This window comes from Phoenix dactylifera, chromosome 17 (assembly GCF_051530095.1).
Source record: "Phoenix dactylifera cultivar Ajwa chromosome 17, Ajwa_hap1_PhDact_Kaust_v1.1, whole genome shotgun sequence".
In the NCBI taxonomy this organism is placed as follows: Eukaryota; Viridiplantae; Streptophyta; class Magnoliopsida; order Arecales; family Arecaceae; genus Phoenix; species Phoenix dactylifera.
Window position 1 is genome coordinate 6388797 of NC_143206.1, and position 131118 is coordinate 6519914.

Here is a 131118-nt window from a genome sequence, read left to right on the forward strand (position 1 = left end):
CTAAACAATCCCAACTTCATAGAGATCATAAGTGATGTTGATTTTTATATAAAGCCTTCTATGGCTAGCTTACCCAAGAACCTACCATTCTAGGTTCTAAAGTATGGTGTTCTAATAAACTAGTTATAGCCTGTTTGGATATTTCTACGGCATTAGGCTTAAAATCCTACAAAAATTGAGCCCGCTGGCCCATTTAGCTTGTATTTTCTAAGTGGTTGTCCAAACTCTATCTAGGTTCTAGCTTTTGGGCTGCAGGATGAAAAAAAATGACCTATGAGGTCTTTTTTTCTACCCATAGGATTGGGCTAGGTGGGGTTTGAATGATATAGGGTCATACTTAAATGGACGGCCCAATCTACGATTCACATAGGATTTTCTCCCTCCTCACTAAACAATCCTAACTTCGTAGCAGATTATAAGAGATATTGATTCTTATGTAAAGCCTTCTATGACCAGCTTACCAATGAATCTACCATCCTAGGTTCCAAAGTTTGGTGTTCTCATATATTACTTAAGATAAACAAGCGTAAGTATTTTTTCAGGGATCATGATCATTAATATTCAAACTTAATTATATATTTGTTTTGGCACAATTTGTTTGGTGGTTTTTAAGCTTTTTGTTGCTCCTCACTAAACAATCCTAACTTCAGAGCTGATCAGAAGAGATAGTAATTCTAATGTAAAGTCTTCTACGACTAGCTTACTAGTGAACTTACCATCCTAGGTTCCAAAGTATGGTATTCTAATATATTACTTAGTAACGTAAACAAATGCTAGTTCTTTATCTGGAATCATGATTATTGACGTTGAAACTTAATTATATATATTTTTGGTATGTTGTGTTTAGTGGTTTTGAGCATTCTCTCCCTCTTCACTAAACAATCCCAACTTTGTAGCAGATTACAAGAGATGTTGATTCTTTTTAAAGTCTTCTATGAGGTGCTTACCAAAGATCCTACCATCCTAGTTTCCAAAGTATGGTGTTCTAATGGATTACTTGGTAACATAAACAAATGCAAGTACTTTATCATGGATCATGATCATTGATGTTCAAACTTAATTATATATCTATATATATATATATATGTGTGTGTGTGTGTGTGTGTGTGTGTGTGTGTGTGTGTGTTGTGTTTGGTAGTTTTGAGCTTTCTTTTCCTTCTCACTAAATAATCCCAACTTCGTAGTAGATCACAAGAGATATTGATTCTTATGTACAGTCTTCTATGATAAGCTTACTACCATCTTTTTTTTTTGTATTTTCTAAGAGCTTGTCCAAACCCATCCTAAATCCCAACCTTTGGAATGCATGATGAAAAAAAGATCTGATCTTTTTTTTTTTTTTGCTTCCCACAGGATTTAGGCTGGGTGAAGTTTGTTTGGTACATAGCCATGCTTAAATGGATAGCCCAATCCATAATTCCTATAGGATTTTTAGCTCAATTCTGTAGGAATAGTCAAACAGGCCCTTAGTAACATAAACAAATACAAGTACTTTATCAGGGATCATGATCAGTCATGTTCAAACTCCTTTTTTTTTTTTCTTTTTTTTTTTTTTATGTTAAACTGTGTTTGGTGGTTTTGAGCTTTTCCTCCCTTCTCACTAAACAATCCCAACTTCCTAACATATCACAAGAGATTCTTATTCTTATGTAAAACCTTCTATGAGTAGTTTACCAATGAACCTACAATCCTAGGTTTCAAAGTATGGTATTCTGATATATTACTTGGCAACATAAACAAACACGTGTACTTTATTAGGGATCATGATTGTTGATTTTCAAACTTATATATATATATATATATATAGTATGTACAGTCTTCTATGAGTTGCTAATTACGATGATATAATCCCATTTTACTTGCACCTACCAAGAGGTGGCTTGAATTGTCTTCTCTCGTGTACTTTTCGTGTCCAATTAGTTGAAGTCTCAAACCGGGAAAGTGCAGTGGGGCTTAATCTGGTGGACATCATGCAGTCATTGATTTGCATTATTCAATACTTCATTTACATTTCACACCGACAACGAATTAACGAAGGACAATGATTAACATACGACCAGTATGTAATCCAAATGCACAGATTCTAAACCTGCCTTCAGCCTTCGCTCACCAAGTGATTTAAATGAGCCCAACATGAGCAAGCTAGTCTAGCTCGGACCAGACTTGGTTCACAATCGAGCAGAACTCCATCCATCTTATCTAATTTCAAGCCAGACTCAAGCTGCTTACACACAACTTATCTTTAAAAAATCTAAGATCCGGAGATCCTTCGAGACTTTCATTTCTATCGTTTAAACCAATTTAGCAGATTTTAAAGTTATAGTTGTGACATATTTTACTTTGCATAAATCATATTTCTGTTTTTCAAACTAATTTTGTTTAAATATATTCTATACATGATGATAACTATATTTCCTAAGCTAAATCAAGCCGAGCTCGAGTGAGCTTAGTCTAATTCAAGCTTGGATGGCTTCCTAATCAAACGAGCTGATCGAGCTTGAGTCAAATTTCAAGCCAAGCATGAGCTGGTTGGTGGCGACATTTTACAGTACTGTACCAATCAAACTAGAGAAGATCACGTCCTTGAGGGAAACCTGTTTAGTGTGCGAAACCATGTTTCAATAGACATCAAAGATGGTTTGGACTCGAGAAGGGTACGTGTCAATCGCTGATTTGTGGAGCCTCATGATATAGATTCCAAGGGGATAGGATATTTGAATTATAGTGCAAACGTGAGACCCCGTAAGCTTTTGACTTGGTGGAACGCTGAAAATAACGGATAACAATTCATGTGGTCACCAAGTCTTGCTTCCCAGAGATACCAAAGTTGGATCATGCTTAATTACAGTGTTAGACAAAGATAGATGTGCACACGTATGTAGATTGAAAACCCTAACTCATGGGGCCAACTGAAACCATCGCATGTGTCAAATGGTTTTGTTTCCCTTGTTTTGGTGCCAACTTGGATATCTCAAGGTTACCTACTACAGGAATTGTAAAAGGAATTCTCAAAAGATCAAGATGGAGCAACGTGTTGGGAAACAACTTGCATTCTCTCCATCTATATATCGACCTGAAAGTCTTGCATCTTCTCATATAGTTTCTTGCTCACAAGGCTTTGGAGTCAAACCACATTGCATACTCTCCTAAAGATCTTGCAACCATGAGCTTCTCTGTCATAAGAACTGGCCACTCCCTTGTCGGACCTTGCGAGCCGACACCATCTGAGATGCTTTGCCTCTCCATCATCGACCGTGTACCTGGGCTGAGGCACACGGTGCGGTCGCTGCACGTCTTCAAGCATGGGAAGGAGCCAGCCAAGATCATTAAGGAAGCACTGTCCAAGGCACTTGTCAAGTACTACCCTTTCGCAGGGCGGTTCATCGACTCGGAGCACGGTGATGTTCGCATCGCTTGCACCGGCGAGGGTGCTTGGTTTGTCGAGGCTACAGCGAATTGTAGCCTCGAAGACATTAAGTACCTCGACCACCCCCTAATGGTGTCTCAAGATGAGCTCCTCCCAAACCCTAGCCTGGAGATAGAGCCCCTTGATCTGCCTTTGATGATGCAGGTGTAGCTTCTTAATCCTCACAATTATTTTATGCTACATCGAAAAAATAATGTCTCAAATGCTTGCGAAAGTTGGGTATATTTACATCATCATGAGATGCTAACCTACCTAAACTTAGTTACATGACATCTCAATAATCTACCATCAGCCAACTTAATTGAGCTAAACAGATATCACTTGCAATAAAGGAGCTTCTCATTGTTCTCTTTCATCATGTAGTTGAATGCAGCAATCAAGGAGGCAACTTCAATCTACATATCTTTTGGTTTTATGCCGAATTAACCGTACAAGATTTTGGTTTTATGCTATAGGATTCTTCTACTTTACTTGGACCTTTACTATGGTGTACTATTGATAGGGAAATAATATTCCACCACATATGCTTTCACGGCATTTTCCTCTATGGAGAAATTCCAACCTCTCTCTTAAACGGGAGTTTAGCATGACTTTTTTAGATTGATGTGAGTGTGTTGTATGTTCAGTCCACCAATGCAGACTTCATTATTTTTAGGTCCTTGTGGAGTGACTTTGAAAAAATTTTAAGACAAGTTAATTATCAGAAGAATCCCATTTTATTAAGATCAGGTTAAAGGTCATACGTCGCTGATTGTGCTGTAGAGGGGTCTAACCACCTAATCTTTTGTTCTTATGAAGCAGCCCACAGTATTTGAATGGCCGGGTGAGCTGTAGTCGGCAACTTGACTTGGACGAGTAGTAGGTAAAAACTCCCTCAACCTTGACGCGGCAAGGAGGCATAGGTGGGTTTAGACACGCCCTTTTCTGTTTTTTTTTTTTTTTTTTTTAGATTTGTCCTATGATGGGCCCAGTCTAACCCTTTATTTAGAAAAGTAGGGTTTTGAATAATAAAAATTTGTTCATCATTTTTTTATAAAAAATAAATTAATTAAACTAATCAACATCAAAAAATAAACTAAATCAAAACTTGAAAGAAATATCTATAACAGCCATCCATAACATATACATTTCATAACCAAGATTTAACTTATTTGTACACATGTTTTACTTCAAAAGACTGAAGGGCTGGTACCATAACGTACATTCTAGATGATTAGCAAGATATGATGCCATCCACCCCACTAAACTGTTAACCTCTTTGTACATATGTTTTACTTCAAAATACTGAAGGACTGGTACCATAACGTACATTTCAGATGATTAGCAATATATGATGCCATCCAGCCTACTATACTGTTAACTTCTTTGTACATACGTTTTATTTCAAAATACTGAAGGGCTGGTACGTACCATTCTCCAACAATTTTGTTGGGTTTAATACCTAAAGTAGTCGGATCAGAAAGTTACCTGGACCAAAATAAATCTTTATGGTCACTAAATAAATCTTGGTTGGTTTTCGATCCTAAACCTGGACCAAAATCCCCAGCATAATTAGATACAAAGATCAGCGTAAACTCGCTTCATCAATGGATCATGTCTTGATCTAAATCTTAGAGGCTCACATCCAGAAGCAACGGACGGTACACTATCTTCTCCACATTCCATCCTGAATTTTTTTCTATGGAGTTATTCATACAAGTATACAACCTGATTCCTGCAAAGCTTAAACTCCAGCTCCCAATCTCAGGTAACAGAATTCACCTGCGGCGGATTCGTCGTGGGCCTTATCTCCGTCCACACCATCGCCGACGGCCTCGGCGCAGCTCAGTTCATCAACGCCGTCGGAGAGTTTGCTCGCCGCCTAGCCAAGCCCACTGTCGAGCCGGTCTGGTCCCGGGAACTCATCCCCAACCCACCCAAGCTCCCTCCTGGACCCCCACCAGCCTTCCCCTCCTTCAAGCTCCAGTACTCCACCATGGACATCTCTCAGGACCGCATCAGCCAGGTCAAGGCCCAGTTCTTCGAGCAGACCGGCCAGAGATGCTCCACCTTCGACGCCGCCATTGCCAAGACCTGGCAGGCTCGCACCCGGGCCATCAAACTGGACGCAGACGTCGACGTGCATGTCTGCTTCTTCGCCAGCACTCGCCACTTGTTGCACCAGGTATTTCCTGCAGAGGGTGGCTACTACGGCAACTGCTTCTATCCAGTGACCGTCACCGCCGCTAGCGGTCGAGTGGTGTCGGCGGAGCTCGCCGACATTGTGAAGATAATCCGGGATGCGAAGGCTAGGCTGCCTGCCGACTTCGCCAAGTGGGCGGCCGGAGACTTCATGGAGGATCCTTATGAGCTCTCATTCACATACGACTCGTTGTTTGTCTCAGACTGGACTCGGCTGGGCTTCCTTGAGGTCGACTATGGCTGGGGGATGCCCATCCATGTCATACCTTTTGCTTACTACGAGTTCATGGCGGTGGCCATCATTGGAGCACCACCAAAGCCCAAGAATGGTGCTCGGTTGATGACGCAGTGCGTCGAGAAGGAGCACTTGGAAGCCTTCCAAGATGAGATGAAGACCTTCTGAACTTGTACTAAGAAGTGCAGTCCTTCTAGAAAGATTCAAGTGTGTATGATGTGGGCATTCAACAACAATTTGTAGTTATTCTATGGTTCTTCAATTATCTACTAAGAGTGTGATTTGTCTTGAGTCTTACTACTAGAAGAGTGTTGTGAATTGAATCATGTTATTTGAATAAAGGTTGCAGGGGTTCAAGTTGTAAGCATAGGTCATGCCATTTATTTAACATGTCTTCTTTTTCTTTTTTCTTTCTTTTTATTTTTGTTAGAAGGGGAGGCTAAAAGCCATTCAATTTATTTATATATATATATATATATATATATATATATATATATATATATATATATATATATATATATATATATATACAGGATTAGGAAGAAGAAAGAAAGGAAAAAAAGGAAGAAGGATATAAAAAACCAAGGAAGAAAAGAAACAAGGAGATCCATAACAATAAATGAGCTTCTTGCTCTTTGGAGTTACCCAAACTGAACCCATGTTTGAAGAGGAGCCATGAGTACTACAGCATTGGCAGCTCTCTCCTTGGGTGGGGGGAAAAGAATTATTGTTTTTTCCTTCCAAAAAGTCCAGCAGATTGCAACAGCTAGCTTATCCCAAGCTACTCTGAAAGGCTTTACTAATTCAGTTTCTTCTCCAAATAATCCAAGCACTGGGATAAGAAAGGAGGATATCCTCGGAACTTGATCTTCTTTTTTTTTTTTTGATTGAAAAAGGCATTCATATAGATCTCACATGAGTCTAGCCTGCCAAATCAAAAGGAAGAAGGTGATACAGAGGGTGAGGTATATCTCCAACCCTGGTCCAAATCACTCCATCTGAATGCCAGGCCACGAAGAAGGCGACCCAGTCTACCGCACTGTTCACCTCCCAATAAACATGTGCTACCTGAAAAAAACTTGTCTTCCTTGCCAGACTGCGGATCTTGCGAAGTATCGGATGCTCGTCTCCATCCGGACCTTCTCTCCGTATCCAGTCAACTACTGTGATCTGTTTGTAACATGTCTGTTTGTTGAACACAAAAGAAAATTCGTTTAACCAGAGTAGCTGCTTTCAATTTGGCTAAAACTTGTAACATGATATCCTTGGGACATAGGCACCGGATCTGTATTTTGTTGTACTTCGTAACGCATCCTATTCGCTTATGTGTGGTGTCTTCGGTTCCACTGATATGTTATATCCCATTCTTCTCACTTGAAGGAAGGTTGAAAGCAGGTACACAATATGATAAGCAATTAATGTGAACAATACGAAGACGGATGAGCCTAGCTGCCCAAGGCGTTTCAATTGATAACATGTCGCAGTGGAGTCCGGCAAAGATGGCTGAGGTTGTAGTCAGATCTGGCAGCTATATCATTCTAGTCTGAGTACAGATCGGAACATAGGGCATAATTGGTTGGAGAGAGTTGAGCTTTAAAATGGAAATAGAAATGAGGGACTCTCATTTCAGCTGTTTGGTTGGGAAAAGTCTCATTCCCATTCGGATTCCAGATAGACATGGAGATGCCCCAATTCTTCAAAATCCAATTTTTACTCTTTTCTAATATTCAAATCCTATTTCGATTTTGATTTTGATTACAATCACAAAAAAAACATGTTGCGAATATGACCATTCCGATTTTCATTTTAATTCATTCTAAAACTAATTGCAATTGCAAATTCGGTCACTAACCAAACGCACCCTTAATGCTCCACGCTGGCTGATAACCAGAGCCATGCCAAACTATAGGCAAATGGAAATACATGAATTCCTACTGGCTTGGATCCCAATGGCGGCATCCAGCAATTTTCCAATTCTTCTGTATGATATCATAGTGTTTGGCATGAGCTTTCAGATTCACTCACAACTAAAACTATTTTTGAATGCAGTTGGATGCAGGTGGAACGGATGGCTTGTTTGGGGTAATATAGCTTGATCATGTAACATGATCTTAGAGTGGATCCACTGCACCTAGAACATGTAGATATCATCTATAACCTGATCCACAAAAGCTTTGATCGGAAAATGGCAACCATATATGTGTTATAATCCAAATAAATGATAGTAAAAGTGTGGACAAAATACTCAGTGATTAATAATTTCGGAAGATAGATGGACAGGTGAACTCTCACCATGTTCACTCGGTGATCCATATCCAATCTGTCCACAAAATGGCTTATTTAGATGGACAGGTGAACTCTCATTATCCTACCTTGTGATTTCAATTTCACTCAGTGGTCCATATACAACATGTATTCAAAATGAAATTGCACCTTTCGACCCAAGCTCTGACCAAGTAACCCTAGTTCTAAATTGACTGGACTATTCAGAAAGCTTGAAATTTCGGCTTCACTCTAGGCAATGTTACAATAATCCAGCTGTAGAGGATAGGTGGATAGGTGAACTCTCACTATCCTCTGTTTTGCCTAATATCTATCAGATATGTGAGGATGGAGATCTATTAGTTGCAAATGCTTGCATTGCGGTGAACAACCGGACCACTTTGAATTTCTTAAAACAATTGGACCATGAGTTTGGATCCTCTGTGGTGTGTCTTTTGCATCAAAGGGGGCTATATAGGCCTTGATTACCACTGCATCATCCCATCGAGGTGGTGAACAACCGGACCACTTTGGATTTCTCAAAACAATTGGGCCATGAGTTTGGATCCTCTGCGGTGTGTCTTTTGCATCAAAGGGGGCTATATAGGCCTTGATTACCGCTGCATCATCCCATCGAGGTGGTGAACAACCGGACCACTTTGGATTTCTCAAAACAATTGGACCATGAGTTTAGATCCTCTGCGGTGTGTCTTTTGCATCAAAGGAGGCTGTATAGGCCTTGATTACCGCTGCATCATTCCATCGAGGCGGTGAACAACTGGACCACTTTGAATTTCTCAAAACAATTGGACCATGAGTTTGGATCCTCTGCGGTATGTCTTTTGCATCAAAGGGGGCTATATAGGCCTTGATTACCACTGCATCATCCCATCAAGGAGACGGCCGTCAAACATGGTCAAACAAGGTATATCACAAGAAATATTGGTGGTTGTCTGAAAGTCGTTCATTTCTATGATGGGATGATATGATGGAGATCCGAGGCCTATACAGCCTTGTGGTGCAAAATATTCTGTACTCCATCTTCTGACCAAGTTCTTCCCCAACCTCAACGCTGTACACTTCGAGATGAGATTGAGAACATTTGCCATAAAATCTTGCAATCTTTTCTCAATACAACATTGTAGAAAGCCTGATGCCGAACCGGGAGGGAGCAATGGCTGCAGTGATGAGAATGTATTGTTGGGATTGCTGCACGTTGTAGCTTTAAGATGGGAACAGAAGAAGAGGAAGAAAAGAATGAGGAAGAGGAAGAGAAAGAGCAGAAGAGAAGGAGGAAGAGAGGAGGAGAAAATGTGGGGGAAAGAAATTCTTAATTCTTCATGAAACCCTAATCATGAAAATAGGTTCCTATATATAGGGCCCAAATACACAATTTGCATAAATCTCCTTATACAGAAATAAATCCTAATAAGCCCACAAATAATACAAATAAGCCCTAAAATGCAAATAAACCCAGAAATAAAAATAAAACAAATATGCAAATAAAATGGTGGCCTATCTGATATCCCCATCAACTCCTCCCGGGTGGAAAACACTCGACCCCGTCGAGTGCAGATCTGGCCGGCTGTCGTACTGCTCCAGAAGATCAGGGTCAAGGCGCTGCAACTCGGCTCGCGAAATCTACGTCACATCTGATTCGGGTCGACTTTCCACCAAACAAGGTAACGTTGGTAGCTTCCACTCGTGGTAGATATAATCTGCTCATCTAATATATGTTCTATGTGTTCTCTGCATGCATGAAACTATGGAGGTGGAGGCTCAATAGCAGGTGCTGGAGTAGGGTGATCAACAAAAGCGGGTGTATCAACAAAAGGGTCAGAAGGAATGAATGTTGACTTCTTATATGGGACTAAATCTTCAATATTAAATGTCGCACTAATCCCATAGTCTTCAGGAAGATCTACAACATAAGCATTCGAACTGATTTTCTTTAGGATTTTGAAAGGTCCCGCACTACGAGATTGCAACTTTTTGAACGTTCCCGAAGGAAGTCGTTTAGGTCTAATTCTTACCATGACATAATCACCTACATTCAATTCTTTATAACGTCTGTGCAAATCAGCAAGAAATTTATATTTTAAGTTATTAGAGTGAATATGTTTGCTGATCTCCTGATGCAATGAATGCAAGTGTGAAGCAAATGATTGTGCAGACTCAGAGACTCTATGTTGATGAGACATGAAAATCAAGTCTATGGGTTGCCTAGGTTTATATCCATTCACTACTTCGAAAGGACTCATGCCTAAGGTCCGATTGACCGAACTATTATATGCAAACTCGGCGGTTGGTAACACGAGATCCCAAGTTCTAGCATGCTCACCTACCAGACATCTTAAAAGATTTTCTAGACTTCGGTTGACAACTTCTGTCTGGCCATCAGTTTAGGGATGATAGGCAGAGAAAAATTTTATTTGGTGTCCATCATGTGCCAAAGGATTTTCCAAAAGTAGCTCATAAATTTAATATTCCGATCGGACACAATAAATTTTAGGAGGCCATGGAGTCTAACAACTTCGTCAAAATAGAGTTTCACAATCCTAGAAGCATCAGAAGTCTTAGAATAGGTGAGAAAATGAGCCATTTTAGAGAATCGGTCCACCACTACGAAAATAGAATCGTGTTTGGTAGAGGTACGTGGAAGCCCCAACACAAAATCCATGCTAACATCTTGCCAAGGACAATCAGGAACAGATAGTGGAGTGTAAAGACCAGTGTTCTGTTTACGTTGTTTGGCTAGTTGATATGTGCGACACTGACTGACAATTTTGGCCATATCTCTCTTGAGACTCGGCCAGAAGAAACATCTTTCCACCATTTCAATGATTTTGTCTCTCCCAAAATGCCCAGACAGTCCTCCAGCGTGTAGTTCCCATACTAGGAAATCTCTCAATGAGGTTCGAGGAATACACAATCAGTCGGAGCGAAAGAGATAATCATTTTGTAAAAAGAAATCATCTTGTTCTCTCTCTACTCCATCTCATAGGGTCAGGTATACATCACTAAAATTGGGACAAGTGGTATATTGTTTTTCTGATCCTTTCAAAACCAATTACTTCAGTGCTCATCAAGGATAGGAGGAAGATCCGTCGACTGAGCGCATCAGCAGCCTTGTTCTCAACTCCAGCTTTATGTTTCAGTACAAAAGTATAGGCTTGCAAAAACTCAATCCATTGGCCGTGTCGATGGTTCAGTTTCTTTTGGGAGTTAAAATACTTTAAAGCCTCATGGTTTGAATACAAGACAAATTCTTGCGGTAGCAAATAGTATCGCCAATGTCGCAAAGTTTGCACTACCGCATAGAATTCCTTATCATAGGTGGAATAACGCAACCCGCCGTCACTTAATTTTTCGCTAAAGAACACGATAGGATGACTTTCTTGGCTTAACACGCCACCTATGCCAATGCCAGAGGCGTCACATGCGACCTCGAATACCTTAGTAAAATCGAGAAGGCGTAAGACAGGCACTTCGATCATCCTTTTCTTAATTTCTTTAAATGCTTAGGATGCCGATTTAGTCCAGATAAAGTCTCCTTTCTTCATGCAATTAGTAATGGGAGACATTATTGAACTAAAATTTCTAATGAAGCGACGATAGAAAGTAGTCAGGCCATGAAAACTACGTACTTCTGCTAGGATCTTGGGCTCAGGCCAATCGACTATCGCGCTTACTTTTTCCGGATCAGCGGAGACACCCTTGGAAGACACTATGAACCCTAAGAAAGTGACGTGTTCAGTCAGGAAGGCACACTTCTTAGGGTTTGTAAAGAAGCTTTTTTTCCGCGGGATATCACAAACCTGCCTTAAGTGTGAGAGATGGAGCTCTTGAGTTTGACTATAGATGAGGATGTCATCAAAATATACAACAACAAATTTATTCAAGAAAGGTCAAAAGATCTGTGTCATCACCCTCATAAAAGTACTTGGAGCATTTGTTAATCCAAAAGGCATTATTAACCATTCGTAGAGTCCATCTTTGGTTTTAAATGCAGTTTTCCATTCATCCCCAGGATGAATCCGAATCTGGTGGTACCCACTCTTTAGGTCGATCTTGGAAAAAACTGTAGCACCAGACATATAGTCTAAAAGGTCGTCCAGCCTAGGAATGGAAAAACGATACTTAACCGTGATTTTATTGATAGCACGGCTATCGACGCACATCCTCCAAGAGCCATCTTTCTTGGGAGTGAGGAGTGCAGGTACAGCACAGGGACTCAGACTCTCACGAATATACCCTCGAGTGAAGAGTTCGTCAACTTGACGTTTCAGTTTAATGTGCTCGTTTGGGTTGAGTCTATGATGGAGAAGATTTGGCAAGGATGCTCCAGGAATGAGGTTAGTTACGTGCTGGATATCCCGCATCGGAGGAAGTGCATCTAAAAGATCATTAGGAAAAACAGAGTGAAACTCCTCCAACAGGGGAACTACTACGGGCGGGTGCTTGGGAGTTGACTCCACATTGATAACCCTAGCCACAAGGGCGAACACAGGTGATTGGCTTTCAATATCTTTCATTACCTCTTTCGAAGTAATGATGTGAAGTGACTCATCTTTTCGTGGTGTAGCACCCTTCTTTTTAGGGGCGGGATCTCTAGGAGGCAATGAATTCAGTATAATTTTCCGATCTTGGAATAGAAAGCTACACGAATTCGACCGACCATGAAGGGTGACGTCCCTATCATATAACCAAGGTCTTCCTAGAATGACTTGACCTACGTCCATCGGAAGGTAGTCGCACCAGATCTCATCTTTATACGATAAGAATTGAATCGGAACAAGGCATCTTTCCGACACCGATATGGACGTCTTATCTACCAGGCTACCTTATATGGGTTTGGATGAGGGGTAGATTTCAGACCAAGGCGGAAAACAACTCCAGATGCAATGGCATTGATGCAACTCCCGCTATCAAATAGAATTTTGCATGTTTTACCATTTATCTTAATAAGCGTATAAAATAGGAAGGTTCTACGCCAATCTTGTTCGGTCTTGGTTTGGGCTAGAGTACACCGAACCACATGAAGCCTAGGGTTTTGGTCATTCCGATCAGTGGGTTCAATTTGGGATTCATTCTGAACAAACTCTAATCCGGTCTATTCGTCTCCAAAGTCTTCTACAAAATCCTCGATGTTTGGTTCATAGACTTCTTCGACATATTCAGTCTCCTGGGTTTCTGCTTCCAGTTCAGTCATTTGATAGGTCTTGGCATTACATTGGGACGCAATATGGCCAAACTTTTGGCACCTGAAACACTGGGTTTGGCTTCTTGAGGGCGGGTTGGACCCTAATATGCCTTTTCCTTTATCAGTTGACATACTTTGAGCAGGCATCGGGAATGACCTAGTCGGTGTTTGGCTAGAGCCGGGCTGGTTAGGATGGTTGGAAAGTGGTCTGGATTGCGGGAGATAGCTTTGATTAGGTCGGGCTCCTGGGGGTATGGAACGAGAGTCGATACGCCTCACTACAGGGATTCATAAGAAACTATCCACATCTTGAGCCAACTGGTATGCTTGGCCAAGGGTGGTAATCTCTCAAAGGATTAATTCTTTCTGGATCTCCTCGCGGAGTCCTGCCTAAAACCAAGAAAGAGTAACAGTCTCCTCTTCGATTACACCGCACCTCATGTGAAACTTCTCAAATCGTGCAATGCAATCGGCAACGGTTGAAGTTCCTTAAGTTAGTTTCTGCCACCTATCCATAAGGCGTTGTCGGTAAGAGAATGGCAGATACTTCTTATTCAGTTTTTCTTTTATATCCTTCCAGGTTGTGATACGTGGAAGCCTCTGGGTCTCATGCCTATGTTCAACGTTATGCCAGTACCAGTGAGCTTGCCCAATAAGCTTTATTTTAGCAAACCGTACTTTTCGATCATCAGTCATTTCATACCACTCAAAATAGTTATCCATGGCTGCTCTCCAATCAAGGTACACACTCGGCTCTAATTGACCAGCAAATGTGGGAGCATCTACTCAGACGGTACGAAGTAGTCGCTCGTCAAGATCGCGCTGGTGATCAGGAGGAAGTTGGTTCCTAGGGGGATGGAAAAAAGCTACAGGTGGTGTGGTCAAACCAAACTCGGGATAAGCTGCGATTGGGGTTGACGGTTCAGGAGTCCTAGGGTGTTGCACTAGAGCACGGATCTCCCGTTTGAATTCATCTTGATCAACTCGTAATGCAGCTAATTGTTCCAAAATATCTTGTAAAACTCTGGGGTCCATGGTGGGTAAAGGGGTCTGAGAGTCAGTAAGGAGGTACTCTCTACCACTACGGGTTGGCATACAGGGACTACTCTAGTTGGTGATATGATATGCAATGTTACTAATGAACCCTAACATACCACATGCAATGCAGAACAACCTATTAATACAATCTACTATGGATTCGAAAATCAGCAAGTTTTCACAAAATAACTTAAAATCAAATATTACTAATTTGCACTTTGGTTATTTCAGAATTAAAGTAGAAAATTAGTCACTATAAGAAATTAGGTTGCAAACACGTTTTACGGTCATTCAAAGTTCGAAAGTAATCTGATCTATGGATGTTGAGAACTGTCCTGTCGCTAAGGTGTGCTAATTTAATATTTAGATTTAAATGGTGGGTAGGACGGGTGTGGTGGTAAATGTTCTAGGTTTTGCAGTTTGACAAGAAAATAAGTTTCAAAATAGGACTGTCATGCAAGAGAACTAGAACATAATTAGATAAACAAGCCAGAAAAAGTAGAAACCTATCACCTGTCGTGAAGTAGTCGACCAAAATCATGTGCTCGTGGGTGATGATCAGGAGTGCAGTTGTAACTGATGGACCCTTCAATTGGTTTTAATTGGCTTCAACTTGAGTCTGATCACAGCAAATCGGCGGGTTTGCTGGGCCCTCAACTTGAAGAGGCCTACAGGTTTTGTAGGCCTGAGGGATTGGACCTCAGAAGAGAGAAATGAGTGGCCTGCTTCCGGTGGTGTGGTGGGCTGGTGAGTGACTAGGGCGCGGGCTGAGTGGGCCACGCCCTGTTGGGCCCGAAAGGGGTAGGCCGAGACTGCAGTGGGATCACTGTGGTTGTAGTGAGAAGGGGGGTTTCTGGTGTTGGGAGGACGAAGGAAGCGAGGGTGGCGGATGGGGATAAGAGGGGATATGTGCGGGGGAGGGAGCGGTGAGGTGTGGGTGATGAGGCGGTGGTGAATGGTGGAGGGACGCGGTAGCGGTGCAAAAGATGGGGAAAGGAACACGGCGGGACAGTCGGTCCGTGAGGAAGAGAGGGCGGCGGAAGGAGGGTGGTGTGCGGCCTGTGGAGTCGGCCGGTGGTGAGGAAAATGGGAGGGGGTGTACGAGGAGGCGGAAGTGGGGAAGGAGAGGGACAAAGGGAGCTAGGCGGAGGCGCGGGTTGGGGCGGAGGCGGACGCGGCGAGGCGGCCGAAGGGGGTGGCACAACGGGCGGTGCGGAGAGGTGGTGTGCTCGGGGAAGGGGAAGGCGGAGCGGCGAGCGAAGGTGGAGGCGGTGATGGTGTTGCGGGTGTGGCGGCGGTGGCAGCAGCGGCTAGCGGAGCTCGGTGGATGCTCGGCGGCACGGCGGAGGCGGCGGCGGCGGCGGCGAAACCCAAGGGTTTCCCTTCAGCGGAAACAGAGGTAAACAGTTTTTTTTTTTTTTGGAAAACACGTGCAGGTCACGTGATTCTCCAGATTTTTTTTTTTATCCTTTACGGGTTCGGGTTATCGGGTTCGGGCTATCGGTTGAAACCCGCTCCGATAATTGTGAAGCCCAGCACGCGCAGATCACGTGTAGAAAAAAAATATTTTTTTTTAACTTGTTGGACCCGGGTTACCGGGTTGTGGGTAACGGGTTTAGGACTTACCCGTTACCTGATTTCTTCTTCAACCTCACGATCGATTCGGGAGGATGATCCGGGTGCTTCGGCGGCAGTGGCGGAACAGCCGAACGGAGCGGCGACGAAGTCCGTTGCCGCAGCTCCATAGTCGGCGGTGACAGGCGGCGGCCGAACGTGGTGGCTACCGGAATTCCCCTGCGTGCAGCGGTCGGCGGGTGCGTCGACAATGCCGAGGGATAGGTGTGGAGCCCAATAGTTCCACATCGAAAAGACTCGTTCCAGAGCCTGGGCATATGAGACGGGTGTCTCCAAATCCTGCAGACGCGTTTTGGGTGGAAAACAAAACCGGGGAGGGGTGAAGGACGCTTGCGTGAAGCCCCAGAACCGGACAATATCTGGCAGGGGAGCCCCGTGTTCCTCCCTCATGTGGCCCCCACGTGGGCACTGGGTGCCTCACGTGCTCCGCGCAGGCGGAGGCGTGACATTTAGTATCAGAGCCGAGAACGACTCTTGTCTGATGGTGGGAAGGGTGTGGAGCCCAATAGTTCCACATCGAAAAGACTCGTTCCAGAGCTTGGGCATATGAGACGGGTGTCTCCAAATCCTGCAGATGCGTTTTGGGTGGAAAACAAAACCGGGGAGGGGTGAAGGACGCTTGCGTGAAGCCCCAGAACCGGACAATATCTGGCAGGGGAGCCCCGTGTTCCTCCCTCATGTGGCCCCCATGTGGGCACTGGGTGCCTCACGTGCTCCGCGCAGGCAGAGGCGTGACATTTATGTGAGGACCCATGCGGGCGTGTGTTTAGTCCCACATCGGTTATTCGCTGGGTAGATCTTGGGTACTTATACAGGATCAAGGAATCCAAATAATACCTTCCGGCTAGCCATTTTGGGTGAGGTCCTGGGTTGTTACAAATGGTATCAGAGCCGACCCGGCCCATAGCCGATGTGGACTAGGGGACACTGCAGCACGGATCTATTGGGGTTGACCACGGGCCAATCGTGGTGTTTGTGATTAGATTTGAATAGATTTGAACCCTTAGCTTGACGAGGACGTCAGGGCTTGAACGGGGGGAGTATGTGAGGACCCATGCGGGCGTGTGTTTAGTCCCACATCGGTTATTCGCTGGGTAGATCTTGGGTACTTATACAGGATCAAGGAATCCAAATAATACCTTCCGGCTAGCCATTTTGGGTGAGGTCCTAGGTTGTTACAATAGGGTTGAAAATAGAGCGGCGATGCTCTTCTTTTTTCCGGCAGCGGGAGTCACTCGTGGCCCATTGACACGCTCCGGTGTCCGTGGTCGAGGTACCGCGTAGAGTTCGTGCGCCAACTGGAATCCGGGGATCCAGCGATGCTCGGCCATACACCGGTGGCGGTGGCCGCAGGTGGTGGTGGCGTCGGGTGCCGACTCGGACGGTGTAAGATGGAGGAGCCGCGACGACGGCAGCAACGGCGGACGAACGGGGAAGACGAACAGTACCCTTTCGTTCTGTTTTTTTTTTAATAAAGAATGGGGCTATCTGTTGGAGAGGGTGGTGCCTGCTCCGGTTGTTGGTGGAAGGGAGTCGACGTAGGCCCTGTTTTGCCTTGTTTCTGACTGCTGGAACTAGGGATTCACGCTTTGGCAGGGCAAGGCGTACGGCTCTGATACCAAGTTGATGCCGAACCGGGAGGGAGCAATGGCTGCAGTGATGAGAATGTACTGTTGGGATTGCTGCACGTTGGAGCTTTAAGATGGGAACAGAAGAAGAGGAAGAAAAGAATGAGGAAGAGGAAGAGAAAGAGCAGAAAAGAAGGAGGAAGAGAGGAGGAAAAAATGTGGGGGAAAGAAATTTTTAATTCTTCATTAAACCTTAATCATGAAAATAGGTCCTTATATATAGGGCCCAAATACACAATTTGCATAAATCCCCTTACACAGAAATAAATCCTAATAAGCCCATAAATAACACAAATAAGCCCTAAAATGCAAATAAACCCAGAAATAAAAATAAAACAAATATGCAAATAAAATGGTGGCCTATCTGATGTCCCCATCAAAGCCTTTCAGGAAAAAGCTGTTTGGTTCCCTACATTTGGACACCAAATGCTGCATCCCAGTTGCAGGCGGACAGATGCAAGTGTTTGATTGTCTCTAACTGGACCAGATGCAAGTGTTTTGACCCTTTCGCTGCACCTAGAAATATATGCAACCAAACAACCACTAAAAACAAAGGCATTCAATTGATTGATGATTAAAAAGAATGTCCTGACAATGGATAGTTAAGGAGAAAAGAAACTAGATCTCAATCATGGATTGCACTGTGTGTTCAGACTTTTTAGAAACTTCTCACCTTTTATTGCATCGTCCAATCTTTGGCAGCACTTCGAAATGCAACTGGAATCAAAGTTTGCCCTGTACCAAAGGCTCTCTTTGGACTTGAGAAATAGGAACATCAAGAAAAGCTTCAATTGGTTGGGATACCTTGGTTATTTTAATATTTTGGTCATTTAGCTGGAAAGAAAACACTAGAGTCTTCTTGCAGAAAACTACCTCAGTTGATGACCTTCCTAAAAAGATAACTTCTCTTTATGGGCTAGCATCGCCTTCTTCTTGATTCACTCAATGAATTGGGTGGATAGTGTCACAACGTAGGACCTCACCCAAAATGGCTAGCTAGAAAGTATTATTTGGGTTCCTTGATCCTATATAAATACCCAAGATCTATTGAAAAAAAAAATTTGTAATTTTCTGGAAGCATGAAGAATCATGTGGAAGAATCTAGAAGATGATGGATGATTGATTAATCATGTGGAAGAACCTAGAAGATGATGGATGAAGAATCATGTGGAAGAACCTAGAAGATGATGGATGATTAATCATGTGGAAGAACCTAGAAGCTGATGGATGAAGAATCATGTGGAAGAACCTAGAAGATGATGGATTAGTCTTCAAGTATGAAAAATCACGAGGAAGATTTTGTCTAGAAAATTCTATCTAGAAAATTCTGTCTAGGTTCATATATATGAGAAGCTAAAATCAGTTAGTACAAGCAAAAAAATATAAACAAAAACATGCTTTGAGCAGCAGCTAAAGTATTCAAAAATCTCTCAAGTTTTTTTTCTAACCTCGTAACTCTACTCTTCTAATCAATTTCCAACCATGTTCTCATACTCTCCTAATCAAGTTCCTATTTTGAAGGAGAACACTATGACTATTGGAGTAGCCAAATGAAGACCATTTTCATCTCTCAAGACCTTTAGGAGGTTATTGAAGACACTTATGAAGAACCGCCTGCCGAAGGGAGCTCACCAATTTGGACGGAAGAGCAACAAAAGCAATATAAAGAAAATATGAAAGGAGATGCAAGTGCACTAAGGCTTATCCAACAAGGGGTAAGCAAGGCCATTTATCTTAGGATATTTGGTGCCAACAAAGCAAAGCAAGCATGGGATATATTGAAAGATAAATTTCATGGAAATTATAGAGTCATCTCCATGAAGCTACAATCTCTTTGGATGGATTTTGAAAATATGGCAATGAAGGAGAGTGAAAGTTCTCAAGAATTTTTCTCCAAAATTGCTGAAATTGTTAATCAAATTCGAAGTTGTGGAGATATCATTGAAGATAAGAAAATTGTCCAAGAAGTTCTTTGGAGCCTTCCCCCAAAATTTGATCATGTTGTGGCTGCCATTGAAGAATTCAAAGACCTCTCCAAATATACTTTGCATGAGCTCATGTGTTCTCTTCAAACTCATGAGCAAAGAATTAATAGATCTTCAAGTTCTCACTTAGAGCAAGCATTCTAATCCAGGCTAACCTTCAAGGCAGCAATGCTAAGACAAGCAAGAGAAGTCTCATCCTTCAAAAATAGCAAAGAGCATCACTACCAAAATAAAGGAGATGGTCAAACTAAGGCAAGATACGGAAGCACACAATAAAAATTTAAAAGCCTAAGTGCCGGTTGCCGAATTTGCAAGAAATCTAACCATGAGACAAAGGATTGCTACTACAAGTGCAAGAAGTGCAAAAATCCCAATCATTCTCAATGGGATTGTTGGTTTTAAAATAAGAAGAAGAATGAGAAGGATGAAGCCAACTTCACAAAAGGTGAACCCGATCAACTCTTCTCTTGCATGAGTATTCAACAAGAAGACCAACAAGTTTGGTACTTGGATAGTGGTTGTAGCAACCACATGATCGGAAACCGTGACTTATTTGTGGAGCTTGATCAAAGCATCACTTCTCAAGTTAAACTTAGAGATGGAAGGCTTCAAAATGCTATTAGCAAAGGAGTCATTTCAGTCCATACTTATGGAGGTAAGCAAAAACTCATCAAAGATGTTCTTTACGTTTCAAATCTTGCACAAAATCTCCTAAGTGTTGGACAACTTTTACAAAAGGATTATTCACTAACTTTTGAAGGTGAAAAATGCAAAATACTTGACAAAAAAAATAATCTCACTATGACAATAATTAAGATGACCTAAAACAAAATATTTCCACTCTTTATGCCACAAGTTGAAAAAGTTGCTTTCAAAAGTGAGACTCTAGACAAGACTTTCTTATGGCACTTAAGATATGGTCACTTGAACAATAAAGGGCTTCATTTGCTTAAGCAAAAAATATGGTTATTGATCTTCATACAATAAAGCAAAGAAATCAAGTTTGTGAAGGATGCATATATAGGAAGATGCATAGGCTTACATTTCCGAAGACATCTTGGAGAGCCAAAGCACCATTAGAGTTGGTTCATGCCGATATTTAGGATCCTTCAAGAACTCCATCTCTCAACAACAAGAGGTACTTTATTCTTTTTGTAGATGGTTTCACAAGGATGATGTGGATCTATTTTTTTGATCAAAAATCCAAGACTTTCTCCACTTTTCTTCATTTTCAAACACTTGTGGAAAAGCAAAGTGGTCACCAAATCAAGACTCTTCAGACTGACCGAGGAGGAGAATTTATTTATACTCTATTCATGAATTATTGTAAGAAAAATGGCATTCAAAGGCAGCTGACTATCAAAAGAAGTCCACAACAAAATAGAGTAGCTAAAAAGAAAAACCGCACTATTGTAGAAATGGCAAGGAGCATGATGAAAGACAAAGACCTATCCAAAATTTTTAGGCTGAAGCTATTAACACGGCGGTCTACATTCTCAATCACTTCCCACTAAAGTGGTAAGAAATTAAACTCCATTTGAATCTTGGAATCAAAGGAAGCCGATGGTAGATCATTTCAAAGTCTTTGGATGCATAGCTTATTCTCATATCTCAACTCAAAATCCAGATAAGTTTGATGCAAAAGGTGAGAAACTTATTTTCGTTGTATATAGTGATAAGTCCAAAGGCTATCATCTCTTTAATCCCAAAACAAACAATCTTATTGTCTCAAGGGACGTTGTTTTTGATGAGATGTCATCATAGAAATGGAAAGAAAATTTCATTCAAGCACCATTTACATTTGAGTTTTGGGAACCATTGACAAGGCAAGAAGAAGCTCAACATGCTCCACCACCATGTCCTACTTCAACTCCTCCAACGCCACCAACTTCAAGATCTTCAAACCAAAAAAGATCAACTTCACCACCAAGGAAGATGCGGGCACTATGAGACATCTATGAAGCATGTGATGTTGCTTTCTTCTCTTGTGAACCATAAACTTTTGAAGAAGCCACGAAAGAAGAAGTATGGAGGAAAGCTATGGATGAAAAAATTGAAACCATTGAGAAGAATAACACTAGGAAGCTTGTGGACTTGCCAAAAGGAAAGGATGTAATTGGCCTAAAGTAGATTTACAAGACAAAGTTCAAGGAAGATGGTTCTATTCAAAGACACAAAGTAAGGCTTGTTGCTAAGCACTACTCACAACAACCTGGGATAGAAAATGAAACATTTGCCCCCGTTCCCCGAATGAAAACCATACGAACTGTTCTTGTATGAGCTACACAATTGGAGCTTAATGTTTTCCAATTGGATGTCAAATCTATTAGAAATATGCCCTAGAAGCCAACATGCCTGATGCATATTTGTAATCTGGGGAACAAATTTGTAATTTGACTCTTATCAATAAATAAGATTGGGCAATTTGTTTATCATTCATGTTTATATATGTCCATGAATCGTCCAAGAAATTAATAGATGATGAGATATATTCTTAAGGAGTTGAGAATTTGAGGCATGTGCCATTACGGATTAATTTCTAAATGCTCCTGATCGATGGATCCATCACGAGGGACGGTGATTGATTCGCTGAGATTAGTGCATAGATCACTTAGTCAGATGGACGAGTCTCGAGTCCACGATGTAGAGGTACTGGAGTAATTGCGCGAGTACTTGTTAGAGAACAAGGTATTGAGCGTGACCAAAGATAGTAGTCACATGGATGTCTATCCACTCGTCAGTGACTACTTATGCTGCAGTTGTATGACTGGTCCTTTAACCTGCGATGCCTCAGTTATTCACTGTGAGGTTGCTATAGTTTGACGAGCATGTGAACTTGGGCTCTAGCCATTCAGATCCTTGTAGTGCGGATTGGCTACAGTAGGTTCATTTTAGAATAGGGTTGCATCTAGATGGAATCTATCGATCTTGATAGATTAAGAGTGATCCTATATGATTTATGAGACTGAGTTCGATAAATTCTTGATCAGGTATTTTGAAAAAAGAGTTTTCTATATCTCGAGCTGGAAGTCGAATAAAATTAACATATGACGGATGATGGAGTTTGACGAGATTTTTATAACCTCCGTCACGTCGGGATCCATGATAGAGGGACTATATCATATGCTAACTGCACCTAAAGATTTAGATATTCCATTCTGCTGGATTGCCATCACATACTACTAGGTGTCACTTGTGAATTGTGAGACTCGAAAGTATTCACTTGGTGTTCAGTGAACCCTGAGAGTAGAACTGAAATCGTTTCAGTCCACTGAAAGAAGTTTCAGTGATATTGAGATGAAGATCTCAATATGTCTCACTACCAGTCAGAATAGAACCTACGGAGTCACACACATAGAGGATTTAATTAGTCAGACAATCATTATTGTGATTTAGAATCTCAATTGAAGTCAATTATCAATATAATTGGTGATTGAATTAATCCACTAAGTGTTAGTAAGTTAATGGAAGAAGAATTAAGTAGAATTGATTGCAATTGGATTGCTATTGGGCTAATTTAATGAGCCAAATTAAATTGGATTCGACCCAAATTGATTTGGGTTCATGATTGGGTTAATTGGATTAAACCAGGATTTATGCGGATTTTCAAGTCCACATGTCGTCGTAGGATGAATATGACTTAAGTCGTGTTCACACTATGCGGACTTTAAAGTCTACATGGTATTATTGGATGCATGCTTCCAAATCAATTAATTCTCCTAATGAGATTAGGAGTCCTAATGTGATTAGAAATTAATCAATTGATTAAGTGGACACATGTCATGCATCTATAAGCACAAGGATTGGACACTTGGCATTAATCCAAGGGTGGGTTATAGTCCCATACTCCTAATAAGATTAAGAGAAGCCCTAAACCCAATCTATAAAAGGGTAGCAAGGGAGACGTTATGGATTAATCCTCTCCACGCCTCCCTTTCTCTTCTCTTCTCCCTTCCCACAGCAGCAAGAGGAGTCCATCCTCTTCCTCTCCACGGCAGCAAGGGAGTCCATCTTCTTCCTCCTCCAAAGTGTTGGTGGCATTAGAAGAAAAGGAGGCAGGAGACACCACACGGCGCCAAGGAAGAAGGAGTTCTTCTATCATGCCTCAAGCCCTCTTCTTCCTCCTTCTCCATGGCAGCAAGAGGACCTCTTCTTCCTCTTCTTCCACGGGAGCAAGGCTAGGAAGATCCACGTGCAAAGCTTCCTCCTTCCTCTTTCTCCATCGCGAGCAAGGTTGAAGAAGAAAGGGTTCTTCTTCAAGGAGGTAAGTTGCAAATTCTTATTCCAACTTATGATAGTCATGAGAGGTCTTTGCAAGGAGCTAGTACTCCGGTAAGACCTATTCTCAAATGATTAGATCCTCGTGTGGATACTTGTAGAGGTCGGACACATGTGCGGCTTAACCAGGAACCTAGAAAGATCATCAGGCTGCAGTGTTCTACACCTGCAGAATTTTTGAAGATGAGATCTTCAAATTAATAACTTCTGATTTTTGTTTCAATTTTATGAATATTAATCAACCCTCCTCAGATCCTATTCTTTCCTCTCTAATGAGTTCAAAGATCTTCTGAATTTGTATCTAGAAAAATTTTTGAATTCTACGATCTGAGACGCGTTCATGCGATGAACAACGTTCCGTGGGAATTCCACTGTGAACGTCGCATTGCACTGGGCGTATCTCAGCAAAATAAGCATTTCTCAATAGAGACCTTGAAGAAGAAGTATATGTGAAGCAACCACAAGGTTATGAAGTAAAAGGAAAAGAAGACAAAGTATACAAACTTCAAAAGGCTCTCTACGGATTGAAACAAGCATCGAGAGCTTGGAATAGCAAGATTGATGGATACTTCATTCAAAATGGATTTCAAAAAAGTCCACTTGAACCATCACTTTATGTGAAGATTGAAGATAAGAATTTCCTTATTCTTTGCTTCTATGTTGATGACTTGATTTACATGAGCACAAATATGCAAATGGTTGAAGAATTCAAGAAGAAGATGATAAAGGAATTTGAGATGACTGATTTGGGTCTTATAAAGTACTTTCTTGAAATTCAAGTCAAGCAATCCAAAGAAAAAATATTTATTTCTCAAGAAAAGTATCTTGAAGATTTGTTGAAAAAATTCCAAATGAACAAGTGCAGGCCAATCTCAACCCCTATGGGCTTGAATGAAAAGTTGGAGCAAAATGATGCTGCTAAAAAAGTTGATGCAAAAACATTCAGAAGTCTTGTAGGTTTCTTGATTCATCTCACAAATACAAGGCCAGACATTGTGCACTCGATAAGCATGATTTCAAGATCCATGAGTGAGCCAAGCAAACTTCATTCTGCTGCCGTAAAAAGGGTGCTTAGATATCTTCAAGGAACAAAGAAAGATGGCATCTTATATGAGGAAGAAGAAGATAATAAGCCCATTGGATTCACTGACAGTGATTGGGCAGGCTCCTTAGATGATAGAAAAGGCACTTCAGGCTATTTGTTTTGCCTTGGTACAAAGGTAATTTCTTGGAGCTCAAAGAAGCAAAAGACAGTGGCATTATCGTTAGCCAAAGCAGAATACATAGCTGCTACAGATGCTGCTTGTGAAGCAGTATGGCTAAGAAGAATTCTCTCATATTTACATCAAGATCAATCACGGCCAACGATAATTCATTGTGACGACATGTCGGCCATAGCAATGATAAAGAATCCGGTGTTTCATGCCTAGACAAAGCATATTGAACTTTGGCATCATTTTATAAGAGATTTGGTATACAAAGAAAAGATATGCTTGGAGTTCATCAACACAAACTCTCTGCTAGCAGAGTTTCTTACTAAAGCTGTCACCAGTGAAAAATTTGAGAACTTCAGGAAGCAACTGAAAATTACAAATTAAGAGGGGCATTGGAAAAAATAATTTGTAATTTTCTAGAAGCATGAAGAATCATGTGGAAGAATCTAGAAGATGATGGATGATTAATTATGTGGATGAAGAATCATATGGAAGAACCTAGAAGATGATGGATGAAGAATCATGTGGAAGAACCTAGAAGATGATGGATTAGTCTTCAAGTATGAAGAATCACGAGGAAGATTCTATCCAGAAAATTTTATCTAGAAAATTCTGTCTAAGTCTATAAATATGAGAAGCTAAAATCAGTTTGTACAAGCAAAAAAATATAATCAAAAGTATATTTTGAGCAACAGTTAAAGTATTCAAAAATCTCCCAAGTTTTCTTTCTAACCACACAACTTTACTACATTTTCTGTCCACCATCTTCCGCTAACCCAATAAGATTTATGCAGCGAATAACCGATCTGGGACTAAACACACGCACACACGGATCCTTACATTCTCCCCCCGTTTAAGACCTAACGTTCTAGTCAGGTTAAGAGTTTGAATCTATTCAAATCTAATCATAAGTATTATGATCGGCCTGTGGTCAGCCTCAATAAATTTAAGCTACAGTGTCCCCTACTCCACATAAGTTATAGGCTGGGTTCGCTCTAATATCGTTGGTAACAACCCAGGACCTTACCCAAAATAGCTACCGAGAAGGTATTATTTGGATTCCTTGATCCTGTATAAATATCCAAAATCTATCCAGCGAATAACTGATGTGGGACTAAACACATGCCCACACGGATCCTCACAGATACCATCCTCCCTACTTTTCTAAACAAAAAAAAAGGAGAGGAAGAAGGGAACTGGATTATTTTTTGGTCAGCTCTAGACTACAAATGGATCAATCTAATCGAATTGCAGGCCTAATCAAAACAGAACTATCAAAGTCCAAGCTTAGGTCTGATGAGCTCTGTACCAGTAGACTGCATCTATGTTGATTCAAATTTGATCTCCTGTATCACCAATATCCTTACTCCTAACCAAGACTCAACGAGCTTCCCTTCTATTTACTTCTAGCTCAAACCCTTGGATTTGGTGAGTTCTGTGCAATTTTATTAACCAACAACCAGCAGCAGCAAGATCACCACCTCTCCGAGGCTCCATTTCTCTAAAATTTATTTATGTGGGAGACCCACAAGCAGGGATTAGGATATCCAATGATCCATTATTCTCCAGAGGCTTCTCAAACTACTCCATTTATTATTTATCAGAAGAAGTGTTGTGTTTCACTTTGGCCACTTGGTTCACATGTTGTGCGTCTCAGAGCCTGTTCAGAACGTAGTAGTCTCCATTCCACTTTATCTGTCTTCTTTGAGGTCCAAGGAAACGTTAAAAAACGACCAGTGAAGTAAGTAGGTATCCTTTCACACAATTTGGTTTCATGGCAAGCTACATTCTTATCTAGTTGCTTCAAATACAAAATTCAAGGCTAGACTCTTTGGTTGTGAGCTAAGTATCAGTCTTTTATTTGATTCCAAAGTAATCCAGCATAATGATCACTACGACATTGATAACGATTGCCATAGAAAAGATGAAAAGAGCAAGGAGAATGTCAACCTCTGACATTGCCTGCTTTGTCATTTGAAAACTAACTGTAAACCAAATCTGAAGGACCTGAACTTTCTCTAGGCAAAATGGTGCTAGAGGTACTTGAATGGCGACCCTAGAATATGAAGGATGAGGCCTGCCACAAGAAACTGAAACTGAGACAAATTAAAAGAAAATGCAATTGTCTCTGAAATCTGCATTGCTCCCTCCCCCATGGAATTGGATCAAATTCCATGGGGGGTGGAGGGAGATTGGCTTGGGCATATTCTCTCTACTTCCTCTTTGTATGAGGCAAAGGTGAAAGGTGTATCTTTGTGGCCTAACAATGGGACAAACACTCTTCTCTGGAAAGCGCGAGTCCTTCAACCTCCTGACCTCTGGGCTACCGATGAGGGATTACTTCGCTACATGAGCTCCTCTCTTTCAGTCAGACCCACCAACTCAACTGATTCTTTCATAGAGAGGACACAGCTCAGCAGAATTATCAATCAAATATCTATAAGATTCTCAACTCTGGTGACATTACCCTTCTTCCCAAAACTTTGGAAAATACCAGCTCCTCTCAAATTCAAAACCTTGGTTCAATCTAAAAAACAAACTCAACTCTTTCTTCTTCTTCCCACGACTAGAAATCACAATCATCGGCTGAGAAATTGGTCGGAAATCGCTAAGGCACCGCCTCCATCAGCGTTCGTCGCAGAGGCTTTCGGCCGTTATCCTTAACTAGATGCTGGAGATCCGGCCACCAACAAGCCGACCGGTGTTTGGTATTGATTGGATCGCAGACCCTCCTACTTGGCCTTGTATTTTTTTTTGGGCTAAATCCAACCAGCCATCTACCACCGCTGACCGCCCTTTGCTGGCCGCCACCACCGCCTGCTACTGCTTCACCTGATCATGACCATGGTAGCTAATAGCCCACCTCCCTTCCTCCCCTATTTGTCGAGAAAGAAAGAAAGAAAGAAGAAAAGAAAAAGAGGAGGTGAGAGAGAGAGTTATCCCTCTCTTGTTTCTCTTTCTTATTTTTTCTCTCTTCCTTCTCTCTCATCTCCCTATTTCTCTCTCTAAGAAGACCCATGGATCCATAAACCGAGTTCCTTCGACTTGATCTATGAACCCCAGTTGATCCCTGAAAACAGGCCCTAAACTGCCCTAGTGTCCGGGCCGCCTACTAGACCGATCACCCCAGCCTTGTTGAATATACCTAAAACCTCCATTGATGAATCTTGTTAATTGATCTTGGCCTGATTGAGTCTAATTTATTAAGCGAATCGTCTAGACCTGACCTACCCAAAACTATTGTACGCCTAATCAAATCTTCTCGCATTATTATATTAAAGTCAGCAATTAGAAATTAATTTTGTTGTTAATATTTTAAATAGGTCTAGCAGAGTCGCCTAGCGAAGTCTGACCGTCTAAGACAAAAGAGGTAAGTAAGTCTTATACTTTTTACTAGTTTCCGAACTTGTAAGTAACCCTTATACTCTATTAGTTTTCAAATTTTCATATATTTTTTATGCTTATAATATTAAATATTGATGATATCATATTTTCTTAAAATCAAGAATCAAGTATATGATATTATAAAACTCATGATTTATTACAAAATAATGGTTCCATAAATATTTTAATATTCATGACTGGTTTATAAACTATGAACTTCACATTTATGAAAATAATATTTTTATTATAAAAAGAATAATTTCATGATTATTCTACTATTAAATACTTATTTATGGGCTATGAACTCTATAAAGCTATTTAGTGTGTTATTCATGTACGGTTCAAGAAAATATGATTCAAGAAATATGACTTAAGAAAAATTATGTTAAGAACTATGGCAAAAAACTCTTAGATAGCCATGTATGGCCCCTGAAAGTGGATAGATAGACATCCAATTTCATACGATCCTACCAGCGGGTAATAGTAGTTGGCATACGACCCTCCCAATGGATAATAGTAATTGGCATACGATCCTACCAGCGAGTAATAGTAGTTGGCATACGACCCTATCAACAGTAATAGTAGTTGGCATACGACCCTGTCAGCGGTAATAGTAGTTGGCATACGACCCTACCAGCAGGTAATAGTAGTTGGCATACAACCCTGCCAGTGGGTAATAGTAATTGGCATACAACTCTATTAGAGGATAATAGTAGTTGGCATATGACCCTACCAGCAGATAATAGTAATTAGCATACGACCCTACCAGTGGATAATTGTAGTTGACATACGACCCTACCTACGGATAATAATAGTCAGTGTTTGTCGATTACGACCTTGTCACAGGTATAATAGTGATCTTAGCATTTAGTCTGAGGAAGTAATTTGATCAATGATATGCTTAAAGGATAAATGATTTATAATTTTATTTATGCTATACACCTGGAACCCTATTTATGGCATATTGATGATATTGTATGCATGATTGACTTTATGACTTACTTTATCATATGATACTATGAAATGTTTTGTCTTGTAATAATTGTTATTTTCACATTATGATGCATCGACTCATGCAAAATCTTATGCTTGATCCAGTAAGATAGTAAAAGATTTACTTACTGAGCTGTGTCACTCATATATCTCTACTTTTATTTTTCTCTCTCTAAGCGAATTGGGTCAATAGGGACGAAGAATGGTCCAGGCTTAGATTTCGTGCCAGCAAGTTTGGCGATATATATAACAGAACTTTAGTTCTTCGGTTGACTATGAATTTATAGTTAGTAATTTTTTAAATTTTGAGGATTATGAGTTTGGTATTTATGTTTAGATTTAGATGCTCTGAATCAATATTGGTTGCATTTAATAGATAATAAAATTGGATTCCAATTTATTCTATTTTATTTGAGATGAATTTGGAAACTAAATATAATGTTGGCTTCGTATTATCGTGGGTTGTATTCTCGGTAGCACGGCCATGTCATGCTCCAGATCTGGGGAATGACTATCTCTACATGAAATTGGCATAACTAGAACCCTAGATTATTAAAAAAGCTTTAGAACTTTAGAATATCCATTGTTAGCCTTTCGTTCTACTCTCTAGCAACTGTAAATACACTCCCCTATAGAGGATTAAAAGATTCTCTTGTTCTTCTTGTAGTTCTCTCTTTTAGTCTTTTAGCTTAGAATTTAGGATAAATTAGAGAAGGTGGTGGAAAACTCTACCAAAATAGAGTCTGTCAACTAAATTCTTTTCCCTCTTTCTTTTAGATCTAGTCACTAAATCTCTATATATATCTACCCCTAATTCAAGTAGGTCTAGGTTTCTGTGCAAAGACTTGAGTTGAACCCATCTTAGACCTAGAATGCAAAGAGGGTTACAAGAGCAACAAAGAGCAAGAGAGAGGTTCTCCCAAGAGGCCTCCTCCAAAGGAAGAGATCTTCGACTGGACTTCAATTTGATAAGCTTTGTGTTGTTGTTGTTGTTGTTTTGGCTTATGGTATCATGTAATTTATGTGTGAATGCTTGAATGGATGCATTTTTTCATGACTCCTGCATTCCTGTATCTTCTTTAGTTTAGATCCTTTATTTGATATATAGCTTATATCTATTAGCTTAATTCATTTTAGTTGCTTTATTTTCATTTTAGCATACCCATATTTGTAGTGCAATGAAATCAATTCAAACATAAGGGATCGCACATGGTTTACTTTGTCATTTCTCTTTCAATTGTGATTGGGAGGCAAGGAAGGCAGCTACAACTCAAACCAGTTCTGCAGGCTTAAGGACATTATAAATCGTCTACACTAGTTTTATGAAAAGACTTATTATTATTATTTTTTATGGATGATTAATAGGCATTGTTTGTCTGTCTGAAGTCTTTCAACTGGACAACCTAGCTCTCGTGCTCTAGACCAAGAAATTCCCTTTTTAATTTCTATCAAACAAAGTGTCCATTGATTGATTTTGTATAGCCAGCTCTAGTTGGTACTTTGTGAAGATTAAAGAAAAGTAGACGATTCTTAATGCCAACTAAGTTGAGGGAATCAAATGAACCATAATGAAGTAAATTATGAAGGAACAAATACCAAGATATGCCGTTTCATCCACTGCACTTTAACATTGACATGTGACTAAATTTTGTAACACAGTAGAAAGGATTAAGTTCATTATATTCTAGTGCTATAATTTCTTTATTCAACTGTTGTACAATCATAAGCCATTAACACAGTAGAGAGGATTAAGTTCATTATATTGTAGTCTATTTTAGTGTCGAAACCATGGATATCTATGTCATGTTTGCATTTGCAGTCTTTAAGCACTCCAATGGCAAGGTGTTGATGTCCGGGCCTTCTTACGGCAGCGCTTCACTATCAGAAACCAAAAATTCAACTCTCAAACCATTATTACATTTTCAGGCCTTCAACACTCCAATGGCAAAACCTTGTTGTCCATCAAAGTTCTACCATCAAATAATTTGAATGCCAAGGTTCTACCATCAAATAATTTGAACGGCAAATGGTCATCATCTGAGTGCCCTCTCAACAAACCTCATCCTATGTGCACCTTCGTTTCAAATGTAAAAATCCGGATAGCTCAATCCTATCCTTGAGATGCCCTTTGTGAGGACCGTGTGGTCGTGTGTTTAGTCACACATCGATTATTCGCCGAGGAGATCTTGAGTATACAGGACTAAGGAATCCAAATAATACCTTCCGGCTAGCCATTTTGGATGAGGTCCTGGATTGTTACAAATGGTATCAGAGCGAACTCAGCCCATAACCTATGTGGACTAAGAGATACTGCAGCACGGGTTAATGGACATTGACCACAGGCCTATCATGGTGTATGTAATTAGATTTGAATGGATATGAACCCTTAGTCTGACAAGGACGTCAGGACTTAAACGGGAGGAGTATGTGAGGAAGCGGTCGTGTGTTTAGTCTCACATCAGTTATTCGCCGAAAAGATCTTAGGTACTTATACAGGACTAAGAAACCCAAATAATATCTTCTGGCTAGCCATTTTGGGTGAGGTCCTGGGTTGTTATACCCTCCATAAATGCCCTACTTCTTCTCCCCTTCAAAGGCATGCAAATGGTCATGGATTAGTTACTTGCCTTGCATGCCATTGCATTTCAAAATTCTTGAGTGACAGGAGGTTCTAGTGGAGTTGTAATGCAGTGTATCTGTCCAAAGCCATCTTCCTCAACAATAGTACTCACCTTGTATATATCCTTAGAAAGCATTCACCTTCCTACCAAGAGAACTTGTAACAATTACACACGTGTTGTTAGGGTGGCTATAGAGCCTAGCCTCCTCTTAGGTTGGTACTAGAAATATGGAACACGAATGGGCTATCCATATCTATTTCTTTTTGATGAATTTCGATAATAGTAAGATTCTTAAATTTGCATTTATATTGAGACAGATCCCAATATAGATATAAATCCGAATGGATATTATCCGTTCTGCTTTCACCCCCAAATGTGCAGCACTATTCTCTTAAGCATTCAATTGTACCCACCGATCCTGAATCCGGTTATATAATAGTAGAAGAAACATGCTATAAGAACTACATAATTGATAATTATTTTGTGCAATTGACAATTAAAAGCTCTTCAGAGAAGAATCCATAGTATCGAAGCAGCCTCGACGATTATTGCTAAATCTCAAGAGTTTTAATTCGAATTGTCAAGGTAGATAGGACTTTGGTGGTCAACACCCCATCCCACTTTGTGAGTGCTTTCAACTGGCCATGGCTGCATAAATATCTTGGTCAAGTGGCCTGACAGGTACCTAAACCCACTAGTCCAGGCCCAATAGGCTCGTACAAAGACCCAAAAGCCTTGAGAAAAAGTAAGGTGTAGTCATCTTCGTACTTATTATTCCTCCAACTCATTGGTTTATCTAGCTACAAGTTTTATCATGCATTCAAACAGGATAACAAAATTAAATGCTCTCGGTGCAAAACACTACAAAACAGAAGGAGACTTATAAAAACTATTGCCGGTCTTCTTATGAAAGGCAAAGCTAGGCATATGGCTAATTATTGAGCACCAAGAGAAAAACGTGTGGGGCCTTGAGTCACAATAAAAGTTAGTTGGCGTTTACAAAAAGGCAAAAAATAGTGGGAAGATAATAGCTTTTATGAAAAAATTATGGGATGGAAGTCGAAGGCTCTGTCCTTCGCTGGTGGAGCAATCTTTCTGCATTCGGCCCTCTCATTCATTCCTATCTATTTCATGTCTCGTGTGCATGCGTCTTCTTCGGTACTTACAGCTATGGAGATGGAGTTCAGGGCTTTATTATGAGGTCGCTCATCTGACTGCAGAGGGCTTCGTCTTATTTCATGACCTATTATTTTGTGAACCAATGGGTGTGGGTGGGTTTGGCTTGCACTTACTACTGTTGAGAAAAATACAACTAAAAAATAATGATGCAGCAAACTCTTTCTCTCTTTTTATATAATTAAATAGGATATTACTCACCAAACAACAATAATCTCTACAATCTACTCAAACAATTCACAAGCAAAATAATTAAGCAATCCGAGGCAACACTATTTTTTTTAACTAAGAAATTCTTCAATATGAAAGAAAAAACCTCCAGCCAAAAACTTCCATTAAATAGAATAATAGAATTACAATAGATTCCCTCTAGTTCAACAAGAGATTGCACAAATATCAACAAAATTTTGTCTTGGCTTCCGCAACAAAAATATTAATCACCAATAAGATGAATTTCAATAATAAGCAGCAAAATAGAGAATGGATCTATCGTGCAAGCTAGCAGCCCACCTAGTATTACATCCTCCCACTTTGCCGGCACAGCTAGTGCGCTCCAACTATAAGTTTCCAAGATCTTGGCTAAAAACCTAAAAGCTGCTAAGTTATAACTTGTCACCCGGGGTAAAAAATACAGCACCAGTTCCTTTGGATAATGAGGAATGGTGAATCTATCAATGTGTTTAGGGACCCTTGGATTTCTAATGTGCCGTTGAGCCAGTGGCTTGCTTATGTTAATGTTGATGTGAACTTTTTTAATTCTCACTAATTCTGACTCAGCTAAAGAGTAAGGATATGTATCAAATCCTTACATTGCACCACCAGTCTGCTGATACGAATCAGTTTAATGGTGTGGAAGTTGGAAGTCCTTACGAGGGTGAAATACTTTTGGTGGAAGCTTCTATGGGTGAAAATTCCATACAGAAGTGTTTTGAACCGGAGGGTGCTGCTGCCGGATAAAACAATTTGTTGTGATTTTTGTGCAGGGAGCATAGAAGGCTGTCAATATGTTATTGTCCCTTTGCTATACAGTGCTGGAATCAACTTGCCGTTGATCTTGAGCTTCCATTAGTCCCTCCTCCTTTGCCGGCGTTGGGTAATTTTTTGTCCAGTGCCATGGTGAAGATAAGGAATAAAACAATGATGGCTTTCATGGCTTGGCTGATTTGGTTGGCCCGGAATATGAGAATCTTTGCAAAACACCTCTCTCCTTCCTCTTTTAGCTGATGTTTTTGAGCAGGAGTCTCCATCCTTTAGTGTTCATTCAAATCAATAGCACTAGGGGTAGCTCTATAGTGCAGCAATAGCACTCCGCTCATCCTACTCTAGTGTAAGTGCAGCCGATCGAATCAAAAATAAGAACCTGATGCAGCGGTGCAGGAGAGTCTCTCTGATGAGTCTATAAGACCTTCCCAGAATGTTGAGCTGCATAGGAGCTAGCCTAGTTAGTTGGTACTAAGGCTGGGTCTATATTTTGCTACCAGTTACCATTAAGGATAGGAGATTTGGCTAAGGATCTTTGCCATCGCATTTGGATGGATTAAGCAACATTCTACATCTTCTTCTTTTTATCTGCTTAGGCAGGTTCTTCATACATTGCGTGTACCAATACATCCAATAAAATCAAAAAACACTAGCTCGTAGAGTGCCTGTGGCAGCTCCCCCTCTCCTGACCAGAGGGTGTACCCTGAATGGTGGGCCGCGTAGGCAACCACCCAGTCGGTTGTTCCGTTAGCTTTTCTGAATACATGCTTGGCCTAAAAGGCCACCCCATCCTTCATCATCATCTCTATGTCTCCGATCAGGGGGTGGTCCATGCTCTCACCCCTCGTCCCCTCCGAATCCACCGATAACCGTGACCGAATCGTCCTCTAGAATGATCGAACTGACCTGCAGCACCAGCCACACATGTCGAAGACCAGCCCGGCAACTTGCAACTCTACTACCGAAACCGACGTGTCAAACAACTGGCAGCCACCCGCTGCCACCATCCTGTGTAATTCCATCGAGCACCGATTTATCGAAGTTGATCTTGAGAAAGCTCGGAAGTGAAGGTTTTCGGGTGAAAAATATATTCAACTTTTCTCTCTACCTTTCTGCATCATGTTCCTAAAACAACAATAAAACAAAAAAAAAAAAAAGACGTCAAGATAGAGAAAGGGACAAAGTCTGCCACCCGTTACGATTAAGGACAGGAGATTTGGCTAAGGGTCTTCGCTATTGTATTTTGGATGGATTCAGCAACCTTCTATTTTGTTTTTATCTTTTTGAATCATACGCCAAGAAAAAAAAAAAAACGCCAGGATAGAGAAAGAGACAAAGCCTGCCATCTTTTTTGGTACCACTGGTTTTTTGGGAGTCATAATCTAACAGAAAAGAGATGGTACTTTCCGGAAGTAGGTGTGCGGCGACAGCTGAAATCACGTGTCGGGATGTCGACCGAGATTTTGGGCCGGCACCGTTGAATGGTACAAATTTATTGGCCTGTTCGCATCTGAAAAACCTTGAGACCAGCATCCGAACAAGCAGTGCATACCAATAAAAGAGGAACCATAGTGTGGTCCGCTGGAACAGATATTTCCACTGATTTTATATATATATTATTTTCTCATTTTTATGAATGTATTTGTACTAAATTAGTATAACAAATCCGATTTATCCCAAAAAAAAAAGTTAGATAGAGTACATCCCTGCTTTCGTTATCTATAAATATTGTTGGAAATTTTTTATTTTTTTGTTAAAAAAATTCAAATTTGTAAATGAAATTTTATCTTTTTCTTTTTTAAATGATCCAAAAGTTTTAAATTTTTATTTTAATAGTCTCATCTCGGATGATTATGCTCCAGAAGAATCTCTCGATTAATGTGCACCACTTTAGCTACTACGAGCAAGACTGGATAGTATCCAGAAACAAGATCTGCCACATCAAAAAGCCGAGTCATATGTCAAACTTTTGGATGTCACAACTTAGTCATACGACGTCCAATTAAGAATATTTTTTTAAAAAAAATCGAGCAGTTTTTCGAAATCTACGAGCTCAAATTCTATTATTTGGGGCCTAAAACGGGCTAGTCAAATCAAAAATTTTCTTTTTTAAGTAAAACTTTGACCGGGTGTAACTCCATATCCGAGAAGAATCTGATATAGCGACAAAAGGTAGAGTTGATGTAGAAATTAAGATCTATCTCCTCAAAAATTTGAACTTTTTTTTGGAAGATTTTTATTAGTAATGTCTATTTTAGGAAAGAGAGTCCTACTAAGATTAGAAAGAAGAATCCGACACAAATTATGTAAGAACGGACCTCACCATTATAAATAGAAGCTCTGTACCTTATTTTTTAATCATCAATAAAAGAAAAGAGGACTTAAGCCCTACTTTCGTAATTATTATATTTTTTTCTAGTCATCTTTTGAGGGATTCGAATTAAGCGGGTTGAAGAAAATCTTCCTTCTCTCCAATTAGATCTAGTTGAAATCAGAGCTCCGATCCTCTATATCTGTTGAGGCTTCTGTTCATATTCCAATGTGTGAGTAATACAAGCAATCAGGAGAAGAGCTATTTGTACTTCAAGTGTATCGAAGAATAAAAGCAAGTATGGTTGCTAGTTCTTCCTCGATGGGTGATGATGAGGCAAAAGAACGCCTTATATAACTAGAGGAGAAGATTGTCCAACTCAACGAGATCGTCTCCAGATTGGCGATACCTTCAACACAAGCACCAGTAACACCTGTTGGAAGTTCTCTCCTATAGCTCGAGATAAAGATCCACCATCCAATGAGGATGAGAATGAGCAACCTACGGGTATAAAAAATCTTCCTCTTTAATAGTTTAAAGTTGAGGATCGAATCGAAATCTCTGTATATAATAGTATTGTTGATGAAGAATGCTAGATAACTGGCTAGACTAGTTAGAGACATGCTTAGCTATCTATAGATACTCTAGTATCTAGAAAGTAACTTTTGTCCGTCTCAAGCTTTCTAGCCATGCTCTTATCCGGTGAAATTCGTACATAAGAAACAACGACATTTCAAATTTGATGTGAAATAAATTCAAGAGCCTAATCAAGAAACAGTTCTATCCAATAGGCCATGAGGAGGATCGATGGATCAAGTGGTAATACCTACGGCAAAAGTATGGTCAATTTGTTAGGACTACACTGCCGAGTTCCACAAGCAAGCAATCTTCCTCGAAATCTCCATCGACAATCATACAGTTTTCATGAAGTATATTGGAGGTCTCCACAAGAGCATCCGAAAGAAGCTAAAACATTTTAAAGTTGAAAACATCAGCAAAGCTAGTGTGAAGTCCATGAGGATTGAGAAGAAGAATCAACCTAGGGAAGGTAAAAAGGGTAACAAGTTTAAAAAAGGTAGCAAAAAATCAAGCCAGAAGAAGGAGCAAGGCAAGAAGCAAATCAACACGACTCAAAAAAATTACTGCGATCATTGTAACCCCATGGACACACAAAGAAGAAGTATTAGAAATTTCACCTTAAGCTTCGGCCAAAGAGGAAGACGTTTGTCAAGATAGAAAATCTTGGCAAATCAATTAACCAAGATTTTGCGTAGGAATGTGTCCTAGAATTATTGAGAGGGATGGGGTTTAAGCCTACTCTTTGGTCACCAACAACAGATATCCAACCTCTATGATCGGAGAGATCCTATGAAAAGTGTTTAATATGGTAGGAATGAAGCTGATTGAGCGATCATGTTTGAGCATATTTTTAGATTATATCTCCTCCTATCTCGATGATGAGTGCTCACATTAGTGTCAAAATAAATTGAAAAGGCTGAGTTACACTCTTAATGGGTCCAATGCAGGAAGGCCATAGGTATTTGGTTACAAATACCCTTGGAGTGCTTATCTATGTAAGAATCGTCGTATAGGCTGCGACTAGGGGTTTGGACTAATCGTGACAAATTTTCATAAAAAATCAAGGTACTAAGCACAAAACCTTTAATATGCATTGACCATTTAAAGATTCAATTGATCCGTACTATGTGTATGATATATAGAAGTCTAAGACAAATAACTTAATTCAAGATCTAATCCATAATAGGCCCTTCAAATGGATACATTCAGTACTAAGTGAGGTTTGAATTCACAGGATACCTCATCCATTGCATAATATAAGTTGCCAAGATACTCTTTTTTATGATTCTAAAAATTTAAATCTTTTATGGAGGATTGTTAGAAATTTTTAAATTTTCTATTTTAAAAAGATTCAAATTTTTAAATAGAATTTTATTTCCTTCTTTTTTAAATGATTCAAAAGATTTAAAACTTTATTTTAATCATCCTCCACTGGATGATTAGTGAAAGTACTCTCTTGCATTTATAGATGCCATGTTCATTCAAACCTAAGTTGAGCTTTAAAGACGGTGTGTTGGTGACCACACATGCTTGCACTCAGCTTGGCTCAGCCGGGTAACCATGTCGTGCAAGTGCGCACGGCATCGCGTACATGATCCGTATGCACATGTGTGGAAAGCACATTTTTCCATATGCCCTAATTTAAAATATGAAATTTGAATTTGATTTTGATATGTAAATAGCATTATACCTCCTCTTTTTTATGAAGAGAATGAATTTTTTAACGAAGGATCAGAAAAAAATCGATCCAGATCTACTACGGAAATGATTTGGAAGATCCAAAACTAAAAATATATTAGAAGTATGCCCTAGAAGCCAACGTGGCTGACGCATATTTATAATCTGGGGCATAAATTTGTAATTTGACACTTATTAATAAATAAGATTGGACAATTTGTTTTTCATTCATGCTTGTATGTGTCAATGAATCGTCCAAGAAATTAATAAATAATGACACATATTCTCAAGAAGTTGAGAATTTGAGGCATGTGTCATTAAGGATTAATTTCTAAATATTCCTGATCGATGGATCCATCACGAGGGACGGTGATCGATCCGCTGAGATTAGTGCAGATGGACAAGTTTCGAGTCTACGGTGTAAAGAAACTGGAGTGATTATGCAAGTACTTGTTAGAGAACAAGGTACTAAGCGTGACCAAAGATAGTAGTCACATGGATGTCTATCCACTCGTCAGTGACTACTTATGCTGCAGTTGTATGACTGGTCCTTTGACCTGCGATGCCTCAGCTATTCACGGTGAGGTTGCTGTAGTTTGACGAGCGTGTGAACTTGGGCCCTAGCCATTCAGGTCCTTGTAGTGCAGATTGGCTACAGTAGGTTCATTTTGGAATAGAGTTGCATCTAGATGGGATCTATCGACCTTGATAGATTAGGAGTGATCCTATGTGATTTATGAGACTGAGTTCGATAAATTCCTAGCTAGGTATTTTGGAAAAAGAGTTTTTCATATCTCGAATTGGAAGTCGTATAAATTTGACATATGACGGACGATGGGATTTGACGAGATATCCATAACCTCCATCATGTCGGGATCCATGATGGAGGGACTGTATCATACGCTAACTGCACCTAAAGGTTCAGACGTTCCATTCTGCTGGGTTGCCACCATATACTACTAGGTGTCACTAGTGGATTGTGAAACTCTTAAGGCATTCACTTGGTGATCAGTGAACTCTAAGAGTAGAACTGAAATTGTTTCAGTCCACTGAAAGGAGTTTCAGTAATATTGAGATGGAGATCTCAATATGTCTCATTACCAGTCAGAATAGAACCTATAGGGTCACACACATAGAGGATTTAATTAGTCAGACTATCATAATTATGATTTGTAATCACAATAGAAATCAATGATCAATATGATTGGTGATTGAATTAACTCACTAAGTGTTAGTGAGTTAATGGAAGAAGAATTAAGTGAAATTGATTGCAATTAGATTGCAATTGGACTGATTTAATGAGCCAAATCAAATTGGGTTTGACCCAAATTGATTTGGGTTCATGATTGGGTCAATTTGATTAAACCAAGGATTGTGCGGATTTTAAAGACCACATGTCGTCGTAGGATGAATATGACTTAAGTCGTGTTCGCACTATGCGGACTTTAAAGTCCACATGGCGTCGTAGGATGCATGCTCCCAAATCAATTAATTCTCCTAATAAGATTAGGAATCCTAATGTGATTAGAAAATTAATCAATTGATTAAGTGGACACATGTCATGCATCTATGAGCACAAGGATTGAATACTTGGCATTAATCCAAGGGTGGGTTATAGTCCCATACTCCTAATAAGATTAGGAGAAGCCCTAAACCTAATCTATAAAAGGGTAGCAAGGGAGACATTATGAATAAATTCTCTTCTCTTCCTCTCCATGCCTCCCTTTCTCTTTTCTTCTCCCTTCCCACGGCAGCAAGAGGCTTCCCCTCTTCTTCCCACAGCAGCAATGGAGATCTAGTTCATCTTCTTCCAAGTGTTGGAAAGAAAGAAAGAAGAAGAACCTAGGAAGCGATCAATTCGCCCAAGGAAAGAAGGAGTTCTTTCCTCCACGCCCAAGCCCATTCTTCCTCCTTCTCCATGGCAGCAAGGGGGTCCTCTGCATTCTCTTCTTCCATGGCATCAAGGCAAGGAAGATCCACGCGCAAAAGTTCCTCCTTCCTCTTCCTTCGTTGCAAGTAGATCAAAGAAGAAAGGGTTCTTCTTCAAGGAGATATGTTGCAGATTTCTTCCAATCTTTTTGATAGTCATGAGAGATCTTTGCAAGGAGCTAACACTCCGGTAAGACCCTATCTCATATGATTAGATCCTCGTGTGGATACCTGTAGAGGCCGGACACATGTGCGGCTTAACCAGGAACCAAGAAAGATCATCGGGCTGCGGTGTTCTACACCTGCAGAATTTTTGAAGATGAGATCTTCAAATTTATAACTTCTAATTTTTGTTTCAGTTTTATAAATCTTAATCAACCCTCCTCAGATCCTAATCTTTCCTTCCTAATGAGTTCAAAGATCTTCTAGATTTGGATCTAGAAAAATTTTTGAATTCTACGATCCGAGGCGTGTTTATACGATGAACGACGTCTCGTTTGAATTCCGCTGCGAACGTCGCATCGAACAGGGCGTAACTCATCAGTGGTATCAGAGCCAGGTTCTAGGGAGCATGATTAGGACTTAAGGATTGATTACCATATTTTTAATCTGATTTTTAAAGAATTATGCTTGCTGGATTTTCTGCGTGCTGAAATTTCATGTTGCTGAAATTTTCAGCATGCAGATTTTTATTTACTATGATCTTGCAAATTATTTTAGAATTACGATTAGATTACAATCTTTTAAATCAAGTAATGCATGATCTGAAATCCAGAGAATAGCATAATAGGTTTAAAGTTTCAGATCTCAAAATATACATGAGATGCATGTGGTAATCATAATGTTCATACTTGTTTAAGGTTATGTTTAAAACAATGTATACATGAGATGTATGTATTAGTTAAACAAAATTTATTTGCATGAGATGTAAATAAAATCCTTAAACAATAAGACATTTACATAAGATGTAAACTGAAACAATTATGTCATTTACATAAGATGTAATCATATAATGTATAAAAGGATTTCATAATTACATAGGATGTAAACCTGAACCAATGTGACATTTACATAAGATGTAAATCGAATGACATATGGTATGGGATAGATAGTTATATTAGATGTAAATCTCAAGAGACCTAAAACTTCCCTAAATCAGTCGAGAGTGAACGATACATTGAGCTAGCCATATTTGATTAATTGATCTAATTGGTGTCTAGGAAAGCTTAAAGGTGGTTACTTAATTAGGACCTTACTCTCTGAGTAAGGAAAGCCTCTCACCTGCTTACCTGGTCAATTGATCGATTATCTCCTATGGAAAGCTCAAAGTTGGAATCACTAAGATCTGTTTACCCAATATTAAGTCGATTGGTCTTCCACCGTAGTAGAGTTGTTAAGATCTTTCCAGCGTTGATTAATCTCGGCTGGATACAGTGGGCTAGTTGCATCGGGGGATTAGACCTCTCTATTAACATGAGATGTTGTAGGGTAAGGGTGGGATTGGGCTTCGATAACTGTTAGGTGAGGACCCAATCATAACTTTATTTTCGCGGGATATACGGTGGGTCTGACTTAACCAAGGAACGGATCCAATAACTGTTAAGTGAGGTCCTTATGACTTGAAGACCAGATTAGCTCAATATGCTTACGAAGCATTGTACAAGAGTTGTACACTCATCATCTATGTGTCTCCAATAACGGTTAGGTGAGGTGACATGTAGATTGGTGGGACCGCAGCACCCCACTCGAAACCCTAAGTTGCAGGTTTCCGTATCTTTACGAGGGGAGTGTGAGAGATCCAAAAAATAGTGGGAGGATTTGATCCAATTTTGTTTTAAAAGTTTCTAAAACAAATTAATGTCAAATACAAATTTCTAATTAAAATCTTTACTCTCTGCAGATGTCAATGGCTTCCAACCCGATAGTTCGAATTCTAGATAACAATAGGTTGACCGGACCAAACTATAAAGATTGGCTCCGCAACTTGAAGATTGTCTTGAGTTGCGAAAAGATAGCTTATGTTCTTGACCATGAACTCTCGGTGTTACCAGCCCGTGCAACCAATGAGCAGCATGAGACGCATGCAAAATAGTTGGATGACGACAATAAGATTAGGTGCTACATTTTGGCATCCATGTCCAACGAATTGCAATGCCAGCATGAGAGCATGAAGACTGCTAAGGACATACTTGATTACCTACAAGAGTTGTATGGTGAACAGAGTCGCGCAACGAGGTTTGAAGTATTCAAGCGGCTCTTCAAAGCCAAGATGCGCGATGGACAGTCTGTCCATGAACATGGTTTGACTATGATCAAGGATCTTGAGAAGCTTGGCATGACCATGCACAAGGATTTGCAAATGGATTTGATCCTACAATCGTTGCCATCTTCATATGGGCAGTTTATTATAAACTACCATATGAATAAAATTGAATGCATCAAGCTTGAATTGTTGAATATGTTGGTAACAACTGAGGGAGCCTTGAAAGGTTCAAGGGGCACAATTTTCGCTGCTAAGCTAGCTTCTACTTCCAAGAGAAAGTCTACTGAGAAGAAGAAGAAGCCTGCGAAGAAGTAGAAGACCGAGAAAAAGCAGAAGAAGGAAGTTCCTAAGAAGAAGGCCGAACCCAAAGAAAAATGTTTCCATTGCAATAAAGATGGCCATTGGAAGAGGAACTGTCCTATCTACATGAAAAACATAAAGAGCAAAAAGGGTGACACGCCTTCTGAAGGTATGTCTAACATGCTCATTATTGAAACTAATCTAACGGTTTCTTCTATTTTCAGTTGGATTATAGACTCTGGTTCTAGTGTTCACTTGTGCACTACTATGCAGGGTCTAAAGAAAAGTAGAAGGCTTACGGAAGGTGCGGTAACCCTACGGGTCGGCAATGGAGCAAGAGTTGCTGCTGTTGCTGTAGGCACATTCTCTTTGCATTTACCGTCAGGATTTAGTTTGATACTTAGAGATTGTTATTTTGTACCTAGTGCTAGCAGAAATCTGATTTCTGTATCTTGTCTAGCACAGGAACATTATGAATTCAATTTCAATAAAGACTATGTTTTCATTTATTTGCGAAATAAACTGTTTGGACGTGGTTTTATGATTGACGATCTCTATCACTTACATATGGATGTATCTGTGAACGTATCTGAGCATACAGTGAGTACCATAGGATCTAAAAGATCTAGAGATGAGATAAATCAAAAGTATTTATGGCACCTCAAACTTGGTCATATAGGAGAAGACAGAATTAACAAATTGGAGAAACATGGACTTTTGAGTTCATTGACTTCTAAGCCATATCTGATTTGTGAATCCTGCCTTCAAGAAAAAATAGCCAAATTACCCTTTGTAGGACACGGGGAGAGGTCCACTGAAATACTTGCCCTAATACACACTGATGTATGTGGCCTATTCGATGTGCAGGCTAGGGGTTAATTTTTCTACTTTATTACTTTTACCGATGATTTCTTACGGTATGGTTATGTCTATGAGACATAAATCTGAAGCATTTGAAAGGTTTAAAGAATTCAGATTTGAAGTAGAAAAACAGACAGAAAAACTCATTAAGGTTCTTCGATCAAATCGAGGAGGAGAATACCTTAGTGGAGAGTTTCGCGATTATCTCAAACAAAATGGTATAGTTTCACAATAGGCACCTCCTGGAACACCTCAACTCAACGGAGTGTCAGAAAGGAGGAATCGGATCCTATGGGATATGGTCAGGTCCATGATGAGCTTCACTGACTTACCCTTATTCTTGTGGGAAGATGCCCTATTTACAGCTATCTACATATTGAATAGAGTTTTCTCTAAGTCCGTTCCTACCACACCGTATGAGATATGGCATGGTAAGAAACCGAGTCTTGGTTATCTTAAGATTTGGGGATGTCCGGCCCAAGTCAAGCGACAACAGGCGGACAAGTTAGAGTCTAGGACAATTGGTGCTTGTTTCATTGGATATCCTAAAGAGTCGTTAGGATATAATTTTTACATTCCAGAAGATCACAAAGTGTTTGTGAGCCGATATGCCATCTTCTTGGAAAAACAGTTTATCCTTGATAGAGGCAGTGGGAGAAAAATTGAGCTCGAAGAGAAAGTCTATAAGAGCAACGAGCAATTGAGCCTAGTGAACCTATTCACATTGAGCCAATACATGAAGAATCTCGTCCACTTCGTAGATCCAGTAAGATCTCCCATCCTCCTGAAAGATACTTAGGTATGCTTACAGAGGAAATAGAGGAAGAGTTCCTCATAGGAGAAAGAGATCATAGTGATGATCCCAAGACCTACAATGAAGCGATGTTAGACATCGACTCCGAAAAATGGATGGATGCGATGAAGTCCATGCATTCCAATCAAGTATGGACCTTAGTAGATCTGCCTGAAGGTATAATACCTATTGGGTGTAAATTGATTTACAAAAAGAAAATAGGTTCAGATGGTAAGGTAGAGACCTATAAGACAAGGTTGGTGGCAAAAGGTTATAGTCAGCGCGAAGGCATTAACTATCTGGATACCTTTTCACCGGTAGTCATGCTGAAGTTCATTCGAACGTTACTTGCCATTGCAGCTTATCATGATTATGAGATATAGCAGATGGATGTGAAAACTGCTTTTCTTAATGGATATCTTGAGGAAGATATCTATATGGAACAGCCTCAGGGTTTTACTTCCAGTGATGGTGATCACAAGGTCTGCAAGCTGCAAAGATCCATTTATGGGCTAAAGCAAGCATTTTGGAGTTGGAATACTCGTTTCGATGATGTGATCAAATCATTTGATTTCATTAAGAATGAAGAGGAACCATGTATGTACAAAAATGTCAGTGAGAGGGCTATAGTATTCCTCGTATTGTACGTGGATGATATACTCCTGATTGGAAATGATACTCCCATGCTCACATCGGTCAAATTATGGTTGTCTAAGAAGTTTTCCATGAAAGACCTAGGTGAAGCATCTTATATTTTGGGGATTAAGGTCTATAGAGATAGATCTAAGAGGATGCTTGGCCTATCACAGAAAATATACATAGAGGAAGTGTTGAAGAGGTTCAGCATGGAAAACTCTAAGAGGAGATTGTTACCCCTAAGGCATGGGATAAATCTCTCCAAAAAAATGTGCCCCAAAATATCTGAAGAGATTCAGCGCATGAGTAGGATCCCTTATGCATCGGCAATAGGGAGCCTCATATATGCCATGCTATGTACTTGACCTGATATAGCACATGCTGTGAGTGTCACGAGCAGATATCAATCAAATCCAGGCGAGGAGTACTCGATAGTTGTGAAAAATATCCTTAAGTACTTGAGAAGGACTAAGGATATATTTTTATTCTTTGGGGGAGGCACAGAATTAAAGATAGAAGGATATACTGATTCAGACTTTATGACTGACCCTGATGATAGAAAGTTTACATCAGGATATGTATTCTTATGCAATGAAGGATCGGTAAATTGGAAGAGTTCCAAGCAACTGAATATTGCAGATTCTACCATGAAAGCAAAGTACATTGCTGCATCGAATGCTGCGAAGGAAACATTTTGGTACAAAAAGTTTGTCGAAGAGCTAGGAGTCATGTCATCAGATGCCATAATCCTTTTCTGCGACAACAACGGCGCCATGGCACTGGCTAAGGAGCCGAGGTCTCGCCAGAGTCCAAGCACATAGAGCGGCGATTTCATCTAATTCGCGACTACCTCGAAAAAAAGTATGTAGATGTGCAGAGAGTAGACTCCACTGATAACGTGGCGGACCCATTCACTAAGCAGCTGAGTCAAAAGAAATTAGAAGTCCATCTTGAGAAAATGGGACTTAAATATATGTCTGATTGGCTTTAGTGCAAGTGGAAGATTGTTAGAAGTATGCCCTATAAGCCAATGTGGCTAACGCATATTTGTAATATAGGGCATAAATTTGTAATTTGACACTTATTAATAAATAAGATTGGGCAATTTGTTTTTCATTCATGTTTGTATGTGTCTATGAATCATCCAAGAAATTAATAGATGATGACACATATTCTCGAGGAGTTGAGAATTTGAGGCATGTGTCATTAAGGATTAATTTCTAAATGCTCCTGATCGATGGATCCATCACGAGGGACGGTGATCAATCAGCTGAGATTAGTGCACAAATCACTTAGTCAGATGGACAAGTCTCGAGTCTACGGTGTAGAGATACTGGAGTGATTATGCAAGTACTTGTTAGAGAACAAGGTACTGAGCGTGACCAAAGATAGTAGTCACATGGATGTCTATCCACTCGTCAGTGACTACTTATGCTGCAGTTGTATGACTGATCCTTTGACCTGCGATGCCTCAGCTATTCACTATGAGGTTGTTGTAGTTTGACGAGCATGTGAACTTGGGCCCTAGCCATTCGGGTCCTTGTAGTGCGGATTGGCTACAGTATGTTCATATTGGAATAGGGTTGCATCTAGATGGGATCTATCGACCTTGATAGATTAGAAGTGATCCTATGTGATTTATGAGACTGAGTTCGATAAATTTCTGGCCAGGTATTTTGGAAAAAGAGTTTTCCATATCTCGAACTGGAAGTCGTATAAATTTGACATATGACGGACGATAGGGTTTGACAAGATATCCATAACCTCCGTCATGTCGGGATCCATGATGGAGGAACTGTATCATATGCTAACTGCACCTAAAGGTTCAAATATTCATTCTGCTGGGTTGCCACCACATACTGCTAGGTGTCACTAGTGGATTGTGAGACTCGAAGGCATTCACTTGGTGATCAGTGAACTCTGAGGGTAGAATTGAAATCGTTTCAGTCCACTGAAAGGAGTTTCAGTGATATTGAGATGGAGATCTCAATATGTCTCACTACCAGTCAGAATATAACCTACGGGATCACACATATAGAGAATTTAATTAGTCAGACTATCATAATTATGATTTAGAATCATAATAGAAATCAATCATCAATATGATTGGTGATTGAATTAACCCACTAAGTGTTAGTGAGTTAATGGAAGAAGAATTAAGTGGAATTGATTGCAATTGGATTGCAATTAGGCTGATTTAATGAGCCAAATCAAATTGGGTTCGACCCAAATTGATTTGGGTTCATGATTGGGTCAATTTGATTAAACCAAGAATTGTGTGGATTTTAAAAACCACATATCGTCGTAGGATGAATATGACTTAAGTCGTGTTCGCACTATACGGACTTTAAAGTCCACATGGCGTCGTAGGATGCATGCTCCCAAATCAATTAATTCTCCTAATAAAATTAGAAATCCTAATATGATTAGAAAATTAATCAATTGATTAAGTGGACATATGTCATGCATCTATGAGCACAAGGATTGGACACTTGGCATTAATCCAAGGGTGGGTTATAGTCACATACTCCTAATAAGATTATGAGAAGCCCTAAATCTAATCTATAAAAGGATAGCAAAGGAGACATTATGAATAAATTCTCTCCTCTTCCTCTCCATGCCTTCCTTTCTCTTTTATTCTTCCTTTCCACGGCAACAAGAGGCTTCCCCTCTTCTTCCCACGGCAGCAAGGGTGATCAAGTTCATCTTCTTCCAAGTGTTGGAAAGAAAGAAAGAAGAAGAACCTAGGAAGAGATCAATTCGTCCAAGGAAAGAAGGAGTTCTTTCCTCCACGCCCAAGCTCATTCTTCCTCCTTCTCCACGGCAGCAAGAGGGTCCTCTACATCCTCTTCTTCCACGGCATCAAGGCAAGGAAGATCCACGCGCAAAGGTTCCTCCTTCCTCTTCCTCCGTTTCGAGTAAGATCAAAGAAGAAAGGGTTCTTCTTCAAGGAGGTATGTTGCAGATTTCTTCCAATCTATTTGATAGTCATGAGAGGTCTTTGCAAGGAGCTAGCACTCCGGTAAGACCCTATCTCAGATGATTAGATCTCCATGTAGATACCTGTAGAGGCCGGACATATGTGCGGCTTAACCAGGACCTGAAAGATCATCGGGCTGCGGTGTTCTACACCTGCAGAATTTTTAAAGATGAGATCTTCAAATTTATAACTTTTGATTTTTATTTCAGTTTTATAAATCTTAATTAACCCTCCTCAGATCCTAATCTTCCCTTCCTAATGAGTTCAAAGATCTTCTGGATTTGGATCTAGAAAATTTTTTGAATTCTACGATCCGAGGCGCATTCATACGATGAACGACGTTCCGTTCGAATTTCGCTGCGAACGTCGCATCGAATAGGGCGTAACTCATCAAAATAGCGGTATTTGCTCGCAACAACATAATGGAGGCAGTCAATCAATATAGATTGATTTGAAATCTGATTCAAATCCAATATAGCACCTATGGGTAGGTCAAGTTTAACTTCATATTTGCTTTAAAATTGTAATGTAAGATTTACAATGTCCTTGATTTCAAATTTAAATTCAAATTTCAAAATGACTTATTCTCGATTGATTTGTGCGCACCATAACATATTTGTTACGTATATTAATATGCACATGCTCGTAGGCCTTTATGAGGTGTCAACAATAATGGCCTTTATTGTGAAAGTCATTAAAACCTTTATAAGCCTCTCTGGCTGTCTTAGCACATTACATCCATACCTATTTAGGCTAATACTCTGAGCCCGAGAGGAAAAGGCATCTTTTGCCTTCTAATTTTTTCTAATTTTTACTATTTTTCACTTTATTTTCTTAAGCTTTCTTGTTGGACAACTAAAGGAGAGTTGATTGTATCAAGCCTCCTACACAATCATGCTCTCGAGAGGAGGATAAGATTGAGCTAGGTTTCGTTGTACCTTGGGGACACTCTCGCCTAAACCCACACAAGGGTAGGTCAAGTTTAACTTCATATTTGCTTTGAAATTGTAATGTAAGAGTTACAATGCTCTTGATTTCAAATTTAAATTTAAATTTCAAAATGGCTTACTCTTGATTGACTTGTGCGCACCATAACATATGCGTTACAGATATTAATATATACATGCTGGTAGGCATTTATGAGGCGTCAACAATAATGGTCTTTATTGTGAAAGTTATTGAGGCCTTTATGGCCTCTCCGGCTGTCTTAGCATATTACATCCATACCTATTTAGGCTAGTACTCTGAGCCCGAGAGGGAAAAGCACCTTTTGCCTTCTTATTTTTTTCTAATTTTTACTATTTTTCACTTTATTTTTTCTTAAGCTTTCTTGTTGGACAACTAAAGGAGAGTTGATTGTATCAAGCCTCCTACACAATCATGCTCTTGAGAGGAGGATAAGATTGAGCTAGGTTTCGTTGTACCTTGGGGACGCTCTCGCCTAAACCCACACAAGGGTAGGTCAAGTTTAACTTCATATTTGCTTTGAAATTGTAATGCAAGAGTTACAATATCTTTGATTTCAAATTTAAATTCAAATTTCAAAATGACTTACTCTCGATTGACTTGTGCACACCATAACATATGTGTTACAAATATTAATATGCATATACTGGTAGGTCTTTATGAGGCGTCAACAATAATGCCCTTTATTGTGAAAGTCATTGAGGCCTTTATGGGCCTCTCTGGCTGTCTTAGCACATTACATCCATACCTATTTAGGCTAGTACTCTGAGCTCGAGAGGGAAAGGCGCCTTTAGCCTTCTAATTTTTTCTAATTTTTCCTATTTTTAACTTTATTTTTTCTTAAGCTTTCTTGTTGGACAACTAAAGGAGAGTTGATTGTATCAAGCCTCCTACATAATCATGCTCATGAGAGGAAGATAAGATTGAGCTAGGTTTCATTGTATCTTGGGGACACTCTCGCCTAAACCCGCACGAGGAGGTGAATTTCGCTCTTAGAGCAGTGTTCTTACATGTCTCAATTCATGCAAGCTTTTTTTTTTTAGTTTTTTAAATTTTTCTCATCATATATTTTGAAATTATTAATGTTTGCATCTATTAGCAATATTCATTAACATTTCTAGTCTATTGAAGATCACTTAAGTCATTTAAGATGTATGTAACTATTTATCAAATGGATTGCATGTCGGGTCAAATTGCTTATTTAATAAATTAGATTTGGTATGGGATTCTTTAACCATTTAACAAATATATTAGGTTTGGATTGACTGTTTTTTTGTCCCTTAAAACATCCATCTCTCCACCCAACACAACCAGACCATTACCATCCCTATAGTATGCAGTAACAGTGCCAAGACATTGTTCAAGATGTCAATGAACTAATAGATTAACTAAATAATACAGTAGGAATGCATCACAGCATGCATCATCCATAAAATGACTGCGGGGATCACAAATTGAACCAAATATTTTACGGAACTACCAAAACAATGAGATCTTGGCACCAAACCTCATCCTTGCAGATAATATTAAAACTTATCCAATTTTTATTGGGAATAGATATCTTAGTTTCATGGACCAAGTTCCCGTGGCAAGCTTCATGGATGCTTCCTTGCCATCCACTGAGCACTACATCATCAACCAATAAGATATTATTCTAATCATGAGTAATAAAGCTTGTCCATATTACTTGAATTTGAAAGATTCGCACAATGTGTCACCTATAAAGAATTTGTGCACCGGACTAAATTCTGTGGAGAACCAACAAAGAAGCAGGTAAGGAAGGAGAAAGGAAGGAGCAGGGACACCCATTTTTGGAGCCCTCAAACTGCCATGCATCAAAGGTGGTCTGAAACTTTCTTTTTCAAATACTCTTTTAAAAGTATTATTGAAAACAAATTATTAAAATCCAAAGCACACTCCAAATAGCATATGCTCAAAAAAGGTTGGAACGTGGGCACCAAGGAACTTTATGCTTCAAGGCTCAACCATGGGTTGATGTCTCGTAGGACCTAACCGTTTTGGGTTGGTGGGTCTTCCCCTTGAGAAAGTTAGATGGCTGCTTCAATATAAAGTTTGATATATCCCACTAATTAACTTTATGGATTGATTACAATAATGACCAACGATAGCTTTTTAATAGTTAATATATATGATCATGAATATGTTTTTGATATGATAAACAATACCAGCTTTTTCTTGGCCCCCCAAGGTCTTATGATAAGTACAGTAAGGATTCGAGCATCGTTTTACCATGTCAGTGTTCTTCTTAAGCCTACGAACTTAATTTAATGAGCAGGTAAAATTTGACCATCTGTTGTATGGATGATTGTGAGAAATATTCATTCTGAATTGTTAAATTATTAGATTTTTTATTTCCAAATGCTTATGAATGTTTTATTTTTAGATTGAATTAATAATTTTGGTTAAAAAAAAAAGAGAGTCTACAAACACTAATGTCAAAGAAAGTCTGCCAGGGAGTTTTTGGAAAAAAAGACCTAATCGGGGGGGTGGGTTGGATTCCACTCATATAGTGGGGTGATTTCAACTGTGGATTATTTGGTCAACGGTCAGGGCACGCGGGTAATTTTATGTCACAATCACGATGGCAAGTCGCAACCCAGAGGGGCAAATCTCTCCGTGGGGGCAATAAATGAGATTGGACAAAAAATCGTAAACAATGGCAAGAAAATCAACAAAATTAAAAAAAATACGAACATTGATTTCGCAATGATTACCACCATTTGACTGGAAGAAAAATTGGCCTCCAAGGTACTTCAATTCTTGCACTCTAAGGAACTCCTGATGCCCCCAACTCATGGCCATATTCAATTTTATAAATTTCAGAAGCCATCAACCTTGTGTCTGAAGCCAAGCGCCTATTTGGCTTGCCAAGGTGAGTTTTTTTAACTCTAAACTTAGTTGCAATGCTAGTTATTGTAGTTCTTCCCCTACTTTTGGTGGTTTGCTCTTCCTCTTAATGTGGGTTGGTGAAAGTATTGGGTTCTTATTAGCTCCTCCTCCTCCTCCTCCCTCCCTGCCTCCCACCCTCTCTCTCTCTCTCTCTCTCTCTCTCTCTCTCTCTCTCTCTCTCTCTCCATGCATATTGATATGTCTTGGATGGTCTGTTTATGTTTGGTAAGTCTTACAACCTTATTTTCTGTGCAATGAATCCATGTTACAACTTGACTTCATTCTGTTCCTTTTTGTTTTCCACTCTGAGATTCTAAAGAGGAATATACATGTTCACAAGTCTTCTGGAACTGTGTATATTGTTGAAGAGCTCTAAAAACTCTAATATGCTACCCTTCTCAAAGAAGAGATCATGACTCTTTTTAATTCAGATGCTGTCTTCTTTTCACCTTTATTTGGTGCTCTCAATGTTACATGTAGCAAATATATCTATTTGCATTTAAGCGACGCAAGCTTTATTCTTCTTCTTCTGAATTTTTAAATGGTTAGGTTCCCAAGAATTTTCATTCAAACTAGGGGCTGCTCGTTAGGCTGAAGGCTCTAATTTTTCCCCTCTAAAGTATCATTCTCTGTGTTGCGGCAGGTGATTCATTGATATTGAGCAGTGGGGACCGTAAGGAACAGAGAATTATAAGAGGCTTTTTTATTGAGTTCATACGCTAGAGATGGGGGCTGAAGGAGAAAAGGAAACAATTGAACTTGAAGATGGTATAAGGACCAATGATATTGGATCCTCTAGCAATTCAGTAGTAAAAGTTCCTTCTGGAGAACCTGAGAAGATGCAGGATCAGCATGAGAGCGAGAAGAGTGGGAAGAAGGGTGACGGCAAGTATACCGTGCCATTTTACAAGCTGTTCGTATTTGCAGACTCAACTGATATAATTTTGATGATCTTGGGGACTGTGGGTGCGGTCGCAAATGGGCTCGCACTGCCACTTATGACAGTTCTCATGGGAGACTTGATTGCATCTTTTGGAGGAGCTTCAGACATCCATGATGTAGTTCATAGAGTTTCCAAGGTGCGTGTTTCTGATGCAGATGCTAGTTTTTCAAACAAGCATGATTTTGTTATTCATAAAAATTCTGGGCATGATTCTGTTTTCGCTATCCCTTCTTCATTCGATGCTCAATTTCCATTTTATTTGGTTTGATCCACTATGTTGAGAATTATGATAATTAGCTTATGTTAGCTTCAAATTTTCTTTGGTCGATACTTCAACTGTTTATATGAATGGCAATTCTCTCTTATTTCATTTGAATTCAACTAAGATGAAAAATTAAATATATATCTAATCATTTTGGTGCTATAAAGTGATGAATGAGTCTAATCACGTTCAGGTAGCGCTTGAGTTTGTCTATCTAGCAATTGGATCAGGCGTGGCATCTTTCTTCCGTAAGTATCCTTTCGCTATTTGTATACATAAGAGCCAAGTTTGGTTTCAAATTCTTCAATTTATGAAGTGCTGACTCCAAATGGCCTAATTTCTTTGTCAGAGGTGGCTTGTTGGATGGCTACTGGAGAAAGACAGGCTGCACGAATACGAAATTTATACCTGAAAACCATACTACGGCAAGAAATTGGATTCTTTGACAAGGAAACCAATACAGGAGAAGTTGTTGAGAGAATGTCAGGTGACACTGTCCTCATTCAAGATGCCATGGGTGAAAAGGTACTGGTACCGTTTCATGCATTTTTGTTTGGCCTGTTTGTTGCCTTGCAAATCGATGCATTTCATGACAAGGCTTGTAGTGGAAATTTAGTTCTTCTTCAGGTTTCTTGTGATTTCCAATCCTGTTAGCCTTCTAGGCAAATGAATGATTTTGGTGCTCTGCTGCATCTCTTTTTTTTTCGAGCGTGTGTCCTAATCGATCTCATATCTATCACATTTTGTAGGTTGGTAAGTTCATTCAGTTAACATCAACTTTCATCGGAGGTTTTGCGGTTGCCTTTGTTCAAGGGTGGCTTCTCAGCCTCGTTATGCTTGCCACACTTCCTCCACTTGTGGTTGCTGGAGGAGTCATGTCCACCGTTGTATCCAAGATGGCATCCCGTGGACAGGCAGCTTATGGAGAAGCAGCAGTTGTTGTGGAACAGACCATTGGCTCAATTAGAACAGTAAGTTCTACACTTGTTCCAGGACAGGAGGACATGGTAGACCATTTCATTTCTTAATATTTTCAACCTATTTTATTTTCGGAAATCTAACTGAAGTCTTTTCTTAGGTTGCTTCTTTTACTGGGGAAAAGCATGCAGTGCACAAATACGGTGAATCTCTGAAAAGTGCTTACAGTTCAAGTGTTCAGGAAGGTCTGGCTGCTGGATTAGGTCTTGGCACAGTCATGCTCTTCTTCTTCTGTGGGTATTCTTTGGGTATATGGTATGGAGCAAAACTGATATTGGACAAAGGTTACACAGGTGCTGACGTCATTAACGTGATATTTGCAGTCCTGACTGGCTCTTTGTAAGTTGCTAATTGCTTTGCATATTTTAATGAAACAAGCTTGGTGAAAGAAACATCTCATAACACATTATGCAAATTTCATCCAATACATGGAAGTTTTCACCAAAAAAGAAACTGAAGTGAACTGTCTTGGTTAATATGATAGGAGCACCTGCTGAAAATAGGGTGAAAAGGAGAGTTTGGTGCTCCCTTTCAATGCAAAAGTATTACACTTCCCTAAATTTTTTAGTGTCACTGGATGAATGCTAGGTCGAATTGATTACATTATATTCTGCTCATTTATATAGGAATCTGAATAAAGTACAAAATATTAAAAATTTTATTAAGCATACTAAGAAACACACTCACACCCATGCATACACCCATACACACAGCAGGAAACTTAAAGGAATGACTATCATTTGAGGATTCATGAAGCCGGCACTAAATAATTAGAACAAGAGTTGATGGTTATGGTTATATGCAAACATGCACATAAGTGTAGGAAATTTGGGTAGTTAATGTATCGCTACTTATATATTGTGCTTTTCATATTCTCCTAGTACTTCTACCACCCCAATTTTCATGCAAATCAATCCAACCGTTGATGCTTGAAGTTGTATCTTCTAATGCCTCATACTATACTGCCCGACTTCTATAATTACAATCTCTATAATGTAGTTCTACAACTAGCTTAAAACTTATTTGATTTTTTTAGTGAACAATTATTAAAATTTCTTTCAGATTTCAGTACACCCTACATAATATGAAAACTTGAATTGGTGAAGGATTACAGATGGCCTGTCAAAATATAGATTGGCCTGCTGACAAGAACTGATATATGAAACTTATACACCTAGAATGTTAATTAGTAGTGACAAATATAAAGATACCTTAAGTGAACTATATTATGCCATTCCGTATTCAGCTGTGAACTATACATGTAGAATATGCTGACCACTTCTGAATTCATTGGACTCATAAAATTCAGCTAGCTTTTGAAATGCAGCATATTCACAAAAATGCAGCCGAAGTAATAATACCAAATATCATCGAATTGTACATATTTTGTTCAACCATGATAATTGTAGGTTGAATTTTGTGACAGCATCTATATTTGCAATCTTTAAGAGCTAACTGGCACCTAAAACATTTCGTGATGTCCAATCTTATAACATTGCCTAATGTTATGTATTTCTGATATGAATTTTCCAGCTCTTTAGGGCAGGCATCACCATGCATGACAGCATTTGCAGCAGGTCAAGCTGCAGCATATAAGATGTTTCAGACAATCAACAGAAAGCCAGAAATAGATGCTTATGACACAAGTGGAAAGAAGCCCAATGACATCCAAGGAGACATAGAATTTAGAGATGTTTATTTCAGTTATCCTGCCAGACCAGACGAGCAAATCTTCCATGGATTCTCTCTGTTTATAGAAAATGGAATGACTGTGGCCTTGGTTGGAGAGAGTGGAAGTGGAAAGTCCACTGTCGTCAGTTTGATAGAAAGATTCTATGACCCACAGGCTGGTGAAGTTCTCATTGATGGTATAAATATCAAGGAGTACCAACTGAGATGGCTTAGAGGCAAAATTGGGCTTGTCAGTCAGGAACCAGTCCTATTTGCTTCTAGCATTAGAGATAACATAGCTTACGGAAAAGATAATGCAACTACTGAAGAAATCAGAGCTGCAGCTGAGCTAGCTAATGCTGCCAAGTTCATTGATAAAATGCCTCAGGTTTCAAACATCTGGTCTTTCAAAAAATGTCCTTTTCTTAATTTTTAATTTTATCGGTCATCGCTAAAACTGATCACTTTCATAATAATAACTCTTTTCCTATACTACTGAAAGCTTGTTACTTGTCAACAACATTAAGGAAAGTATAGAATATTGGCTTCTTTCTCTTAGATCTTGCTGATTTGGGTTTCTTTTCTTTGTTTAATTTCATGTTGTTTTTACTTGGATTAGTTCATGATCATCTGAAATGTCTATGTCCAATATGTTCAGGGAATTGACACGATGGTTGGTGAGCATGGAACTCAGCTATCTGGTGGGCAGAAGCAAAGAATTGCCATTGCAAGAGCAATTCTGAAAAATCCACGAATTTTACTTTTAGATGAAGCCACAAGCGCTCTAGATGCAGAGTCTGAACACATTGTGCAGGAGGCACTTGATAGGGTCATGACAAACCGAACAACAGTAGTAGTTGCTCACCGTTTGAGCACTGTGAGGAATGCCGACACAATAGCCGTCATACATCGAGGATCGATTGTTGAAAAAGGTAAGGACCAATTAGACACAGTGACTGTCCATCCTCTCCTTCGCCAAAGCACCAACTAAATTGGTCCACTCCTACTTGACTTTGCATTAGTTAAAAAATGATTAATTCTATTGACTTATTTTATAATCAAAAGATTGCCATAAATCTTGAACTTCTTTATTTATCATGATGAGCTAATTTAGTTTCTATTTTTATCAGGTTCACATTCAGAGCTGTTGAAGGATCCAGATGGCGCTTATTGCCAACTCATACGCTTGCAGGAAATGAACAAAGAATCAAATAATACAACCGGACCAGACCAGGACAAATCTGATATCAGGGATTCAGGAAGGCGCTCTAGCAAAAAACTGTCCTTCACCCGTTCGGTTAGCCGAGGATCATCTAAAGGGCAAAGTAGTGGCCACTCGTTCCAAATGGCACTTGGTATGCCTATAGGAATTGATATCCAAGCAAGTACAACAGAGCAAACAAACATTCTAGAAACTGAAATGCCTCCTCAAGAACAAAAAGAAGTACCACTCCGCCGCCTTGCATACCTTAACAAACCAGAGCTCCCAGTGTTTCTACTTGGTTCGATTGCTGCCATCGTCAATGGAGTCATATTGCCAATATTCGCAATACTCTTCCAATGTGATAAATGCATTTTACGAGCCACCCCACAAGCTCAAGAAGGATTCCAATTTTTGGTCATTAATGTTCCTGGTTTTTGGTTTAGTGTCCTTACTTGCACTTCCAGCTAGATCATACTTCTTTGCTATTGCTGGCTCCAAATTGATAAGAAGAATAAGATTAATGACGTTTGAGAAGGTGATTAACATGGAGATAGAATGGTTTGATAAAGCTGAGAACTCCAGTGGAACAATTGGGGCAAGATTATCAGCAGATGCAGCCACAGTTAGGAGTCTTGTGGGTGATGCACTTGCACTACTTGTTCAGAACACTGCCAGTATGGTCTCTGGTTTGCTGATTGCTTTTCTTGCCAATTGGCAACTATCTCTTATTATCTTGGCTTTGATACCTCTCATAGGCCTCAATGGATATATCCAGATGAAGTTTATAAAGGGATTCAGTGCAGATGCAAAGGTTTGGCTATACAACTATGAAAATTTTGCTTCTTTCAGAAGAACTCTATGAAATTTGTTATATCTAGCATGAACTACTAATATATATATATATTGATAGAAATAGTTGTCTTCTGATAATGCTTCTATTGTTATTCACAATTAAATTAACTCGTGAAGCTTCTTAGTAAGGAATTTTAAAACATTGTTGCCCTAAGACAGCATCTAGGAGAGATTTTTGTAACAATTCAAGTACCTTTGCTTGTAGCTGTAACTTTAGAGAGGATCTATAGCTTTTTTCTTTAGACTTAAGAGTTTGGTGATTCCATTGATTTCTGATGAGGTGGAAATTTAAAAATGGCTGCAGATGATGTACGAGGAAGCAAGTCAAGTTGCTAATGATGCAGTGGGAAGTATAAGAACAGTTGCTTCATTTTCGGCTGAGGAAAAGGTAATCAAACTGTACAAAGAAAAATGTGAAGGCCCTTTGAGAACAGGAATCAGGCAAGGGATAATCAGTGGAATTGGTTTTGGAATCTCGTTTTTCTTGTTATTTTGTGTGTATGCAACCAGCTTTTATGTTGGAGCTCGGCTTGTGGAGGATGGGAAGACAACTTTTTCAAAAGTTTTTCGAGTACGTAATATCTTCTTCCTAAAATATTATCGTAAATTTGTATTTACCTTTAATTATTATATAATTTTCTTCAAAAACAAATAAGACAAGAATTAACTTTGGTTCACAGTCACATTTTATGAAGTTTTAAATTTGGTCTTGCCATATTTGTCACGAAAAGCATAAAGAAATTACCAAATCGTTCATATATCGTACATATGATTTGCAGTGATTAATAAAAAAATACAAATAATATAATATTTTCATACCAATTTGAAGATTTGACAGCTAATAAATAAGCCTTTTATTTAGATCTTGTGGTTCTGTTTAAAAGGAGAAAATGAATAGAAGTAATTTCTCTCATTCACTTTAGCATTAGAAAATTCTAAATTACAGCTACGAAACATCTATGAATGCTGAACTCATTGATTACAAGATACATTACCCAATTCATGCTTATAAAAACAACTAATGCAAATGAAAATTTGATTTGCATGGCTACATCAGATGCAAATCGACAAGAACAGTTGCTATAATCCTCCTTTTTATTGAGAAAGAGCTGAAGGGAAAACCCTTCCATTGCCTCCATTCTGAGCAAAACTAAAAAAGTTCTCCAAGAGGCCAGTAAGCAAAACAGACTACAAATCACCCACGAACATGGAATGCTCCAACCTCTCGTATCTAAAAAACTCAATCCAGAAACAAAAAAAATAGAGACATGAGCAATGCCACTAGCAGCCATTAATCACTTTAAAACATAAGGAAACCTAGAGAAGCATTAGGGAATCTAAAACATACAAAACAGAGCCATGAACTGCAACTTTTCAACAACAAACGAGATGTAAGAATACTACCATCCAAGGTTGGCTCTCTGTCCCATTCACTGCTTTTCCTTGAAGGACCTTCTGAAATGTGACCTATTGCTAGCACCATGCATCTCACAGTAGCAAGATTAAACTTTCATATTATTGTCTCAACAAGCAACTTTTAATGCTTAAAACAGAAAATTGAACTTATGTAGTAATTGCACCCATCTTTGCTATTTTTCCCCTTATTTGTGATGGGAGAAGCTCATCATCCAGTTCATTAACATAATGAGAACAGCTATATTTGCTCTTCTTGCTAATCTCAATTTCGTCTTTCATCTGGCCACAGGTTTTCTTTGCTCTTTCTATGGCAGCCATTGGAATTTCTCAGTCAAGCTCCATTGCACCAGACTCTACCAAAGCCAAATCTGCTACAGCTTCGGTGTTCTCCATTCTTGATCGGAAGTCTAAGATAGACCCAAGTGATGATTCTGGGATGACCTTAGAAAGAGTGAAGGGCAACATCGAGTTTCAGCATGTCAGCTTCAGCTATCCTGCAAGGCCAAATGTCCAAATCTTCCAAGACTTATGCTTGGCTATACATGCTGGAAAGGTAATGGATCTGACGACAAATAATTTCCATCTATTTTGTATATTCTTACATGTTGAACTTCTATACTTGAGCAAGTTAGACAAGTAGATTAAACTCAACCCAATAGGAAGAATAAAATCTCCCATTCCTGTTGCTTTTTGTGCTGCGACTAAAAACCTTCAAAATCCAAAGGCCAGTTGTTGGGTAGAGAGATCAACCATGCTTGTCACTGTTTAAGCTCATTCAACTAAGGAATAACCTTCAAAATCCAAAGAGCCTAGATGGTAACCTTCGATAGGTTCATCTCCAATGCGCAAACAGGCCAAAAGCCAAATGGCAAAGGATACACAGTCGCTTCTATGATAAATTTTGAAAAAATTATCATTTAAACTTACAAGTTTTACTTTGAAATCTAACAAGCTTCATTTAACTTCTTAGACTGTTGCACTTGTTGGGGAGAGTGGCTGTGGAAAATCAACTGCCATATCATTGTTGCAAAGATTTTATGACCCTGATTCGGGTCAGATATTGCTAGATGGAATTGAAATACAAAGGTTCCAGCTGAGGTGGTTGAGGCAACAGATGGGTCTGGTGAGTCAAGAACCATCCCTGTTCAATGAGACAATCCGAGCCAATATTGCTTATGGAAAGGAAGGGCAGGCCACCGAAGCTGAGATCATAGCTTCTGCAGAGCTAGCAAATGCTCACAAGTTCATTAGTAGTTTGCAGAAGGTTGGATTCCACCACATAACTACTATTTCTTAAACTAATTCCAGCTGATTACTTTTTTCTTAATAAAATTGTCTCTTTCTACTGTCTTCAAAATATATGCCCATCAAAAAATGTGTTTTATTAACTTCTGAATCTCTTAATGAAAACTGAAACTGCAGGGTTATGACACATTAGTTGGAGAGCGAGGTACCCAGCTATCAGGAGGGCAGAAACAGCGTGTAGCAATCGCACGTGCCATAGTGAAAGATCCCAAAATCTTATTACTAGATGAGGCAACTAGTGCACTTGATGCTGAATCTGAGCGAGTTGTTCAGGATGCATTGGATCGAGTAATGGTCAATCGAACCACGATTGTTATAGCCCATCGGTTATCTACAATAAAAGGTGCAGATGTGATTGCAGTGGTCAAAAATGGAATGATCATAGAGAAAGGGAAGCATGAAACACTTATTAATATCAAGGATGGGGCTTACGCTTCTTTAGTAGCACTTCACTCAAGAGCCTCTTCATAGCATATGGCACTTCAGGCAGTCCATGTTTTACCCTGTTTGTATTTTTATTGAGGAGCATCCCAGGTGTCAATTTTGTTTGGTATCCCTGTATCTCTCATGCAACTCTAAATTCATGCAATCCTCATAATGTAACCATTTTAGCCTCTCACTGCAAAATGTGGTTAAGAAAAAAATCTATGTACCACATATAAAGCTTGTTATTGTGATTGTCATGTATCTTGTTTTTTTGCAACTCTATGGGAGTAAATTCAAACACAAGTTAATCATATGATTTTTCAAACAGTAAAAATTAAAAGTGGTTGAATTACTGTTATTAAGTAATTAAGTTGGAAACAACAATGCGGTATAATGGCAGATGTGTGCGAGGTTCAAAACTTGACGAGTGTAGACCAAAACCAATTCATATATGGTTAACAAAGTTAAAGTTACCAAATTTTGAGCAGTCGATGCCAATCAGACGTGCTAAAGATTCAAACCATAGATTAACAAGCATAGGTCCCATGGAGAAAGATACTTCTATATCTTGCATTGAAAATCCTCCTCCTTTATTTCAATACATATATGGTCAGTTGTTGTAGTTCAAGATTGTTTTTGTTTATTTTTTTTACTTTATACTTGAATAATGAACCAATAGATAAGATTTCCAGATGGGTTGGATATTGCTACTCACAACCTGGCTTCTCACCCTACAACTGCTCAATTGCAGCCTATTTCGATTGCAAGAGGTTATGCAGCACTTATAACCCAACACTTTATGCATTGCATAGTTCTCAAGCGCGATTCAAAAGCTAGAGTACAGACGTGTCATACACCGGGGATTTGGATTATAAGAAGATCCTCAAGTTATTGTTGCAGGCAAGCATGACAATCACAATATCATACAATCTAAAACAGCTCGTCTATTAAAGAAGGTATCAAGTAATACTGTTCCAATCACTACGACTTTGCTCAGTAGTATAGAATGTAATGGAGGGATACAACCCCATGCCAGCTTATGGACATCTTATTTATTCACCATGTGGTTTCCATACACCACACTGATCACCGAGCCAAGTAATCAATCTGGTTTGCCAAGAAAAGGGAAAAAAGGGGGAAAATTCAAGAACTATTGTGAGCCTCTAAAGAAGGTGAACTTCTCTCCTGGTGGTAAAAACTCGCCTTCAAACTCTCATGTAAGCAAACCACCCGGAGAGAAGTTCACCTTATTACCCAGAGAGACATCCCGACTTTGAACCTAGATGGTGATATATCAACCTCATTTCTAAAAGAAAAATGAATGCAGCTTTCATCCAAGATATAAGGGTTCCAAGGCCTTTTTTCACAGTACATGGTTCTCAGAAAATATCTGGAGGCAATCTGACATCCATAAGCTATGATGAATTCAAAATTACCGATTGCAATTCAATCTGCCAGTCATATTTTACAAGAAATCACAATGCATGTAATATTTGGGAATCTCAAAAAAAGAAATCCCAAATATCTTTCATACCTGACAAAAGAAAGAGAAAAAAAGAATTCTGTATTGCTTTTCATTTATCATTGGTGGCAAAAAACAGCAACACATGAAGAATCGCCATCAATCAACCACATTTCTAGGTTCTCAAGCTCTCTCTGAACTGAAGTCAATGACATCACCGGAGACCAGAAAAACATCTTCCTGCTGTCCAGAGCCGAGGTTCATAGCATCATAACCTAATCTTACACCAATGGACAATTCATCCAACTGCCACAACCGTACATCACCCTTGTCTTCCAAAGCTTTCGTAGCAAAGTACAAAAAATTCTTCTGTTCCAACGATAAGGAATTACTACCTAACAAAGACTTCCCCACTGCTGCCACATTAGAAATAAAATCAGCAACCCAAACTTTTAGGGAAGATGGAGAGCTCTTCATGTACATTAGCCCAACATTTTTAGCAGCAAAAAAATCATAGGATGGATCTGGTAACTCCAATAATGGATTACTAATTGGAATTATATTCCAATCAAGCACCCATAAATTGAATCCCAGTTCCAGAATCTTTTTAACAACATTGGCTTTAACCCAGATCTCCTTCATCAAATTCATGTCAGAATGTTCAAAATCATTTGATTTGTCGCTTCCAATGCTGCTCATCAATAGATTTGCATCGATCACAGATCCTCTCTGGGCAAGGTCAATGAGAATCGCTGAATCATCACTGATAAGAATGAAGTTCTGCAAACCCACGCTCTCAAGATGGCAAATCAAGTTTCTTGCAATCCTCTGTACCGTCCGGTATAAACTTACCAGTATAATAGTTTTCTGTTCCTTGAAAGAGCGCAGAACAGATTCAAGTTCCTCATACCTCCTGACAATTCTACCAAGATGCACTTCTCTGAAGCAGAAATCGTACCATTTTAAATTTTTCAGGGGCTGCAGTTCCCAGAGATCAAAATCAATCGAGTTCTTGTCCAGTAATTTGGAATCAGGACCAGCTGTTTTCCCATAATTTACACCTGCATCCCTGTAAGAGATGCTCAGGGCTCTTTCATGCAGAAAATTTGTGTAAATATTGTAGTATCCTCGGGAATGAATATATTTGATGAACCATGGAGTCCATATTCTATCACCCATCTTTTGTACCATCCTGTTGTTACCTGAAAATGGGGCAAGGAAACAAGATAAGAGATACTGTACAAGACGTCACATAATGCATAGAGAAGGCAATCGCAAAGTATCTGAAATGGAATATATAAATCATATGCGAGCAAAACTAACATGCAAATAAGGACCCCTTTTTTCAAAACTTTACTGAATGTTCTAATTATTCTTTTCATATCAAAATAAATAAAATTACCATGCCCTGCAGTATTGGTTTAATGCCTTTGGCTTTGTGAATATCATACCACAAGCGAAATTCTTTCCATGGTCTTGGGAAAAGAAGTTGACCCTGTCACGCCCCGAATTCGGATCATGACACGGCCGTGCTATTGCAAAGTTAAGCATACAATAACAAGCAGCCACTTTAAAACTTCAAATCAATTATGAACAACTATATTCTTGAATGTCATCAAATGTTTCATCAGTAAAGATTGATTACAAAGCATCTAAAAATAGCAACATTTAATATTTCATTTTTTCCCCATAACCTTGAAGCATGTCGCGCTCCTTGCTTCTAGCATCTCCTATTCATCTGTAAGAATATAAATTAACTGGGTGTGAGCTATAAAGCTTAGTAAGTAACCATGCATAATCTTATAAGATCAAGCATAATATTTTTCATACTAGTGCATTATTTTAAAAAACTAACGGTTTCAACAAAGAAAGCATTTTCTATAATCAAACCAGACGTAAACCTTTTGTCTTTATTCCATGCTTTAAAATCCGTACTCATCATTATTCTTGCTTTGAAAGCCATACTTATCATTATTCATGCTTTGAAATCTGTACTGTTATTATTCATGCTTTGAAATCTGTGCTTGTAATAAACATTTCATATAATCCAACCAGTCATAAAACTATGCAAGTCCATTCATGCAACTTCATAAGTATGATTATGCATCATAAAACTTTTGCCATTATTCCATACTTTGAAATTCATACTCTCAGATGGTAGTGTAGCTATGGCCGCTCTTATTCCCACAGCAAGGCCTTTACCACTGCAGGGTCATCTTCCAGTTACTATTACCCACTGGCGGGGGTCGTAAAGACAAGTTACTTTTACCCACTGGCGGGTGTCGTAAAGACAAGTTACTTTTACCCACTGGCGGGTGTCATATGCCTAGTTACTATTACCCACTGGCGGGGATCGTGCATAGTGATCTGAGAGTTCTTAAAACATATCCAGCTTTTCATAAATCTTTTCTCATAGATACATTGGAAAGTGAATAATGGCATCATACTAAATAGAACTCATGATCATGCTGAAAACTTTATTTTTCTATGCATCTTTCTACATCATCATAATCATATGTATATAATATAATAATATTCATGATCCAAAATCATGTAATCATTTGCTAACACATGCTTGATCCTAATTTTGTGAAAACATAAATAATCATATACAATTTCATAATCAAGTAGTCACAAGTATTTGATAAAACATAAGATTATATCAGGGTTACTTTTTCCACAATTCATATACACAATTCCAATTTCATAAATAATACTTTTTCATCTTATAAAACATGATACATGATCCATAATAAAATTAAGACAGGTTATTTACATTTATTTGCTCACCAAATGCCAATTCTCCAATACCTAGCAAGATCATTAAATTACATGTCACTTGCACATTTAAATTCTATTTATTTATAATCTTAAAGTCATTTACAGCCCATCCATAGGACTCAATTTTATTATCGGGTCCGTAGCCTAATTCAATTTCTGGTTCAGGCCCATGGCCCAATTCAATTTCTAGTTCTGATCTAATCTACTTCCTGGTTCGGATTTGATTCCATTTCTGATTCAGGTCTAGGTCCATTGCATACCGGTTCAGATCTGACCAAATTTCTGGTTCAGATCTGAGTCAATTACATACTGATTCAGGTCTGACCCAATTTCTGGTTCAGGTCTGGGTCAATTGCATACTGGTTCAGTTCTGACCCAACTACTGGTTCAGGTCTGGGTCAATTGCATATTGGTTCAGTTCTGACCCAACTACTGGTTCAGGCATGGGTCAATTGCATATTGGTTCAGTTTAATCCTGGGTTTAAGAATATTGGGCTCGGACCAGGGCCCAGCTCGGCTTCGGGCCTTTAAAGCCCGATTCATATGAAGCCCACCATTGGAATCAGGCCCAATTCGGCCCACAGCAATTTTTATCTTATTTTTCTTTCTTCTTTTCTTTTCTTTTTTTTTTTCTTTTTCTTTTCTTTTCTTTTCTCTCTTTTTCTTTCTTTTTCTTCTCTTCTCCTCCCTTCCCAAACCTTCTTCTCCTCCTTTCTTCTTTCCGTCCCGATCTCCTCCTCTTCTCCTCTTCCCCCCTTGAAGCTAGGAGGCTCGATGGAGTGCTTGGGAGGGAGACGGTTCTGAGGTCGGCGGTGCCGGCGGCCGGCCAACATCGCCCGTGGCTCGGCCTGTAGCGGCCAGCCCCCCATCCTCTTCATCTTCCCCCTTCTTCTTCTGTTCCCCCCTTCTGAGGAACAAGGTCTCTGAAACCAGTCACCCAAGAGAGAGGAGAGCCCCTCGGCCTTGCCGCAACCCTCGCCGAGACCAATGGCGGCTACGGCCGAGCCAACAGTTCTCCGAGTCTGTTGCAGCAGAGGGGGAGGAGAACCCCTCCACCGGCGGCCATATTCTCTGCTACCAAATCTAGATATGCTCAGTTAGGGTTTGGCCAATAAGGAAAGAAGATGATCGGGAGGAGAAGGATCTTCGGCCATCAACGGTCGGGGCCACGACCGTGGCCGATCGTGTCAATGTAGGCTCAGAGGCCGAACACTGCAGGTTGAATCTCCCCCTTTCCTCCTCCTCATCTTCTTCCTTCTCTTCACTCTTCGATCTGTTCTATTTCATTTTCCCCTTTTTGATTTTTGTTTCACGGCTAGACTAGATCCTACTTGAATGAAGTATGAATGATACAAGGAAAAAGAAATCAAGACTAACCTAGCTCTAGAACGGCGCTGTGATGTTTCTTCCGGCGATTCGGCGACGGTGTTGAGGTGGAGATACCTCCTCCTCCAGCGCCGCCGCTCCCGATCCAGTTCTTTGTAGCAGGAGGAGAGAGTGAGGGGTAGTGAGAGGGTAGTCCATTGAGTCCCACACTGAGGAATCCATGAGTGTTTATACTCCTTGGTCGGAAGAGAGGAGAGTGGTGTCAGGCGGTTGTAACCGCCTCAGCTGGCAATCACCGCCTCTGGGTCTCCAGATGGGCCGGCCACGTTGGACTTGGCCCATTAGCCCACTGTATATGGGCTGGTTCTCACAGACCCCATGTGCCAACCATCTGGTATAGGAAAAGGCGTGTTTCACTGTCCAACCATAGTTTGTTCCATGCTTTCCTATTTAATTACAAAGTCAATGAGTTACAGGTCCCAATAAGCACCAGTACCTAAAGCATTAATATCACAATGGGAATCATAAATAAATTGATAGGGGAACCTGTAGTAAGTTTGCAAAATATAATTAAAATCAATCTTATATACATTGTAAGCCTGAAACATTGTTGACCCTTTCCAAATAGCTAAAGTTTTAGGCCCCAATTGATTAGTTAATACCATTCATAAAATTGGCAAAGATTTACTCTTTCATATATCTGCTGTAGTAGATACCATGACAACCTGACAACTTTTTATTTTGAAAGGGAGAAATACCCTATCAAAGTTGTTAATTTTATTACATTTTGCCTGCAAAATCAAATTGCAAATCATAGCTTCTAAAAATGATAAGTATCTATCCCATGCAAAAGATGAGGCCCTCGTGAGGGCGACATGGGCTGGTCTAGGTTATGCTCGTTGTGTATGCAGGCTAGTGTGGCACTGCTTAAGGGGGATTCGGCTACGGTCATTGGATGGGTTCGGTGGATTGTTGGCGATGGGGGCAAGTGTCACCCTTTGATCCAAGATAGCCGAGCCATAGTCTATGGTGGGGTGGCCTTCCAGGCTAAGCATGTCTACAGAGAGACCAACGGGCTGCAGACTGGATGGCCTCGTATGTGGCCAACCACTCCGAAAACACCCATTGGGTTAGGGAGTGAGTTGCCTAGTGCGCTCCAGGATATACCGTATTTTGACCATTTTGGATGTATCCATACTAGAATTGTATGAATCATCTGGTTCAAAAAAAACAGATGAGGCCCTCTAATTCAAGGCCATTGTATTCATGGTTATATATTCCCTAAGCATGAGCAACTTCCAACATTTTTAACAACTGTAAGAGGCAAGCAGGACACCAAGTCCGCCTGGTGCCTAGGCACACACCCCAAGGTCAAGGAGTGGCTGGCAATAGATCATAAAAAATAACTAGTATAAGGAGAAATCTGACAAAATAGTTATAATTCAATAAAGGAAACGTTATATTCAATAAAGAAAATAATTCGATGGAGGTATGGTCTTGGAGCATGAAATACTAATTCATAAATCACTTTCATCCTACATGCTCGAACATAATGCAAAATATTCAAGCGTCCACCTAGAAGTTGCTGCCTAGGCAGCCAAGCCAAGGTGCCTATCTTTTAAAACAGCAGCAGCTTCATTCACCCCATTGCAACTTAATCAAGTTAGGCAAGCCTCAAACTATTATAGTGGGATTTGCTACAATATACACTATTTTCTCCAAATAGCTGGATAACAAAATTCATTTTGTACATCACTGATATATCATATATTAAAGAAATTCCTATGCCAACTATCAAAGAACTCAGATAAATTCAAGAATTTTGGTCATCTGCTGATTGCAAAAGCTACTTTAAGAATGAAGTGGCAAATAAAAAAGTACATCCACACATGCTTTAAGATTAAGAAGTTTAAGTCACATATTCTTGTAGTCAAATCCAACATCTCCTCAGAAGAGAGATCATTCTTTCAGAATCAAAATTGAAATAGATAGAACATATCGCCTGATATAAAATTGCCCTTAGCACTCTAAAGATTGATTCAGCAGATCTTATAAATAATAATGTAAGAGAATGAATGAAACAAAGTCAAAAAATTGAAGAAAAGAGAAGGCTAAAAAATAACTTGCTAAAGTTTATTTAATATCAATTGATCAGTGGATTAAGCATACAAGAGAGCCTTTATTCATAAGGTCCAATTCTTAATTAAAAATTGACACTGTAACCTGGGTAACCTGAGTTTAAAAAGAAGTCCTTTCAACTTACCAAATACTCAGCCACAGAAACAAAATTAGGCTCCCTCATCATACACATTAAAAAAATTTTACAAAATACATATATCACACAATCCTAAGAACTTCAAAACTTTCTCATACATGTATAACCATATTAAGACTTCTAAACACTATTTTCAGTCAAAATGAATCTTAATGAAATTGTGAAAACAACATAAATCACTTACTATAGTAGTTCCCTTCTCAAATTAACCAAACATAGTACTATAAAACTCCTGTAAAGTGGCCTGTAATCATATTATTATGGAGTGTACTGCTGTTCTGAACTCCTAAATTTCCAAGAATAATTACAGTTAGCTTTTGATAGCAAAAAACAAACTGACGGACCTATATTTTGATTTCAACTAGCAGAAAGAATGCCCTAGAAACAATACAAAAGCCATTAGACCCAAAAAGAATAAAAGGTCTTTGATCAAATATGACTAGAGGAATTGCGCCACTGCCTAGATAAGGAGTCACCCTAATATCCAAGCATTCAGACTTCCAATTGGAGACCTTCATTGATACACCTCTAGGGATTATAGAAAACTAAAGCATGATATTGAATTGTTGCACTAGCCATATAAAATTTGGGGCAAACTGTTAGGACAAAACATAATTTGCAATTTAGCACTAGTATAGGGGATCCTATATTTAGTTTAGCAGCTTTATTTTCTGCAGATCTAGGGAATTCTTAATGCACCTATGGTAATAAACAAGATATTTAGGTTCATCATATCTGTGCAATCTAAAACATGAATACCGGCAAATCATGCAGTTAAAAAGATCCATATGTAATGAGATTTAAAAGGACAAAAGAATTGGCACCCGATAAAACTTATCTTCTCAGAACAATCATAACTAGCATGAACATTCCACACATATGCAATTAGCTTCTTAGATCAAAGTAGTCATGGAAATTATGAGAACTTTTCATGACTGTTTCAATCAGATATTATCCTCCATAAGTTGATGACAATTTAGCGAATACTTGAATTTATTGTAAATAAGTTTAAGGTTTTCTAATGTTTTTGAAGTATTGTTCAGTTAGTGAAATTAATGAAATATGATAATGATTAGGGACAAGGCTCATTTCTAAATGCACAATGAAATTTCTATACAAAAAGCCTGGTCTATAATCTATGGTGCCCTGCCCAATAATTTTTAGAATCATGCCATAGATAAGCGGGCAGGATGTTTTCATATGAGGAATGAGAACAGCAGAATGGGTGCCCATACGACAAGAATCCTTATTAAAAATAAGGAAGAGAGCCTTCTGCAACTTTTGTTGTTAAATTTCTTAAGAACTCTTCATAATGCTGAATTGGGATTTTAAACGGTTAGGAAGTTAGCTGAATACAAATTCACTAAGAATATCTTCATGAGTCCAATATTGACATAGTTACTCTTCAAAAGGCTTATAGTGGTTACAACTTAGATTAAGAAAGTCTTCATCAGGATCACTCTTCAAATTAGTATTGCAAAATTTTTTATAAAAAATTAGTATTCTGGTCTCAATAAGCTCAGTTCAAAGGAGCTCTGGAATCTGAACCTTTTAGAATTAGATGACAGATTTTCTTGTTTATAACATTAGATGGCAAACTATTTTAGCTGTCTCCACTGTCTCCATTCATGCTTCTCCTCTTCTTCTTACACTTTTCTTTCTTCTTTCTCTTTTGTTTGGAAAAATCAATCTAGACTTAGGTGTAAACAAGGTCAGTTCAACTTGTTTTATAATCAAACCAAGCTTGAGGCAAACTCAAGCCATTTGCAGGCATCTCACTTATGAGACCTATCAAGAGCCTGAGACCCCTTGAGGCTTTCATAAGTACACAGGTATATCTCAAACTGATGGTGAAAATACAAAAATATAATAAAAAATATATCCTAATGATTTGTTTATTCATATTTTAAGTTCTAATCTAGCAAGCTCAAACAAGCCAGGCTCAGCTCTAGTTTAGCTCATTTACTAATCAAGCAAGACTAATCCAAGCAAAATTTCAAACTGAACACAAGCTCCTCACTGTCAGGTCTCTTGTTTGACAGCAATATCAACACAAATCCGAAATAAAAGCATATATAAACTCTATTTCAAAACCATGAACCTTCTTTTACTAACTGCAGTTTAACCTACTTTGCAATAAATTTTCCTCATGCCCAACATCTCTCTGAATCTTCCTTTTCCAAATCTCTTCTATCATAGATTTCAGACAGCCAACACATTATTTTTCAACAGAGAAATTTCTTATAGATCTACTAATCCTACTTGTAATTGTGAACTCTAATTGTAGTGTCAACATTACAACCAAGGAATATAAAGGGCTTTCAAAGAATCCTAAAACAAAAGTTCCCAAGTACTGAGCCAATCCCCTTGGTCATGAAGTTCAAGCTTTGGGCAACCAGGGAGTAACTCTTAAAGATTCCTTCAGGCATTAAAGCAGCCTCAACAAGGAGAGGGGGAAAAAAAAGCAAGGTCTGATATAAGGACCATGGAAGTTTAACAAAAGGTATGATACAAGGAATTGAAATCGCTTCAGAAGCAGATATTATAAGCAAAGTTGACTTAGAATAGATTTTCAGTAACATTGTATGCTATTCACTCATTCATGCTATAGATCACTAAGCAGCAGCTTGAGTGGATTGTAATAGAAGGGAATCAAGCTAGGGTGGAATTTTTGGCTCCTCCTTTATAATAAACAATTAAAATCTCCTTGTGGAGTATGATTTATGGTCATTTGTAGGCAAAGAAAATACCATATGAACTAGATATGCAAGTTATGGTACAAACAAGAATATATGAAACATGTACAACATTCTGTGTTTGATGAGGTTAGTTTAGCCTTGAACAGTGTAAGTTTAGGCATTCACAATAGCTTTCAAATGTCATTTTTTTCACTTAAAATAGGGAAAATGAATACACAAACCCAACAGTGCAGAGTCACTATAGGCCTGGCACAATGACAAATATGGCTTAACCAAAATAATAGAGCATAAAAATATTGTAGCAATATTGAATGTATACATAAAACAAATGGATGACTTAAAAATATTAAATTACATCAAATCATTAAAAATTATGTGATAATAAGCTATCGGCACTAGGTAGTAATATCATTAGCACCAACACTGATATGTCTAGCTCAAACATGATCCTCCACAGGATTTAGTTTGCATTATTAATCTATTATTGATGGAAACTAGGAGAAATCACTAACATGGAAGTTGCTTACTGATGGTAACTGGATCATGCCAATAGGATGAGAAATTGCACTGGTTGCTTATTCTATGCTCTGAATGTCCCACTAAAATTCTTTTAAGTGTCGCAAAAATCATAGTTAAAGCATTGGGAAGAGTTTCATAATAACACAAATTCTGGGCATCCAAAATTGAGATCCACATATTAAGTAGGTAGTAGTAACCCAAACTCTCAAAAGCATTGGATATATTTCATTTCAGCAAGAACAATCATTCAGAATTATTCCAATGTACAGTTAGCAATATAAGAGGTTAAAGCAGCTAGCAGTGCTGTAAAGCTATCAAGGATTATAACTTCAGATTCAAGGCACAGTTGGCCCACAGACAAAATTTGAACATTATCTACTAAATGAATTCATGTCTAAGTATATAATCAAAAATATAGGTTTCATTGTCTTTGCATAATATGGTCATTTAGTAAACTGAAAAATGATTAATTAATGTTTTCATGAAATGGTATCTCCGCCATATGAGGAACTTTTAAAGCTTGACAAATTGAGACGTGCTAAATATATGTCTTAAACTAACTGAGCAGCGTGGAATGTAAAGTACAGGACCATGTGTGGTAGCTAACAACCTATCAACTTATGATAACCATATTTTGCACATTTCAGATGAAATCCAAATAACTTTTGAAAATACATGATATTTTAGAAGAAATGTGCAAACTGACAAAAATGGATTACAGTTGAGAACTTTCAAAGAAATGTGTTATCATGTGAAATATTAATTAAAAAAGCATCCAATCAAATGGCCAATGCTAGCACAATATCAAACCCTTTGCAAATATGCTTTTCTCAAGTCTTTCACAAGAGCAATTCATATATGTACCAAATGAATGGTTGAATTCACTGCTTATGGGTACAGTGAGAAAAGGAGACACGTAAAAACTGGAGCCCATAAACATTACATGCAATCTTAGAATCGAAAAACCTACTAGACAGTAAACAATAACATTATATGATCCCATGCAACCTGTCAGCCGATTCCTCTTAACCTTATTACCATGACCTTGTAATGTAAATATCGTTCTAATCCTCGGCTGCATTAAGTTTTAGTTTCTCATGTTATCCCAACCAGCTGTCAACCTAATGCCATCCTTCTGCCTACGTAATGCCATTTTCTTCCTTTCTATTCCAGCTTGGTACCAGCACTGTTCATATTACTCAACAAAATCAACATACAATAACTCCGATTCAAAACTGCCATTCAATTCCACACTCACTTGATCTAGGAACATAAATGAAACATCACAAAGACATATTATTGGCATATACCAAAGAGAATAGAGATCTAGAAATAGAGAATGGTAGCCATACCTGCTACAAACCGTGGCCGCTGCAATGATGCCCCATAGATTAAAGGGCTATAGTTCGACCGATCATAATAATACTTCAAAATCAATTCTTTCAAGAACTTATAGTACAGCGGCGACAGCTCCAGATCATCCTCCACCACAAAGGCGAAGTCGTCGTCCGACTTCGGCCACCAGGCTTCCAGCCACTGAGCTTGAAGCCCGACATTGGCCGTCCGGTAATGCACGAGCTTCTCTCCATGGGGCCAACTGAAGCCATCGACGAGATCCAAGATCCGGCGCGATTCCTCCAGCTTCCGGTCCAGCAGGGCGGACTCGTTCGCGGGGTCGATGGCCCGGAAGTGGTCGACGAAGACGTGGAGGCTCACCCGGTCGCCGCCGTAGTCGGCGGCGGAGAGGGAGCGGAGGCAGCGGCGGAGGGAGTCGATGCGGTCGAAGGTGAGGAGCTTGATTGGTGATGGTGAAGCGCTGAGGGTTAGGGTTAAGGTTAGGGTTTTGGGAGTGGGAGAAATGGAGGGAGGAGTGGTAATGGTAGGAGTAGAGGAAGATGATGGCGAAGGCGAGGATGAAGAGGAGGGAAAGGAGGGATCCCCTTTTCGGGTGCATTTCGGGTTAGGGTTAGAAGAAATCAGGATCCATCTCTTGGTGTTCTTCGTTTTCCCTTCCTCTTCTGGAGTCGGCCAGGGAGAGGAGTAGGAGGACTTCAGGCGAGAGCGCTTTTTTTTTTTTTTTTTTAATCGGCTACTCATCCCATAGCCCGAATGTGAGTACAGCCCTCCAAATCACAGGCAACTAAAAAATACAATTGTGGAGGAAAGTCTGATGCAGACGTCCAAAGCAAACCACCGAAATGCCGGATGATAAAAAAGGCGATCCAGTCTGCTGCCCGGTTCGCCTCCCTAAACACATATACCGCCTGAAAGTCAGCAATCATCTGAGTCATCCTATGGGACTCTCGGATGAGGGGGTGACCATCCCCAAACCGATCCACTGGCCGAATCCAATCAATCACCACCGATGAATCACTCTCGAGGTACACACCGCTCGGCTCCGAGTACCTGCCTCGCATAGGATATACACTCCCAGGCTGCCTGCAACTCTGCTCCAACCACTGTAAGTCCTGGCGTGCGCCGCCCTCCTGCTACTATCATCCTACCGAGATGGTCTCCGATCACAAATCCGACCCCTCCACACATACCATCCACAGACCTGCTGCCGTCAAAGTTCACTTTGAGATAGCCAACGGATGGAGGTGCCCAAGAAACAAGGGCAAACCGTGGCGCTGAAACAGCGTGATGAGCATCCCAGATGTCCCTAACCAACCCAGAAGTGACTACCGCAGCCGCCCTAATAACCTCCCTTGCAAGCAGCATCGCCCGGTCTACCACCATCCTTGAGGGCGACCTCCTCCCCTTAAATTGTTAGATGTATGCCCTAGAAGCCAATCTGGCGGACACATTATTAATTCTAGGACATAAATTTGTACTTGACTTTATTATTATTGAATAATAAATGGGCATCTTTTTCATTCATAGTGTTTATGTGTCTATGAATCGTCCAAGGAATTAATAAGATGATGATATATATTCTCAAGAGTTGAGAATTTGAGCCATGTATCATTGGTGATTAATTAATAAGATGATGATATGCACCTGCTCTGATACCACTTGTTGCCCAAGGTGACAACCCAAGAGGGGGGGGTGAATTGGGTCTTTTAAAACTTTTAAACTACTTCTAATCTTTTAGATTAATTATGCTAAGTTGTATGGATGCTTAGTGAAGCTTAACCTTAGCAAGAGTATGATTCTAATCTAATCAACTATTAAGCAGTGGGTTCAATAAAAGATTAGTCTAATTTTGCCCTAGTATGCTATTCAATTTAATGATTGAGTAAATTGATTATGCTTGCAACTAAAGGATGCACGAAGAAGAGTTAAGCAAGCTTAATATCTAAGTAAGTGAGTGAGGAGGTCAGTCAACAAAGAGCATCACAAACACAACAAAAATATAGTGGTTCGGTGCATCCCAGCACCTACATCCACTCCCCAAGACCTCTTGGGAATTCCACTATAATCCTACAGATTACAGCCGGTTGTTTTACAAGCTCACAACCCAACTTGTTGTTTTACGAGCGCACAACGAACTCGGTCGGTTTTCCCAGGCTCACCGACTAGAACCACTCCGATTGTTTTCCCGGGCTCACAATCAAACCCTTACACGTTGGTTTTACCCTCGGCTCACCAACAAACCTAAACCCCGTTGGTTTTCCCCTTGGCTCACCAACAAACCTTAAACCCTGTTGGTTTTCCCTTTGGCTTACCAACAAACCTTTAACCCCTTGATTCAATCCCTTGATTGAATCAAGTTACAAGATATTAAAACAAAGGATAAAAACAAATCAAAGCTTCTTAAACAAGCAAATATAACAATGTAAACAAATAAAGTAAAGAGAAGCCCTCAAACGAGTTTTGAAGATGGAGGAGCTCGACTTCTTCTTTACTTGACCCTCTTCTGATTTGGCACGAAGTAGAAGATCACCGCGGCAGCACACGGATGGTGAGGAAGCTTTGGAATACACTTGGAAGCTCTTCTTCTCTCTATTTCACTTTGAATGGCCCTTATTGTGCTTATGGGAGATTTCCCTTGGAATCTCTTCCCTAAATGTGTTCTCCTACTTCCATGAGTTCTCCCCTAGCTCTCTTCTTGTTTTTATAGCTTTAGATGGCGTGGAAACAAGAATATAGCCGTTAGAGACAAGAAAAAGAGCCGTTGGACACAGTCTGCATTTCCTGACAATGTTACCGTTGGGATCGGAGTCGACTCGCGCGATCAGGAGTCGACTCGCCTGTTGCAGGAGTCGGCTCGTGCTTTACTGGAGACGACTCGGCCACTATTCCAAATTTGAATTAAAGTGCATGCCTTGACTGGGAGTCGACTCGGCTTCTGGAACTGACCTGGCAATTTCGGAGTCGGCTCATCCACTGAAGTCCGTGGATCCAATTTTGAATTTTGTCCTCTCGAGTCGACTCGACTGTCCTGGGAGTCGACTCGAATCTCAGAGCCCGAACTCCCGATCCTCTGTCTTTTGGCTCGTCCAGTCTTGGAGTCGACTCGAACTTTCTTGGAGTCGACTCGGCTCTCAGTTTGCGAAACACAGCCTTCTGCCATCTTGGTGTAGCGCTGCCCTGGAGTCGACTCGAGCTGTCTGGGAGTCGACTCGAATCTCAGAGGCTACTTGGTTTTCTGTCTGTTGATGGTCGCGGAGTCTCGGAGTCAACTCGTGCAATGCGGGAGTCGACTCGAATCTCAGAGTCCAAAAAATGCTCTCTGACTTTTTCCTTGTGTTCCGCTGAGAGTCGACTCTTGCTTTCTTTGGAGTCGACCTACCAACCATCGGAGTCGTCTCGCGTTCCACTGGAGTCGACTCGAATCTCAGACCCGAAAACTGCTCTCTGACTTTTCTGCCTGTGACTCCTAGGAGTCGACTCATACTTTTCCGGAGTCGACTCATACTTCTCCGGAGTCGACTCGAATTCCACTGGAGTCGACTCGAAGACTGTTCTTTTGAATTTTTCTTTTGATTTTACTCCTCCAATTTGAATCCTTTGAACTTTAAACTTTGGGCCAATAAATTGTAGCTTTCTTCCAACTTGAGAGCTTTGGAGGCCTTCTTGTGTTCTTCCAACTTGCTATGTTCCTTGCAAAATAAATATCTTTCTCCTTGCAACATAAACATTAGTATCTATACTTCAAGGTTTTGTGATCATCAAAATCAATCTATGAATCAATCTTTGGGTCATCAATCTCCCCCTTTTTGATGATGACAAAACTTGGAGTATATGCAATATAAAAGATATTGATTTCTAGAAGTAATACATAGCTAAGTTGCATGAAGTAGAAAACATATATATTTAAAAACATACTTCATGATAATGCTTTAGATTTAATCAGCTATGCTTTAGATTTAATCAGCTTAACACAATCAACATATTTAAATTTTAAGCTGATTTGTATTCAATTCAAAGTAATAAAGCATTCTGAGTATATAGCATATAATTAGATATTTCTCCCCCTTTTTGACAACATCAAAAAGATAGGGAAACATTAAGCACAAAGATAAGAACACTCAAATATTTCTTTCCCTTATTGTACTCTGATTTGAATGTTAAATTATTGCAAGGATATGAATCATATAACTTAAGGCAATAATATTGGGATCAGATTAGTGAGCACAGATCAGAGCCAATTAAGATAATTTGCAAGAAGTTTTCTAAGTTGATACCACAGATAGTTTTCTAATCAAGTGTAGGTGGGATCTTCCCTAGGTTAATTCAAGAAGTGGAAATCTAACCTCTCTTCAATAATAAGTGTGAAAGCTTGTTCATTTAAGATCTTGTGCCCAATCTATTAAGTATTTTATCAACATGAGAGCAATTTAATTAATTTTCAGAGTATAAGAGCAATATATTAAGTATGATTGCAAAGTTCTTTTATGATGTAAAAATATTATGGCATAAATACCAAAACATGAATTCATGAAATTTATGATATATCTTAGAGCATACGTAAAATGCAAAGCTTTGAAAGATCATTTAGAGTTCTTTTAAAGATTTGCTTTTATTCCCAAAAAAAAATAAGCACAATTTGATACATAAAAAATATGAATTGGCACATAATTGAAGTTCTAAAGAGCAAGCCAATTAGATCTCATTAGTGAATTCCAAAATAGATTTTCTGAGAGATACTCAAGAAAAATCAACACGTTATTCTCCCCCTTTTTCATTAAATTAGAGGCTCTTAAGATCAACTATTTGAATTGTAATTTGGTTCATGATTGATGCATAGGATATACTAACCAAATAACAAGCCTCAAGGTGTATCGTAAAAATTTTCAGATTTAAATTTCAGATGATAGATATTGGAGAGCATTAAGATCACTTCTCATTTAGTATTCTTCCTCTCTCCTTTAGTTATAGATTAATGCGATTAAGTTCCATAAGACCTCTCCTTCTGAAATTTTCTTTCTCCCCCTCAATTGATCATTCCATTTAAGAGTTTAGAATTTGAAGATAATGTTCAATAAGATTGTCAATCTCAAAAATATGTTTCAGCTTATCTTCATAAGACTCAAGGTTTGAGATAAGACAACCTTTATAGAACTCATCTCAAGAAAATTAAAGCATGTCTTGCAATATAAGGAGGTTCATCAAAATCAATCCATAAAATTCAAAGTATGCATCAAAATAAAGTATCTTTGGGATAGGATACTGAATATCGAAAGCTCTCCCTCAAAAGATGCATTCTTCTTTAATCATTTTAAATTGTTGAATTTCAGATTTTAGTGATAAACGTGAATAACACTGAAATTCTGTAATATCGAGAATGTAGAGTAATCTAGTATTATTCCAAAATTTGTAGTAATTACTCTTTCTAATCCTTTACGAACAAGTTATGCTTTCTCTTAATCTTAGAGAATATGTATAGAAATATTAATCAGAAAATGATTCATTTGAAGCTCAATTTCTTTCAAAAGCATTTACATTTTCTTTCTTTTAGAGTCATTTGAGTGAACTGAAATATTTCTAGTTTTAAGATCATTCACTCTATTGATGGAAATCTTTAATAATGTAGGAGAGAAAAACATATAGATGATCATTGAAGTATATCTAATTATAGAACTCAATTTCTTAATTATAGTTTTTCTGCAATGGATACATGAAGCACAATAAATCTTTTTAATATCAAAATAAGATCATATATTTAGAAATTTTTGTTTGCAATCAAGATCTTCGAAAGACACATCATTTGGACCAATATTAGTACACTTTGAAGATAAGACATGATATGTTTCGGATGCGTATCGGAGCAATCAACCAAAGGCATCAGAATTAATTCTGTTTTTCTTACATTAAGATTTTATTTAGAAATCATATTGAGTCTAAGCTTGTATACAAAATCAGATTCTGAATTACATAGGATTTTCAATTGAGGCTTTCAAAATCATAATTTGAGATATGTATCTTCCACATTATAGCTCATCTTAAATCATTAAGATTGAAAACGCATATTTCAATAACATTAGATCACTTTCAGAATCTTTGTATTTAATTTTGAGTTTTGATACAAAATGGAGGATATTTTAACAAGTATTAGGATATTATGTATCAAAGTTAGGCAAGTAGAAAGATAGATCAAGATTAATTCATTCTGCCTAAATAGAGATATCTTTCTCTTCTCCTTTTTACAAATTTATTTAACTTTCAGATTTTAAAGATGATTGTGAACGACAAATCTGAAATTTCTTTTCAATAATACCCAAAAATTTATGCAGTATTTCAAACATTCAATTAAATTATCTAAGCATGGAGCATTACAAAATATTGAGAACCCATAATTCAAAACATCATACCATATGCACACTATATTAAGTGTTAAGTCATACATTAAAATAATAAGAACAAGAATGTCAAGGATCAAAATCAATTCTTTTCAAATAAACTCCTCCTATTTAAATATTATCTTGCATTGATTTCATCCTTAAATTATGTTTTCAAGTGATAAAAAAGACTTGATTCTTCTTATATACTTTCATTTACTTTGTCTTTCATTTTTACTTTCTTATGCTCTATACTCTATTTGCTCCCTATCCGGTGGAGTTGGGAAGGGGCACGAGGTACTACCACTAGCCTCCCTCTTGTGCCGTCCCTAATATGCCCTACACCGAATAGTTGGGTCAAATAGTGCCGGGTACTACCACTAGCCTCCCCATTGGCACCATCCCTATGATGAGCAATATAGAAAGGTTAAAATGTTCACTTCTAACTTTCCCTGTTTGAGTGTAATTAGTTACAGATTTTATCTCTTCCAAACGTCTCACAAATGTTCCGAGTATACTATGTTTGTTTTGCTTTTCCTTAAGATTGGAGTATTTGCCTTTACTCAGATTTTTCATCTCTTGAACAATGTCCATTTTCTTTTCTATATCTCTCTCCCTTTTTGTCATTCTCAAGTAATTTACATGAAAGAGTAGAATAAAGAGATAATCTTATGTATCATATAGATGTATATTATGCAAACAACATTTTCATTATGCTCAAGGATTCATAACTTCTCACAAGTTATTTTACATCAAAATTTTAAGCATATACTTGTGTATTTCATGGTTATGACATAGGCAAAGATATATTTTAGTTTGGGCAAACCATGAAATAATTTCTAAAAGTATAAGTCAGTCAATACACATATAGACATGATATCAAAAATTAATAATTAAAGACCTTAATCATGCCATAATAAGATTTAAGTTATTGACTTTGCTCAATTAATTTGTGAGAAAGGTATCTAAAATTACCTATTCATTATATGTTCTTCAAGCCAAACTAGATTTCTTATGTGTGAACTTTTGGCTGAAGAAGATCCTCTCTCTTGTTTGCATGTGAATGTTTAGTGTATCTTACATGAAGATATCCTTCAAGTTGAAATTTCTCATTTTTCTTTCTTGAAGGAAGGTCATTAGTTTCTTTAAGATACAAAGCATTCATCCAACATATATATTTTTTTTAACTAGATGACTCAATATAAGATATGACAATAGTTGCATGTTGAGTCACTTTACTCAAGAGATTCCCTAAATATAAGCAAGCATATATCACTTGAACTAAAGAGATAGTTTCATTAAATCAGATGGTTCAAGGACAAGCATGTGAGGCAATAGGTAGATTTATCAAGGTCAAATTAATTTCTTATTTTCAAAATCAATTTAGTTTAGATTTTATTCAATAAGGCACGCTAGCTAAGTTTTAATCAACTTATCTTAAACAGTTGTTTCTATCACAATTCAGATTATGATTTATTTGTTTATCCATAAAATATGATTCATTAAAGTTAGATTGATGTCTTGCACAAGGTCACATAATGAGCATACAATCTGGTCTACTAGCTGTATGATAAAATAATTATTCTATCATGCTTCAATACAGCTTTAAACAATAGATCTATTTTGCTCATTCTTTTCAAATTCTACAAGATGGGGTCATAGACATACCTTCTTCATGCCAATCTTCTATGAGAGTTTTCTTGTGGACTAACATTGGTCAATGAAGATCCCCTTTCCTGTTTGTCTTAATTTGGAGTTTGAGAGAAGATGTTAATTCATTCATCATACATATTTCAAACTCACCTTGCAATATAACTCTTCATTAGTAGAACCAGAAATGATGTCATTAATGTATACTTTGAGCAAGTGAGGTGTCACACATTTTTTTGATGCAAAGAATTATCACTATTACCTTCTATCAAAAAGGTTATTTAAGCTTTTATATCATGCTCTTGATGCTTGTATCAAATCATATATTGCTTTATCATATTTGTAATGAGTGTTTTCAAATATGGTGGTTATTTAACATATATCTTCTTTAATAAAGTAAGCACATAGGAGTCCATTCTACACACTCATTTGATGGACTATAAAGCTCATAAAGCAAGCAAATGATGATGGTGATCTTTACTTCTAATCATGCAAAAATTTCATCAAGATCTATTTCATCTTTTTTTTGATTTAGTCTTTTAGTAGTCATCACTTTTTCTTCATTAAGAGCATATCTGAAAAATCCAAGTTGGTTCTAATTATTAACAAGTTTTTCAGATTGTTATATGTAAAAGATTAACCATATACATACATAATTTAATTTTAGTATCTTGATAATAAATCATTAGTCTCATAAAGAATAAAATACCTTGATATTTTTGCAACTAAAAAACTTTTCATTGAATACTCTATATGCATTGCTTGATGAATGATATCCAAGGATAGACATATCTCTATCAGATTTGGCATTATTTTCATAAGAGCATATCAAGCATAACATGTACGACTGAAAAATATGAAAGATATGCAATGGTTCATTTTTCATTTTTTTTTCAGAAGATCAAAATTTTCATCAGAAATAGATCTAATAGAAATCATATGTATGACAAGCAGTGATGATAGTCTTTTAAAAATTATTTAAGTAGATGACTATCATACATAATTGTCTTTTTCATTTCTTCAAGAATTCTATTAACCCCTTTTTACTTATGATGTCTATGGAGCTGAAATAATTGAATTTAATACTATTTTCTGTATAACCTTAATCTGGATTTTGGTTTTCAACACTGTGCCATGATCTTCACAGTTTGGAAACCTTTTTCATTTGAAACGCTTCTACAAGATTTAGTAAATACAGAAAAATACTTTAGTTTTATTCTCCAAGAACAAGTCCAATGTAAGCTTTTGAAGACTTAGAGATGGAAACAACATCTTTAGATTTAGAAATGATTTTTGTTTATTTCCTTAGTTAGCATGCATAGCAAAACTTTGACCTTTAAGTAGATAATCTAAGCAAGCCTATGGCAAGGTCTTTTGAGATTAAGTACATACTAGCATGAGTTGATTCTATGTGCCAAGGATGGTTTCTTTAATCTTGGTATTCAAAAGCATACCAAGTACACATTATCATATTGATGATCAATAAAAATAATGCCATGGACAAAAATTCTTAATCAAGCATATAGAGGGTTCATAGAGTTATTTTTAATGAATTAATTAATCATTTAGCAACTTATCCAATAGTGAGTGGAGCATACAAAAAAAATGAAGTGATTTGAATATATTTTCTTTTCATACCCAAAAAGACAAATATCACTTATATCACAAAAATGATTAATACTTTCAAGTTATGTTTTAATCAACTAATAAAGTAATTTCAATACGAGAAGATGTAAGAATTACTTATTTCATCCTTTCTTTCATTTAAATCATTCTTTTTAATTACATTTTAAATTCAATTCTTTAACACATGTCTAGAGCACCCATTGTTTAGATAACATCTTTCATTAGAACCTTGGATAGCTAGACATGCTTGCTGAAAGAATAATCATATTTTCAACTTAGGAACCCAAGCTCTTTTGGGTCCTTGTAGGTTAGCTATAATTGTTCCTTTCGGAACCCATATTCTCTTAATAGCTATTTTGTCCATGAATTTACAGATTTTAGGATTACAAGGGATGTATTTCTGTATCCTCTTGTTGAATTTAACAAACTTAGATCGAACATGAGTAGTAGGAAAACTTTTAATTTTCTGTTTCTCCCTTTTTGGTTCATCAAATTTGTAATGTATAGATTTAGGAACAACAGAAGAGATTTTACTTAGCTTTTGTTTATGAGAATCTGTTTTAGAGTAATTAAAAACTGTTTTAACAAACATATTCTTAAAAGGTTTTTGGGTGTACCAAGGTTGATATCCTAATGTAACTTTATCAAATTCAGCTCCTTGATCATTTATCATTAGGTTCAATTTTTCAGAGCTGAGGGTAAATCTTTCAACAACAGGTTTTAATCTGTCAACTTCTTTAGTTAATCTTCTGTTATCTTCTGAAAGTAACTCATTGTTTTTCTTAAGTTTATCATGACTTTCAGTGAGAAGTTGATCTCTTTGATTTAGTTCTTGATTTTCTTTAATTAAGATTTCAGTTTTACCGGTTAGTTTCAGTTTTTCATCTATTAGAATTTGATTTTCAATCTTCAAGTTTTTGTTCTTACAAATAAGTTTCTTATATTCTAAATACAAATCAGAAAAGGCATCATGGAGTTCATCAAATATAAAATTGCTTTCAGTTTCAGCATGTACCTCTTGTGCCACCAAGCATGGATTTTCAATATGATACTGCTCTCCTTCTACACATGATGTTTCAGATTTGTTAGTGCATTCATATTTGTCTTCAAGCATATTCCATATTTCTTTAGCAGTCATGCAAGAAGATATGCAATTAAACTCATTCCTATCTAATGCACAATATAAAAGGTTCATGGCATCAGCATTCAATTGTGCTAAATCCTTTTCATTAAAAGTTTGAGAGAGTGTGTGAAGATCATTTATTATAATTTTCCACAAATAATAGTTTTGTGATTGAATAAAGATGCGCATGCGTATTTTCCAATGTGTATAGTTTATGCCATTAAATAGTGGTGGTGTATCAATTGATTGTCCTTCTCCTAGAAAACTATCTATTTGAGTTGTCATGATCTTTGGCTCTAGTTGGTTAAGACTACAAATAATATTTGAGCACCTGCTCTGATACCACTTGTTGCCCAAGGTGACAACCCAAGAGGGGGGGGTGAATTGGGTCTTTTAAAACTTTTAAACTACTTCTAATCTTTTAGATTAATTATGCTAAGTTGTATGGATGCTTAGTGAAGCTTAACCTTAGCAAGAGTATGATTCTAATCTAATCAACTATTAAGCAGTGGGTTCAATAAAAGATTAGTCTAATTTTGCCCTAGTATGCTATTCAATTTAATGATTGAGTAAATTGATTATGCTTGCAACTAAAGGATGCACGAAGAAGAGTTAAGCAAGCTTAATATCTAAGTAAGTGAGTGAGGAGGTCAGTCAACAAAGAGCATCACAAACACAACAAAAATATAGTGGTTCGGTGCATCCCAGCACCTACATCCACTCCCCAAGACCTCTTGGGAATTCCACTATAATCCTACAGATTACAGCCGGTTGTTTTACAAGCTCACAACCCAACTTGTTGTTTTACGAGCGCACAACGAACTCGGTCGGTTTTCCCAGGCTCACCGACTAGAACCACTCCGATTGTTTTCCCGGGCTCACAATCAAACCCTTACACGTTGGTTTTACCCTCGGCTCACCAACAAACCTAAACCCCGTTGGTTTTCCCCTTGGCTCACCAACAAACCTTAAACCCTGTTGGTTTTCCCTTTGGCTTACCAACAAACCTTTAACCCCTTGATTCAATCCCTTGATTGAATCAAGTTACAAGATATTAAAACAAAGGATAAAAACAAATCAAAGCTTCTTAAACAAGCAAATATAACAATGTAAACAAATAAAGTAAAGAGAAGCCCTCAAACGAGTTTTGAAGATGGAGGAGCTCGACTTCTTCTTTACTTGACCCTCTTCTGATTTGGCACGAAGTAGAGGATCACCGCGGCAGCACACGGATGGTGAGGAAGCTTTGGAATACACTTGGAAGCTCTTCTTCTCTCTATTTTACTTTGAATGGCCCTTATTGTGCTTATGGGAGATTTCCCTTGGAATCTCTTCCCTAAATGTGTTCTCCTACTTCCATGAGTTCTCCCCTAGCTCTCTTCTTGTTTTTATAGCTTTAGATGGCATGGAAACAAGAATATAGCTGTTAGAGACAAGAAAAAGAGCCGTTGGACACAGTCTGCATTTCCTGACAATGTTACCGTTGGGATCGGAGTCGACTCGCGCGATCAGGAGTCGACTCGCCTGTTGCAGGAGTCGGCTCGTGCTTTACTGGAGACGACTCGGCCACTATTCCAAATTTGAATTAAAGTGCATGCCTTGACTGGGAGTCGACTCGGCTTCTGGAACTGACCTGGCAATTTCGGAGTCGGCTCATCCACTGAAGTCCGTGGATCCAATTTTGAATTTTGTCCTCTCGAGTCGACTCGACTGTCCTGGGAGTCGACTCGAATCTCAGAGCCCGAACTCCCGATCCTCTGTCTTTTGGCTCGTCCAGTCTTGGAGTCGACTCGAACTTTCTTGGAGTCGACTCGGCTCTCAGTTTGCGAAACACAGCCTTCTGCCATCTTGGTGTAGCGCTGCCCTGGAGTCGACTCGAGCTGTCTGGGAGTCGACTCGAATCTCAGAGGCTACTTGGTTTTCTGTCTGTTGATGGTCGCGGAGTCTCGGAGTCGACTCGTGCAATGCGGGAGTCGACTCGAATCTCAGAGTCCAAAAAATGCTCTCTGACTTTTTCCTTGTGTTCCGCTGAGAGTCGACTCTTGCTTTCTTTGGAGTCGACCTACCAACCATCGGAGTCGTCTCGCGTTCCACTGGAGTCGACTCGAATCTCAGACCCGAAAACTGCTCTCTAACTTTTCTGCCTGTGACTCCTAGGAGTCGACTCATACTTTTCCGGAGTCGACTCATACTTCTCCGGAGTCGACTCGAATTCCACTGGAGTCGACTCGAAGACTGTTCTTTTGAATTTTTCTTTTGATTTTACTCCTCCAATTTGAATCCTTTGAACTTTAAACTTTGGGCCAATAAATTGTAGCTTTCTTCCAACTTGAGAGCTTTGGAGGCCTTCTTGTGTTCTTCCAACTTGCTATGTTCCTTGCAAAATAAATATCTTTCTCCTTGCAACATAAACATTAGTATCTATACTTCAAGGTTTTGTGATCATCAAAATCAATCTATGAATCAATCTTTGGGTCATCAAGAAATATAAAGTGGAGAAAGAGTTTTTCACTATCGAACTCAAGTCAAATAAATCTAGACATATGACAGACGACGGGATTTGACGAGTTTTCCATGACCTCCAATCTGTAGGGATCCACGATAGAAGGACTGTATCATACGATTGCTGCACCTAGAGGTTCATCATTCTATTCTGCTGGGTGGCCACTACATACTGCTAGGAGTCACTGGTGGATGGTGAGACTCACAGGGATCATCTCGATGGTCGATAATCCCTGGTGAGTTGAGTTGGAATTGTTTCAACCCATTGAAAGGATTTTTCAATGATATTGTGATAGAGATCATAATATATCTCACTACCAGTCAGAATGGAACCTATGGGGTCACACACATTAGAGGTATTGACCGATCCAATGGTTGAATGTGATTAGGAATCACAAATAATCAATTAGATTGATAAATGAAAACCCGCTAAGAGTTATTAGAAGAAGGAATAATTGCAATCGGATTGTAATTTAATTTAATTAATTGGATTTAATTAATTGGACTTGATCATGAGTCCTACTTGGAGTGGGAATCATGGAGTCCTAATTGGATTAGGATTTCAAATTAAATTAGAGTCCTACTTGGAATAGGATTTTTAATGTCCTAATTGTCTTAGGACTGAAATTTGAACAAGTCCTGATTAGATTAGGATTTTCTTAAGTCCTAATTAATTTTAAATTTAATCTAATTAATTTCATGACTCCTAATTGGATTAGGATTGAAGAGTTCAATAGAGTCATGGTTCAATTAAGTCCTAATTAGATTAGGATTGGGAGGAAATTGAAATAGGTCCATACAAGTCCTATTTTGACTAGGATTGGACTCATGCACTAGACCCAAATTAAATCACCCATTAATTTGATTAAGTGGCAGATTTAAATGGATAAGAGGGAGGGGAATATGCCCCTCCCTTTGAGCCATGCGTGGGAGAAAAAGGAGGGGCGCATGCCCCTCCTAGGTGGCATGAAATAGAGATAAGGATGAGCTCCTAAAAAATAGGAGCTCATCTTTATCCCTTTGCAATTAAAAAGGGAGCATTGAATTTCGGCCAAAAAGAATGTTTTTCTCCTCATTCCAGCCGTGAGCACCCTTCTCCATCTTCCTCCTTTGAGCCACAATCAAGAGAAGAAAAAGAAAAGCTTGGGACGCCCTCTTCCTTCTTCATCTTGGTTCCAAAAAGGAAGAAAAAGAGAAAGGCTGTGGGTCTTGTTTTCTTCTTCCTAAATCCATCCTTCTTCTTCTTCCTCTCAAGCCAATCAAAGGTTGATTCAAAGGAGAGGACTTCAGCCATCCATAGCCATCTCTGCAAGGGAGCTAGCACCCCGGTGAGATCCAAAGGCTTCGATCGAGTCAGTACTTCGTGTGGATACCTGTAGAGGCCGGACGCGTGTGCGGCTTCCACTGAGCCTTGATCAAATACCATGTAAATCAGATTTGCGGAGACCATCTACCCGCACAAGGTGAAGATCTGATCTTCTTAATGATTTTAAAATGGTTTAAAATAATTTAATTCTAATCTATCTACAAACGAAAGGTTTTAAAACACGTTCATGCGATGAACGGATTCCGCATATGTTTTTCCGCTGCAATCTGAAAATTATTTCGAAATTTTCATGGCATATGTGGGATGCTAACATAAATAGGCCGGCATTCCTATCCAACCATATATGGTAGGACTGGTACGCCACAAAAATTCCTGCCTCAGCAGATTTAGAACACCGCGTGGAATCTCTCAACAGATGAATCAGGTCCTGCGTCGAAGCTGTCGAAGCCGGGAACGGAACCAGTGATCTCCCCCTTACCTCTCGGGACCGGCAAGAGCTCTTCACTCTTAAGTTGCTTCCTCCCTGACGGGACCGGCGAAGAGCAGAATTCCGCGTGTAGAATAAAAAGGTTAAGTGCTTAGTGAAAAATATATATATATATATATATATAGTTTGGGTTCCTGTACCTTCGTTCCTAAAATTTTTTATGATTATATATTAATTTTTATTTTTTTATTTATATATAAATTCTTCTAAACTTTTCCATTTCTACAAATCAATCATCCTATTAACTTTTGAATGGACAACTAGATTGATCAAAATTACAAATATATATATATATAAAACATATTAAAAAATATTAAATTAATGTCATTAGATGAGTAAAGTAAAATATTTCATTCTTGTCAACTTAGCTGGTACCAAACTTCAGGGATTAAAGTAACAATATAAAATTTTAGCGACTGATATGTAAATATAGAAGTTTTTAGGAGCTAATCTTTCAAAAAAACACTGGTTCCTCTCATAGAGCCCACTGGCATCCGAGATTAGCTCGCTCAGCAGCAATCCAACTGTGAGTACCGGACCGTCCTAAAATATAGTCGAAGTTAGATTCCAAATTAGTCTATAAGAAATGATCTAAAGTGATTTTGATCCGAGGCGACTTGAGGTCATCTTGGTGAAGTGGGCTCCTACCGGGTCTACTCATGATTAGTGTTGATCATGAGTCGGATCTCAAATTTAAACTATATTCATTTTAGATCAGATTTTTAACTGAGACTACTTAAAATTTAAAATTTTCTGCATCCAAATCCAGCACTCAATCTGCTCTAGTTATGGCATAAGGCAAGAAATCGTAACTACATAATCTTGAGATATAAAGCACACTTTCTTTATTATCATTTGTTGTAGATGTAGCCACTGTAAATAGCGATGTAAATCCTTTACCATGCCGCAATTCCCTACCATCTGCCATATGTCAAGGAGCAAGGACTGCTCATCCGACTCGGCAAGTCGCCCACAGATCCCCTCGATCACCAAGGCCAAGTCGCCCTCCAAGTAGATATACTCCGCACCCAGAGCGTGCCTCGCATAGGAGAGACCCTCCCATGTCGCCTGCAGCTCTGCACCAATGATAGGGGTGTCGTAGATCCGTCGACCGCTAGCCGCCACAAACCTAGAGTGGTGATATCTGATGATAAAGCCCACTTCCCTCCTCTCGCCTCGCTCATCAGCACTGCCATCAAAATTTACCTTGATGAAGCAAAAGGGTGGGGGCTCACAGGAAACAAATGCAAACTTGGTTGTTGACACACCTGGACAGGAGACCTAGATGTCCCTAGCCTCAGGGGAATAAAATAGTGCACTACTTATGAACTCTGACGCATGAAGCAGAGCTCTGGCCGCCACCGCCCTTAGCTGGGACCACTTGTCCTCGAAGATCCGGGCGCTCCTATCAGCAGTATGATAGGCCAAATAGGCACACCGGACCCCCCACTCCACCATGTATGGCCTCCTCGCCGACACTCGCAGTCGAAAAAAAAAGTCCTCCGACAAGGACCGGCTCTACCCGACGACGGGAACGAGCCCCACGCACTGCCAAACTTGGGCTGCACGCAAACAGCAGAAGAGAGCATGGCAAATGGTCTCCTCTATCGCTGAGCAGACTCCACAAGTGGGGGACACCCTCAACTCTCTACTCGCCAGTATACCCCCGATCGGTAGGCACCCCCAAACTACCTTTCAAAGGAACATGGCATCCCGGAGGTGGGTACGCAGCCGCCAGATCCAAGCTCGGTTATTCATCGGTTATATTGTCGATATATCTCAATATTGTTTTTCTTTGCAACTATGTATGCAATCACTTATTCATCGGTTACCATAGTTGTTTTATTATTGTTTATATGACTTGATAATATATTTTTAATCCAATGAGAATAAGGCATTGGATTTTTTTTAAGGCAAAAGGAGCTATAAAGAGAAGGGAGGGATTAAAGAAATGGATGGTTGTGAAAGATTACTTTGTTGCCTTATGCAAGTTACAAAATATTTAGCTCTATGTAAGAGGTTTTCATATTATATATATTATATATTAGCAAGCATACTTAAGGTTAGCGTTCTTCTAAGATGTAGGTAAGAGGATAATATATAGAAAATTATGATTTTTTTGCTAGTGAAATTGTGATTTTTGTATTATTTAATTTATTTTTTTATATGTCGTAGGAAATATCATTTTGGAAGAAGTTTCACTTGCATATGCTCTATAATTTTTCTTTGTGATGAAGATTGCAGCCTATTATATCGTACTTCCACTATCTATTCTTACTCCAAAGTCAGCATTCCTCTTGGAGAGTTGTTTATATTCCAAAAACCATTACTATTCTTGATGCCATCAGAAAGAGGTTCGAAACTTTCAAATTATTGAATATTCCTTTACTCTTGATGAGATGAACTGAATAGCTGAGTTACATTTCAAAAGTAAACCTACCAACTTTATAATATAAATACTAACTATTTGAGCTTGAATTTATTGTCATTTATATGCATAAACATGAAATATGTGCACCAACTCTCCGCCTATCGATTTCTTTTAACTTCTAGAGCTTTGATTTGGATGTCACATAACTATTTTATGTGGCTCTGGATTAATATGTTTGCAAAATGTGATGTCTAGGCACCAGATGAAAGCAACCATGGATTTGAAGCAGGTGGTACAAAATTAGCGGCTTGTATTAGAGAAGCTGGAAGATGCTCTCAAGGGAAAGCCTTTATACTTGAAAAGCCTCCTATGTGGTTGAGAGACATAAAAATCATGCATATTGGAGATGATTACATCATATGTATATATTACCAGTCTCGGTGATTTACATTATATCATCGGATCTATCAAGTTCTCAAAGATTAGATTTACAGCCTCTCTCTTATTGTGTGTATGCTACAATCTCGCCTATGGAAGAAAAAAAATACTATATTTATATCTAACTCTATGAAACTCGTAAAAAAACCAACTCATAAAATATCACAAAGTTTATTGCATATTTAAGACAATATCACTAACCTTAAGATAATATAGCTCAACTAAACTAAATCTTAATATCAAACTAGTTGAGGTCGGCTATATGAATCATTTTGTTCCATTTCACTTCATTTATAGCTATATTTAGAGCTACTTCATTTATGTTATAGCTACTTTATGCATATTTAGAGCTACTTCCGGTTACAAAATTTGGGTCATAAGTAGGTTAACTTCATGACTAACCTATTTAGTAAATTGGTTGGTTTTAAGTTTAGAGTTCTCACCCATCTAACTTATTTAATAATTGGATAGGGCCATGACATTAACATTTCTACTCTATTGAAGATCATTTAAACCATTTAAGATGTATGTAACTAGTTTGAGAATCATTTTATCTGTTATCATACATTAAAGAATTTGTGCACCGGACTAAATTCTGTGGAGCCCTCAAAGTGCCATGCATCAAGGTGGTTGGAAACTTTCCTTTTCAAGTACTCTATTAAAGATATTATTGAAAACAAATTATTAAAATCCAAAGGCACATTCCAAATAGCATGTGCTCAAAAAATGTTGGAACGTGGGCACCAAGGAACTTTATGCTTAAGGCCTAACTGTTTTGGGTTGGTGAGTCTTCCCCAGAGAAAGTTAGATGACCAACGATAGCTTTTTAATAGTTAACATATGACCATGAATATGTTTTTGAGATGATGAACAATACCTGCCGTTTCTTGGTATCCTTCTTGAGTGAGGATTGAGGTATTCTTGTTTTGCCCACGAAGGATGGTGGTATATATTGCTGACCATATGACATCTGCTGTATGGATGACTGTGAGAGATATTCCTTCTGAATTGTTAAATTGTTAAATATTTTATTTTTAAATGCTTATAAATGTTTTATTTCTAGATTGAATTAATAATTTTGGTTTACCATTAAATAAATAGATAAATAAATCTACAAACACTAATATCAAAGGAAAGGCCTCAGGCCCTTTCTGCTCTCGCAGCGCCCAGTTATGTGTTCGTATCTTGGGTGCCTCCACTCTCTAACTTTCTACTGGTGAATTTTGATGGCAGTGTGGCAGACAATGGGAGATGGAGAGGTGTAGACTTCGTCATCAGAGGTCAGCGGCGGCAGGGGAGGGGGGCAGCGGATTTTCGATGCTTCGGTGGTGTATGCTTGGGAGGGCATTTTCTTTGTCCGAAAGACATTAGGTGCGGACCGACTCATTCTTGAGGGCGACTCGGCCACGGTGATCAATTAGATCCGAGGTCGGGGTCGTGCAGATGAGAGTAGGCCGCTATTTTTCGATATTCTTAGAGTATGGCAAGAGTGTAATGCCCATAAGGCCACACACACCTACAGAAAAGCGAATGGAGCAGCTGATTGGGTTGCATCCTATGCGGCCCACCACTTTGGCGGATTTGTAGAGATGGAGCGTGACAGAGTGCTAGGTTCTTTATCTGCTTTGTTGTTTTCTGATTTTGTTGGCCGCATCCGCATCCGTCTGGTGTGAAAAAAAATAAAAAAAATAAAAAAAATAAAAAGAAAAAGAAAAGGTCTGCCAACGAGTTTTGAAAGGTGGGGTGGGAACGCTTCAGCGGGGGATTTCAACGGTCAGGGCACGCCGGTAATTTTATGTCACAATCATGCTCCCAGGTCGCTACCCAGCAGAGCAAATCTCTCCGTGGGAACAAGAAATGAGATTGGAAAAAAAATCGTAAACAGAAGCAAGAAAATCAACAAAATTAAAAAAATATGAACACCGATTTCGCAATGGACTGCCACCATTTGACTGGAAGAAAAACTGGTCTCCAACGTAGTTCAATTCTTGCACTCTAAGAAACACCTGATGCCCCCAAAGCATGGCGATATTCAAATGTATAAATATCAGAACCCATAAACCTTGTGTCTGAAGTCAGGCCCCAATTTGGCTTGCCAAGGTGAGTTTTTTTAACTCTAAACTTAGTTGCAATACTAGTTATTGTTGTTCCTCCCCTACTTTTGGTGGTTTCCTCCTCCTCCTCCTCCTCCCTCCCTGCCTCCCTCCTCTCTCTCTCTCTCTCTCTCTCTCTCTCTCTCTCTCTCTCTCTCTCTCTCTCTCTCTCTCTCTCTCTCCATGCATATTAATCTGTCTTGGAAGGTCTGTTTATGTTTGGTACGTCTTACAACCTTATTTTCTGTACAATGAATACATGTTACAACTTGACTTCATTCTGTTCCTTTTTGTTTTCCACTCTGAGATTCTAAAGAGGAATATACATGTTCACAAGTCTTCTGGATCTATGTATACTGTTGGAGAGCTCTAAATGCTCTAATATGCTACCCTTCTCAAAGAAGAGATCATGACTCTTTTTAATTCAGATGCTGTCTTATTTTCACATTTATTTGGTGTTCTCAATGTTACATGAAGCAATTATATCTATTTCCATTTAAGTGACGCAAGCTTTATTCTTCTTCTTCTGAACTTTAACATGGTTAGGTTCCCAAGAAGTTTCATTCAAACTAGGGGCTGCTCGTTAGGCTGAAGGCTCTAATTTTTCACCCCTAAAGTATCATTCTCTGTGTTGCGGCAGGTGATCCATTGATATTGAGCAGTGGGGGACCGTGAGGCCCAGAGAATTACAAGAGGCTTTTTTATTGAGTTCGTAGGCTAGAGATGGGGACTGAAGGAGAAAAGGAAAACATTGAACTTGAAGATGGTATAAGAACCAATGATATCGGATCCTCTAGCAATTCAGTAGTAAAAGTTCCTTCTGGAAAGCCTGCGAAATTGCAGGATCAGAATGAGAGCGAGAAGAGTAGGAAGCAGGACGACGGCAAGTATACCGTGCCATTTTACAAGCTGTTCGTATTTGCAGACTCAACTGATATAATTTTGATGATCTTGGGGACCGTGGGTGCGGTGGCAAATGGGCTCGCTCTGCCAGTTATGACAGTTCTCTTTGGAAACTTGATTGAATCTTTTGGAGGAGCTTCAGACATCCATGATGTAGTTCATAGAGTTTCCAAGGTGCGTGTTTCTGATGCAGATGCTAGTTTTTCAAACAAGCATGATTCTATTCTTCATAAAAATTCTGGGCATGATTTTGTTTTCGCTATCCCTTCGTCATTCGATGCTCAATTTCTATTTTATTTGGTTTGATTCACTATGTTGAAATTTATGATAATTAGCTTATGTTAGCTTCAAAGTTTCTTTAGTCGATACTTCAACTGTTTATATGAATGGCAATTCTCTCTTATTTCATTTGAATTCAACTAAGATGAAAAATTAAATATATATCTAATCATTTTGGTGCTATAAAGTGATGAATGAGTCTAATCACGTTCAGGTAGCGCTTGAGTTTGTCTATCTAGCAATTGGATCAGGCGTGGCATCTTTCTTCCGTAAGTATCCTTTTGCTATTTGTATACATAAGAGCCAAGTTTGGTTTCAAATTCTCCAATTTATGAAGTGCTGACTCCAAATGGCCTAATTTCTTTGTCAGAGGTGGCTTGTTGGATGGCTACTGGAGAAAGACAGGCCGCACGAATACGAAATTTATACCTGAAAACCATACTACGGCAAGAAATTGGATTCTTTGACAAGGAAACCAATACAGGAGAAGTTGTTGAGAGAATGTCGGGTGACACTGTCCTCATTCAAGATGCCATGGGTGAAAAGGTACTGGTACCGTTTCATGCATTTTTATTTGGCCTGTTGCCTTACAAATTGATGCATTTCATGACAAGGCTTGTAGTGGAAATTTAGTTCTTCTCCAGGTTTCTTGTGACTTCCAATCCTGTTAGCCTTCTAGACAAATTGATGCATCTCTTTTTTCGAGCGATGTGTCCTAATCGATCTCATATCTATCACATTTTGCAGGTTGGTAAGTTCATTCAGTTAACATCAACTTTTATCGGAGGTTTTGCGGTTGCCTTTGTTCGAGGGTGGCTTCTCAGCCTTGTTATGCTAGCCACACTTCCTCCACTTGTGGTTGCTGGAGGAGTCATGTCCACCGTTGTATCCAAGATGGCATCCCGTGGACAGGCAGCTTATGGAAAAGCAGCAGCTGTTGTGGAACAGACCATTGGCTCAATTAGAACAGTAAGTTCTACACTTGTTCTAGGACAGGAGGACATGGTAGACCATTTCATTTCTTAATATTTTAAAGCTATTTTATTTTCAGAAATCTGACTGAAGTCTTTTCTTAGGTTGCTTCTTTTACTGGGGAAAGGCATGCAGTGAACAAATACGGCGAATCTCTGAAAAGTGCTTACAGTTCAGGTGTTCAAGAAGGTCTGGCTGCTGGATTAGGTCTTGGCACAGTCATGCTCTTCTTCTTCTGTGGGTATTCTTTGGGCATATGGTATGGAGCAAAACTGATATTGGACAAAGGTTACACAGGTGCTGACGTCATTAACGTGATATTTGCAGTCGTGACTGGCTCTTTGTAAGTTGCTAATTGCTTTGCATATTTTAATGAAACAAGCTTGGTGAAAGAAACATCTCATAACACATTATGCAAATTTCATCCAATACATGGAAGTTTTCACCAAAAAAGAAACTGAAGTGAACTGTCTTGGTTAATATGATAGGAGCACCTGCTGAAAATAGGGTGAAAAAGAGAGTTTGGTGCTCCCTTTCAATGCAAAAGTATTACACTTCCCTAAATTTTTTAGTGTTACTGGATGAATGCTAGGTCGAATTGATTACATTATATTCTGCTCATTTATATAGGAATCTGAATAAAGTACAAAACATTAAAAATTTTATTAAGCATACTAAGAAACACACTCACACCCATGCATACACCCATACACACAGCAGGAAACTTAAAGGAATGACTATCATTTGAGGATTCATGAAGCCGGCACTAAATAATTAGAACAAGAGTTGATGGTTATGGTTATATGCAAACATGCACATAAGTGTAGGAAATTTGGGTAGTTAATGTATCGCTACTTATATATTGTGCTTTTCATATTCTCCTAGTACTTCTACCACCCCGATTTTCATGCAAATCAATCCAACCGTTGATGCTTGAAGTTGTATCTTCTAATGCCTCATACTATACTGCCCGACTTCTATAATTACAATCTCTATAATGTAGTTCTACAACTAGCTTAAAACTTATTTGATTTTTTTAGTGAACAATTATTAAAATTTCTTTCAGATATCAGTACACCCTACATAATATGAAAACTTGAATTGGTGAAGGATTACAGATGGCCTGTCAAAATATAGATTGGCCTGCTGACAAGAACTGATATATGAAACTTATACACCTAGAATGTTAATTAGTAGTGACAAATATAAAGATACCTTAAGTGAACTATATTATGCCATTCCGTATTCAGCTGTGAACTATACATGTAGAATATGCTGACCACTTCTGAATTCATTGGACTCATAAAATTCAGCTAGCTTTTGTTATGCAGCATATTCACAAAAATGCAGCCGATGTAATAATACCAAATATCATCGAATTGTACATATTTTGTTCAACCATTATAATTGTATGTTGAATTTTGTGACAGCATCTATATTTGCAATCTTTAAGAGCTAACTGGCACCTAAAACATTTCGTGATGTCCAATCTTATAACATTGCCTAATGTTATGTATTTCTGATATGAATTTTCCAGCTCTTTAGGGCAGGCATCACCATGCATGACAGCATTTGCAGCAGGTCAAGCTGCAGCATATAAGATGTTTCAGACAATCAACAGAAAGCCAGAAATAGATGCTTATGACACAAGTGGAAAGAAGCCCAATGACATCCAAGGAGACATAGAATTTAGAGATGTTTATTTCAGTTATCCTGCCAGACCAGACGAGCAAATCTTCCATGGATTCTCTCTGTTTATAGAAAATGGAATGACTGTGGCCTTGGTTGGAGAGAGTGGAAGTGGAAAGTCCACTGTCGTCAGTTTGATAGAAAGATTCTATGACCCACAGGCTGGTGAAGTTCTCATTGATGATATAAATATCAAGGAGTACCAACTGAGATGGCTTAGAGGCAAAATTGGGCTTGTCAGTCAGGAACCAGTCCTATTTGCTTCTAGCATTAGAGATAACATAGCTTACGGAAAAGATAATGCAACTACTGAAGAAATCAGAGCTGCAGCTGAGCTAGCTAATGCTGCCAAGTTCATTGATAAAATGCCTCAGGTTTCAAACATCTGGTCTTTCAAAAAATGTTCTTTTCTTAAGTTTTAATTTTATCAGTCATCGCTAAAACTGATCACTTTCATAATAATAACTCTTTTCCTATACTACTGAAAGCTTGTTACTTGTCAACAACATAAAGGAACGTATAGAATATTGGCTTCTTTCTCTTAGATCTTGCTGATTTGGGTTTCTTTTCTTTGTTTAATTTCATGTTGTTTTTACTTGGATTAGTTCATGATCATCTGAAATGTCTATGTCCAATATGTTCAGGGAATTGACACGATGGTTGGTGAGCATGGAACTCAACTATCTGGTGGGCAGAAGCAAAGAATTGCCATTGCAAGAGCAATTCTGAAAAATCCACGAATTTTACTTTTAGATGAAGCCACGAGCGCTCTAGATGCAGAGTCTGAACACATTGTGCAGGAGGCACTTGATAGGGTCATGACAAACCGAACAACAGTAGTAGTTGCTCACCGTTTGAGCACTGTGAGGAATGCCGGCACAATAGCCGTCCTACATCGAGGATCGATTGTTGAAAAAGGTAAGGATCAATTAGACACAGTGACTGTCCATCCTCTCCTTCGCCAAAGCACCAACTAAATTGGTCCACTCCTACTTGATTTTGCATTAGTTAAAAAATGATTAATTCTATTGACTTATTTTATAATCAAAAGATTGCCATAAATCTTGAACTTCTTTATTTATCATGATGAGCTAATTTAGTTTCTATTTTTATCAGGTTCACATTCAGAGCTGTTGAAGGATCCAGATGGCGCTTATTGCCAACTCATACGCTTGCAGGAAATGAACAAAGAATCAGATAATACAACCGGACCAGACCAGGACAAATCTGATATCGAGGATTCAGGAAGGCGCTCTAGCAAAAAACTGTCCTTCACCCGTTCGGTTAGCCAAGGATCATCTAAAGGGCAAAGTAATGGCCACTCGTTCCAAATGACATTTGGTATGCCTATAGGAATTGATATCCAAGCAAGTACAACAGAGCAAACAAACATTCTAGAAACTGAAGTGCCTCCTCAAGAACAAAAAGAAGTACCACTCCGCCGCCTTGCATACCTTAACAAACCAGAGCTCCCAGTGTTTCTACTTGGTTCGATTGCTGCCATCATCAATGGAGTCATATTGCCAATATTCGCAATACTCTTATCCAATGTGATAAATGCATTTTACGAGCCACCCCACAAGCTCAAGAAGGATTCCAAGTTTTGGTCATTAATGTTCCTGGTTTTTGGTTTGGTGTCCTTACTTGCACTTCCAGCTAGATCATACTTCTTTGCTATTGCTGGCTCCAAATTGATAAGAAGAATAAGATTAATGACGTTCGAGAAGGTGATTAACATGGAGATAGAATGGTTTGATAAAGCTGAGAACTCCAGTGGAACAATTGGGGCAAGATTATCGGCAGATGCAGCTGCAGTTAGGAGTCTTGTTGGTGATGCACTTGCACTAATTGTTCAGAACACTGCCACTATGGTCTCTGGTTTGCTGATTGCTTTTCTTGCCAATTGGCAACTATCTCTTATTATCTTGGCTTTGATACCTCTCATAGGCCTCAATGGATATATCCAGGTGAAGTTTATAAAAGGATTCAGTGCAGATGCAAAGGTTTGTCTATAGAACTATGAAAATTTTGCTTCTTTCAGAAGGACTCTATGAAATTTGTTATATCTAGCATGAACTTCTAATATATATATATATATATATATATATATATATATATATATATATATATATATATATATATATATATATATATATATATATATATATATATATATATATATATATATATATATTGATAAAAATAGTTGTCTTCTAATGGCGCTTCTATTAATTAAATTAATTCATGAAGCTTCTTAGTAAGGAATTTTAAAACATTGTTGCTCTAAGACAGCATCTAGGAGAGATTTTTGTAAAATTCAAATACCTTTGCTTGTAGCTGTAACTTTAGAGAGGACATAGCTCTTTTCTTTAGACTAAAGAGTTTGGTGGTGCCATTGATTTCTGATGAGGTGAAAATTTAAAAATGGCTGCAGATGATGTACGAGGAAGCAAGTCAAGTTGCTAACGATGCAGTGGGAAGTATAAGAACAGTTGCTTCATTTTCGGCTGAGGAAAAGGTAATCAAACTGTACAAAGAAAAATGTGAAGGCCCTTTGAGAACAGGAATGAAGCAAGGGATAATCAGTGGAATTGGTTTTGGAATCTCGTTTTTCTTGTTGTTTTGTGTCTATGCAACCAGCTTTTATGTTGGAGCTCAGCTTGTGAAGGATGGGAAGACAACTTTTGGAAAAGTTTTTCGAGTACGTAATATCTTCTTCCTAAAATATTATCAGAAATTTCTATTTACGTTTAATTATTATATAATTTTCTTCAAAAACAAATAAGACAAGAGTTAACTTTGTTTCACAGTTGCATTATGAAGTTTTTAATTCGGTCTTGCCATATTTGTCACGAAAAGCATAAAGAAATTACCAAATCGTTCAAGTCGCATGTATCATACATATGATTTGCAGTGATTAATAAAAAATAAAAATAATATAATGTTTTCATACCAATTTGAAGATTTGACAGTTAATAAATAAGCCTTTTATTTAGATCTTGTGGCTCTATTTAAAGTAGAAAATGAATAGAAGTAATTTCTCTCATTTACTTTAGCATTAGCAAATTCTAATACAGCTACGAAACATCTATGAATGCTGAACTCATTGATTACAAGATACATGACCAAATTCATGCTTACAAAAACAACTAATGCAAAAGAAAATTTGATTTTCATGGCTACATCGCATGCAAATCGACAAGAACAATTGCTATAATCCTCCTTTTTATTGAGAAAGAGCTGAAGGGAAAACCCTTCCATTGCTTCCATTCTGAACGAAACAAAAAAAGTTCTCCAAGAGGCCAGTAAGCAAAACAGACTACGAAGGATCACCCAATAACATGGAATGCTCCAACCTATCTTATCTGAAAAACTCAACCCAGAAATTAAAAAAATAGAGACATGAGCATTGCCACTAGCAGCCATTAATCATTTTAAAACATTAGGAATCTAAAACATACAAAACAGAGCCATGAACTGCAACTTTTCAACAACAAACGAGATGTAAGAATACTACTATCCAAGGTTGGCTCTCTGTCCCATTCACTGCTTTTCCTTGAAGGACCTTCTGAAGTGTGAACTATTGTTAACACCATGCATCTCACAGTGTCAAGATTAACCTTTCATATTATTGTCTCGACAAAAAGCTTTTAATGCTTAAAACCGAAAATTGAACCTATGAGGTAATTGCACCCATCTTTGCTATTTTTTCCCCTTATTTGTGATGGGAGAAGCTCATCATCCAGTTCATTAACATTATGAGAACAGCTATATTTGCTAATCTTGTTAATCTCAATTTCACCTTTCATCTGGCCACAGGTTTTCTTTGCTCTTTCTTTTGCAGCCGTTGGAATTTCTCAGTCAAGCTCCATTGCACCGGACTCTACCAAAGCCCAATCTGCTACAGCTTCGGTGTTCTCCATTCTTGATCGGAAGTCTAAGATAGACCCAAGTGATGATTCTGGGATGACTTTAGAAAGGCTGAAGGGCAACATCGAGTTTCGACATGTCAGTTTCAGGTATCCTACAAGGCCTGATGTCCAAATCTTCCAAGACTTGTGCTTGGCTATACATGCTGGAAAGGTAATGGATCTGACATCAAATAATTTCCATCTATTTTGTATATTCTTACATGTAGAACTTCTATAATTGAGCAAGTTAGACAAGTAGATTAAACTCAACCCATAGGAAGAATAAAATCTCCCATTCCTGTTGCTTACTGTGCTGCAACTAAAAACCGTCAAAATCCAAAAGCCAGTTGTTGGGTAGAGAGATCAACCATACTTGTTGGGAATACCCTTCAAATCCAAAGAGTCTAGATGGTAACCTTCGATAGGTTCATCTCCAATGCACAAACAGGCCAAAAGCCCAATGGAAAATGATACACAGTCACTTCTATGATAAATTTTGAAAAAATTATCATTTAAACTTACAAGTTTTACTTTGAAATCTAACAAGCTTCATTTAACTTCTTAGACTGTTGCACTTGTTGGGGAGAGTGGCTGTGGAAAATCGACTGCCATATCATTGTTGCAGAGATTTTATGACCCTTATTCGGGTCAGATATTGCTAGATGGAATTGAAATACAAAGGTTCCAGCTGAGGTGGTTTAGGCAACAGATGGGTCTGGTGAGTCAAGAACCATCCCTGTTCAATGAGACAATCCGAGCCAATATTGCTTATGGAAAGGAAGGGCAGGCTACTGAAGCTGAGATCATAGCTTCTGCGGAGCTAGCAAATGCTCACAAGTTCATTAGTAGTTTGCAGAAGGTTGGATTCCACCACATAACTACTATTTCTTAAACTAATTCCAGCTGATTACTTTTTTCTTAATAAATTTGTCTCTTTCTACTGTCTTCAAAATATATGCCCATCAAAAAATGTGTTTTATTAACTTCTGAATCTCTTAATGAAAACTGAAACTGCAGGGTTATGACACATTAGTTGGAGAGCGAGGTATCCAGCTATCAGGAGGGCAGAAACAGCGTGTAGCGATCGCACGTGCCATAGTGAAAGATCCCAAAATCTTATTACTAGATGAGGCAACTAGTGCACTTGATGCTGAATCTGAACGAGTTGTTCAAGGTGCATTGGATCGAGTAATGGTCAATCGAACCACGATTGTTATAGCCCATCGGTTATCTACAATAAAAGGTGCAGATGTGATTGCAGTGGTCAAAAATGGAATGATCATAGAGAAAGGGAAGCATGAAACACTTATTAATATCAAGGATGGGGCTTACGCTTCTTTAGTAGCACTTCACTCAAGAGCCTCTTCATAGCATATGGCACTTCAGGCTGTCCATGTTTTACCCTGTTTGCATTTTTATTGAGGAGCATCCCAGGTGTCAATTTTGTTTGGTATCCCTGTATCTCTCATGCAACTCTAAATTCATGCAATCCTCATAATGTAACCATTTTAGCCTCTCACTGCAAAATGTGGTTAAGAAAAAAATCTATATACCACATATAAAGCTTGTTATTGTGATTGTCATGTATCTTGTTTTTTTGCAACTCTATGGGAGTAAATTCAAACACAAGTTAATCATATGATTTTTCAAACAGTAAAAATTAAAAGTGGTTGAATTACTGTTATTAAGTAATTAAGTTGGAAACAACAATGCGGTATAATGGCAGATGTGTGCGAGGTTCAAAACTTGACGAGTGTAGACCAAAACCAATTCATATATGATTAACAAAGTTAAAGTTACCAAATTTTGAGCAGTCGATGCCAATCAGACGTGCTAAAGATTCAAACCATAGATTAACAAGCAGAGGTCCCATGGAGAAAGATACTTCTATATCTTGCATTGAAAATCCTCCTCCTTTATTTCAATACATATATGGTCAGTTGTTGTAGTTCAAGATTGTTTTTGTTTATTTTTTTACTTTATACTTGAATAATGAACCAATAGATAAGATTTCCAGATGGGTTGGATATTGCTACTCACAACCTGGCTTCTCACCCTACAACTGCTCAATTGCAGCCTATTTCGATTGCAAGAGGTTATGCAGCACTTGTAACCCAACACTTCGTGCATTGCATGGTTCTCAAGCGCTATTCAAAAGCTAGAGTACAAACGTGTCATACACCGGGGATTTGGATTATAAGAAGATCCTCAAGTTATTGTTGCAGGCAAGCATGACAATCATAATATCATACAATCTAAAACAGCTCGTCTATTAAAGGAGGTATCAAGGATACTGCTCTAATCACTACGACTTTGCTCAGTAGTATAGAATGTAATGGAGGGATACAACCCCATGCCAGCTTATGGACATCTTATTTATCAACTCTGTGGTTTCCATACACTACTATGATCACTGAGCTAAGTAATCAATCTGGTTTGCCAAGAAAAGGGAAAAAAGGGGGGACAATGCAAGGACTACTGTGAGCCTCTAAAGAAGGTGAACTTCTCTCCTGGTGGTAAAAACTCGCCCTCGAACTCTCATGTAAGCAAACCACCTGGAGAGAAGTTCACCTTCTTACCCTGAGAGACAACCCGACTTTGAACCAAGATGGTGGTGTATCAACCTCATTTCTAAAAGAAAAATGAATGCAGCTTTCATCCAAGATATGAGGGTTCCAAGGCCCTTTTTCACAGTACATGGTTCTCAGAGAATATCTGGAGGCAATCGGACATCCATGAGCTATGGTGAATTCAAAATTACCAATTGCAATTCAATCTGCCAGTCATATTTTACAAGAAATCACAATGCATGTAATATTTGGGACTCTCAAAAAAAGAAATCCCAAATATCTTTCGTACCTGAAAAAAGAAAGAAAGAAAGAAATCTCCATTGCTTTTCATTTATCATTGGTGGCAAAAAACAGCAACGCATGAAGAATCACCATCGATCAACCACATGTCTAGGTTCTCAAGCTCTCTCTGAACTGAAGTCAATGACATCCCCGGAGACCAGAAAAGCATCTTCCTGCTGTCCAGAGCTGAGAGATTCAAAGCATCATCACCTAATCTTACACCAATGGATGATTCATCCAACTGCCACAACCGTACATCACCCTTGTCTTCCAAAGCTTTCGTAGCAAAGTACAAAAAATTCTTCTGTTCCAACGATATGGAATTACTGCCTAACAAAGACTTCCCCACTGCTGCCACATTAGAAATAAAATCAGCAACCCAAACTTTTAGGGAAGATGGAGAGCTCTTCATGTACATTAGCCCAACATCTTTTGCAGCAAAAAAGTCGTAGGATGGATCTGGTAACTCCAGTAAAGGATTACTAATTGGAATTATATTCCAATCGAGCACCCATAAATTGTATCCCAGTTCCAGAATCTTTTTAACAACATTGGCTTTAACCCAGATCTCCTTCATCAAATTCATGTCAAAATGTTCAAAACCATTTGATTTGTCGCTTCCAATGCTGCTGATCAATAGTTTTGCATCGATCACAGAATATCCTCTCTGGGCAAGGTCAATGAGAAACTCTGAATCATCACTGATAAGAATGAAGTTCTGCAAACCCACCCTCTCAAGATGGCAAATCAAGTTTCTTGCAATCCTCTGTACCGTCCGGTATAAACTTACCAGTATAATAGTTTTCTGCTCCTTGAAAGAGTGCAGAACAGATTCAAGTTCCTCGTACCTCCTGACAATTCTCCCAAGATGCACTTCTCTGAAGCAGAAATCGTACCATTTTAAATTTTTCAGGGGCTGCAGTTCCCAAAGATCAAAATCAATCGAGTTCTTGTCCAGTAATTTGGAATCAGGACCAGCTGTTTTCCCATAATTTACACCTGCATCCCTGTAAGAGATGCTGAGGGCTCTTTCATGCAGAAAATGTGTGTAAATATTGTAGTATCCTCGGGAATGAATATATTTGATGAACCATGGAGTCCATATTCTATCACCCATCTTTTTGTACCATCCTGTTGTTACCTGAAAATGGGACAAGGAAACAAGATAAGAGATACTGTACAAGACATCACATAATGCATAGAGAACGCAATCACAAAGTATCTGAAATGGAATATATAAATCATATGCAAGCAAAACTAACATGCAAATAAGGACCCCTTTTTTGAATACTTTACTGAATGTTCTAATTATTCTTTTCATATGCAAGCAAAACTAACATGCAAATAAGGACCCCTTTTTGAATACTTTACTGAATGTTTTAATAATTCTTGTCATATCAAAATAAATAAAATTACCATGCCCTGCAGTATTGGTTTAATGCCTTTGGCTTTGTGAACATCGTACCACAAGCGAAATTCTTTCCATGGTCTTGGGAAAAGAAGTTGACCCCATGTGCCAACCATCTGGTATAGGAAAAGGTGTGTTTCACTGTCCAACCATAGTTTGTTTCCATGCTTTCCTATTTAATAACAAAGTCAATGAGTTAAAGGTCCCAATAAGCACCAGTACCTACAGCATTAATATCACAATGGGAATCATAAATAAATTGACAGGGGAACTTGTAGTAAGTTTGCAAATAGACTAAATATAATTAAAATCAATCTTACATACATTGTAAGCCTGAAACATTGTTGACCCTTTCCAAATAGCCAAAGTTTTAGGCCTCAATTGATTAGTTAATACTATCCATAAAATTGGCAAAGCTTAACTCTTTCATATTTCTGCTGCAGCAGATACCATGACAACCTGACAACTTTTTATTTTTAAAGGGAGAAATACCCTATCAAAGTTGATATTATTACATTTTGCCTACAAAATCAAATTGTAAATCATAGCTTGTAAAAATGATAAGTATTTATCTATCCCATGCAAAAGATGAGGCCCTCTGATTCAAGGCCACTGTAGTCATGGTTATATATTCCTTAAGCATGAGCAACTTCCAACATTTTTTAAAAACTGTAAGAGGCAGGCAGGACACCAAGTCCACCTAGTGCCTCAAGGAGTGGCTGGCAAGTGGCAATAGATCATAAAAAAAAATAGTATACGAGAGAAATCTGACAAAATAGTTACAATTTAATAAAGGAAATGTTATATTCAATAAAGATAAAATAATTTGATGGAAGCATCGTCTTGGAACATGAAATACTAATTTATAAATCACTTTCATCCTACATGCTTGAACATAATGCAAAATGTTTAAGCGTCCACCTAGAAGTAGCTGCCTAGGCAGCCAAGCCAAGGTGCTTGTCTTTTAAAACAGCAGCAGCTTCATTCACCTCATTGCAACTTAATCAAGTTAGGCAAGCCTCAAACTATTGCAGTGGGAATTGCTACAATATACACTATTTTCTCCAAATTGCTGGATAACAACATTCATTTTGTACATCCCTGATATATCATATATTAAAGAAATTCCTATGCCAACTATCAAAGAACTCAGATAAATGCAAGAATTTTGACCATCTGCTGATTGCAAAAGCTACTTCAAGAATGAGGTGGCAAATAAAAAAGTACATCCACACATGCTTTAAGATTAAGAAGTTTAAGTCGCAGATTCTTGTAGTCAAATCCAACATCTCCTCAGAAGAGAGATCATTTCTTTAAGAATCAAACTTGAAATAGACAGAACATTTTGCCTGATATAAAATTGACCTTAGCACTTTAAAGATTGATTCAGCAGATCTTATAAATAATAATGTAAGAGAATGAATCAAACAAAGTCAAATAATTGAAGGAAAGAGAAGGCTAAAAAATAACTTGCTAAAGTTTATTTAATTTCAATTGATCAGTGGATTAAGCATACAAAAGAGCCTTTATTCATAAGGTCCAATTCTTAACTAAGAATTGACTCTGTAGCCTGAGTAACCTGAGTTTAAAAAGGAGTCCTTTCAACTTACCAAATACTCAGCCACAGAAACAAAATTAGGCTCCCTCATCATACACATTAAAAAATATTTACAAAACACATATATAACACAATCCTAAGAACTTCAAAACTTTCTCATAAATGTATAACTATATTAAGACCTCTAAACACTATTTTCAGTCAAAATGAATCTTAATGAAATTGTGAAAACAACATAAATCACTTACTATAGTAGTTCCCTTCTCCAACTAACCAAACATAGTGCCTATAAAACTCCTGTAAAGTGGCCTGTAAGCATATTATTATGGACTGTACTGCTGTTCTGAACTCCTAAATTTCCAATAATAATTATGGTTAGCTTTTGATAGCAAAAAACAAACTGACGGACCCATATTTTGATTTCAACATCTAGCATAAAGACTGCCCTAGAAACAATACAAAAGCCATTGACTCAAAAAGAATAAAAGGTCTTTGATCGAATATGACTAGAGGAATTGCACTACTACCTAGATAAGGAGTCACCCTAATATCCAAGCATTCAGACTTCCAATTGGAGACCTTCATCGATATACCTCTAGGGATTATAGAAAACTAAAGCATGATACTGAATTGTTGCACTAGCCATATAAAACTTGGGGCAAACTGTTATGACAAAACATAATTTGCAATTTAAAACTAGTATAGGGGATCCTATATTTAGTTTAGCAGCTTTATTTTCTGCAGATCTAGGGAATTCTTAATACACCTATGGTAATAAACAAGATATTTAGGTTCATCATATCTGTGCAATCTAAAAGATGAATACCAGCAAATCATGCAGTTAAAAAGGCCCATATGTAATGAGATTTAAGATGACAAAAGAATTGGCACCTGATAAAACTTACTTATCTTCTCAGAACAATCATAACTAGCAAGAACATTCCATCCATATGCAATTAGCTTCTTAGATCAAAGTAGTCATGGAAATTATGAGAACTTTCCATGACTGTTTCAATCAGATATTATCCTCCATAAGTTGATGACAATTTAGTGAACACGTGAATTTATTGTAAATAAGTTTCAGGTTTTCTAATATTTTTGAAGTATTGTTCAGTTAGTGAAATTAATGAAATATGATAATGATTAGGGACAAGGCTCATTTCTAAATGCACAATGAAATTTCTATACAAAAAGCATGGTCTATAATCTATGGTGCCCTGCCCATTACCTGTCATTTAGAATCATGCCATAGATAAGCAAGCAAGATGATTTCATATGAGGAATGAGAACAGCAGACTGGGTGCCCATACGACAAGAATCCTTATTAAAAATAAGGAAGAGAGCATTCTGCAACTTTTGTTGTTAAATTTCTTAAGAACTCTTCATAATGATGAATTAGAATTTTAATTAGTTAGGAAGTTAGTTGAATACGAATTCACTAAGAAGAGCTTTGATATCTTCAAGAGTCCAGTTTTGACGTAGTTACTCTTGAAAAGGCCTATAGCGGTTACAACTTAGATTAAGAAAGTCTTCATCAGGATCGCTCTTCAAATTAGTATTGCAGAATTTTTTTATAAAAAATTAGTATTCTGGTCTCAATAAGCTCAGTTCAAAGGCGCTCCGGAATCTGAACCTTTTAGAATTAGATGACAGATTTTCTTGTTTATAACATTAGATGGCAAACCTTTTTAGTTGTCTCCACTGTCTCCATTCATGCTTCTCCTCTTCTTCTTACACTTTTCTTTCTTCTTTCTCTTTTGTTGTTTTTATTTTTTTGCTAAGGTTTTTTCTCTTTTGTTTGGAAGAATCAATCTAGACTTAGGTGTAAACAAGGTGAGTTCAATTTGTTTTATAATCAAACCAAGCTTGAGGCAAACTCAAGCCATTTGCAAGCATCTCATTTATGAGATCTATCAAGGGCCTGAGATCCCTTGAGGCTTTCATAAGTACACAGGTATATCTCAAACTGATAGTGAAAATGCATTATGTTAATATAAAATATGACCTTAATAAAAAAATAATTATAAAAATACATTTCATATATAAAAATATAATAAAAAATATATCCTAATGATTTGTTTATTCATATTTCAAGTTCTAATCTAGCAAGCTCAAACAAGCCAGGCTCAGCTCTAGTTTAGCTCATTTACTAATCAAGCAAGACTAATCCAAGCCAAATTTCTAACTGAACACAAGCTCCTCACTATCAGGTCTCTTGTTTGACAGAAATATCAACACAAATCCAAAATAAAAGCATACAGAAACTCTATTTCAAAACCATGAACCTTCTTTTATTAACTGCAGTTTAACCTACTTTGCAATAAATTTTCCTCGTGCCCAACATCTCTCTAAATCTTCCTTTTCCAAATCTCTTCTATCATAGATTTCAGACAGCCAACACATTATTTTTCAACAGAGAAATTTCTTATAGATCTACTAATCCTACTTGGAATTGTGAACTCTACTTGTAGTATCAACATTACAACCGAGCAATATAAAGGGCTTTCAAAGAATCCTAAAACAAAAGTTTTCAAGTACTGAGCCAATCCCCTTGGTCATGAAGTTCAAGCTTCGGGCAACCAGGGAGTAACTCTTAAAGATTCCTTCAGGCATTAAAGGAGCCTCAGCAAAGAGAGGGAAAAAAAAAAGCAAGGTCTGATATAAAGACCATGGAAGTTTAACAAAAGGTCTAATACAAGGAATTGAAATCACTTCAGAAGCAGAGATTATAAGCAAAGTTGACTTCGAATAGATTTTCAGCAACATTGTATGTTATTCACTCATTCATGGTATAGATCACTAAGCAGCAGCTTGAGTGGATTGTAATCCAAGGGAATCAAGCTAGGGGGAAATTTTTGATTCCTCCTTTATAATCAACAATTAAAATCTCCTTGCAGAGTACGATTTATGGTCATTTGTAGGCAAAGAAAATACCATATGTACTAGATATGCAACTTATGGTACAAATAAGAATATATGAAACATGTACAACATTATGTGTTTGATGAGTTTAGTTTAGCCTTGAACAGTGTAAGTATAGGCATTCACAATAGCTTTCAAATGTCATTTTTTTCACTTAAAATAGGGAAAATGAATACACAAACCTAACAGTGCAGAGTCACTATAGGCCTAGCACATTGACAAATATGGCTTAACCAAGATAATAGAGCATAGAAATATAGTAGCAATATTGAATGTACACATAAAACAAATGGATGGCTTAAAAATACTAAATTACATCAAATCATTAAAAATTATATGATAATAAGCTATTGGCACTAGGTAGGAATATCTTTAGCACCAAGACTGATATGTCTACCTCAAACATGATCGTCCACAGGATTTAGTGTGCATTATTAATCTATTATTGATGGAAACTAGGACAAATCACTAAACATAGAAGTCGCTTACTGATGGTAACTAGGTCGTGCCAATAGGATGAGAAATTGCTCTGGTTTCTTATTATATGCTCTGAATGTCCCACTAAAATTCTTTTAAGTGTCGCAAAAATCATAGTTAAAGCATTGGGAAGAGTTTCATAATAACACAAATTTTGGGGATCCAAAATTGAGATCCATATTAAGTAGGTAGTAGTAACCCAAACTCTCAAAAGCACTCGATATCTTTCATTTCAGCAAGAATGATCATTCAGAATTATTCAAATGTACAGTTAGTAATATAAGAGGTTAAAGCAGCTAGTGGTGCTGTAAAGCTATCAAGGATTAAAACATCAAATTCAAGGCACAGTTGGCCCACATACAAAATTTGAACATCATCTACTAAATGAACCAAAATTCATGTCTAAGTATATAATCAAAAATATAGGTTTCATTGTCTTTGCATAATATGGTCATTTAGTAAGCTGAAAAATGATTTATTAATGTTTTCATGAAATGTTATCTTCGCGATGTGATGAACTTTTAAAGATTGACAAACTGAGACGTGCTAAATAAATGTCTTAAACTAACAACCTATCAACTTATGATAACCATATTTTGCACATTTCAGATGAAATCCAAATAACTTTCGAAAATACATGATATTTTTAGAAGAAATGTGCAAACTGACAAAAATGAATTGCAGTTGAGAACTTTCAAAGAAATGTGTTATCATGCGAAATATTAATTAAAAAAGCATCCAATCAAATGGCCAATGCTAGCACAATATGAAACCGTTTGCAAATATGCTTTTCTCAAGTCGCTCACAAGAGCAATTCATATATGTACCAAATGAATGGTTGAATTCACTGCTTATGGGTACACTGAGAAAAGAAGACACGTAAAACTGGAGCCCATAAACATTACACGCAATCTTAGAATCGAAAAACCTACTAGACAGTAAACAATAATATTATATGATCCCATGCAACCTGTCTGCCAATTCCTCTTAACCTTATTACCATGACCTTGTAATTGTAAGTATAATTCTAATCCTCGACTGCATTAAGTTTTAGCTTCTTATGTTATCCCAACCAGCTGTCAACCTAACGCCATCCTTCTGCCTACGTAATGCCATTTTCTTCCTTTCTATTCCAGCTTGGTACCAGCACTGTTCATATTACTCAACAAAATCAACATACAATAACTCCAATTCAAAACTGCCATTCAATTCCACACTAACTTGATCTAGGAACATATATGAAACATCACAAAGACATATTATTGGCATATACCAAAGAGAATAGAGATCTAGAAATAGAGAATGATAGCCATACCTGCTACAAACCGTGGCCGCTGCAATGATGCCCCATAGATTAAAGGGCTATAGTTCGACCGATCATAATAATACTTCAAAATCAATTCTTTCAAGAACTTATAGTACAGCGGCGACAGCTCGAGATCATCCTCCACCACAAAGGCGAAGTCGTCGTCCGACTTCGGCCACCAGGCTTCCAGCCACTGAGCCTGAAGCCCGACATTGGCCGTCCGGTAATGCACGAGCTTCTCTCCATGGGGCCAACTGAAGCCATCGACGAGATCCAAGATCCGGCGCGATTCCTCCAGCTTCCGGTCCAGCAGGGCGGACCCGTTCGCGGGGTCGATGGCCCGGAAGTGGTCGACGAAGACGTGGAGGTTCACCCGGTCGCCGCCGTAGTCGGCGGCGGAGAGGGAGCGGAGGCAGCGGCGAAGGGAGTCGATGCGGTCGAAGGTGAGGAGCTTGATGGTGATGGCGAAGCGCTGAGGGTTAGGGTTAGGGTTAGGGTTAGGGTTTTGGGAGTGGGAGAAATGGAGGGAGGAGTGGTAATGGTAGGAGTAGAGGAAGATGACGGCGAAGGAGAGGATGAAGAGGAGGGAAAGGAGGGATCCCCTTTTCGGGTGCATTTCGGGTTAGGGTTAGGGTTAGAAGAAATCAGGATCCATCTCTTGGTGTTTTTCGTTTTCCCTTCTCCTCTGGAGTTGGTCAGGGAGGGGAGTAGGAGGGCTTCAGGCGAGAGCTCTTCACTCTAAGTTGCTTCCTCCCCGACGGGCCGGCGAAGAGCAGATTTCCGCGTGTAGAATAAAAAGGGAAAATGCTGTAGTGAAAAAAAATAATAATAAATATATATATATATATATATATATATATATATATATATATATATATATATATATATATATAGTTTGGGTTCCTGTACCTTCGTTCCTAAAATCTTTTATGATTCTATATTAATTTTTGTTTTTTCTATTTATATATAAATTCTTCTAAACTTTTCCATTTCTACAAATCAATCATCCTATGAACTTTCTTTGATTGGACAACTAGATTGATCAAAATTACAAAAAAAAAATATATAAACATATTAAAAAATATTAAATGAATATTATTAGAAGAGTAAAATAAAATATTTCATTGTTATCAGCTTAACTTGTGCAAAACTTCGGGGATTAAAGTAAAAATATAAAAAATTTTGCGATTAATATGTAAATATAGAAGTTTTTAGGAGCTAATCTTTAAAAGAAGCACTTATAAGTGCTTCATCATTCTTCATATAAATGGAGAAATGATCTAAAGTGATTTTGATCCTAGGTGACTTGAAGTTATCTTGGTGAAGTGGGCTCCTACCCAGCCTACCCACGATTAAAGTTGATCATGAGTCGGATCTCAAGCTTAAACTATATTTATTTTAGGTCAAACTTTGGGCTGAAACTATTTAAAATCTGAAATTTTCTGCACCCAAATCCGGCGCTAGATCAGTTCTAGTTACGACATATGGCGAGAAATAGTGACTACATAATCTTAAGATATAAAGCACGCCCTCTTTATTATCGTTTGTTGTAGATGTAGCCACGGTAAATAGCAATGCAAATCTTTTACCATGACACATGGTAGGCGACAAATATAAGCGTGATTGTACAATTTAGGTCGGACTTTGGGCTGGGACTACTTAAAATTTGAAATTTTCTGCACTCAAATCTGGCCTCGATCAGCTTTAGTTACGACGTAAGGCAAGGAATAATGACTACATAATCTTGAGATATAAAGCACAACCTCTTTATTATCATTTGTGGTAGATGTAACCAGTGTACATAGCCACTGTAAATCCTTTACCATGCCACATGGTAGGTGACAAGTATAAGCGTGATTGTACAATTCACAAGGAATTACACAGCATTTCCATATCCACAGGAGTTAGCAATTAAATATAAAAATGGATTGGGGAGAGCCACATGCTAGAGCCAAAGGGTATATGGGATGGGGAAGTACAGTGTCTGTAGTGGCCTCCAACCAATCAGGGGACTCCAGTGGAGTCGCCATTCGTCCAGCCATTGCTAGTCCGATTCATCATGCAACCTTTCTTTAAGATGGAGTTACCTCTTTAAGATGCAACCTTTCATTGAAGTCATTAAGTTTCCTTCCAGAGATTGCAAGAATCTAGGGGTGAACAAAGGGTTCTCTAATAGGCAAAACCATGAGAAGGTTGTTGAACCAAGATTTACAGCAACAAAAAAAAAAAAAAAAAAACATATGAATGGTGGAAGCTCATTGGAGATTTGGAGATCTTCTCTTCAGTAGCAAATTATTCTATCTTTTGCCTTCACTCCAAAGAGGACTAATATCGAGCCACCATATAGGGACTTTGGATGATAGCAGAGCCAGTCAGAGTGCTAGAGCCATAAAAGCCAAACTTCAAAGCTCAAAGAATCCCCCATCCATCATGCTTTGGTTTGGATGACATATCTTGATTAGATCGAAGAAAGAATGAAGCAATTCTCTTAATCCTCTCAACTCAAACCTCTCAAAAAGAATAATAGAAAAAATATGGAGAATTTTAAAATTAGAGTTCTAAGTTATCTTTTCTTTCATTAATTGAATAACATAGCTAACAACAGTTTCTCTATTTATACTAGTGGGATCGGCATTTTATGATCTAATTTAGATTCCTCTTCTAACTACAAGAGACCGTGACTTGTAGAAATAATTATGAAAAACTATTTTTTTTTGGGTGTTAGATTTTGATTTTTACGCCAACTTTACCTTCTATCACGTAGCATAAATCCTTTTTGAATTGGGAGATACGTACAATTATCCAATTTGGAAGAAGGAATAATTTTTTCAATCCACTTAACTTAAATCTCTCAAAAAAGTAAAAAAAATTTAAAAATTTTGGCAAAAATAGGATCTCGATCCTCTTTTCTTTTATTGATGTCGAATCAACTAAGATGCATAGCCTTTGTTTTTATTAGTGAGGTTTGCCATTACATAATTCGATCGGATTCCTCTTCTAGCTCAAATATGGTTTAACTTTTCCAAAATAGACCTAAGTAGTGAACATAAGCACCAAAAACAAGCTAAAATCTTACAAAAGTAGATCTCAACTGCCATATTAATGTTGTCCTCAGTCACTCTACCTAATTCTGCCTAGATTGATAGATACACCCGGTCAAAGTATTTTTTTTTTAAAAAAAATTTGGCCAGCCCATTTTGAGGCCCAAATAATCGAATTTGAACCTAATTGCTTAGTATATCACATCCTTTTAAGAGGCACTATGTCATAGAGCTCGTAAAGTTATTCATTTTTTTTTAAAAAAATAATCTCAATTAGACTCGTACGGCTAAGCTATAACCTCCAAAAGTTTGGTAGGTAATTTGATTTTTTGATGTAGTAGATCTCATCCATGTATCCTATTCAGTCCTTCCCTACATAATTCTCTTAGATCGTGCAATCAAAGTCTTTCTTAAAATGAAAACTTTACTTTGATTGGCCCATTTAGAGGCCTAAAGAATTCCTCCAAATAAATCTCTTTCTATTCAAACTATGAGTAGACACCAAAATATTTTTTCATCTATATTTCATTAAAAATAAACAGGTCTGAAGTCAAGCCAACCTTAATTCTTGATGCACCTCAGTAAAATTTATTTGGTTACTTTTAAGTTCAATAAGATTCCTCATATGACTATGTCTAATATGCCATAAATCCTAATTTATGCTGGTGTCTTTATCCCTTTATGGCTAATTTGTGAGAGTCATTGTCTCATTTGAAATTTAACCACCATCTAGTAGTTAATCAAAATAAAGAACCATCAGGAAGGTGTCAAAGCAGTGGCAAAGCAAGCAATTGACTCAAGGAGGGGCAAAGTAGCATCTTATTTTAATGCACAAGGCGTAAAAATCTATAAGTATCTAGGTTGATTGTATTTTGAATTATCATAATTGGAAACTAGTCATGCATGGATCCTAATATAAAGCTTTTCTCCAAGTAATTTGGAGGTTATTGATAAAAGATTTTCTTATGCTGACTAGGTACTTGAGTGGTACTTCATCATCAAAAGCATCAAGCAATCAAAAATGTACAGTTTCACAAAGAAAAGAGGCTCAACGTTTATTCCAAGAGCTCACAATGGATTGACACACTCTTTCTTTGGGCCATACCAAACCCACTATCCATCATCTTGATACCTAGGATTGTTGGAGCTCCTCAATGTTGCTTTGGTAAGGTGAGTCTATGATGAATCTTTTAACTTTCATGCTTAGCTCACAAAATTCAAATAAAATCTTCATAGGATTCACATCATTGCAAGGAATAACTCTCTCCAATCTGTTCCTTCTAAAATTCTACTCTTCTCCATAATTTTTGTTCTTAGAAACATAGCCCGCTATCCAAAGTACCTTTTCTATCAAAGAAGGTATTCATCCAAAGGATATTACTTCTTACCAAAATGAGTTGAGGTAAGAACATCTTGCTTCGTAAATTTCGGTTGTATAAACTATACTTCTTATTTTAATTTTTAACATGATTGCATACAAAGCTTCAATATTTCTACATGGGCTCTGTTGCTGGTGGTCCAAACCGAGAACGATTGGCACAGCGGTGTGAACGGGGTTCCGTTTGAGTTGCCTTGGTTGGTGTTGATTGCGCTCCACCTTCCACTGGGAAACCTGCAAGCAAGCCTCGCACCACCACTGGGGTAGTGGGGGCCCTCCGACGATCAAGTCAGAGGAGATTGGAGGAGAAGGAGAGATAATAGTAGCAAGTAAGAGAATGCTCTGGAAGTTCTTGCTTACCCTCCCCCTTCTCCCCCCAGCCGCATATATACCAGGCTGGGGGGTCCTTTTGGGGGGTTGGTCATCGTGTAGCACGATGGAGCTGCCACTGACATGGCCGTTACAGGGCGTCGTGGGGCAGCGCTGGGTACGGCCATGACAGGGCGTAGTGGAGCTCCGCTTTGTACGGCTGTTACAGGGGATCGTGGAGCAGCGCCGGATACGACCGTTGCTGGGTGTAGTGGAGCAGAGGGCCGCGGCGTGCCTCTGGGGAATAGCCTGTCGTTGTCGAGAGATGTCCGACTCGGGGTCGGGCTGCGGAGACGAAGATGTCCGACTCGGGGTCGGATTGCTGGATCAAGGGGCAGCCGACTCGGGGTCGGGCTGCGGAGCCGAAGATGTCCGACTCGGGGTCGGATTGCTGGATCAAGGGGCAGCCGACTCGGGGTCGGGCTGCGGAGCTGAAGATGTCCGACTCGGGGTCGGATTGCTGGATCAAGGGGCTGCCGTAGTCTTCCTGGGCGCGCGTGCCGGTCACGTGGGGCATGGTGGCTAAGTTCCCCCGTAACAGTAGCCCCCCACTTCCGAGCCTGGAACCAGAAGGGGAACGGGTGAAGGGAGTGATGCTTCGAGATTGCCGCCATCCCTCGGAGGGGCGCGCGCGCTTCGAGCTCCCCGCCTTCTTTATGGCGTATGGCGGTTGTTGCTGACCTGGCAGTCTGAGGATTTCGGCGGACATCCTTCCTTAATGGCGTCGATTCGCCTTTGGGGCGCGAGCGACCCTTCGGCAGCCAGGCGTCCTCTGGCGTCACCGAGGTGTCACCCACCTTTCCGCCTATTTAACCGGGGGCCCTCCTCCGTCCGCCTCTCTCTTTACAGACATCTCCGAGTTTCTCCTTTGCGCTGCCGCCATTGCCGTCGGACTGTTCGCTTGCTCCTCCTTTGACGTTCTCGGAGCCGTTCTTCCTTTTCTTCCGGTGAGTTGCCCCATTCTTCAATTTAAGGCTCTCCATACTTTCTCCTTTTGTATTAGGGTACTCCAGTCGTTCCGGTCCTTTTCCCCTTCTTGACCCTGTCCTGACTGTAGATTCACTGGCCATTAGGGATGGGCGAAGTGAGAGCAGACCGCATTAATTCGGAGCTGGTCGCTGAAGACCTAGATAGGTTCGTGGCTCGATACCACCTTCCCGAGGCCTGCAATGTTACGCTCCCGGGGCCTGAGGAGAGGATGTCCCATCCTCCTCCAGGGAAGGTCGCCATCAATGAGGGCATTCTTCAGGCTGGGTTTCGCTTTCCCCCCTCGGACTTAGTCGTTCAGGTGCTTCGGGGTTTAAGAGTGGCGCCGACGCAACTGGTGCCGAACTCATGGCGCGCCCTGACGGCCTTCCAGGTTCTCTGCCGCATGCACGAGGTTCCCGCCACCCTGAATGTCTTTTGGGAATGCTACGGCCTGAGCGGCCACCCCCAGGACAAAGGGTGGTGGTGCTTTGCGGCGCGGCGAGGGTGCGGCCTCGTCAAGGAGGCTCCTTCCTCCGTTCATGGCTGGAAGGAGCGTTTCTTTTTCGTTGACGCAGATCCCTCTTGGGGAATCAGGGCTACCTGGGAGACGCCGATGAAGTCCCCGATTGGCCTATCGAGGTTGTCGAGGGAGGAATCCGATGGCGTCGCCGTCTTGAAGGGGTTGGTTGCCGAGGGCCGGCTCCCCTCGGTGGCTTGCCTTATTTCCGAGGATACCTTGGTGAACGTTGGTCTGAGCTCGGTCCCCACTGACCGTGAGCCCGCCACCATTTCTTTTTTAGCTCTTTTCTCCTCTTTCGTCTCGATCTTTCCTTCAGTTTCTCAACCTCCGACCACCTCGTCCTTTTTGCAGAGATCGACGACGTCATGCGGTCGGACAAGGCAACGACTGTTGGTAGGACGTCCCTACTGGAAGCAGTCCGGAGGAAGAAACGAGCTCCTCCGAGCGGGGCCCCACCGGCGAAGAAGTCCCGCCGGCAGGCGACTCCGACACCGACAGACGGGTCCGGACCCACCGATCAGGGGGACGCCGCGGGCGCGGACCGGGAGTTGACGCTGTATCAGCCCTCCGATGCCGAGACTACCGTTTCTCCGGAGGCATCACCCGGGCGCGCCCGAGATGGACGGGTCGGACGTGATCGGTCCCCAGCCCAGCCTTCGACTCGGTCGGCTCCGGATGATACGAGGAGGGACGCGCCGAGGCCCCGGCCGAGCGGGACCCTGTCAATTCCAGGGGCGGTCCCCGCCCCGAGCGTGGTCAGCATGACTCTTACCCAAGCGATGGGTAAGGGTAAGGCTGCAGAACCACCGTCCGACTCCGGGGAGAAGTCGGGGTCGGCCTTCACTTTCGCCGGCGCCCGAAACCTCATCGAGACGGTACTGCTGGAGAAGGACCGCAGGCAGGTCCGGGAGATGAGGGTCCCAGACGTTGGGGCTGCCAGCTGCGTCTGTCTCATGTCGGTGAGTGTTCTTTCGGTCGCTTTCATCATTTATAGGCTCTGTTGATCCCCGCCTGATGCCCTCGTTTTTCCTATCTCTTAGCTCGCCCAGTACATGATCCGCCTGGAGGAGTGCTACGAGGAACAGGCGAGGCTTCTGGCGAGGGCCGAGAGCCAACTGAAGGCAGTAGAGGAGGGAGGTCAGGCTGCGGCGGGGAGGACGACCAGGGACCTCGAGATGAGGCTCCGGGTGGCCGAAGAGCGGGCACTCGGCTTCGTCACCCTCGAGAAGCAACTGTTGGAGGCTCAGGAGCAACTCAAGGTTGCCTCGGGTCTCAAGGGCGAGATCAAGAAGGCGGAGGAGCGGGCCGAGAAGCAGTCCCGGAAGGCTGCCGACTACCGGGAGAGGTGGGAGAAGGCCCAGCGGTCAGCCGACAACGCCCGCAACCGAACCCGGTCTCTTGAAGCCAAGCTGGGCGAATTGGAGTCGGCCTTGGAGAAGTCCCGCGCGAGCGACCGGGAGCTTCATTCGCGCCTGGAGGAGGCTGAGGCTGCTCGCATTGCTGCCGAGGCGAAGCACAAGGAGGCTCAGGCTGATCTGCTGAGGGTCTCCTCCGAGGCGGACGACCGAATTGTGGCGAAGGTCTTGGAGGCGAAGGCTCAGATTATGGAGCGGGCAGAGGCGGCGCTGGCCGAGAAGAGTGCGGAGATCGGGCGTCAGGCGGTACAGGCTTATCGTCAGTCCGCCGAGTTCACCCGTGATATGTCGGAGGCGGTACAGGCCTATCGTCAGTCTGACGAGTTCGTCTGTGACATGTCGGACGCGGGGTCCGACTCCTTTGTCTTAGGCTTCGAGGAAGGCCTGGCAAGGGTGTCGGCTAAGTACCCCGAAATTGACCTGAGTGGGATCTCCCTTCTCGACTCCCCTCCGACGCCATTGCCTGCTGCTTCTCCAACCGTCTCTCTACCCCCTGCGGACGTGGCCGGCGTTCCCGACCCGGGGGTTCCTCCAAGCTGACCTTCTGTATTTTCGTTCTTTTCTTTGTGTGTTGGCGTTTTGCCAAGTTGTATGGGTCTCGGCCCTGAAACAATGAAAGTTAATGCAAATAGAGTTTCTTCATTTCACTTTCGTCCTTCTTCTTTTTGACTCTTGGTAGCGTCTCGCTGACTCCCGACTCTTGAAATTCTTCTGGCGCTAGGCCAGGTATCTGAGGGTTAGGCCTCAGGGAATTCTTCCGGCGCTAAGCCAGGCATCCGAGGGTTAGGCCTCAGGAACTTCTTCCGGCGCTAAGCCAGGCATCCGAGGGTTAGGCCTCAGGAACTTCTTCCGGCGCTAAGCCAGGCATCCGAGGGTTAGGCCTCAGGAACTTCTTCCGGCGATAAGGCAGGCATCCGAGGGTTAGGCCTCAGGAACTTCTTCCGGCGCTAAGCCAGGCATCCGAGGGTTAGGCCTCAGAAACTTCTTCCGGCGCTAAGCCAGGCATCCGAGGGTTAGGCCTCAGGAACTTCTTCCGGCGCTAAGCCAGGCATCCGAGGGTTAGGCCTCAGGAACTTCTTCCGGCTCTAAGGCAGGCATCCGAGGGTTAGGCCTCAGGAACTTCTTCCGGCGCTAAGCCAGGCATCCGAGGGTTAGGCCTCAGGAACTTCTTCCGGCGCTAAGCCAGGCATCCGAGGGTTAGGCCTCAGGAACTTCTTCCGGCTCTAAGGCAGGCATCCGAGGGTTAGGCCTCAGGAACTTCTTCCGGCGCTAAGCCAGGCATCCGAGGGTTAGGCCTCAGGAACTTCTTCCGGCGCTAAGCCAGGCATCCGAGGGTTAGGCCTCAGGAACTTCTTCCGGCGCTAAGCCAGGCATCCGAGGGTTAGGCCTCAGGAAACTCTTCTGGCGCTAGGCCAGGCATCCGAGGGTTAGGCCTCAGGGAATTCTTCCGGCGCTAAGCCAGGCATCCGAGGGTTAGGCCTCAGGAAATTCCGCTCGTTGGTCGGCCAAGGCTGGCGCAAGCCGAGGCGACCGGTCGGGGCTTCAGGCTAGTCTGCTCCCGGGATGATCATCGGGTTAGCCTGGCATCCGAGGGTCGAGCCTCGGGAGATTCCGCTCGTTGGTCGGCCAAAGCTGGCGCAAGCCGAGGCGACCGGTCGGGGCTTCAGGCTAGTCTGCTCCCGGGATGATCATCGGGTTAGCCTGGCATCCGAGGGCCGAGCCTCGGAAAATTCCGCTCGTTGGTCGGCCAAGGCTGGCGCAAGCCGAGGCGACCGGTCGGGGCTTCAGGCTAGTCTGCTCCCGGGATGATCATCGGGTTAGCCTGGCATCTGAGGGTTGTCAGGCCTCAGGAAATTCCGCTCGTTGGTCGGCCAAGGCTGGCGCAAGCCGAGGCGACCGGTCGGGGCTTCAGGCTAGTCTGCTCCCGGGATGATCATCGGGTTAGCCTGGCATCCGAGGGCCGAGCCTCGGAAAATTCCACTCGTTGGTCGGCCAAGGCTAGCGCAAGCCGAGGCGACCGGTCGGGGCTTCAGGCTAGTCTGCTCCCGGGATGATCATCGGGTTAGCCTGGCATCCGAGGGCCGAGCCTCGGGAAATTCCGCTCGTTGGTCGGCCAAGGCTGGCGCAAGCCGAGGCGACCGGTCGGGGCTTCAGGCTAGTCTGCTCCCGGGATGATCATCGGGTTAGCCTGGCATCCGAGGGCCGAGCCTCGGGAAATTCCGCTCGTTGGTCGGCCAAGGCTGGCGCAAGCCGAGGCGACCGGTCGGGGCTTCAGGCTAGTCTGCTCCCGGGATGACCATCGGGTTAGCCTGGCATCCGAGGGCCGAGCCTCGGAAAATTCCGCTCGTTGGTCGGCCAAGGCTGGCGCAAGCCGAGGCGACCGGTCGGGGCTTCAGGCTAGTCTGCTCCCGGGATGACCATCGGGTTAGCCTGGCATCCGAGGGCCGAGCCTCGGGAAATTCCGCTCGCTGGTCGCGCGCCTGTCGCTTGCCGCTCGACGGGATTTCTCCGTGGCCAGCTGCGATCGTGTTTCTCCTCCTCTCCAAGCGTTGCCTGGGGAACACCAGATGGGCATTAAATGCTAATTGAGGGGTTACCTGGGAAATCGGATCGCCAGTTGCTGCTTGCAAGGAGTGTCAGTTAAGCGGCCGCGATACGCGCGTTCTTCGAGGCGGATGCGGCCTGGGCGCGAGCGGAGATATGTGGACCTAGGGGTACAGGGCACCCGGAGTGTCCTGCACAAAGAATGCGATTAAGGAGAATAACGCTTAGGAAATCGCGGGAAGATACGCCTCGAGAGCCGGATCGGCTCCGGATTCAATGCGCCCGCATTTATTGGAGCCACCCGCAGCGGAACGAGCGGGGGGCCGCAGTTTGGCTATAAATATAGGTGCAGGTGCGATGGAGCCTGCCAAGCCGGAGCTGTTCAGGTTGCCATGGATCGTGGGCCTCCTCTCCGGCGCATGGTTGAGAGACCCCTATAGAAGGAATGGGAGGCGCGCCCTTCGCGACTTCCGCCAACTAGCCGTTTCATCTGGGATCAACAAGGAGGTTCTTCCCGGTGGAACTCCGCTCTAGGCGTTTCATCCGGGATCACGTCTCCCCTCCTTGAAGTTCGGCCTCCCGATTGAGCTCCGCACCAGGCGCTTGATCCGGGACCGCGCCTCCATATGCTCTTCTCCCTTGTATTCCTTCTCTCCCCTAACACTGGGGAGGACCGAAATATCCCTTGGAGGTGGCGTTCCCCCGGAGGCAGCGGGAGCTTCGTCTGCGGCGGCTCCTCGTCTTTTTCGTGAGGCGTGGATGGCGCCTCTGGGTAGGAGCAGTGCGGACTTCTCCTTCGTCCACTTCTTCTTCATCCGCGCCGGCTCTTCGTCTTCTTCGTGAGACGCCGATGGCGCCTCCGGTTGGAAGCACCCACTTCCGGCGGAATTGCAGCCGCTTCGGATGGAGGTTTCGGGATCCCAGATCTTCAGCTCCTCGGAGTCTCCACCTCTTCTTTACTTTCTTTACACCCTAATTCCCCTCTGGGAATTCCTTGTAATCACACGAGCACGCCATTGTAACCAGAAATTATTGAAATGAAAAGTGTTATACATTTTTGAACTGTCTTTCTGGCATTGTCGTTCTACTGGTAATACATCCGCAGGTTAGCGGAATTCCAGCTCCTTGGAATTTCTCGACCATCTAGGGCCTCCAACTGGTAGGAGCCAGGTCGGTTTACCCAGCGAACCCTATACGGGCCTTCCCAATTTGGCGCTAGCTTCCCACCTTCCGCAGGTTGAGATGCTTTAACTCGCCTTAGCACCAGATCTCCGATTCTGAAAAGCTTCGGTCGGACCTTGGAGTTGTAACATCGGGCTACCCTCCGCTGATACATCGCCATCCGAACCTGCGCCATTTCCCTCGCTTCTTCCAAGAGATCCAGGTTCCCTCGGAGTTGCTCCGAATTGGCCTCGGGTCGGTGCGCGGCCACCCGAGGTGAGGGGAGTCCGAGCTCCACGGGGACAACGGCTTCCGTGCCATAGGTTAGGCTGAAAGGCGTCTCCCCGGTAGGGGTCCGATGCGTGGTCCGATACGCCCAAAGGACATTCTCGAGTTCTTCGACCCAAGCTTGCCCCGTCCGACCGATTCGCGCTTTGATTCCTTGGAGGATTGTCCGATTTGTGACCTCGGCCTCGCCGTTGGTTTGGGGATGCGACACAGATGTGAACCGATGCTCGATCCCAAACTCCTCGCAGAAGTCACGGAAATGCTTGTTGTCGAACTGTCGACCATTATCCGAGATGAGGACCCGAGGTACCCCAAATCGGACAATGATGTTCTTCTTCACGAACTTCCGGACTTGCGCCTCCGTGATAGTGGCCAGCGGCTCTGCCTCCACCCACTTGGTGAAGTAGTCGATTGCAACAATCAAAAATTTCCGCTGAGCTGGAGCGACGGGGAATGGTCCGAGGATATCCATTCCCCACTGGGCGAAGGGCCAGGGTGCAGTGATTGGTGCCAAGGGGACAGAAGGGACTCTCTGGACGTTGGCGTGGCGCTGGCAGGCGTCACATTTCCGTACATGATCCTTTGAGTCCTCCAACAAGGTAGGCCAATAATAGCCTTGCCTCATGATCTTGTGCGCCAAGGACCTAGCCCCCAAGTATGATCCGCAAACGCCTTCGTGGACTTCGCCGAGGACGTAGGCCGCTTCCGAGGGGCGGAGGCACTTTAAGAGGGGGGCGGTGAACGAGGTTCGATACAGCCTCCCTTCATAGAGTACGTAGTGGGCGGACTTCATAACAAGTCGCCGAGCTTGATCTTCGTCTTCAGGGAGGATCCCTTCGGCGAGGTAGGCGACAAGCGGGTCCATCCAAGACGGCTCCGGATCAATCGCCATCACCGCTTCAGCCTCGCCGATGCTCGGGGCATCCAGGGTCTCCAGGTAGATCGCCCTCGACAAGTTGTGCGCGTCTGCGCCCACTAAGCGGGACAACCTGTCGGCCCTGGCATTTTCACTTCTTGGGACCTGCTGGATGTCGACACTGCCGAGGTCGGGAATGAGTGCTTGCACCTTCCGGACGTAATTCTGTATGGTCGGGTTCCGGGCCTCGAACTCCCCACGGACCTGCCCGACCACCAGCTGGGAGTCGGTAAAGACCTTCAGGCGCCGGATGCCGAGCTCCTTGGTGAGTTTGAGTCCCGTGACTAGGGCCTCGTACTCCGCCTCGTTGTTGGTCACTGGAAATCCGAACCTCAAGGCATACTCGGCTATCACTCCATCTGGACTGGTAAGGACCAGCCCGGCCCCTCCACCTTCGGGGTTCGACGACCCATCGATGTGAAGCGTCCAAATCGGGAGGTCGAGGCTGGGTGTTTCCGGCGACCTAGGTTCCGCCTCCTGCACCGTGCACTCAGCGAGGAAATCCGCGAGCGCCTGAGCCTTGATGGCGGGTCGGGGCTGGTAGCGGATGTCGAACTCACCAAGTTCTATTGCCCACTTCACCAGCCGTCCCGCATTCTCTGGATTGCTGAGGATCTGCCGCAGCGGTTGATCGGTCAAGAGGGTGACAGAATGGGCCTGGAAATAGGGGCGAAGCCTCCTGGTCGCGGTCAGCAGCGCGAAGGCGATCTTTTCAGCCTTCGTATACCGCGTCTCGGCATTCCGTAGGACCCGGCTGATGTAGTACACAGGCTTCTGGAGCTTTGCCTCTTCCCGAACCAGTACCGCACTGACTGCGGTTGGGGAGACTGCCAGATAGAGGTAGAGCATCTCCCCTTCTTGCGGCTTGGACAGCAGGGGAGGAGACGCCAAGTATTCCTTGAGCTGGTCGAATGCTGCTTGACATTCGGCCGTCCAGAGGAAGTCTTTCGGGCGTTTCAACACCTTGAAGAAAGGTTGGCAGCGTTCGGCCGATTTTGCCACAAATCGTCCGAGCGCGGCGACCCTCCCAGCGAGCTCCTGAACCTCCTTCACTTTGGTCGGAGGGGACATATCTTGGATGGCCTTGATTTTGTCCGGGTTGGCTTCGATCCCCCGCTGGTTGACAATGAAACCGAGGAACCTCCCGGCCGAAGCGCCAAAGGCGCACTTCGCTGGGTTCAGCTTCATGTGAAACTTCCGCAAGGTGGCGAAGTCTCCTCCAGATCCGCGATGTGCTGGTCTGCATGGCGGCTCTTCACCAGCATATCGTCCACGTACACCTCCATGTTCCGGCCGATTTGCTCTTTGAAGATTTTGTTGACGAGGCGCTGGTAAGTGGCGCCAGCATTCTTCAGACCGAAAGGCATTACCTTATAACAGTACAGCCCCCGGTCTGTTATAAAGGCAGTTTTCTCCTCGTCCTGTGGAGCCATCATTATCTGGTTGTAGCCGGAGAAGGCGTCCATGAAAGACAGCAGCTGATATCCGGAAGTCGCGTCGACCAGTTGGTCTATCCGCGGAAGCGGAAAGCTATCCTTGGGGCATGCCTTGTTCAGGTCGGTGTAGTCGACGCACATCCTCCACTTTCCGCTCGCCTTCCGGACAAGTACGACATTTGTCAGCCATTCGGGGTAGCTGACCTCCCTTATGAATCCTGCCTCCAAGAGTTTGTCTACCTCCTGGTCGACCACTCGGATCCGATCCGGGGCACAGTGTCTCTTCTTCTGTTTTACCGGTCGGCGGGTCGGGTCGACGTTGAGGGCGTGAGAAATGACCTCCGGGTCGATCCCAGGTACATCGGCCGCCGACCAGGCAAACACATCGACATTGGCTCGGAGGAATTCCACCAACCGGGCCCGAGCTCCCAGGTCGAGATTGGCGCCTGTAATAACCCCAAAATATTTTTTTTATATAAAAAGGGATAGAATAGTCCTTTTCAATTAATATAAGGGGTAAAATAGGAAAGAATCAAAAGATAATGGCATAGTTGTAGATGCATTGAAGTGGTAAGGGTAAAATTGGAAGGAATCAAAAGTTAATGGCATAACGGTAGATATGTTGAAGTGTTAGGGGCAAAATGAAAATTTAATAATATTAAACAAAGGGTGAATAGTGTTTTGATGTGATTTAATTGGGGGGTTTGCTGTGGCTTTTGGATGGAAACCGAGAGAGAGTCACAGGGGAGTCTCAGACGGACAGAGAGGAAGAAAAAGAAGGAGAGGAAAGGAAAGGAAGAAAGGAAGAGGAAAGGAAAGGAAGAAAGGAAGAGGAAGGAGATCCCGGTTGCATTTCTAGCTGAAGGGAAAAACGTAGATCTCCTTCCCCTCTACGCAAGGACCTCGATTTCCAAAAAGAAAAAGGTAAATATCCATCCCTATCTAGTCTTTTGATGACATTAGGCTATACAAAGGGTGGATATAGTCTAGAGGGGTCGGATAAGGGTTGTAGAGGTGGTTAAAAGAAGAAGAATCGGATTTTGACAAATTTTTCCGGCACTACGGAAAAACTGTGTCGAAGTCCCAACTTCGGCGAATTATTTAGGGGGTCAAACGGCCTCCGATGATGATGCATGTTATCTCTTTGGAATCCTCTATGAGTGTAGAATGTTAGGTAAAAATTTCATCAAATTTGGAGTCCTGAAAGTGGATCAAAACCGGGATGAAGTAACCCACTGTCAGTTTGGGTTACTGTTCATCCGGGTGGAAAATAGGGGATTTCATGCTATAATAGAGTATTAAGCCTAGATCAAGCTAAAAGGGACCTTGTACTCATGCAAAGGAGTCCCTAATACACATAAATGGTGAGTTAATTAATTAAAAAGGAAAAAAAGAAAGAAAAGAAAAGATTTAGGGAACAGGAGAGTTGAATCAATTAAAGTTCCCTATGTTATAATTGGCACGTAGATTATAGCCCTTGATACAAGACTAAATGTATTGTAAATGCATGTCACACTTGGGCAAGAAGCTAGGGAACAAGAGGAAGAAGTTCTCCACTGCCTGCTGTAGATTTTTGGAGGCGTATCAGGGCTGTGCCGGATTGACAGGTGAGTGGGAGTTATGTACTTTGCACTATGAGCATCCTTAATTCATTTTCATGAATGTCGCCAAGTGTGAATTGATTCCACTTGAGCATATTGATTGATATTGTAGTAGATTCCTCTATAATCTTGATTCTCCATGCTTGATTATTCTGTACATGCATTTGAGGGAACATTGAGAGGAATTACGAGGGGTTGATAAGTAATCAAATTGATTCCGAATTGTGAAATGATTTCTTTTGTAAATTGATTTCATTTCCTCTATTTTAAAGACTTGTGAGTCGTAGCTTGATTATACTCTTTTATGAGTAATTAAATTGGTTCCAAATTGTGAAATAACTTCTTTTGTAAATTGATTTCATTTCCTCCATTTCAAAGATTTGTAGAGCCTTCTTAGTGGTATATTGAGTTGTATTGCACTTCCTTGACCCTCACTCCTAACCCTGATGTTAGTTTATGATTGGGTCATGATCGAGTGAGTGGTAGTCTTGATCATACTCCTTTTTAGTAGAGTATTGAGAGGGTGCATTATGGCATTTATGCATGGCTTGGCAGTATCTGCAGGACACCTATAGTCGATGGGGTTGAACATCGGCCTTTGTGCACATAGTAGCCTTCTGGGTGGGCGGAGCCCAGTCCCTTCCTAGGGGGGGACACGGCCCTAGGCGTAGGATCGGCCGGTCCTACGACTTATATTCTGCTTGCCGCCGGGCATAGTAAGACCCCGCGAGGTGCAGTATGGCTTTCCGCGGATGTAGAATTCCCGCGAGGTGCCGTTTAGTATGTAGATGTGAGATGGATTTCTGTTCTGGATACTGGCCAGCATTTATATGATCAGTGTGGTGTCTTATCCTGCATATGCATGTGACAGTAGGGAGTTGTTGCTGGTTCGCCTGGGGCGTAAAACCCACCTCCTGATAGCTGTCTACCATTTATGTTATCGGTATGGTGTCTTATCCTGCATATGCATGTGACAGTAGGGAGTTGTTGCTGGTTCGCCTGGGGCGTAAAACCCACCTCCCGACAGCTGTCTAGCATTTATGTTATCGGTATGGTGTCTTATCCTGCATATGCATGTGACAGTAGGGAGTTGTTGCTGGTTCGCCTGGGGCGTAAAACCCACCTCCCGACAGCTGTCTAGTGATGATTTCAGCATATTGACACCTGATTTGTATGTTCCAGCATTATGATCTGTTGAGCATATTCATGAGTAGCATATATGTTTGCTTGATTATTCCATATATGCTTCAGATGAGTTGATATTGATTGTGGTAATATTGATGATTTATTCCATATTCTCTATGTTGAGTTCATGTTCATGTTGTTATTGATCTTGAGATTTCATCTCGAGTCATGATTATATTCTGTCTCATGTGCATAGTACTCTCTACTCCACTCACTGAGTATTTATATACTCACTCCCCAGTTTGATGTTTTTGATTGCAGGGCAGGTATTGTATAGAGAGGAGCAGGATTAGAGATTGCCTGCTAGCTGTGCCGCTCCATAGTATAGTATAGTATAATGTAAATAGAGGTTTATACCTTTTGGTGTATTATAAACCTTCTATTGTATATAGTGCATAGTTACAGTCATAGATCCTGTTGTGGATATGGGTTTGACCATGGATGGAATGGGAACCAGATTTTTATACAGATGAGTTGTGTGCCTGTGATAATGTATTGCTATATATTGTCCAGGTTTATTATGTGACAGATTATGTGATTGCTGCTCTGACAGGTAGTGTGTTGTATGTATTGAGATAATCCTGACAGGTCACTATAGGAAAAGTGATCATTTTGTGCATGCATCATGCCAAATTTTTCAAGATTTATTGATGATTGATAGGTAGTAGGGTTCTACGCGGTGGCTGGTGGCCTTATGCCTACCCGCACCCTAGGACCGTCGCGGCGGCCCGCCGGGAATGGGGCGGGGGTCGTGACAAAGCTTGGTATCAGAGCAAAGGTTAAGAAGAGTCCTGTCAGAGCAATAGGGTGAGTCAGGATTAAGTATAGGATTATACTATGGAGCATAGGATTTTTCTGTATGTTAATTTATGAGTCATTTACAATTCAGTAAAATATATTATGACTCAGTGTGTAACGACTGCCCTCTCTTTTTAACTCTTTTAGAGACATATAAAGAATACCTCCAAGGAGAGGATCTGCTCGTCCTGGAAGGAGGATGGAGCCAGATATAGCATTGGATGCGGGTTCTGCACATGTCGAGCCCCAAAGAGAAAAACCTCCTCCTGCTGATAGACGGAGGGTTGATGATCAAGGAGATGTAGGAAGTAGAGATGCATTGATGGAACAGTTACTGACGGAGAATCAGGCTCTGAGAGAGCAGATTGCTCGGGGGAAATCTCCTGCCCCGTCAGTAGTATCCATCCCACCTCCTATACCTGTGCCAAGAAGTTTGGCCAGGCGGGCTCTAGATGATGAGGGGATTACTGTACAGGAATTTCTGAGGCTCAGAACCCCGGAGTTTAAGGGGGAAGAAGGTGAAGATCCTCAGAGATTTCTGGAGGAGACTGAAAAGATGATACGGAGACTGCCCTGTTCTGATGCAAGAGCTATAGAACTTGTAGGGCTTACAATGAAGGAAGATGCCTGGGACTGGTACCAGAGGCATATGGAGGACAGATTGTACAGTAGGAATCCTCCAACCTGGGAAGAGTTCAGGCAAGCAGTGATGGATGAGTTTTTGTCTCCGGCTGAGAGGCAGAATCGGGCTCTTCAGTTTGAGAGGCTGAAGCAGATGCCCGGAATGAGCGTATCTGAGTACGCTCGTGAGTTCACTAGATTGGGGAAGTATGCTCCTTACATCATCCCCACTGAAGCTGCCAGGATAGAAAGATTCAGGCGGGGTCTGATTTCCCCGCTTTATAATGCGGTGTTGGCAGTAGAGGTCCCCACCTTGTCTAGGCTGATAGATAAAGCAAAACAGTGGGAGACCAGAAACAAAGAGGAAAGAGCTGAAAGAGAACAGAGGAAAATGAGTATGGGGAAAGGGCAAAGCAGTAGACATAGATCTGAGGGAGTAGATCTCTCGGAGGGCCTGACGGAGCAGTCTGTACGCTCAGCTCCACCTGCCCCACGTAAGAGGAAATGGAGGGAAAGAGGTCAATCACAAGATACTTTTCTACCATCAGTACCTCGTCCTCCAGTCACTATGGCCAGAACTGAATCTAGGTTCCAATCATGGCCAGTATGTGGCATATGTGGGAAGCAGCACCCTGGCAGATGCAGAATGGGTCAGGGAGTGTGCTACAGATGTGGACAGCCGGGTCATTTTGT

At 40.1% G+C, this 131118-nt stretch overlaps 5 protein-coding genes and 2 pseudogenes across 10 annotated transcripts; 5 read left to right on the forward strand and 2 right to left on the reverse strand.

Moving 5' to 3' along the window:
- Window positions 1-3024: 3024 nt before the first annotated feature.
- On the forward strand, window positions 3025-6210 carry LOC103720057 (acyl transferase 4-like). The gene is made up of 2 exons (XM_008809585.5): window positions 3025-3571; window positions 5175-6210. Exons 1-2 carry the CDS (start codon window positions 3164-3166, stop codon window positions 6009-6011), a joined length of 1245 nt encoding a protein of 414 aa, XP_008807807.4. The 5' UTR covers window positions 3025-3163; the 3' UTR covers window positions 6012-6210.
- An 18543-nt stretch (window positions 6211-24753) lies between these two features.
- On the forward strand, window positions 24754-34217 carry LOC149751010 (secreted RxLR effector protein 161 pseudogene; annotated as a pseudogene).
- An 18055-nt stretch (window positions 34218-52272) lies between these two features.
- On the forward strand, window positions 52273-61764 carry LOC103698004 (ABC transporter B family member 21-like). 3 transcript variants are annotated; one of them, XM_039122151.3, is made up of 13 exons: window positions 52273-52429; window positions 53090-53525; window positions 53845-53899; window positions 54001-54176; window positions 54401-54622; window positions 54730-54968; window positions 56163-56688; window positions 56959-57232; window positions 57431-58315; window positions 58661-58927; window positions 60062-60325; window positions 60743-61036; window positions 61195-61764. In XM_039122151.3, the coding sequence occupies exons 9-13, from the start codon at window positions 57824-57826 to the stop codon at window positions 61546-61548; spliced, it is 1671 nt and encodes a 556-aa protein (XP_038978079.2). In that variant the 5' UTR covers window positions 52273-52429; window positions 53090-53525; window positions 53845-53899; window positions 54001-54176; window positions 54401-54622; window positions 54730-54968; window positions 56163-56688; window positions 56959-57232; window positions 57431-57823; the 3' UTR covers window positions 61549-61764. The 3 variants fall into 3 exon arrangements, with proteins under 3 accessions (XP_038978079.2, XP_038978078.2, XP_088569975.2); XM_039122150.3 differs by lacking the exon at window positions 52273-52429 and adding an exon at window positions 52518-52671; XM_088713849.2 differs by lacking the exon at window positions 52273-52429 and adding an exon at window positions 52885-52990.
- Window positions 53172-57291, forward strand: LOC149751011 (ABC transporter B family member 11-like). The gene is made up of 7 exons (XM_089928270.1): window positions 53172-53651; window positions 53845-53899; window positions 54001-54176; window positions 54401-54622; window positions 54730-54968; window positions 56163-56688; window positions 56959-57291. The coding sequence occupies exons 1-7, from the start codon at window positions 53172-53174 to the stop codon at window positions 57289-57291; spliced, it is 2031 nt and encodes a 676-aa protein (XP_089784396.1).
- Window positions 61765-63052: 1288 nt separating the features above from the next.
- LOC103698003 (uncharacterized) lies at window positions 63053-74668 on the reverse strand (annotated as a pseudogene). Its single transcript, XR_015974501.2, has 4 exons — window positions 73918-74668; window positions 67450-67518; window positions 64368-64461; window positions 63053-64167 (listed from the first exon to the last, which is right to left on the reverse strand). The product of XR_015974501.2 is annotated as an uncharacterized LOC103698003 (transcript).
- An 18967-nt stretch (window positions 74669-93635) lies between these two features.
- Window positions 93636-103247, forward strand: LOC103721797 (ABC transporter B family member 11-like). Of its 3 annotated transcripts, none has more exons than XM_088713164.2 (13): window positions 93636-93913; window positions 94547-94983; window positions 95303-95357; window positions 95459-95634; window positions 95836-96057; window positions 96165-96403; window positions 97598-98123; window positions 98394-98667; window positions 98866-99752; window positions 100184-100450; window positions 101569-101832; window positions 102226-102519; window positions 102678-103247. In XM_088713164.2, the coding sequence occupies exons 2-13, from the start codon at window positions 94630-94632 to the stop codon at window positions 103029-103031; spliced, it is 3912 nt and encodes a 1303-aa protein (XP_088569290.2). In that variant the 5' UTR covers window positions 93636-93913; window positions 94547-94629; the 3' UTR covers window positions 103032-103247. The 3 variants fall into 3 exon arrangements, with proteins under 3 accessions (XP_088569290.2, XP_088569291.2, XP_038978077.2); XM_088713165.2 differs by lacking the exon at window positions 93636-93913 and adding an exon at window positions 93954-94128; XM_039122149.3 differs by lacking the exon at window positions 93636-93913 and having other exon boundaries at window positions 94512-94983.
- A 1154-nt stretch (window positions 103248-104401) lies between these two features.
- On the reverse strand, window positions 104402-113013 carry LOC120109088 (uncharacterized). The gene is made up of 3 exons (XM_039122823.3): window positions 112193-113013; window positions 105929-106092; window positions 104402-105653 (listed from the first exon to the last, which is right to left on the reverse strand). The coding sequence occupies exons 1-3, from the start codon at window positions 112797-112799 to the stop codon at window positions 104565-104567; spliced, it is 1860 nt and encodes a 619-aa protein (XP_038978751.3). The 5' UTR covers window positions 112800-113013; the 3' UTR covers window positions 104402-104564.
- Between the last annotated feature and the right edge of the window lie 18105 nt (window positions 113014-131118).

Bases quoted from the DNA above. Each gene is read 5' to 3' on its own strand.
- LOC149751011 (XM_089928270.1), top strand. From the start codon at position 53,172: ATGGGGGCTGAAGGAGAAAAGGAAACAATTGAACTTGAAGATGGTATA. The intron at 54,623-54,729 runs GTAAGTTCTACA...GTCTTTTCTTAG, and splicing joins CCATTGGCTCAATTAGAACA to GTTGCTTCTTTTACTGGGGA. The intron at 54,969-56,162 runs GTAAGTTGCTAA...TGAATTTTCCAG, and splicing joins GCAGTCCTGACTGGCTCTTT to CTCTTTAGGGCAGGCATCAC.
- LOC103720057 (XM_008809585.5), top strand. From the start codon at position 3,164: ATGAGCTTCTCTGTCATAAGAACTGGCCACTCCCTTGTCGGACCTTGC. The intron at 3,572-5,174 runs GTGTAGCTTCTT...TCCCAATCTCAG, and splicing joins ATCTGCCTTTGATGATGCAG to GTAACAGAATTCACCTGCGG.
- LOC120109088 (XM_039122823.3), bottom strand. From the start codon at position 112,799: ATGCACCCGAAAAGGGGATCCCTCCTTTCCCTCCTCTTCATCCTCTCC. The intron at 106,093-112,192 runs GTATGGCTATCA...GTTATTAAATAG, and splicing joins GCGGCCACGGTTTGTAGCAG to GAAAGCATGGAAACAAACTA. The intron at 105,654-105,928 runs GTAATTTTATTT...TCCCATTTTCAG, and splicing joins AACCAATACTGCAGGGCATG to GTAACAACAGGATGGTACAA.
- LOC103721797 (XM_088713164.2), top strand. From the start codon at position 94,630: ATGGGGACTGAAGGAGAAAAGGAAAACATTGAACTTGAAGATGGTATA. The intron at 95,358-95,458 runs GTAAGTATCCTT...TTTCTTTGTCAG, and splicing joins AGGCGTGGCATCTTTCTTCC to AGGTGGCTTGTTGGATGGCT. The intron at 99,753-100,183 runs GTTTGTCTATAG...AAATGGCTGCAG, and splicing joins GATTCAGTGCAGATGCAAAG to ATGATGTACGAGGAAGCAAG.
- LOC103698004 (XM_039122151.3), top strand. From the start codon at position 57,824: ATGGAGTCATATTGCCAATATTCGCAATACTCTTCCAATGTGATAAAT. The intron at 60,326-60,742 runs GTAATGGATCTG...TTAACTTCTTAG, and splicing joins TGGCTATACATGCTGGAAAG to ACTGTTGCACTTGTTGGGGA. The intron at 61,037-61,194 runs GTTGGATTCCAC...CTGAAACTGCAG, and splicing joins TCATTAGTAGTTTGCAGAAG to GGTTATGACACATTAGTTGG.